We start from the raw sequence: 109,227 nt of genomic DNA, 5'->3' as shown, positions 1-109,227 counted from the left end.
AGTGGAGGCTTTCTATCGTTACAGGCCTAAATGTACCCCTTGGTTCCCATCGATCTAAAAAGGGCACGACGTGAATTAAGAAAACCCGAGAAATTAAGCTCCGAGTTGTATCCCATACGCACTCACCGTCTCACGATCAAAATCGTCACCAGTTGTTCCTCGAGAGACTTTCAGCCCACGCCAAATTAAATTGAAGTCCTTAAGACCAATCTATTTCTCCCTCTTTCTAAGATTTAGGTTCTTCTACTTTAAAATGGACCCCAAACAACCAGATCGTATTTACTAAATACTTAGTTTAATATTAATCATTAAATGATATGATGATGATGCTTTATTTTTGTTGAGAGATCAGTAGTTCACGGTCTTTTGTGGCTTGCACGCATCCTCAAGACAATCTCCCTTGAAAGAAAGAATTGACAATGACCCGTAATGTCATTCGTATTCCTAGGTCTGAACGGTACTGTATTCTTTATCTCCAACTAGAAAAAATCTTAAAGGATAAAATTTTTGTCCATGGTTAAATATAATAATTAAAATTAGTTTTAGAGAAGTGATTAAATTTATAATAAAAGTATTTTAAACCAGAAAGTATCATTATACATTCTTGGTAGGAGGTTTAAGAACGACTGTCACAGCTAAAGATGTTTATAAACTAGGAATATGAATGACCCTTATTCCCCCACTACGCAGGTAACCTAGCTCGAACTAAAACTTTAACTTGCAGGTTAGAAGCCTATAGCGCCATCTTACGGCAGGCAGTGTCACTAGATTTACATATATGCGTGTACATATAATTTCGTCTGCTAGACGTTCGAAATAAGAAGTAGTAAAAGGGTTTTCTTTGGTTTAGTAGTGTTAACTGATTTTAATTAGTGAAGGAAGCTGAATGTTTGGTTTTATTAACAAACTATCTAATATCTAATTATACAATATATATTTAACATTATTTGTTTCTTTTTTACTTTTGTAAAATAACAGTATAGTTGTGTTCTTGGAAAATTAAATTGAACGCTTTTCCTCGTTTCATTGTAATAACTATTAAGTTCAATGGTTTAACATTGCCAAGCCGACTACTTACTCAGTCTACACCATATTTTCCAATATCAGATATCTCAGGTCTCATTAATAATCGACAGTTCAAGTTACTTAAATTTGACAGCGCCATAGAAATCTCATAGGTACCTAGAATGCTGCCGTCTATGGCGGGGCCTGTCGCCTGTTTGTCAGGGGGATTCAGCCAATGAGAGGCGATAGAGTGACTACGCTACGCCCGACGCGTCATCTCTCGGCGGATAAATATGAAAGCTGCAGACGATGTTTTCGATAGCCGAGCTCTGGAAATTCCCATAGGATTATGCTTTGTATTTCGATTTTGAGATCGTTTTGGAAAAATAACGTAAATATAACGGTAAATATTTCAAGTGTATTATTATTTTTTAAATATATATAAATAAGGAACATTTGGAGCCTTCTGGAAGAATATAGCTCCGTTTCAACGGTTTCTTTCCTTGGTGCGCTTTGTGAACATTTGGCCTAAGGCAATCTGCCTGGCAATATCTGTTTTATAGTTTTTTCACACAAATATGTAAATTTTTAAAAATAAATAAAGCAAAATATGCAAATCGTTCAATCATTATATTGTTATTGTTATGGACTACATTCTTGCAATTTTTGGTTAAATATGATATATAAAAAAGTGGTCTTTAAACTTTGTACGTTACTGCATAAATGCAGCATTTAAATTGGCTAGTTACCTGTTTTGACTAAAGAGATGGAATCAGAATGTTTAAAGAAGATTTCTTTTGTGAATGCAATTATAATTCCTTTAATTAGTGGAACGCAACACAATTTCACAAAAAAAAACGGGTAAAGTAATATTTTTTAATTTTCTATAAATTCAATTTGTTTTTTTAAAACATCAAATAAATCTGCCACAAATGAATTTAAAGTTTCAAAATAATGGTTTGATAGACTAAACACAAAACCATGGCTTGTACAGTAATATCTAAGGCACACAGTCCCACTAAAGATAAATAAGAAAAGGGTAGCTGCTTATAGTAACCACGCTCTGATGAAATTTTGGACAGGTTTTTAAAATCAATTAAGATTTCTATGGCACATGCAACTATAATTAGTTGAACACAACATTACAATTAACAGTTAAAGTAATAATTTTGCTTTTAATAATTTCTATAAATACAATTTATCGTATTATCAAACCAAAAGAAGTTGCTAAAATGAATTTAGAAAGCCGAAAAGCCCCTGTAAAAGGAAAACAATAGCGCGCCCTAATTAAAGGACTTAACTTCAATTATTTTAATATTCTTTGAATTTCGGACCAATGGTGGTTATACCAATATTTACACCAAGATTGAGAAAATGTAGGGATGAGGGCTGCGTTACAAGAATGTGTTGAGATTTATATGATATTCACAATTATAATTAGTAGAATACAATGCAACATCTAGGGATTGCAATCCAGCAGGGTTTTCAATCCAGCTGGATTTTTGCTGGACCGACATCAATCCAGCTGGATCCAACGCGGATCCAGCAATTTATATTTTTATAAAGTTTTTTTAACGGCGATGCTAGCGTCACCTGGCTGTCGTACTGTACTAAATAGCGTGACAAATTTAAACTTCTCCTGTTATTACTCCATGGTATGTCTATGATATTATTTATTTGCAATTATTATACGTGGCAGTCATTGGCTCAGCAGTAAAAGATCGGTGTTCCTAAAAAGCCACCTTTTTAATTTTGTCCAGGCCAGTGGAAAATACTGGCAAATATTGGTTAATAATGGATTATAAATAAATAATAGATATAGTAAATAATATAGAATGAATGACGTTAATGAGTTCATAAAAACGTAAAGGAAGACGGACTTTTCCCAAAGTTGTTTGTATATATATCGTTGCAACATAATTTACCGTAACCCGAAGCAGCCGGCCCGTCCCAAAAGTAAAACAAAATAGGAGCATACAGAACACAAAACATCAACCCATGTCTGAACACAAACACACAGTACACAAAACATTACAAAAACACGAATTCGAATACAAACGTTCAAAAGATCGTTTAAACTAACAAGTAAATCAAAACCGTCGTTACGGTGGTCGTTAACGTTAAAAAATATATCAGATGTTACTAGGAGTTTAGCCGTTACATCGGTTTTGCCCCGATGAACCTTTTCCAAAGTTCATGAAAATGCCAACGCGCTGAATACATTTTGTCAACAGACACACCAAAAAAATTGTAAAACCGCTCCTAGGGAACTCTCTTATGGTAAAGTCTTGTTAGAAGTAGGGGTTATAAAATATTAGTCTTGAAGTATTTTAAATTATTAAATCAATCACGGTTGTATAATTTGTAACGCACGTCGCTTGGGGGTATCTATCAAAGCGGGAACGTTCACTTTTGTGCCATTCGGGCCGCGCGAATCGCGATTCAAGTGTCAATTATTTAAAAGTTAATTATTTGCGAATCCGCATCGCTGGATCCAGCACCACGTTTATATATGTCACACGTTACCGGCGGTAGTCGCTCTTTGAGTTCTGATTGGTTGATATTGATCGATCGTCTATCACGGCTGTTTGGCTATTTCTCAGTTACGCGGCAGCATTCTAGGTACCCATGAGATTTCTATGGACAGCGCAAGCGAGATCAATCACAATACCATGTGGCCAAAATAATACTTTTGGCAACTATACCATCTTGGTCCCTGTATTCCTTGGTCCAAGATACCATTAATTTATATAGCGCATGAATATTCAACTGTATCATTAGCCACGGCATACTCTGAGACAACGACGGCGGAGCCTATTTTCGCACCACACGAGTGATTTACGTATTTAAGCCAATAAAAACGAATTCGGAAATGATGTCATTTTAGCGCGTGATAGTTTACGAGAGCCGAATAACCGCGAAATTACTTCTCACGGATGGTTCGCGTTATTTTGTTAAAAATAAGGTTTACAGTTATAAATATTTCTAGAATAAAAATACAAAATGAAGGAATGTAACTCCGATCTCTTGAAAGCGATTCTATCGAGTGCCTGTGAGGCTTTTAACAATTTAAACATACAAACCATAAAACTATCTCTGAAAAGCTAAGCCTCAGTGATACTTCGGAGAAAAACCTGAGTCAGTGTTTGCCATATTATAGTGAATTTACACTCCGTAGCTTTGGGTAGAGTTTTTTTTTCAATAGTAAAAAGCACAGGTGACACGTCGTGTGACGTAGAATTGTTGGCTCGCTATTATTAAATAATAAATGCTCTGTTTTAATTTTATTATAATAATAACTATTCTAATAATAATTTTAAATAAATACATTAATCTATTTAAAATGATAAATACTGAAAAAAATAAACCACTATAACGCGCCATTTTAGGAACTAACGCTTCGACTGTTTATAAATAACAGCGGAATCAGGTTAAGTTCTACTACGACTTCGTCACTATGAATTTTCTCCGCCCGACGTGTCACCGGATTCATGATTATACGTATCAACGCAGTGGTAGACGCCGTCAACGTTTACATGAGCAGTGAAGAGCTTAGGTTGAAATCACATAAAGTGCACCTTTACGAATTTTACGAGTGATGCCATAACGGTTTCCACATTCGTGTTAGTTGACGTGTATTTGTTGACGTTACCAACGAAAGTAGTAGCGTCATAATATTCCAGCGCAGCTAGGGAAGATTTTGGACAAAGGTCAGCTTCGCTCATAATTAAGGTTATGTATGTATATCCAACTGCGGACCGCAATTTTACTAGTTATATGGTAATCAGTAGCGGTAGGGGCCTCCAAAAGTCGTCCTAAGGGGCCTCCAAAATTTAATATATGGGCCTCCAAATTATTTAATATCAGAAAACTCTGCAATTTGTTTGCGAAAGAATTTATTTGTGATTCGCTTAACGACACTGCTGTTTTTATTCCTTTCAAAGGTAATAGTAACTTTTCTTTGACAGTAGTTTATTTTGTAGTTTTAATTTTTCGTGAGTGCTACTATATACAAATTGTATCTTTAATTTTATCTTTACTTATAAATGGTTCTTAAACTTACTTTACTTAGTGTACCTACGTACATTCGTTTTCGTAAAGTTGTAAGTTCTGATGTAAGGGATGTACATGCGAAGTACCGAAGGAATGAATGTAAATTGATAGACTGGAATTCAGTCGTAGAACTAAGTAAATAACCACTCACTTGTTAATTGTTATCGGTACACAAAAAAGATCATAATTAATTCTAATTTTTTCGTCGCGTACCCATTTTACCCAAAAATTGCACAACTTTCTTACAAAATTTAAATAATCCACGTGGATGGTTTGATAAAATTGTCGTGGGGGGCCTCCATAATTTGGGGGGGGGGGGGGTTCTATTGTGAAACATTTTGGATTTAAGTTATTCACAATGAACGCGAGAAAAATTGATTAGGGCTAAAGCTATGGCTGCACCGATTCTAAGTACGTATAAGGACTCTTGATTTAACTGTATTCAATATTAAATTAAAAATATAATCTAAATATTTTGTTCTTTCGGGGGGATTGACCTTAAGGAATTGCGGTGTCAGGTAATTCATGTTATATTTCGCATCTGTGCTTAGTTTTATTTAATCGATAGAAGACCAAATTCAATAAACAGTTGAACTAAATTTATTAAGATAGTGAACGTTAGTAAAATATATGTTACAATTGTATACAGAGTTACAATTTACGAAAAACTATCTACGACAACAAACTCTTCCTCTAGATGAGCGCCATATTATAAGGGTGAAGTATGACGTCACTAAAAAAAACGATGTTCAAAGTTCCATGGCCTATGACGTCATTATGTCTCCTTCACACTCCTCCTGGATCTCTGATCCCCATCAAGGAGAGCATCCCTTGTAATTTAGGACCAGGAACAATCTTCATGAATTGATCAGCTACATTTCGGCTAGTGTTTACATAGCTGAGTTTAATTTTTCCCTCTCCAATCAGGTTCCTGATATGAAACATTTTAAGATCAATATGTTTTGATCGGCGAGACGTTTTCGGATTCTCAGCCAACTTGATTGCTCCTTGGCATGGCTACCTCAGCTGTTCCTCCCAGATATTCGTCCAGGCCGATCTCTTCCAATAGATTACGGATCCAGATACATTCTTTGGCCGTTTCGCTGAGGGCTGTAAATTCTGCCAAAACTGTACTTAGCGCCACAGCTCTCTGTTTCTGACTTCCCCAACTTACTGCGCCTTCACCTAGTAGAATAACATTGCCACTAAAAGATTTCCGGTCAGTAGGATCCGATCCCCAATCGGCGTCAGTATATACTTGCAATTTCTTCTCAGACTTCTGATAACGTAGTACAACGTCTTGGGTACTCTTCAAGTATCGTAAAATATGCTGCACGCCAGTCCAATGTCCTTTACTGGGATTTTGACAGAACTGGCTCATATACGTCGTAGCAAACAAAAGATCGGGTCTGGTCTGCGTTGACAAGTATAACAATGATCCTATTGCTGTTCGGTAAAGATGAGCTTCATTTTCGAGCAATACTTCTCCTTCTTCGGCAGTATAGTACTTCGTTCCAAGACATAAAGGAGTTGAGACAGTTTTACAATTTTCCATACCAAACTGTTTCAGGATGGCTTTCGCGTATGTCTGATCCAGTGTAATTTCTTTCTCTTTTCTGACCAATCGTATAGAGAGTACATTCTTGGCTTGTCCAAGATCTTTGATATCAAATTCTTGTTTGAGAATAAGTTTCATCCGACAAATTTCTTTGGTTGTGCCGTATAATAAAATGTCGTCTACGTACACTGTAATTATGATTTCTCGACCTGGTTCATAATAGACACATGGATCCGCTACGGACCTCTGGAGATCTTTTCGTTTCAGGAAAGCGTTTAAGTGCCGGTTCCACATTCTGCCAGATTGATGCAACCCATAAATACACTGAAAAAAAAGGTTCACTAGTAAATCAATAAAAGCACGCTAAAAGTGCGCAACAAAATCGGATCACTATACACCAAGAGATCACATTTGGAACATAGTACTTCGTGTGTGTAACTAGTGTATTATAAGGATCTACAAGCGTGAAAAATACGTTCTTTAAGCAATTCAAAAGTGTGTAAAGGTGGATCACTTAAAGATCACCAGCGCAACAAAATTGGCTCACTTGCTCACTTAAAGCACACTTAAGAAACACATAAGAGAACACTACCGTTTAAGTGTTCTTAGGTGTGTTTTTAGTGTTCCTGCGTAATCTTGTAGTGCTTTCTTGGTATTCTGAAAGTATTACAGAAATAGTTCGAGATAAAGCACTAAAAGATCACTTGCGCAACAAAATTGGCTCACTTGTTCAATTAAAGAACACACAGGAAACCCAGTAGAACACTTAAACAGCAGTGTTCCCTTATTTCTTTAAGTGAACAGGTGAGCTAATTTTATTGCGCAGGTGATCTTTTAGTGCTCTAATATTGAACGGCACTTCTACAAATGGGCTGATGTAGTGCATTATTTTGGTCAAGCACGAAAAGAGCTGTTATAAATTCTAAATTTCAGTGTTCAGTAAAATTTATCAACGTCAAGGTTTAGTTTTAGTTAAATGTAAAACTTTATAACCTTTTGACAATTCGTTAAAAAAATCTTGGTTTTACCGATATTGTCCCCTACTCACCGTGTTAGGAAATAAATATGTAAAAGCAATAGGCCCCTGGCGTAGATTAGATATCAGGCAGCATTATAGCAATCCACAGTGAGGAAAAATACCACATGTGGCTCTCATTTTCGTCTGCTTTATTAAGTTTACACAATAGTCCTTGGATAAATTAAAAGTTAAGCAGACAATTTTAAATTTACTTGTATCTACTCTTTTCATGCACGGGGCCTATAGACGTCGTGCGTAGAAAAACAGGAATAAGAGTCGTCGCCTACTGTCCGTGTTTGAAAATAAGTGTGTTAGCCATACTGAAACGAATCTAGGTGGCGCCAGCGACGCAGAAGATTTAGCTTAGCTTCTGCTAAGTGGGATCACCTTGTATCAATCGTCTGCTAAGCCCCCTGCTCTCGTAGCTTTGACTTCATTACGTATTTGTATCCTCTACATGTTTTGTATGGCCGCCGAAAGGGGGCATAACGAAAGTTTTCAGTAGCGAATGGGGATAAAACAAAAGTATGAAATTTCAATTCGCTAATGTTCTAATTCTTCTGGTTCGGGAGTTCCACTTGTTTTCGTCAATTCTGGTAGCAATGACAGAAACTCTGGAGGGATTTCCATGAAAACGTCGTCTTCTAACTTTGCGGCTAAATAGGCCGCCGTAACATCTAGATGGTGAATGTCCCAATTCTTCTGTGCAGCTATGGAACACAGGATCCTTGTTGTTTTGGGTTGAACTACGGGCGCAAATGTCTTATCATAATCTATACCGGGTCTCTGGGTATGTCCCAATGCTACAATTCGTGCTCGATACTGACAGCCGTTCCTTGGTCATCACGTTTACACCGGAATACCCATTTGCTTCGGATTAACCTCTGACCCTCTGGAATCTTCACGAATTCGAATGTGTCATTTTTAATAAGATTTTCAAACTCCTCCTTCATTGCGGATCTCCATCTGGGGCCTTGTTTAGAGTTTCGCGCTTCATCTGCTGTTTGTGGATCCTTTTCATCATTCGGTCCAACTACTTGTTTGCATATCGAGTCGTCTCCCATGTAATAGTCTTTAATCCATTTAGGGGGATTAATTGTTCGACCAGTTCTTGACGTTCGTTGTGGCTGATCTAGCACCGTCATGTCGTCAGGAACAATTTCCTCAGTAACGCACGCATCTGAACTGTCTTCAATTTCTGATTTTTCAAAGCGAACTGTCTTCGATTACTGATTCTTCAAGAATAAGGGTAGTTTCATCGTTAGTAATTTCCTCTGTTTTCTGTCCATCTTCATCGCTTACTGTATAATCTTCAACTGACCAATCCATGGTTTGAGCGCTGGCTTTAGATTCTACCTCGACCGTGTTACAAGGAAACATTGACGATAAAGACTTCATCCTTGTCTCTATTCCATAGTCTATAGGCCTTGGCGCTTGTATCGTACCCAATCAATATACAGGATATGCCCTTAGTAGATAATTTACCGCTTCGTTTCTTGTCAACTGCCCAAGCTTGGCATCCAAACACTCTGAGGTGTTCAATGTCCCTTTTCTTGCCTTTCCACCTTTCCATTGGAGTCCGACCATCGTTCGCCGCAGTCGGACACGGGTTACGAATATACGTAGCGGTTGCTACAGCATCTGCCCAGAAATACACCGGTAGCCCAGAAATACACCGGTAGCCCAGATTGGAGAAGCATACAGCGTGCCATGTCAATAATAGTCTGATTTGCTCGTTCTGCAACTCCGTTCTGTTGGGGAGTTCCCGGAATGGTTAACTGTCGTTCAATACCCAATGCATCCAACCGTTGGTTAAATTTTGTTCCCAGGTACTCTCCACCATTGTCACTTCGAAGTGCAAGGATTCTTTTCCCCTGATGATTTTCTGCTTTGCGACGATATGTATCAAACCTTTCGAGTACTTGGGATTTAGTTTGGATCAAGTAAATTTCGGTATACCTTGAATAATCATCAATAAATGTGACCATATATCGACTCCCACCATTGGAAACAGTATTTACTGGTCCGACGACATCACTATGTATCAGGCGCAAAGGTTCCCTCTCTCGGGTAAGACTCTTCTTTGGAAATGGTAGTTTTTAAAGCTTGCCCTTCATACAGATATCACACGAAATATCATCGTATATCCTTGAAACCTCCATGGATTTTACCAACGTATCCACTGCTCTACGGTGCAGATGCCCAAGTCTTTGGTGCCATAATTCGTCAGTCACCTTTGCTTTCAGCGCCACACATGAAGTCATTTCTGGTTCGACATTGACTCTATCATCTGTGTAAAAAGAATATAATCCCCCAAAATTTGGACCCACCGCTATTACTTCATTTCCTTTCTTGATTTCAGCCTTGTCAGCACCGAGGATGAAATTATAACCTTTACTGACTATCTGAGTAGCCGATAGTAGGTTACCCTTCAAATCTGGAACAAATAAAGTGTCTTTTAAAGTCAATCAGTAGCCTCCATTCTCTTCCGACAATTTAATTTGGACATCGCCTTTTCCAAATGCTTGTAACTGACCTCCTCCGGCTACTTTAACCGCAGAAATATCTTCCAGGAACGTTGAAAAATTGGTCTTTTCTGACGACATATGGTCTGTAGACCCGCTGTCCATAATCCAGGTGGTACTACAATTAGTATTCTTCGTCGCAATTGTCATTAAAGCAGCATGCCGTGCAAATGAAACCTTTTTATTATTTTCGAACTGACCTTTATTCTCTCTGATTGATTTGATATTGTCGCCTAATCTTTTCTCGGCTCTCATTGTGACATCATTGAATGGACAATTTCGGCCGATATGACCCCATTCTAAACACCTGAAGCATCTAAGATTTTCATGGGTTTTGGATGGTCGTTGTGTCCCTGCGCAGCTAGCTGGTTCTCTTCGTACATCGGATTGTTTACTTTGTCCCCTCTGAGTGCCTCTACCTCGATAACTCCCTTTGCAGTTGATTCGACTTGAAAGTAGAGCTTTGCTACTGAATGAAACCCTTTCGTCAGTTTGGTTTTGCCTTGAGTGCAAAATCCTGCGTTCCTCTTCCACTAGTTTTGCCTTGAGAGATGCCATATTTAGATCACCATCCTCCATACGCAAACTCCTCGAAACAAACTCGATCTCAGGTGGTAGTCCCAATACTGCAAACCCTGATAAAATTTTATCATCAAATTTAAATCCAGCATGCGTCACTTTATGATACAGCGAGTTTCGTCTTGCCAAATACTCTACTATTTATTCATCGCTCGTCTTGCCAGTATTTACAAACTCCTTTACTAACAGTAATCCATGCCAGGTGTTGTAGCTGGTGTGTATTCGTTCAAGCGTCTCCCAGATTTCCTTAGATGTGTCACATTCGGCAATGTCATCTAACGTCTCGTCACTTACGATCATATAGAATACACCTTTGGCTTTATCATCTAACGTCACTTCCGCCGCTGTTGCTGGCGAGCTACACCCTGTTGAGACAATCGTCCAGCAGCCCTTGGATTCCAGCAACCCCTGGGCGCGTAATGCCCAGTTTCGATAATTTTCCGTCTTTAGCTTTTCAATTTTATATTCGTCAGCCATGTTTCTCACAAAAAATTAATTTATAATGTTTAAAACTTGCCGTTTATAATTCGTGTCCGGAAATGCGTCCTGTCCGTGCTTAGGGGGTGGCGAGCCGGGCGGTCACCCAGGGCCGCTAAAATTTTACCATAGGGATGTATATACCGGAGGGCCGCTACAGTCACATTGTGTCAGTTTCGCCCATGCATTTCGCCCGGGGCCGCGAGACCTCTAAGCACGGCCCTGCCTGTAGCGTTTTCGGCTCTTTCGTCTCGGCCTAACGTCTTCTGCTACAAGTGTCCTCTAGTGGAAACGTGCTTGGCCTATAACATGTTATATTTCGCATCTGTGCTTAGTTTTATTTAATCGATAGAAGACCAAATTGAATAAACAATTGAACTAAATTTATTAAGATAGTGAACGTTATTAAAATATATGTTACAATTATATACAGAGTTACAATTTACGAAAAACTATCTACGACAAGGCATCGACGGCAACAAACTCTTCCTCTAGATGAGCGCCATATTATAAGGGTGAAGTATGACGTCACTAAAAAACGATGTTCAAAGTTCTATGGCCTATGACGTCATTATGTCTCCTTCACAATTCAAATTGTCTTTAATTATTGTTTCATTGTTTCGACGTCTATAAGAGCTGGATCAGTTATAATTCCGTTTACAGTAAGAGTATAATACTACATAGAAGGATACTGGGGAAGATGAAAATAGATGGCCAAACCCAAAAGAGTGTTGGTGAAAAATCTTCATAATCAATTTTTCCATCTATGAATAAATTCATAGCTACAATAGGGAGAGGGTTGCGCAACAGAAAACTTAATGGTTTTTCTTAGGTTCCAGGTAATTTAACAGGTTTATAATTAATTTTGATTTTGTGCCGGTATTTCTTACAAAGCACTTGAAACGGGCAGTCGCATTCACTGTTGGGCACTCTCATATCTTTTGATTGTTTTGGTACTTGATATGATAGGGAATCAAATTTCATTGTATCAAAATATCATTTTTGATTGTGATCTATCAACAATTTAAACTTCTAAATGATTTATTGAGTTGAAATCTCGGTAATGGCTTTAGTTTTTTGATAGATTTGACGAAAATTTACAGGGTGACCAGACTTTTTATATTTCCTATATTTTTAATGCCTTCCTATAATTTCCTTTATTTTCACCTATTTTCCTAAAATTTCAAAGTCTTTTGAAAATTAAAGTACTTTTTTGGACGTGTCATAGAACATCTACTGAAACCCCTTTGCCACTTTCGAACAATATCTTGAAATTTACGGGTTTTGTAAATCCGTTAAGTGATCCAATAATGCAAGAAAGCAGTGTACAAAATATTATCAATATTCAAGTGATTCGAGTCAAAGTATATCGATATTCAATAATTACCGTATTATTTTCCCTATATTTTCCTATATTTAGCATATTCACTTTCCTATATTTTCCTATAATACGCCCATAAAATTCCTATTTTTCCTATAAACATTTCAAAGCTTTCCCCCTGGTCACCCTGAAATTTACCCGAAAAAATATAGATTTTAACTTGAAAGGAGTCCTTATTCTAATTTTAAAAATTACGACAAAAATTATGCGTCCTGCGTTTTTGGGATAAATATTGAAATTTTGAAATGTGTTTTTCGCGCCATCTCTTAGTAAACATTTAAAAATTTGATAGTTATGATATGAAAAGCTAAAGTTTTTATAGAAAAATGTATTCCTGTACTATAAAAAATTTTAAAATTATCTTCTATAAAATTTATTTGACGATTTTTGATCGTTTGATTTGAAAGATTTCATTTACCTTTAAAAAAAGTTGAAGCATGGAGAAAAAGGCAGATAGCAAGGATGATGATGTGAACAATGTGACTGTTTTTTTTCACTTCAAACCGTTTTCTCCCTCCTCAAAGGCAGGGTTGGCAAGTTTAAAACAAAATGTTTAAAACAAGTGTTTAATACACGTTTAAAACAAATATTTTGAACAAACACCAATTTGTTTTAAACGTTTTAAACTATCTGTTTTAAACATGTTTTTTATAAGGTAAATTTTCATTGTTTTTTTGTAAGATTTTGGTTATTCAATATGAGGGAAAAGGCAGAAAAAACCATTCCAAGGCTCTAAGAAAGGTAAATTGTATTGATAACGGGTAGTTGGATCTTAAGATTCTTTGAAAAGAGCGACTGAATGGGCTCGATATGATTTCATAAATTTCCTACCAGTGCAAAAAGCTCCTACGAACGCATTGAATTTTATCTTTTTGTCTAAATAGAATGTATATAGCTGCCAATATACATTTATTTGGCACCCTACCTATGCACGAGATAAAAGTAGGGTTGCTGTTTAGTCGGGCTGTGCCAGTACAAGAAACACGGCCGGTCTGGACAAATCGGGTTAAAACCGACTAGGCGGCACTCCTAGATAAAAATTAAGGGATTTCGGTAGATTTTTTTGAAATTTTATGATGTGATGGAAGTTTTAAGATTATAGAGGTATCTAAGTGCTTATTTTTTATAACATTGTTTATTTATGATGATTTATGACTGCAGACGTGCACATTTCAATAAACCAAACCTAAAAACAATGTGTGGATAACTAGCTATTTTCCCTTTTCTTAGAACTATGCGACTGAAAATTCCAGGATGATAGCTATATTAAAAACCCTACTACAGGTTAATTAGGTAGTATTTGCATGGGGCATCGAAAACCCTAAGGCCGTCAATGGTTGGTCAACAACGCTTAGCGAAATTCTTCGCTCGTTTAAATAAGCGTGTACTCTTTGGTTCTTCGCCCTGTGAGTTTATTTATAATACCATAAGTGGCATAATTACCCTAAGTGTGCCAATAGGAGCCTTTCACACAGAAAATCTTCAATTAGAGCTTGTTCTAAACAGACCAAAGAAACGTAGGACTAGCGAATTCCGTTCAAGTACCCTATATGGTATTTTTAATGCTCTCGCCGCAGACGCCGTTTCGCAAACACATTACGTAAATTTCGTCACTGGAAAAATGACGTCATTTACGTCACTTTCGTTAAACAAGGTATCATTGAAAAATTCATCTTATTGACAAACTTAGGGTAAATATGCCACTTATGATAATACGTTTATTGATACGTAATATTTCTTTAAATGAGTTTACTCGTGAGTCTGATTCATAAGTATAATGAATTGTTTAAAACGTGTTTTAAACAAAGTTTTTTATTGTTTATTATGTGTTTTTTATGGTTTGATTTAAAAACAGTTAAAAACAATGAATCTTGTTTAAAACAATAAAAAACATTGTTTTTGTTCTTTTTGAAAAAAACAAGGATTTTGCCAACCCTGCTCAAAGGGTGGGGTGCATTTGGCCGACTCCTCATTTGACCGACTTTTAATATGGCCGACTGCTCATTTGGTCGACTACTCATTTGGCCGACTACTCTTTTAGCCGAAATTCTGGTCAGCCAAATGAGCAGCCCATTTGACCGACTGCTCATTTGACCGACTGCTCATTTGTCTGACTACTCATTTGACCGACTGCTCATTTGACCGACTGCTCGTTTGGCCGACTGCTCGTTTGGCCGACTGCTCGTTTGGCCGGCTGCTCGTTTGGCCGACTGCTCGTTTGGCCGACTGCTCGTTTGGCCGACTGCTCGTTTGGCCGACTGCTCGTTTGGCCGACTGCTCGTTTGGCCGACTGCTCGTTTGACCGACTGCTCGTTTGGCCAGCTGCTCGTTTGGCCGACTGCTCGTTTGACCGACTGCTCATTTGAACGACTGCTCATTTCACCGACTCTTATACTATAGCCTGTCCTTATCTATGTCTTAGTGTTAGGTTGACTTATAGAACGGGCAATGTATTCTAAGTATTGGCGCCTGACGGCGCCGCGCACTCACTTCGCTCGAGCGCTGGGGGCCTGGACTACGTTCTTTATAACCAAGCTGGGCCTTCTAAAACGCGACCTAGAGGACAGTACCTAGCCAAACGCACCTATAGTATCGTCCAAATACCAAATGAGCAGTCGGCCAAATGAGCAGTCGGCCAAATGAGCAGTCGGTCAAACGAGCAGTCGGCCAAATGAGCAGTCCGTCAAATAAGTAGTCGGAAAAATGAGCAGTCGGTCAAATACACTGTCCCTTTGTCTGACTTCTCAGTCGGCCAAATGGACAGTCGGACAAATGTTCAGTCGGCCAAATGAGCAGTCCATTTGGCAGATTTATCAGTCGGACAAATGTGTAGTCGGCCAAATGGACAGTCGGCGTAACGTGTACTTTGTGGTCGGCCAAACGAAACTCTCCCTCCTCAAAGTGGGGGGATGAAGGAAGAGAGGGGAGGGGGTACACGTATTTTTTTATCTCTCGCTGCAAACGTGAAAAGGCCGTGAGGTGAGTCTTGGTGAGTCAGCTGAGCTTGCGGAGGGGGTATTATCACGTGACGGTTAAACTCCAATGGGACGTTTCGAAAGTTCTATCGAAAGTTTTAATTTTGGATTTGGTTTTGATTTATGGAAAGTTTGCATCGCATTTTTACTTATTATCTGATTTACCTAATGTAAATTGATAGCAACGCCATCTATTACATTTTTATTGGAAAATTCAGGCGTCTTTCAATTTTATAAATTTCTAACTTTTTTTATAACACCAACCCCAAACTTTTTTTTAATAAGTCTACACGGCGGTACCAAGGTAAACATAATCGAGGACAATTTTTTATTTTTCACGTTAGTGGTAAATTCAAATATAAATTTTAATGCTACACGTATGGCAGGAAGTATCTAGGGTTTAAATTTTGCACCTCCTTTTGACCTGAAAGTCACTTTTAAAAACTCGTGAAATATGCTCTTGTATACTAGTAAATTCTATTTACATTACTATACGAAATATAAATAAAAATTAATACTTAATAATCTCTAATTTTAAAAATGGTATTTACTTGGATGTATCATGTGACATCTGAGCATTATAACGAAATTTTTTACCAAAATCGCATTTTCTAACCGGATTTCTGCTGAAATTTATTTAACGCATTTTATAGTTTTAAGATTAATCATTAGACTTTCAATTGTAGATGGTGAAGTTTCATCACACTAATTATTTTCTAATTTACAGGCCAAAACTTAAACCGTTGATGAACTGAAAACGAAACATACTCCGTCTAAAAAAGGTCGTGTATCAATTTCTGATGGTAGATTAAGCTATAGAAAGTTTATGTTGTTTTAATAGTGAAACGTTGAAAACATACAAGTTCAAAATGCAGCGGGTACCACGAATCAACCGAACGATCTACCAAGCAATGTTAGTAATTTTGCTTTTAAGCGTAATTGGTTTGTTGGCTAAGTTCAAGTTCAGAGCGAATAGCCATATCCAAAAAGGCGGCTACCGCGGAATCATGAATTTTTTTGACGGTAAAAACGATACTGGATTCCCTTTTTCTCATGGTCCCTAACATTGTTGATTTGGTGATTTTCACGAACACTACTAAATCCGAGCTGAGTTTCCTCAAAGTCGTCACTATTAAAGCAACGCATCGAAAGCAGAGACCAGATAAACTTATAATACATTGCAATTGCCATGGCTTTCATGGCTAATATTGTAATATGGTCAAAGACTTGGAAGACGTCGAAGTGCATTACATGGAACGACCAATGGAAATATTTGGCAGATAGTATAATTCAAGAAGTATTACCACACGGCAGACATCGCCCGAATCTTAGTGCTAATCTGCTGATGAAACACGGTGGGAACTACATCGATTGGGACACTTACATCGTGAAGTCTCTCGATAAGTACCGCAAATTTGAAATGTCCTTCGGTTGGAAACTTGTTGCTAACTTAGCAACTCGAACTCTAGTAGCCAATAGGTAGGCTCGTTTTCTTAAGTTGTGGTACGATTCGTACCACGTTAATCGTCCACAGAAATGGTATACAATTTCAGGACCACGTCCACCTTCCTCTATTCTAATGAAAAAACCTGAGCTGGTGCAGAGAGTGACGAGAGACTTCGGTGATCAATCGGATGTCCTTTTTTATGGTTAACGGAAAACTAAACGATAAATGGAAAACGTTCGACACCATTCATTTACTCACCCGACATCGCACTTACTTGTTTAAACACCAAACCACAAAGGAATTCAATGAAGGTAATATTCAATACTATGTCTTTTGGCCAGGTCGGTTTGGTACGGAACGCCTCAATTAGTAAGTGAGTAGGTGGCTGAAGAAAAAATAAGTTATTACATTTACTAGAATAAAACAATTTTGTCAATGTCACAGGATATACAGGGTTTTTCAAATGGTTATGCAAAACATTTTAGGTAGTTGTAGGGGGTGAGTTGAGAATATGCCTGTTTTTTTTTGTTTTTTTTTCATTTTCCTACTATGAGTTAAAAGAGCGCCAAAGATCTTCAAAGTGTGGACTACTATCCCCTGGAAGTAGGCTGCAACGAGCACAAAACCAAGCAGCAGGGAAATGCGAACATCAAGGTTTGGGTTAGTGTGATAGGTGAAAAACAAATCGAAGTAACCAGCTTAAGAAAGTAAATTTAAACAGTATTTAAAGTCGTGATAGACCGTGATTTCCCATCACTTTCAAACTGTAACAATGGAGTTCATTTCGGAAGAATTGGCGGATATTCATTTCGTGTATGGACTAGCAGATGGCAATGCTTTGGCTGCTCAACGTCTCTACCAGGTAGAAAGGAAAGGTCTCACGGACTTTTACCAATGTCTATCGTCGATTACGTGAGACAGGCACATTCTGGGTATGTTACTTAATTTTTTACTTGAACTTCTCTGCGACTGGTTCATTACGAGCGTATTGTTCGTTTTACAGATCAGGAACGAAGTAGGTCGACCACAGTTGGTTTTGTACTTGTTGCAGCCTACTTCCAGGGGCTAGTAGGCCACAATTTGAAGCTCTCTAGCGCTCTTTTAACTCGTCGTAGGAAAATGGCGAAAAACAGGCATACTTCTCAACTCACCGCCTACAACTCCTCCAAATTTTGCTTAACCTTTTGAACACCCTGTATACTACGAATATAACAATAAAATGAAATTAAATAATATTAAATGTACGTTGTAATCTTCAAGGTTTCGTGGTCAATTCCTTTATTCTAAGTAACACACTAATAGTTTAGAAAGAATTATATGCAGATAAGAAATTTTTAAGGGTTTGTCCATTTTATTGTTTGCCTCTTAAACCACAACTGCTTTATTAGGATTTACTTTTCGTCAATGTTAGATAATGTTTTTATTGAAATCTGGTACTCTCCCATGAGATATTAATCGCAGAACTCAAAATATTCCTTTATTAAACTACATAAGATTATGTATTTGTACCCCGCCGTTCCGCTGGGCACTACGGCGGCACACAAGACAAAGAGTCATGCCGGACAAAAATGCACTTTGCGAAACAAACGTTCGGCCAGTGAGACAGCCATAAAGACTGGCTCACATATGGCAAACAAACGCCCTCATCATGGCCCAACAAAAGGCGACACCATGGGCTGCCCTAATTCCCACCCTCGCACAGCTGAGGACTAGAGTGACTTCCTCTTCCACCACACAAATCCTCCCCAGTAGGATATTGAATGCCAAGTATGGAACACCCCCGAGGTTCCAGTGACCCAGCGCCCCGATCACGAGACACCTCCTCGAGGACTCCAGTGACCCAGCAAACCGGGTGTGGACCGCCCCCAAGAGCCCCGCGACACCGAACGCCGGGTGTGGAGCCCCTCAAGAGCTCCAGTGACCCCATCAAACCACTGGATAGGAACAGTGTACCTGTGCAAATCAGCCGCAGGTTATTAGCCATACGTTGCCCGGCTCTCGCCACGAGGAGGCTTTGCAGTCAGGTTTATTAAACTACATAAGGTTATGTATTTGTACCCCGCCGTTCCGCTGGGCACTACGGCGGCACACAAGACAAAGAGTCATGCCGGACAAAAATGCACTTTGCGAAACAAACGTTCGGCCAGTGAGACAGCCATAAAGACAGGCTCACATATGGCAAACAAACGCCCTCATCATGGCCCAACAAAAGGCGACACCATGGGCTGCCCTAATTCCCACCCTCGCACAGCTGAGGACTAGAGTGACTTCCTCTTCCACCACACAAATCCTCCCCAGTAGGATATTGAATGCCAAGTATGGAACACCCCCGAGGTTCCAGTGACCCAGCGCCCCGATCACGAGACACCTCCTCGAGGACTCCAGTGACCCAGCAAACCGGGTGTGGACCGCCCCCAAGAGCCCCGCGACACCGAACGCCGGGTGTGGAGCCCCTCAAGAGGTTTATTTTTACTTATTTAAAATAACGTCGGGCCGACTGCTAGGAAAAAAATAAACAAAATGTTTAGTCCGCATTAAGTCGGCATGAAGCGTGTCATACGACGCGGACCCTTTCCCGACTCAGCGACCCTTATCCGACCTGAAATCGGATTCCGTGTGCTACTGGGGGATATCTTATTTGTACCTAAATTGTCTAGCACCAAAAAACATATCTTCGTTTTCATTAATACATTTAAAAGCGAAGACAACATTTAAAATATGAATTAACTTGACTTCTTCAAATAGGTTTTTCAAAACATCACACTTGCTTTTCACTAACATTAGAAATTAATTTGACTATGTTTTGCTATAAAGAAAGACTAATTAGGGTTATTTAAAATCTCACTTACATTAAAACTTATATAAAATTATATGAATTAACTAGACTAGGTATTTTTCAAAATATCACACTTGCTTTTCACTAACATTAGAAATTAATTTGACTGTATTTTGCTATTGAGAAAGACTAATTAGGGTTATTTAAAATCTCACTTACATTAGAACTTATAAAATCTCAAACTCAGTTTTAACCAGGAATGTATTTCAATTTTAAATATTTGGTTATTCAGAGTTTTCTTTTCACCAAAGTAGGTAAATAATATTTAAAATAAAAATCCTTTAATTTAACTAGGTTTTCCTTCAAAAAGTCTTCATCTATTTTAATTTCAATTAAAATATAACCCTTAGGCGAATATACAAAAAAGAGCACATGTTGAGATTTAAAATGTAAAGTCCTAATTGCATTTGAGCGTAATATCCTCTGCAGTCATTAGAAGGAAGATAAATTCCCTTTTCTCCAGATTTCAAAAAGTTCAGTTTGTTTTGAATAACAGCATATTCAATTGTAATTTCTTTAGCAACAAAAGGGCATTTAATTTTTAAAAGTTTAGTTTCGCCATTCTCTACATATAGTCCATCTCGGCTGAAAGCGAAATAGGGATTTTTAATACTAATTATCAAACCACATTCAAGCACTTTAACTTTCTTGATCCATGAAAATTTAGCACGAGCAACTTTCTCCATCTTATTACCATAAACCACCGAAGGAACTGTTAGTTCTCTATTAGATTCATGTGTTTCTTGAAGCTTAACCACAGTGTTTAGTTTATTTTTGGATGACATAATTTTTTTTAACTGTAGTGCCAGTTAGCCTCAACTTTCTCTTCTGTTTCCAGTTATTTGATTTTTGTTGTAATTTTGCTATTAATTTTGCTCTTTCTAAATTAACCTAGACAAAATTCTTAAAAAAATTGCCTTCTTCGTGAGTCATATTAGTAACAGACTGGTTCTCATCTTGTACTGTAAGAGATTCTTGCAAGAGGCTGTTTATAAAATCATCTTTTTCAAAATCGGAGGGATCATCAATTTGTCGGTGCTTAGGAGGGTTGTCTACCATTATATCTTCGGTCACTTCCAAATTCATATTATTTTCAGGTTTATCATTCCAATTTACATGTTCTTTTAAGCTTGAAGGTAGATGTCTGGCGCACATTGGTTCACATGGAAGAGAAGAGAGTATTCGTTCCTCACATTTTTCTAAACTTTTGAGGCAAAAAATTGGTTTGTTGACTTTAGTAGAAGGAAAGTGAGGGCGAGACGCCAATCCCGGGATCGGGATCGTCGGGATCGTCGGGATCCGGGATTTAAGGGGTGAAATGGAGGTAAAATCGTCAAAAAGTCAATGCATTTATGATATTTCTCGTGACGATTTGTTTTTTCGTATATCAACATATTGTGTTCAGGCCAACTTGTTCATTTATCTCCGCTTATCTCGAAAGATACTTGAACGTATATCTTATCAAGTTTTATCGTACGGAATAAGTTGAAATGATGTAAAAAGTGATTTCCTGGGGGCGCAGATTACCCGGGAGGCGCGGTTAATTTGAATTTAAGAGTGTTTTGACGTCATGGAATATTCGTTGTTAAAGTAGAATGGAAATATTTTTCAACTTCATTTTAATAACATTATCACGTAAGTGGTACTTAAATATACTTGACATGTAAACACGAATTCATCCAATTGTTAAACAAAGCCAACTTAATTTCAAAACTATTGTCTATTTATGAAAATTGAGTTTTGTACGTAATTTGAATCGTTTCATTTTTATCCCTAAAATGGGTGATTTGTAGGAAATTTATATTATTTTTATTGGCTTTACGATATTTCAAGTTAATTTATAAAATTTATAAATGAATTTAATTAAATTAATAATTAAGTTTCGTTCGTATATTGAATCGGTATTTATTTATAATAATTTTTTCACCTAGATTAATTTTTTATCCCCCACACTCTCGATCCAGCTCCCTACTATACGTGTCCATTTATAAAATCAAAATTGAACCGTCATGAATAATCCATATAAACGTAAAAGACGCGGGCGTCTTGAAGTCCAAGTTTCGTTTCCACTGAAATAGAAACAACAAGAGGAAAGGGTCTTTCTGGTGACCTAACTTTTAACATTGCTGGACGTTTTATATTTATTGTGTTCTGTTACTTATAGTCATATGGATTTCCATTCATTCGAGGAAGTTAGTGAAATAGTGGAAGAGTATAATAGGACGTGGTTAGATATGCAAGAAATAAAAGAGCATTTGGACGAAATGGAAAAGCATTTAAAAAAGTGGGAATTGAAGTTAGAAGAAGCTTGTCAAAGGGAAATTGTACTGAGAAATAAAGTTAAAGATATAAAAACAAATACAATTGGATTGAAAATATTGCAAGATAGTTGGAAGGGAGCAGAGAAGTAAAGGGATAATATTGTATGTCATTGATTGGATTAAGACCTGTTAAATAAAATATAAAATAAAATGAAATAAAGTAAAAAATATAAAAATATTAAAATTACTAATTTTTAACAGAATTTCCTAAATTGTTCTAATTTTTACCATAAGCCAACTTAATTTTAAAACTATTGTCTATTTGTGAAAATTGAGTTTTATAGATATTTTGAATCGTTTAATTTTTATCCCTGGTTAAAAGTTATTATAATTGGGGATATTTTGTTAAAAGTTAGTATAATTTGGGAGATTCTTTTAAAAACTGTATAGTTTTGGTTATTTTCAAACAAATGTAAATATAGATATAAAAATACGACAAAAACCATTTATCTATATTTTAAATACGATAAAATACAATTATTATACACAAATATAGTCAGAAAGATACTATAAAAACTCATTATTCAACTTTAATACGATAAATTAACTTTCCAAAGTGTAAATAAAAAGCTCTCGACTAGCTCATTTCAAATGGGTATACGAATACGTTAAATTACATTCCGATATACAAATATATACTCTTTACGTTCAATACGTTTAAATAGCTTTCCAAAATGTAAATATAGGTAGTAAAAGACTATAAAAATATCTGACTCTACGTTCAATACGTTAAAATAGATTTCAATACCCAAATATAGGTGGAAAATAATACTAAAAAAACACACATACTATTATTTTTTTTAATTTTTGGGAATACACAACATCCACCAGTTACTTCGCAATATGACAAACTGGCTGCTCTCTTTGTCCCTAACATATCACAATTTAAACACAAATATATGCGTGGTAACGCTTTTAATACACCTGGTGGAATTCTTATACTCAGAATTCTTTTAGATTGGAAATAAACAGCTTTACGGTACTTCAAACAGATTGAGTATCCGTCACAGTACCATGCTAGCCCTCCGTCAGTTGGAACATGAAAAACTGAACCGTCACAATATATACAGAAGTAGCAACCAGTTCTTAATAATGACGTGTTCCGTCTTTCTTCAATTCTTCGATAGATATTGCATTCACTAGTGGTAAATACACGCGTGGTTATAAATTAATATATAATTCTTATAATAGTTTCTAGTGAAGGCTACCAGTAATTAAGAATTAACAGCATCACCAAACTTTAACATTACAACTAAATAAATATATATAAAAAATAATGTGATTTCTAAGCTAGCTTTAAAAATAACCGAAAACAAGAATATGAGAATCAAGTATAAGGATTCTTTAACAGCCAAAAATGATAAACATTAGGCATAATGAACGAAAAGCAACACAGTTAAAACTGGTAATTCTCAAGAGAACTGTAAAAATGGCGACGGCTTCCTCCGGGGAGCCCTTGATATCGTGGGTCTAATCTCCAACCGGATTGGCGGACTCTCTGTCGTTCAAGAGGTATCGTCGCCGGTAAGTTCACTCTCCTTTTATCCATTATTCGTACTCAAAAGTGTTATGACATATGTATCATAATCACTCAGAAGTATGCCAGAAAGGTATTTTCATTAATGAAACCTTGTTCACGGAATATGACGTAAATGCAACCCGGGATTAAAACTGCTTCATCAAATTTATAGATGGTTAACGGAAGTTAGTGAAGCGGTTACCTTTTCAGAAGCACATATAAAAAATTTCGATTTTTAGGTCCATTTCTTGTAAGTTGCGTTTGAAACAAGGTCTCATTGAATTTTTTGCTATGCAAATGTTATTCAGAGGAATACTAGTTCACGAGAAATTATGTTAAATATGGTTGTGGTGAATATCTTCTGTACAGCTAAAGCTAATATCATGAAAGTTTTAACTTTAATGAACTTCTAAGTGCGGATTTTAAAGCATTTTTAATTTCAATTTTAGGCTAAATTCTGAAACGGTCCACGCTTCGATCTGAAATATTTGGCATTTTCAGATATCCATGTAAATACGATTTCTTCTGATGTTCGATTTCTTTGTAATAACAGCGGCTTAAACCCTGAAAAACTATGATCTACAAAAAAAAACCTTCGAGTTACCTCTATGAAACTCGAAATTTGTATAAAACTATAGAGGGGAGAAAGGGTTTTATTGGTACGGTGTTTTTACTTTGAAACCTCAATGGTCAGAGCTACTTGCTTTTCTTACAGAAAGAACTTGTTCAAAAATCGTAGACCTTACTTTAATTCCACAACGAAGACTTGGGTTTCAATAAGATGGTGCTTCTCCTCATTATCACAGAGACGTCACCAACATCCTAAACAACGAATTCATTCAACGACGGTTCGTAAAACCGGTGTTAACAGCCGATGGGGGAATAATTGATCCAACGATGTAAGATATGTTGTAATTTAAATAAAATGTTTTCCAATATACGTAAAATTTTCCTATAAAGGCCGTTTTTTTAAATTTATCTAAATATATTACAACTCATGAACTTATCATTCGACATCTACTTGGAAGCGTTGTATTAGGAAAAATTTAACAACAAAAAACAAATACTTTCGTAATTGCAATTTCGTTTTTGGAAATTAAATAAATTAATGGCTCCCTATTAAATGGTATTAAATGAGTGATTGTAATTCAATCGTTATTGAGGATAGTAGAATTGCTATAACATTTATTTTGTGTCAAAAGTTTAACTAAACAATTTACTAGACCGAAATGAGTCTAGATGGCGCTTCAGCGGCAAGCTTTAGAGAACAATTATTCAAACATCTGGGCGACGTAGTTGCTCTGTGTTAGCATGAAGCGAGGGGCTAACTACTTCCTTAAATTCTGTACACCGATTACAACGTTTACAGCCTTTGGTAGTGCTAAATCTGTAATCGATTGCGTAATCACTTTAGTACAGTCAAAGCTATGGACTTGTACTGTACACCGATTACCGACAGTGGTCAGCCCCTCGGCATGAAGAACACACAGAATTATAATAACATGCAAATTTATCTTTTTATTGGTTCTTTTTCATAATTCCGAACCATCTCTTACGGATAATTGCGTACCATAAAAAGTCCAAAAGCGACTGTGGCTACCAAACTCTAATAGCGTCTGCGAAAATGCTACTATTCTAGTTTTACAACCTAAAGATGGCTTAAAGAAAGCTCTGGGTCGCGAATTCTTACTATTTCTTTGTTAGTTGGGCCGATAAACTGGCAGGATATTTGTGGTTATGACCCATTCAACCGGATCTAATTTAATAGATTGGTCCCCCGTGGATTATAGGCAAATTGTGCGGGTTTGAAATCAAATATTATTCTATAACTATTAAAAAAATATTTTTTAATATAAACAATCATTTAAAGGGAATGCACTTAAAATAATTAAGCAGAAAGTTTAATACCAAGCCAACGTTTTTTCACTTTCTTCAACAAATACAAAATACAAAAATATTGATCTTGGGAAACCACCGAAACAAGCTAGAAAAAAAATTCGACGAATTCCATAATAGGTACCAAAATGCTTTTGGTAAATTTGAAAACGATATGAAAATTCCTAATATAAATAGCATCAATTCTGTCATAACGCTTCTTGAAGCAATCGCACTAAAATTACACATCGATATTTGAGTAAATTCGCCATTTCCATTTAATTAAAATTAATAAAATGTATACATATTAACTTCAACATTTTTCAATTTTATTCGTTAAACATAGGCCTTAACTTATGCCTAACCTAACCTCACCGCACCCAAGCTAACCTAACCTAACCAACCGTAATCTGCCTATTCAAACAAAGCCCAACCAAACCTACCATAAAATGACATCAACCAGAAATAAAAATGCGAAATCCTAATGTTTACATCTGATTTACTACATGTATGCGATAAGTCCGTTATTACAGCAATTTTTCCGACCAAGAATCCATCTAAAAAGTAAATTTAGATTAATTAACTTGATTTTGCCAACAAAACTTAAATTAGCCAACAACCAAATTAAAAGTGAATATTATCGAATCTCTGGCATAAGTTTTCTATCGTTTTGACATTGGAAATTATGAAATCATTCTACTCATTTTATTTTAAATAACATTATTTACAATGAAAATTCATTATAATTTTAATATTTTGTTAGGCTAATTTCATCAACAACTAGCTTCTGGTGCCCGGCCGAATGACGCTCTTACCAGCTTAATATTTGTATAATAAATTTCCAAATCAACCGAAAACCCCTTTGCACAATAATCTGGAAAAGTATGCGGGAAAAATTCGGTTCAATGGGAGTATCCCGTATTGGTAGCCTCGTGGATACGCCCAAACACTTTTTAACGATTTCTGTGGAAATATATGCTTTTACCGTTCTACTGTAGGTGTTGCAGTTGTTATGAGTACGAGAAACGCACTTTGCACGATAGAATTTTACAGAGATTGCTTTGAAATGTTTACGTATTAAAATCTGCATGCAGTCAAATAAAAATGTTCGTGATTTGAAAATCTGGACAGTGTTAGCGTTAGTAATTTTTCCGGTTATTATGTTTCGTGAAAGCAATTATGATTAGAATGCTGCGAGTATCAAGAATTAAACTAAAGTGCTACCAAGCTGCTTTAGTAATTTCATTTTTGAACGCGTTGGGATTGCTGGTTTTAATGGAGTATTTCATGCACGGAGTGAATGAAGATTTCCGCGAGATCACGGACTTTTCCGAAGCCAACAACGAAACTGGATTTACTTTCTACGTGGTTCCTAACGTTGTACATTTGGTGCATTTCTCCAACAAAAAGATACCAGAATTGAGCTTCATCGAAGTTGTCACTATCAAAGCAGCGCATCGAAACCAGAAACCAGAAAAACTGATAATACATTGTAATTGCCATGAGATTCACGGGAAATATTGGAATATGGTCAAAGATTTGAAAGGTCTCGAAGTAAATTACTTGAAGCAACCAACCCACATATTTGGCAAAAAGCTGAATTCAATTTATCACGCTTCCGATATCGCTCGAATCTTGCTGTTAATGAAACACGGAGGTATCTACATTGACCGTGACACTTACATCGTGAAGTCGCTCGATAAATACCGCAGATTTGAGCTGTCTCTCGGTTGGCCTCTTGGTGCTAATTTAGGAACCCAAATTATCGTGGCGAATAGAAATGCTCGATTTCTTAAGTTGTGGTACAATTCTTACCACGATTACCGTCCTCGAAAATGGTATTACAATGCGGGACAGCTTCCTACTTCCTCTATTCTAAGGATGAAACCTGAATTAGTGCACAGAGTGACGAGGGACTTTGGCGTTAGTGAAAAGTTAGTTACACTTCTCTACCGAAAACAAAGCGACGAGTGGAAAACGTTCGACACCATTCATTTACTTTCGCGACATCGAACCGTAATGGTCAAAAATTATAAGACACCCGAATTCAACGAAGATAATATTAAACATTACAACAGGACTTTCGGTCAAATGGCCAGGCTGGTTTTGTCGGAAAGACTCAATGAAAACGTCTCATAGATAAGGAAAATTAAAAATTCAATATAACAATTATCTATTATATGATTATTTCACAATAAACGTATCCTTAAGACAATTAATATGGACATCAAACACTGGACCTACTACTAAACTGGTTTTTGGTAATGAAATAAACGATAAAATAAATTCCAAAGGCTTACCGGCCTCTGAAGATATTTTTTAAGTTGGGAGTAGGAAAGAAGGAAATGTTTCGTGATGGCCTGGTTGCCATCCTCACCGCTTCGTGACTTCAAAAGTCACTGAGGTCATTTCTATCGTTTTTCGCGACTATATATTTTGCGTTTTAATTTTACGAGTTAAAAATTAGAGCTAAATTTTCATTTAAAGGAACATTTTGTCGTCTTTCTTTCCAAAATAAAACGGTCAGTGAGTTTAGATGACTCAACTTGTTCTACGAGGGATCGTAATTTACGTCTACCATAGTTATTTGTTTCTAGGAAACTAGCGAAAAACGGTCTCTGCCCGTGTGCCAATAGCAACCAATCCAGTGTTGCCACCCTAGCTAGCGTAGTTTTGAAGAAGCAGCGACGGTTAACAATTCTACCCCATTTATTTTTCCGTCTATTCCGTCTAACAGAAGTTAATTATATTTATTGAGATAAAACGCATATCAGTCGTTTATTTTGATCGTTCTTAACTTAATAGGTCGGTTGATAAAATCACTGGACTTTTATTCCCACCCCTCTCTTATGAAAACCATGAAGGAATAGTAGGGAGGGGAATTCCGAGGCGGCGTTAAATCCAACACCGAGTGACAACTCGTCGCTGCCGGGAGGGGGACCATTGAAAAGGGGGATGTTCGTGGTAGACTTTTTTTACACTCGATCGGTAGATCGCGTCCTCTATTAATAAGAATATACATTTAAAACCGTTGGAAATCACGTGGTAAGTTTGAATCTTTCATGATAATGGATTACACTTATTGTAAAATAATAGTTAAGAAAATAACTTAGGCCCAACACTAAAAGAAAGATAAAGGTACCTTCCCATTTCAGATTTTTGTAATTAAAAAACCAGTTGTTATGGCGCTAAAACAGTTTACATATTTATAGAAATGAATTATTTATACTTTGTTAACTTTTCACGTTTTCTTGTATTTAATATTTATACAAAAAAAATTGTCTTAATTTTCTCTTGGCTCTCCCGCACTTTTCTTGTTTTCAAGAACAGAATAAACACCGTCCGATAGATGGCTACACTGAGTTCAGTTTTCCGTGTCACGTGTTAAAAGTCTACCACGAGATCCCCCTTTATTTTAACGGCCCCACAGGGAACAGGAATTACACTGCCTAGCCAGTTCAGACCAATAATTTCCCCACCTTACTATTCGTTCATGGAAAACCGAAACTCACTTCCCGTACCCCATAACGTCGTCTCCTCCATCGTCTTTTGCCCACCCCCCTCTCCAAACTTTAAGGGGAGACAAAAGAACATTATAGGTTATGACACAGGGGAAGTGAGTTTTCGCAATATAGGGGTAATTTTCAGCAATGACTTTCGGAATTGATTTGTTTTTATCTACTGTCAGACTTTATTCGTTTGGTTTCGACAATACATATTATGGTGCCAGGGTAGCAGGTGAGTCAATCCATATTAAATCGACTATTTCTCCAAAAATGGTTGATGGAGGTGGTATGTGAAAACATTGTTCAATTTTCAGATTTGTAATGTAATGTATTTTTGAAATTTAGCTTCATGTTTCGTTTGAGCTGTTCTAAAAATTAAATATTGAGTGTATCTATTGCTTACTAAACGCTAGAGAGCTAAATGTTAGTGTTTTAGATTTAAATAGACAGTTTACTGTTTCGAATCGTACCGGAGATATTCTGTTACCCGTAGGGTGGAAGAAGAAAACAAAATTACTAATAAAATAGAAATAAATAACCCCCAAGAAGTCACACTTCTAAGAAAAACAAAAAGGAATATTTTTATTTACTTATGCTAGCGTTTTATTTTCATTTTTAAAGGTATTTTTGTGTGTGTGTGTGTTTTTTTACTCCTTCTTCCAATAAAACTTGATTTCCCCATATAAAAGGGATAAAAAATAATAAGGTTATTTTCTCATATTGTTTAGCAATAGCATACCCCATAAACGCCTTACGTAATAAGGTACCCTACCCCAACTCAGAAACGAAACCAAATATAAAATAATTTTTTTATATTTTATTTCATGTTACTTTAGAGGAACAATTTAAGACCAATATTATTAACTTAATCCTTAACCAATCTTTATTACCTCACCCAAAGTTATTAAAATTAATGTGATTAAACCCTAAGATATAGTCTAGATATAATTGTCATTGGATTTGTTTGTTTTATGTTTCACTCTTATCTTTGTTTAGAGTGTTTACAGAATAGTTAACGGACTATTTGAAACCGGTAACCGATACTCATAAAATTAGAGTATTATTTCAAGTTCAGCTTGACGACAAAACCCCTTATACCCCTATAACTTTTTAATGTTTGGTATGCCCAGAAAACCCCTATCACAAGCTATCCCAATCTATTAACCATTTAACGTTAAATTAAAATACCTAAGTTAAAACCACTTTTTAAAGAATTAATTAGCATTGGCTTAGTTAAAATCCTTTCCCATCGTCCACCATTTCACACCTTCCTCCTCCCCGCACCCTGGCGCCAGCGAAGTCGAGTATAACAAGTCGAAGGTCGATTGCCAAACAGACCTCAACTAGTCGAAAAAGACCCCAACAACCCCCTGCCAAAGACTATACTGCATCGTTAAGAGCCAACTTGCCGATCCAGAGGCCCAGGTACCAGGAAAATATCCGTTCGTCACCCCAAAGACGAGAGAGAGAAAGGATAAGTATAAGCTTAATGAAGCGTCGGAGGGATTTTAAAAAGGATAGCAACAGCCCCAACAAATCACAGACGTGGAAGAATTTCTACGTCATTCTAAAATCATGACCAAAAGCAATTAGCACACCCAAACCTACACAGCCAGCACCCGCTTTTTGCAACCCCCCAAAAGGGTAAATAACAAAACCAGAGAACAAGCCCCAGAGGAAGGACAGAACTCAGCTGCTCGGAGGAAGAAGACAACCTCAATAGTTAACCCTAGGAGATACCCCATTTCGGAATAAAAGAGGCAAAAGGCTAAAATAAATCCCCATAAAAGATGCCAATGGGCACAAAACGCAATTTCAAACCCATAATAAGAAGTTTCAGTGTTAGCGAGAATAACTTCCGGACAAGCGTAATCCCCAGAAACGAAGTCCTTTCCATCCGTCGTCAAAATCTACCGTTTGCTAGCTACAACCCTCAGTAGCGGCGCCAGGATTTTTGGGGAGGTAGGCCAACCATTTGGAGCCGCCCCCCCCCAAATTATGGAGACCCCCACCCACCACAATGTTTTCAAATCCGTCCACGTTGATTATTTTTTTAAGCAAGTGGTGAAATATTTGGGTAAAATGGGTACGCGACGAAAAAATTATAATTAATTATGAATTTAAACATTTCTAAAAACAGTGTTTGTTGATCCTTTTTTGTATACCGACAACACTTAACAAATGAGTGGTTACTCGTACCTTTGAAAGTAATAAAAATAGCAGTGTCGTTAAGCGAATCACTCGCATTGAATGTTAAAAAAAAATTATTTCGCAAACAAATTACAGAATTTTCTGATATTATATTTGGAGGCCCATATATTAAATTTTGGAGGCCCCTTAAGACGACCTTTGGAGGCCCCTACCAAAATTTCAAGTAGGCGCAGGCCTACCCCGGCCTGTTGCTGGCGCCGCTACTGACAAGCCTGGTTTCGTCCCTTCTTTGTCGAGAAGGATCTCGATCGATAAGACGGCCTTCGAGATCATCTTCGTTTCGAGTTCGAGTTCGATATCGAGAAAAGATACAGATTAGCCTCCCAGGAAAGAGCATCCCCAGAAAGTGAAGACGCCCAACCCGAGACCATCAAATCGTAACGTTGAAATTTCCCTATTCTCCATCACCCCTACTGGAGTCGCCAACTAGGCCAAACAAACACATCCCGTCGAATCCGTCGCCACTGAGTCTCATCCCTAGGAAACCTGTTAAAATCTCTCCCCCTGCCCCCTGCTCCATAATTTCTTTCAGCGGCCCATTATTGGTTCTTAAAAGTATATTTCCATGACCCCCTTGAGAAAATGGAAAATTCCATAGAACATCTCGCCTAAAAATACTATTGTCCCCGAAAGAGCTACATTCAGATTCCCCAAAGAAAAATAGAACTCATTCCTAACTTTTCAAACCGAGGGTCGGTACCATTTTAATTTTCCCGATTTTTTTCTCTAGATATCCGTATTTCCCCGATCCTTAATCAAATATAAACGTTCTTTTCCCCTAATGTCACCAATTCGAAGTGACCCTAGCCGCGATATGTGTGTGTTATAATTTCTATATTGTGTTTTATTATTTGATTATTTTTGAAAGTGTCGATTAAAAATCTTAACTTTTTGTTTCGAATTTCGTCATTGTTCCGATTCACTGTCCAACCATCTCCTATTTTCCCTTACCCTATATTGCCCAACGGATCTCGCTTCCGAGAAAAACCCGCGAACGTAATAATTCTCATTAAAGGGACTCCAAAGTTCGGTGGCAAAAAAAAAAGAAAATTGAGCATGCTTTTCATTCCCCCCAACTCCTCACTCGGCCTTGGCAGAGGCGGGCAGAGTCAACCGTAAATTTCGCACTTTACTGACTTTACACCTCGCTTTACACACATTTTGCCACCGAACTTTGGAGCCCCTTTAAGTAAGATCAGAAATACATGAACTGAAATTATCAGCGACCTATCTCGGTAACGTTGGATTCACTTTCCCATCCCCCTCCCTAAAAAGACGAGTTTTGGTAACCGCCCTGAACGGAATTTCATTCCGCCCTCCAAGTCTCGAAGAGCTTTGGAGTACGCCACCTGGCGTTTCTAGTGGTAATATTTTAATAAAAACGGACTAAGAAATTTACTTCGGAAAATATCTTTTACAGTCTGTGTCGTAAACACAGTTATTTGCGTAGTATAATATGTTTCTAATGAACAATCCTAAACGGAAACATAAATCGGTGGGATGTAATTTAGTTAAAACCTCGGTAAAAACACAAGAAAAGCCAAAGAAATTGACAAACATTGGAACAAAAGCACAGTGGCCACTCAGTGCTATCTAATTATTTACAACATAAGCTACAATCAGCCAGCCACGTCCATTTCTTTGGTTATGGTATGGTAAGCCTCGGTTTTGCAGACGACGTTTCACGCGATTTTGTTTTTTGAGATATCGCTTATTTGTCCCTCACTAGATGGCAAACGAATCTACCCGTGATACCTCGGGTTTTCTTTTCCTCTCTCGCGAATTCGCGGGTGGGCCGAAATTTGTAAATGGTTCGGTTTTCACCCTCCCCGCCATGGCAAAATGCCCCCAAAGATAAAGCACTCGCTGATAATTTCGGTTCATGTATTTCTGGTAAGATTTATGATTCATTTCACCAAGAGATACAAATGTTCGTCTGTATGACATATTTGAGGAGCTGCCGAGCTAAATCGTCGGCGGGAATTACTCTTTTTCAGTAAGGAAACACCAAAGCCAACGTTTTAGGACTTTAATCACGCGCTGTTCGCGCTATTCGCTAGCGAAACGGGTATAGGCGGCGCCACAGTCGCTACCCCTGCAGCTTTATTTTCCTGCGCATATGGTTGATCAAAACAAACATGGCGAAGGTTAAGACTCGAGGTGGAAGGAATTGTGCCGTACCTTTATGTCATAATACCGCGTTTACAAAATTAAATGAACACGTAAATTCTGAAAAACAAACGTCGGTATTATCGTTTCACAAATTTCCCAACTGTAAGAAACAATTGAAATTGTGGTTGACGAAAATAAAGTCTGGGAAAAGGCCTAGCCAGTGGGCAAGAATTTGCAGCTCGCACTTTGAGGACTGTGACTTTTTAGAAAGAAATGGTGAGTTGATAAACATTTCTTATTAGTTAATATCTTTATTTTGAATGAAAATAATTATATTTAGATGGAAAAACTGTGAAGCGCCGACTAAAATGCAATGCTATTCCCAGTAAGAATTTGCCAAGTACCCCTATTATTGAATCAACTCTAATTCTAAACAAAAAGCTGAGAGCCCAACGTTGTCTAAATCGTTCTAAAGGTTGTGTATTTATGATACACTTGTAATATAAAAAATTTAAACTATTCATTTAATTTCAGATCCTGTCATTGAAACTTCGATCTTGGATAATTTCAATTCAGATCCTATCCTTGAAGCTTCTACCTTGACTAATTCGAGTGAACCAGTTTTGCCTGATACTCCTGAAAATGTTACTAGTAACTTAGCTATGCTCGCTCAAGTGGCAACTGAAGATCTGGAAAAATCCCAATTACCTAATGAAGCTTTGCCAGATGTAATAAAACATTCTATTGGAATTCAAGTTTATTTGGACAAACCTAAGAGTAAGAAACAAACATCAAGAACTGGGCTCTCTAGCGATGGGATGATGGCTAATGATTTGGTATCTCTTACTGGGATTGGAATTGAATTATTTGAGAGTATTTCTACTGAAGTTTTGGGGCTTGAGAACAACAGCGAACTTCCCGATTTCCTTATGCCTGTGAAAGATCGCGTATTATTAACGCTGATGAAGCTGAAGTCTAATTTGACGTATGATGCTTTAGCTGCACTATTTGTGATTTCTAACCGATCAGTTTCAGCATACTTCAAAAGAACATTATGTGCCCTCTCCGAAGTTTTAAAAAATTTCATCTTTTGGCCAGATTTGGATAATATTAGAAATAATATGCCTAAATGTTTTCAAGAATTTATGAATACTCGTTGCGTATTGGACTGTAGCGAGGTACCCATGATGAAACCAAATAGTTTTCATGACAGAGTTGCAACCTACAGCCACTACAAAGGGACTCACACCATAAAAATTCTCATTGGAATCTCACCATCTGGCATGATAACTCTTATCAGCGATCCTTGGGGAGGGAAAGTGAGTGACAAGGAAGCAACCATTGATAGCAATGTCATAAACCAATGTGAACAATTTGTAGATGCACTTATGGTTGATAAAGGTATGTATCGCAAATCTATGAAGAAATAGTACTATAATTTAAAATAATATAAATTTTACAAACTAGGGTTCCTCATTGAAGATGAATGTTCTGCTAATGGAATCGGTTTACACATACCACCTTTTTTAAGAAAAAAACCTCAGTTTAGTAAAGAAGAAAGTGTTAAAAACCCAGGGTTGGCAAAATCCTTGTTTTTTTCAAAAAGAACAAAAACAATGTTTTTTATTGTTTTAAACAAGATTCATTGTTTTTAACTGTTTTTAAATCAAACCATAAAAAACACATAATAAACAATAAAAAACTTTGTTTAAAACACGTTTTAAACAATTCATTATACTTATGAATCAGACTCACGAGTAAACTCATTTAAAGAAATATTACGTATCAATAAACGTATTATCATAAGTGGCATATTTACCCTAAGTTTGTCAATAAGATGAATTTTTCAATGATACCTTGTTTAACGAAAGTGACGTAAATGACGTCATTTTTCCAGTGACGAAATTTACGTAATGTGTTTGCGAAACGGCGTCTGCGGCGAGAGCATTAAAAATACCATATAGGGTACTTGAACGGAATTCGCTAGTCCTACGTTTCTTTGGTCTGTTTAGAACAAGCTCTAATTGAAGATTTTCTGTGTGAAAGGCTCCTATTGGCACACTTAGGGTAATTATGCCACTTATGGTATTATAAATAAACTCACAGGGCGAAGAACCAAAGAGTACACGCTTATTTAAACGAGCGAAGAATTTCGCTAAGCGTTGTTGACCAACCATTGACGGCCTTAGGGTTTTCGATGCCCCATGCAAATACTACCTAATTAACCTGTAGTAGGGTTTTTAATATAGCTATCATCCTGGAATTTTCAGTCGCATAGTTCTAAGAAAAGGGAAAATAGCTAGTTATCCACACATTGTTTTTAGGTTTGGTTTATTGAAATGTGCACGTCTGCAGTCATAAATCATCATAAATAAACAATGTTATAAAAAATAAGCACTTAGATACCTCTATAATCTTAAAACTTCCATCACATCATAAAATTTCAAAAAAATCTACCGAAATCCCTTAATTTTTATCTAGGAGTGCCGCCTAGTCGGTTTTAACCCGATTTGTCCAGACCGGCCGTGTTTCTTGTACTGGCACAGCCCGACTAAACAGCAACCCTACTTTTATCTCGTGCATAGGTAGGGTGCCAAATAAATGTATATTGGCAGCTATATACATTCTATTTAGACAAAAAGATAAAATTCAATGCGTTCGTAGGAGCTTTTTGCACTGGTAGGAAATTTATGAAATCATATCGAGCCCATTCAGTCGCTCTTTTCAAAGAATCTTAAGATCCAACTACCCGTTATCAATACAATTTACCTTTCTTAGAGCCTTGGAATGGTTTTTTCTGCCTTTTCCCTCATATTGAATAACCAAAATCTTACAAAAAAACAATGAAAATTTACCTTATAAAAAACATGTTTAAAACAGATAGTTTAAAACGTTTAAAACAAATTGGTGTTTGTTCAAAATATTTGTTTTAAACGTGTATTAAACACTTGTTTTAAACATTTTGTTTTAAACTTGCCAACCCTGTAAAAACCAGAAAATTGCTTCTGCTCGTGTTCATGTGGAGAGAACTATCCAACGAATCAAGTTATATAAAATTTTAAATGACAAATTTGATCTTGATTTGGTTCCATATTGTGATGAAATTTTAACAGTTATATGTGGCTTAGTAAATTTACTTAAACCAATTTTGGCAGATGACAAATTTAACCGTTAAAAGTATTATATTACTACTCAGTTTAAATGATTTTCTTGGATTTTAATAACTCAAATAATTTTTCAAATTAATTTAATGGAATAAAACTTTTAGACAAAAAATACACTATATATACATATCTTATTTGTACCTAAATTGCCTAGCACCAAAAAAATTTCTTCATTTTCATTAATACATTTAAAATATGAATTAACTTGACTAGTTATTCTTCAAATAGGTTTTTCAAAACATCACACTTGCTTTTCACTAACATTAGAAATTAATTTGACTATGTTTTGCTATTGAGAAAGACTAATTAGGGTTATTTAAAATCTCACTTACATTAGAACTCATATAAAATTATATGAATTAACTAGACTAGGTATTTTTCAAAATATCACACTTGTTTTTCACTAACATAATAAATTAATTTGACTATGTTTTGCTATTGAAAAAGACTATTTGGGGTTATTTAAAATCTCACTTACATTAGAACTTATAAAATCTCAAACTCAGTTTTAACCAGGAATGTATTTCAATTTTAAATATTTGGTTATTCAGAGTTTTCTTTTCACCAAAGTAGGTAAATAATATTTAAAATAAAAATCCTTTAATTTAACTAGGTTTTCCTTCAAAAATTCTTCATCTCTCTTAATTTCAATTAAAATATAACCCTTAGGCGAATATACAAAAAAAGAGCAAGTGTTAAGATTTAAAATGTATAGTCCTAATTGCATTTGAGCGTAATATCCTCTGCAGTCATTAGAAGGAAGATAAATTCCCTTTTCTCCAGATTTCAGAAAGTTCAGTTTGTTTTGCATAACAGCATCTTCAATTGTAAATTTTTTAGCAACAAAAGGACATTTAATTTCTAAAAGTTTAGTTTCGCCATTCTCTACATATAGTCCATCTGGGCTGAAAGCTAAATATGGATTTTTAATACTAACTATCAAACCACATTCAAGCACTTTAACTTTCTTGATCCATGAAAATTTAGCACGAGCAACTTTCTCCATCTTATTACCATAAACCACCGAAGGAACTGTTAGTTCTCTCTTAGATTCATGTGTTTCTAGAAGTTTAACCACAGTGTTTTGTTTATTTTTGGATGACAGAATTTTTTTAACTGTAGTGCCAGTTAGCCTCAACTTTCTCTCCTGTTTCCAGTTATTTGATTTTTGTTGTAAATTTGCTATTAATTTTGCTCTTTCTAAATTAACCTCCACAAAATTCTTAAAAAAATTGCCTTCTTCGCTAGTCATATTAGTCACAGACTGGTTCTCATCTTGTATTGTAAGAGATTCTTGCAAGAGGCGGTTTATAAAATCATCTTTTTCTAAATCGGAGGGATCATCAATTTGTCGGCGCTTAGAAGGGTTGTCTACCATTATATCATCGGTCCCTTCCAAATTCGTATTATTTTCAGGTTTATCATTCCAATTTACATGTTCTTTTAAGCTTGAAGGTAGATGTCTGGCGCACATTGGTTCATATGGAAGAGAAGAGAGTATTCGTTCCTCACATTTTTCTAAACTTTTGAGGCAAAAAATTGGTTTGTTGACTTTCCTAACGCAGTCTAAATCTCTAATTTTCTTTGCTTGATAATGATCTTGAACAGTTTTTTTCATTTTACCCCACTTCTGAGGCTTTGATGTGCATGAGAGCTTTTCAGAAATCTGTGTTAACTGACCATTAGAATTTATAAAGAATAAACCAGCTACTGCGTGTTTGCAAAATCCAGAGTTTCTAGTAAAATAAGAAAATATGATACAATTCTAAATTAAAAATTAACAAGATTAAAATTTACCCGCTTTTGCACGAACAATGAACACTTTCAATCACGTGTTTTCCATCACTGACTGTAAATTTAAACTTTAAGGAATGAGGTTCCCCTGATGGTGCACTAGTTTGTATCACAAATCCTTCTATTATTATTAGATCCAAACCTTTTTCATCAGTAAGATAGAAATTTAGAGATCCTTTTGAGCTTTCTTTAAACAACCTTTCGCCTTCCTCTAGAGCTCTTGGCTTATCTCCAATATATTTGAAAATTTCCAGCATTGAAAGATTTACTATTAAGAATAGTTTATTTTAATGATTAGAAAGTAATAATCAAATGTATACATACCTTTTATAGTAGTCATGTTTCATATTAAAACACCAGTAAAATCTAAAGATATGCCTACATTTACACGTACCCGCGAAATAAACAATCAACCATTTGTAGTTCCGTTAAGCGTGAATTGGTGGCGCCACTGTAGTATTCGCTAGCGAATAGCAGCGCTCTGTTCCCTGCGCGCGCTTGCTCCGCGTGCGGTCTGCGGAGGGAAGGCGAAAGAAAATGGCAGCTCGCTTGGCGGGTAAATTTTGCTGGTTTAAAAATTAATTTCTCGTCATTAAAAAAAGATACAAATTTACGACTGATATTTTTGAGTATATTTAAACATGATCTTTCAAATAGACCCAAGTTTTATCCAACCTGGACTTTTCCTTTAAATATTTCGAAATATAGTTTACTTGATTTCCGCTAGAGTATGCCATATAATATAATTAAAGTAAGCAAATAATAACATACATCATAAAGCTTTATTAAATTAAAAATTTATCGGTCAACAATTAACATTTCAAAAACACAGAAACCGGAAAGCATATCAATGGATGAATTGATGTATGGGTATCACTAGCTTGGTACTCGTTGAATAGTTCCTTTATTTCCATCCAGTATTGCCATATCACCTACAAAACGATTCATAGTAACTTAAAAGTTAACATCAATACCCAAAGTTTATAACTCAACAAAATTAGGGTAACGCAGTTATAAGTGATATTTATAAGAAATAATTGATATAAGAATGCATTTATTTATAGCTAGGTAGAATGACTAAGTTGGCATAATCTTTCCCAGACAAAAGCTCAATGGCAATCGCATCGACTTTTGGATTACTCCGGCCTCCGGGAGCAATCGGAGCAGCTCAAATTAAATTTAGGACAAAGCCAGCACGCTTGACTATTTTAATTTGACGTGTTATCATTTCTAATTTAATATCTCGCAAACTCGCATTAAAGATCTTTTCCTGAAGCCTAAAAAAATTACTTTACCACTGCGCTAACCTGGAAATTCAAAATTGAAACACCCTACGATGAAAATAATCTAGACAGTACCTAAATCGAAAGAGAATTAAAAAGGTTTTAAAATTCACAATTTATTTATTTAAAAATCCAACGTTTCGGAGGAACTCTTCCTCCTTCTTCAGGTGACAGAAGACTTGTAAAAATCCCTGAAGAAGGAGGAAGAGTTCCTCCGAAACGTTGGATTTTTAAATAAATAAATTGTGAATTTTAAAACCGTTTTAAGTCTCTTTTCATTTAGTTTTTCACAATGTGCTTCTCTTCACTTCTAGACAGTACCTGTTTTGAATATGGTAGTAGCGCCGTGAAGAGCAACGACACACGGAAGTCCGTATTCTCGAGCTACGACTGCACCTAGAAACAGATATCATTTCAGACTAAGCCACAAATGCTACTAGAATTAAGGACTTTTTATGGTAGGCAGTTACGCGTATTAGATGGTTAATTTTACACTGTTTTGCTTTAACTTCATGACAACACAGCAATAACAACGTAGAGGTCAGAACAACTGTACTTAATTAGCAACAATAGTCTTAATTGAAACATAAATTTCCTACCACCCCATTTCGCTGGAAAACGAAAGTTTCCGTGTATTTAAAATAAAATAATCAGTATCTGACAACACTGCTATAATTTTTGGTCGGCACTCGGCTTAGAGCTCGGGGGTTCAGAAATATGAACCACAAAAATTTCGGTTGACTGTTTATTTATCTACATAATTCACAGCTATAAAACGATTTAAAATGCAAAAAATTAGTTTTTATTCGGATAATTTTCGGATGTGGATATAAAACAAATGAAAGGGAAATACCTTATCCAAACCCCGAGCTCTAACTTTTGGTTTTTGCTTGGTAGTGCTGTTTCTCCAAAACGAAAATGGCTGTGTTTCCACCGTGGAAATACTAGATTTCCTAAACTGATCGGCGGTTGTTAAGATCGTTATTTTGAATTATCCAATACGACTATTTATATGTAAGCAATAGCTCTGCCTAATATGTTTCATTCTTCTCTGATGCATCTTGTGATAGACCTCCTTTGAAACAGATTCAATAGCCCAAAGGATATTTCGATTCACTTTGTGTGGCCTAAGGAAAGTGAAAGTAGGCTAACCCCGACAATTTGCGTAAAATCACACGTAACCAAATCATTCATAAATATGGCATAAAGGTATTCTCAACGATATGACATCCAACTCCGTGACGAAAAATGGGTCATCAACTTTGTAGATGGGAAACGTAAATAAGTTAAACGGATTTTGAAAAATACTCTGAATTCCTAACCCATTTCTGGCTTAGACAATTAGGTTAGCTGCAGTGTTACCTAAATGTCACATTTTTAGAATAAAGTCCATGTCAGTGGCATAAAGTGGCAAATATGGCCAAAAGTGGCAAATATGGCAAAAAGTGACAAATAGTGACTAATAATCAATAAATGCATTTAAATGATGTAAATAATATCTTTCAGAGATGTAGCATCACTTACATGTGAGATAATGTTTCAGTTTTTCACAAAAGAACCATTAAAAACACCTTAAAGATATATAGCAGACGAATTCAAACTCAGGAAAAATCGTTGAAAAATAGCCAAAAGAAATTACCAGATTGGGCTATAATTGAGTATCTAGCCCAAAACCTGACAACTAATACAGTATATTTGTCTAAAATAGCACAAATATATTTTTCCTTTCGTATGTTTTTTATTTTTATTAAAATGTATTATTTCCCACTTTTTGGCATATTAGCCAGTAAAAGTATTATTCGCCATGTCGGTATTTACCACTTTTTGCCACATTATTTGACACCTGACATTTACCACTTCGGAACACTGGTTAGCTGGTACCTCTTGATTACGAGATTGTTTCAATGGTAACAATTTCAAAAGCACAAGGAATACTTTGATTTTCCATATGAAAAGTGCACTAATTATATATTCAGTGTGAAACAATGTGTCATTGATTTTTTCTTTGGATATGTTATAGTATATTACTTATGAGTAACTATGTTACGTATGATACAATTATAATGAACCCTACTCAAACTCAGACCTAATAAGTGAGTTTCAACAATATCTGATACATTTGCAGTTAGAAGAAAAAGCAGGTGAGGATGGTACTTTGACGTCATATCTAAGAGTGACCTTAGTGACATGTGACGTTAGCTTAGGCTTCCCTTTGTTGTGGCACATACCATCCTAAAAGTTATTTTTAAGTCGATAGATGGCAGTGCGGTAATTGATACGGGCTTATTACCGCAGCACTTCTCAGTGTCCGTAAACCTACTAAGTGTAAAATGGTTCTTTTCAAATTAATGAAAATTAAAGCAAAATGATATGTTACTTAGAGAGTAATTGTAAACCACATATTCTCAAAAATGATTTGAAGTTTTGAAAACAACTACCATAACAAACCAAGAATTACATAACTATAGCAATTATCCGATACGTAATTACTAAAATGAGTAGCGGTTTTCTATTTAAACTAAGCTCAGGGGGAACCAAAGCTTAGTTTACCTATTAATGGTAAATTACTGAGAATGTAAATAAATATTTTAATACACCATATTAGAAAACCTGTGGTGATCTAACCCAAATTACTTCTAACCAAAGTTGATGGGAACTTATGAAGTTTGTACTTTTCTGATCCAAAATTGTAAGATCATCTTTACCAAGTTTGTACTTTTCTGATCCAAAATTTACACTCTGCTGAGCAAAATCATTTAATCATTTATACCAAGTTTACACTCTGCTGAGCAAAATCATTTCATCATTTATACCAAGTTTACACTCTGCTGAGCAAAATCATTTGATCAATTATACCAAGTTTACACTCTGCTGAGCAAAATCATTTGATCATTTATACCAAGTTTAAACTCTTCTGAGAAAATCGTAAGATCATTTGTACCAAGTGAAAGATTCCTGGAAGAACTTAACAGCGTGAAAGATTCCTGGAAAAACTTAACAGCGTGAAAGATTCCTGGAAGAACTTAACAGCGTAAAAGATTCTAGGAAGATCTTAACAGTGTGAAAGATTCTTGGAAGAACTTAACAGCGTGAAAGATTCTTGGAAGAACTTAACAGCGTGAAAGATTCTTGGAAGAACTTAACAGCGTGAAAGATTCTTGGAAGAACTTAACAGCGTGAAAGATTCTTGGAAGAACTTAACAGCGTGAAAGATTCTTGGAAGAACTTAACAGCGTGAAAGATTCTTGGAAGAACTTAACAGCGTGAAAGATTCTTCGAAGAACTTAACAGCGTGAAAGATTCTTGGAAGAACTTAACAGCGTGAAAGATTCTTGGAAGAACTTAACAGCGTGAAAGATTCTAGGAAGAACTTAACAGCGTGGAAGATTCTTGGAAGAACTTAACAGCGTGGAAGATTCTTGGAAGAACTTAACAGCGTGAAAGATTCTTGGAAGAACTTAACAGCGTGAAAGATTCTTGGAAGAACTTAACAGCGTGAAAGATTCATGGAAGAACTTAACAGCGTGAAAGATTCTAGGAAGAACTTAGCAGCGTGCAAGATTCTAGGAAGAACTTAGCAGCGTGCAAGATTCTAGGAAGAACTTAGCAGCGTGCAAGATTCTTGGAAGAACTTAACGGCGTGAAAGATTCTTGGAAGAACTTAACGGCGTGAAAGATTCTTGGAAGAACTTAACGGCGTGAAAGATTCTTGGAAGAACTTAACAGCGTGAAAGATTCTTGGAAGAACTTAACAGCGTGAAAGATTCTTGGAAGAACTTAACAGCGTGAAAGATTCTTGGAAGAACTTAACAGCGTGAAAGATTCTTGGAAGAACTTAACAGCGTGAAAGATTCTTGGAAGAACTTAACAGCGTTAAAGATTCTTGGAAGAACTTAACAGCGTTAAAGATTCTTGGAAGAACTTAACAGCGTTAAAGATTCTTGGAAGAACTTAACAGCGTGGACGATTCTTGGAAGAACTTATCAGCGTGGAAGATTCTTGGAAGAACTTAACAGCGTGAAAGATTCTTGGAAGAACTTAACAGCGTGAAAGATTCTTGGAAGAACTTAACAGCGTGAAAGATTCATGGAAGAACTTAACAGCGTGGAAGATTCATGGAAGAACTTAACAGCGTGGAAGATTCATGGAAGAACTTAACAGCGTGGAAGATTCTAGGAAGAACTGAACAGCGTGAAATTTTCGAGAAAGAACTTATTAGTGTGAAATTTTCGAGAAAGAACTTATTAGCGTGAAAGATTCTAGGAAGAACTGAACAGCGTGAAATTTTCGAGAAAGAACTTATTAGTCTGAAATTTTCGAGAAAGAACTTATTAGTGTGAAATTTTCGAGAAAGAACTTATTAGCGTGAAAGATTACTGGAAGAACTGAATAGCGTGAAATATTCCTGGAAGATCTTAATAGCGTGAAATATTCCTGGAAGAACTTAATAGCGTGAAAGATTCTTAGAAGAACTTAACAGCGTTTAACATTCTAGGAAGAACTTAACAGCGTGAAATTTTCGAGAAAGAACTTATTAGCGTGAAAGATTACTGGAAGAACTGAATAGCGTGAAATATTCCTGGAAGAACTTAATAGCGTGAAAGATTCTTAGAAGAACTTAACAGCGTTAAACATTCTAGGAAGAACTTAACAGCGTTAAACATTCTAGGAAGAACTTAACAGCGTTAAACATTCTAGGAAGAACTTAACAGCGTTAAACATTCTAGGAAGAACTTAACAGCGTTAAACATTCTAGGAAGAACTTAACAGCGTTAAACATTCTAGGAAGAACTTAACAGCGTTAAACATTCTAGGAAGAACTTAACAGCGTTAAACATTCTAGGAAGAACTTAACAGCGTTAAACATTCTAGGAAGAACTTAACAGTTACCGTGAGATATTAGTCCTCCCAGTTCTGTCACAACGCCAGAAAGTATAGGGAAATAAGGACTCCAGCCAATATCGGTGCTGTAAGCGATGAGGATCTCGCCGGCCTATGGAACGAAACACTGAACATCAATTATCAAAGTACAGTACCGAAATAATTAGAATTGAACTCAGTAACGTTACCTGTATTTTGGAAGCCTCGTCCAGGTTAGTGGCAACTCTAACTCGCGCTTTAACTATTCCTTGACTCACCGGGGTTCCCTGCATCAGGATATCCCCAACGCTATCTGAATTTGGCTTCATTTCTTGGTTGACCTGCAGGGAAAGGTCACATCAGATTATTTTACAATTTTACAATTTTTAGTTTAGACAATTTTATCCAAAATGGCCGAACCAATAAGAAAACCGTTAGCAAGGAGCTCAAACGCAATTTCTCGCCCAGAGAAGAATAAAATGATTTTTAGGACAAACGTTAAGAACGTAAGTTAAATTATTCAAATCATTAACATAGATCTACATATTTTTAAATCTATTGGGGTTCGATAATTTACATTTTGTAAAGCTACGATATGTTTTCCGATTTTTCTGTTATTTACAAATTAAAAATACCCTAAAAATTAAACTTTTTTTAGAATAAATAGTTTTTGAGAAAAATGGCCTGCACATGAAAAAAAACTTCGTTTTATAAGGCTAATTTTTATAGGCCTCGTCTGAAAAGTGTATAAATAGTTATATGTTCTAGTCGATGATCCCTGACTGAGCCTATACCGCATGGTTATGCAAAACAAGACTGGCATACTCACTGGCATTGGTATGCCTTCGTTTATTTCAGGAAATCTGTACCCTTCAACAACTGGGTGCAATTTCTTCCTTCTTATTGCTCTAGAATTAATAAAAAATTTCAATTTAGTATTACTTTAAAAGTTTTGAAATATTTGGTAAGCCTTTGCTGAAATGTAAATAAAAGTTTTTCAATAAATCTATTCCACCCTAAGTTTATTAAAATGTATTAGATATTAAACCTTTAGTAATAGACGCTTCAATAAATCATCCTCCCAAGAAATTACCAAGAAGTAATATTTCCGAGAGTCAGGACCTGCAATAATGGACATTTTTCACCTTTACGGCATTAACAAACGCTCCCCATGGCATTTCTTTTTAACCAAGTAACTTTTTTGACATATTAAGGCTTGGCAAAAACACGACGTTCTGTTTACAGGTGAAAAATTTCCATTATTTCCACTATATAAACAGTACCTGGCTCTCGGACTTCTTTGTGATTTCCTGGGAGGATGATTTATTTAAGCGTAGAGGTCGGTAACGGTTAATCATTATCCATGTTTAAATGGATTTTTTTCGGGAAAAAAATGTAAAAAAGAAATTTACCGGTTAATATTTCGGAAAATGATTAAAAAACGTGTATTATTCGTAAAATTTTAGCTTTTTATCGAAAAAAACCGTCGTTTTTCCGATTAATTTTACAAATTTATCAAAAAATTAATTCAATTAAATCAAAACGTTTTACGAATAATTTTGAGAGCTTTATCTATTGAATAAAAGTTAACCATCCCCGACCTCTATTTAAGCGCCTATTCTTGTCATAGCAGACGCATTTTTGTAATATCACTAGTGCCTTCTTTAGATTCGTTGCTGAACCACAATTTAGTGGACGATAGTTTGTAGAATCCCATGGGATTTGAGAATGAATAGTTCAGCAATAGATCTAGGGATGGCACCACGTTTTCGGCTCCCATGAGTTAGCATCCATGAGATCGGCTAATTCCCAGGCATCATTACTCAGAAGATACACATTATGTCACTGCGTCTATCAAGAATGCGTTTATTTATAGTTATAGTTAGGGATAATGACTATGTCGAGACGATTCACAGGCATCATGGTTGAATTTCGCGCAGTTGGAGAGGGGGAAGGAACAACGTCTCCGGCGTGTACTTCAATCGTGTCGGAAGACGTCAGCTTTAGGGAACCAATGAGATATCAGGCTAATTTTAGGGGGATCGCGAGTAACGCGCAAAATCGTCTCAACATATTAGCAGATGTGGATAATGGGAGGAAGTATGAAACGCTCCGTAGAGTCAATGTTAAAAATCGCGTACATGAAAGTTTCTCCATAAAGAACATAATTATCTCGAGAGCTATGGTAATTGTGGTGGACTAGCAGCGGCTAGTGACTACAGCCGCGAAAGTAGTGGCGCCTGAACCTTCATCCGGGGGTTTAAAAAATGGAGGTACGAACGACGGCGACTTTTTCTTCCCAGTTTCGCCCAGAACTTAAATCAAAACTAGTACAAACAACTGTAAAAAAACTAGTACAAACAACTGTAAAATATAATGTATTGTGGAACCAGATCATATTTGTGTCTGTCCCGAAATTACAGAACTTCCCAAAAAAAAGAGGAAATGCGAAGAAAAACGTCAGGTAAATTTAAGCCTTGGTCATAATAAAGCTACAACACATTTGTTAGTTTCAACTTTCATTCCAAGATATATTTCTTAAAGTAATTAGATTTTACTATCTACTATCATTTAAATTACTCTATTTATTAATTGCAACCGCTCTCTATAAACTATTAACATGATTATAGGAGTTATTAACGTAACAAAAGTTAAAAAACGTTGACAAGTACAGTAAATCTTCACTTATGCTGCTATACCAATTTTTTCTCCACATTTGCGTTGATTCATCGAGGCAGTACTCCCAAATGGGTGAAGAGATATTTTGTCATAATTACTTAAAAAGTTAAGGCATATCCTTATAAGAAGGACTGTTAGGCCTAAGTTTTCCCTATGGAAAGTTGAAGATTTGTTCAAAAATTCAATGTGTAACTCTAATTGCGCGGAAGTACATAAATTTTATTTAAAAGTGTTAAGTCTAATTTGCTCCTCTATAACTTAAATCACCTTGTTTAAATCCACAATATCACAATTAATCACTACACTACGCTTTTCCATGTAAAAGCAAGGCCAATTAAGTCTCCCGAGAGTAAACAACCTAGACAACATCAGATATTATAGCAGACGATTGAGACCGCTTTACCGCGTATGAATACTACAAGCAGTAAATAGCTGTAGCTCTACGCGTAACTCAGCGACGAAATAGGGCCAAACTTTCATATCACGCGATTTGGGCTATTATCATACTTCCCCCCATTATCCACATCTGATATTAGTCATTCTTAACGTGACCATACGTCCCGTTTTGAACGGGGCTGTCCCTTTTTTCGGTACTCCGTCCCGGTGTCTCCGGGGAACGCTTCGGGACGCAGAATCGTCCCGTTTTTAGTTAAGAGTCTCCGATAGCATCGAACTACCAAGCGTTTAAGTGAAGTAATGAGTGGCTCTTGCTTGACGGAGGACGCGGGCGGCGGGGTGGGCAACGTCACCTCGAGCGTCACCCGCGCGTCCCGTCACCGTCTACTTCACTGTCGCTTCTAACGTGTTTTGCGATGGTTTTTCTTTGCAATTCGTTCCTGATTTTTGCGTATTGTGGTCTGTTTAGGTTAGGAAGTGGTAACCTGTAGTGTTTTGAGCAGCGTTTTTATTAGCGTTTTGAGTAGCGATTTAATATTTTGAGTGAAAATAAAAATGGTCACGTTAATCATTCTTCCTAAGCAGAAATAAATATTCTTGGTCTAAATGTTTAGTTTTGTCGTGTCAAGAATGTCTATATTTCAACTTTTGGGAAAATAACTTTTTTGATATGATTTTGAGTGTTGCTCCCAATGCCACTGCATCCTCTACGAGTAAGCTCCTTCGCCACAGAAACTCAAATCAGCCCGGTATCTCATCCATTGGTTAAACCAATTGGTGTTATTATGATAAATAAATTATTGATAGAGTATAATTTTAATATTATAACCTGGATATATCGCTTACCAAAAGTGTGTCAATCGGATCTATTTTCATAATGAATGTTACGAGCGAAATACAAGTTGGGAGGGGAGAAGGGAAAGTATGCCTTGGGGAGGGAAGGAAGTTAAAAACAACAAATAAAACTGGTCAAAGTTAGTGTATTTTTTTAATTTTCGTCGTTCTGTGGAGATGCTATCGCCATCTACCTACGGTATAATACCATAGACTAAAAATGATCCAGATAGGTTACAATAAATAGTCTTTTATGTGGTCGATCTCGAGTCGAGCATTCATTAAACCTTTAGCATACGAAAGTACAGGGATTGTCACACTTTTGGTAATTATGTCACTTTTGCGCTTACCTTTAAAATAGGGGCTTGTTCACAAATTACACAACGCAAAAAATCAATTTTTATCGTCTCCCCTTCACACTCGTAACAAATAATCACAGTCCGTCTATTATAGTAGCACCATAAATCTAAAACTGTTCAATTCCTCTAAAAATTAAATCTATTTACAATTTTATAGATACAAACCAGTACTAAATTGAGACTTAGTTAAAATCAGTGGCGTAACTAAAAAATTTGGGCCCCAATGCAAAATGGGCGCCGCTATATTTACGCAAGTGACTTGGTGGACGACTAAGCTTGCGGGCCCCTATTAACTAGACGGGCCCCGATGCATCGCATTGGCCTAGTTACGCCACTGGTTAAAATAACATATAATTTTGTTTCGGTATAAAATTATTGTGACCTAACATTTCATCCTCACCGAATTATCCCCTTGTAACATTAACCCCCTTCCCCCATACTGCGAAACGTAATTTATGAACGGCCCCATATTCAACAATGTATTGAACCATATACGAAAATGTTCTTACTTCTGCAATAGCGTTGCCGATCGGGTTTCGAAGAGTTGGCCTATCTCGATGAGGTTCAGGTAAAACAGCAAGTTTTCTTTGGGAAGACGGCCTTCATCGACCATTTTGTCCGCCAAAACTTCAAACGCTTTACGAAAGTGGTCCACAGTTTTAATCATCACAGACTGGAACAGACACGTAAGAACTGGCTTAAGGTTGCGTTACGTGCAAATCGATTTAAAAGACCAACAACAATGGTGTTGGAAAACCTAAGTGACAGAGTTTGCTCATCTGCACCGAGACGCTGAAACTTATACATCTAGTGTAATACGCAAGTGCCACACGTACGCCGCCGAAGAAAGTAGTTGGTCGGCGCGCCGCCGCTAAACGCTCTGAAAATGAGTAACGCCGCCGCCAACAATTTTACATCGGCGTCGGACTCTACCTCCGAGAACTTGGTTTCCATCGGTTGCTGTAAACGCGCTATCTGTAGTTGGTTGCCATGGTTAAGTTCAAGTTCAAGTTTATTAGCAGTAATTTAGTAGAGTTACATTTTAAAGTTTAAGGGCCAAGTGTTAGTGACTTATACTATGGAGCTGATGATTTCTGAGTACCAGCAGTGAGTGGGTTAACGCTATTGTCTAAGGGTTAAGCCGGGTCCACGACCGCTTGTAGCTAGTAAAAACCGGTTCTCGCAACAATCATTTATTTTTCATGATCGTTTGAGCTTTAGCTTCTAGCTTGAATTGGCGAAAATGGATTGGTACAAGTTTCTAGCGCTGATCAAATCCAAACAGATATTTCCACGCTCAAGCCAAGGTTTCAGGCGTCGGGTCTACAGACCTGACTGCAGTCAGCCAATGGGGAACTATTGGAATTCGTAGTGCAATACCTCAATCGCCATGAGTCCCGAGCCCCGCAGAGGGTTTATTTAGACGCAATGATTATTAACAATGTAAACAAAAATAGTAAAGTCCGACGCCGATGTAAAATTGTCGGCGGTGGCGGAATTACTGATTTTCGTTAATTATAAGTAAACACAAGCTTTTCCTATTCTATATTATCGAATGTTTTTATAGTAGATTGCCACATGGCTATTATTTTCAGACTAAACAATACTAGAAATAAATGTAACCTGAATACTAAAATTGCCCGACTTTGATATTTTTTGGTTTTTTGGGTTGAAATTGGAAATAACACGGCGTCGCGCCGAAGATGAGGCAATCTAAAACATTTCGTAGAAACACAAAGCTATTGACATGTGGTGCATAAATAATTCAAAATTAAAAAAGAACCTACCTTTGACCTTTCACGACGACCGACAGCATTATGACAAAATGGCACCATAAATCTCAGAATTATCCTAAAATATTTTAAAATTTATTACGTATTGGGAACATAGAAATATACATAAATGATTACTATGAAATCTACTTTTTTAAATACGCGTATTTAGAATACACTACCGAAATACTGTTTAAGAGTATAGGTTATTAATTTAAGTATAAATAACAAAATAACAATGACACTTGTTATTGTTTTAATTCTCATTTTCTTGCTCCGATTTGGAATATTAACCGAACTGAGTAGTATATTATCGTCCTTGTTGGTAGTATATTTCGCTTTGGGCATATTTCGACACTAGGGGGCTCTGTGCTGAACTAAACCTTGATAGTGCTATAATTGTTAATATCAGTTCGTTAATCATTTTTACTAACAACTTGTAAGTGTCACACTTATGAGTACTATGTTACTTATGTTTTAAGCAATAACTTTGTTTAAGCGCTGTAATTAAAATATATAATATTCCAGCAATCAGATTAAAATTATTGCTAACCTTTTTTTTATAAAAAATTGGTTTTATTTTGATATTGAGAACAGTAATCGGTACCGTTAACCACGGATTAGTTTTTTTAATCCATGCGTTAACTGAGTTTCATAACCAAAAAGCTTGGTCTAATAAATGGTATAAATGTAGTATGTACGGTATCTCATTTAGTTAGTATTTTTATATACAGAGTGTTTGGAATAATTGATGTCCAGCTCTGTGGTATATTCTTTAAGTCACGAATGCATAATGAACATTGGTCCCAAATCCGGCTAGATTTCGTGGATTTGAGGATTTGCTTCCGAAATTTTTATTTTTTGGGTAATTTTATGAATATGTGGATTTGTCAAAAATGCAACTGAAGCTTAAATATTCATGGATTTTTATTTTGGTGTATTTGTGAATTTAATCAAAAATCACTGCAGAATTTTTTCGTTAATTTACGATTTTGGTTTTTGTGGATTTTATTTAAGGATTTTTAAACTTTTCACGGTGTTAAGAGCGTATTAATGAATTCATAGAAGTCGATAATACATTCCAAACTAATTCAAGTGCCATTTTCTATAATTCATCCATTAGGGTTTTCATCTTGACATAAATAATAATTAGCTAGGCTAATTCCAAAAGTAAATATTTACTTTTGCTAATACCCAAGCCCCAAGGCACCACCCTAGGCCCAAGTTCACTAGCGACTTTTATTCCCTTAAATTCAGGTGGTTGGTGGCAAGCCCTTCGTGCCACGCGAGCCAGCAGCTTCCTACTTTCACTATTACTGCTATTAATACAGCGTTGAACTCCAAACATTTAGTAAGAGCTGTTAAAAAAGCTCCTTAAGAAAAAAATAAAAATATGATGTACCTGGTTTTCCATGTTAATGCCACCTTTAAACTGTCAATCATACTCTTAACACTGGAAGCTGTACGTTCGGATTTTTTGACATTTTGAACCATTTCCTAAAAAAAATGGAGCACTTAATTTCTTGAAACATTCTATTTCGTGCAATATCATACTTGGAGGCTCTTTACGAGCGCAGTAGGATCCGATCTCCAAGGTGAAACTGCCAAGTCGAACTACAAAATAAATCAAATGAATAAAAATATTGTTTTCTGTAGAACGAGTCGACAGTTATTCGTCGATGCAGATAATATATTTGCAAAACGTTGTCGCGAGAGGCTCGAACTCACAACCTACAGTTTTATGAGACTATAACGCGCAGCCAAAGCAGATGAGACTTGTCTTGGATGGAGGATAAATTAACCGATTCGGATAATATAATTGCAATAGGGTTGCCCGGAGTGACGCTCGAACTCACGACCTTCAGATTATGAGACTGACACGCTGGCAACTGCGCTATCGAGGTCGGTGAATGGTTGTCTTGGATAGAGGATAAACTAATCGATTGCGATAATATAATTGCAATAAGGCTGCCTCGAGCGATGCTCGAACCCACGACGTTGAAATGCGAAGGCGGGTTGGCGCTTGTAATTTCCCGACACATTATTCTTCAATAGAGTGTATTGGTCAAAACTGACCTCTTTAATACAGCGATGCCCGTGTTTGAAAATGAAATCTCTGAAACAAGACGAAGCAACGGTTTCAGATGATTGTAACCAGTTCATCGCTTCCTGTAAAATAAACAAAACTTATTGTTGTAGGTCTAAATTATCTTTTAAAGAATAGCCAGTAATGGCAAATTTATGGGGTTATTTCACCCTAAATATACCACAAACATTGAAAAACAAATTATCTAAAATAAATTTTCTTCCTTAAAACTTATCAGATCATAGAGAAATATCACTGCGTAACTGACACAACTCCATAAAACGATAAAACTTTTGCGTTGTTTTAGTCAATTTGTTTACACTGGATTTTGAAAAGGATATTGATATTTTAATTTATATTATTTAATAAAAGTTCTTAAATTAATTAATGTTTTAGCTGGGAAAGAGCCAAAATGTTGTTGACGAAAGTGTGGTTCGTAATTAAACATTTTATTATGAAATATTTTTTCGTTTAGTTAAAAAAACTTTTTGATTGTGTTTGACGCAATTTACTGTTTTGCGTTTCTTAAAGTTTGTGCCACGCTAGCTTGTTTTATTTACCCTCGTAGTTTCAACACCGATTAGAATAAATATATAGAAGAATAGGCTACGCAATCCCAACGTTAAGCCAAGTTACACGAAATAACATAAATTGTAAATGATTGTTATTGCTGGTGAAATTTAGCAAGAAATTCTAAAATATAGATATCATTTAAAAATGATATAACAATAATCCGATAAAAATAAAATTGAATCCGTGATTATTTTGAGTTTTCATGTGTCACTTTAAGCTAGTCTCACTTTCGTCGAAAATTTGACGCTGAGTTCGATTTACGGGTAACATTCCACCCTAAAAGAATTAAAAGAAATTACAAAACTTACGAGTTACTCTAACCAATAGGCCGGGCCGGACTACCAAATAGTCCGAATAGGCCTGGGCCTTGGGCACCAAGCCTACAAAGGGCACCAGGAAGTTTCGAAAAAATTAAATGTACAGAAATTTATCATTTATTTTTCACAATTTGTTTCCCCGGAGTAATATTAGTAAATGCGTCCACATTTTTCGATACCATGTAAAGCAATCAATTATTAACGTCACTAAAATATCCGCAAAGTCTACATGGAAATTGTATTTTCCATCCATTTGTGAATTATAAATTGCGGGATCGCCTAGCTCGCCGCACCAAAATTAGCTTGGACCTAGGGCCTCACAGGGTATTAATCCGGCCCTGCCAATAGGCCGCCGAGAATAAATGAATAAAATATTCCCCTATTGGATTTCCATTCCTACGCAACCAAATTTGAAAATTTTAACGGTTAGGCTTACTAAATCAGTTTGTTAGTCGTGTTCCAGATTCCCCAGTACTGATGAGTCCCGAATAAGGCGAAACCGGTCTACCTTTGGAAATTCTGGAATTTTTCTATGCTTTTAAATTAGTTTTTGTCTCAAAAATCTATTTGGTCCGAGTTTCGCTTTTTATATTCATTCTCGAAGACCTATTTGCACAAATAAATCGTAAGTTTTGTTATTTCTTTAAATTCTTTTAGGCTTACCTTTTTTCCATTTTATTTGGTGCGCTTATAATCATTTCGACGTTAAAAATACAAATGGGTTTATTGATACAAAAGACGAGGGGATAATAACTTGTGTAATTTCTGTACACCGATTACAGAGGGTACAGCCTTTGGTAGTACAGAGTATGCGTACTCTTTTTAGTACAATCAAAGCTACAGGCTTGTACACCGATTGCGCGTATTGATCAACCCCTCGACAAAAGAATATTACATGACAAAGTTACAAAATATATCAACCAACGTATTTTTATACATCAGTAAACAGTTGTCGCTACCATCTCTAATGGCGCATATTTCAAAGTTAAAATGTCTACGAATTCACTCCTAACATTTACATTAAGGACTTTTGTACCTTATATAAGATATATTTTTGGCAACTGAGGGAACAGTAGCATTGCTTTGGAAATTCCATGAGTTAAGCCTAATATAAGATTTTATAGTTAAAAAATCGTTGTTGGAATTTTAATAGGGAGATGTCTGTCGCGAGCTCTGGAAATATGACTTTAAAATCTCAGAAAAAAGTAGGAATTCTAACTTTTTGTTCATTGTAAGGTCAGTTGTTTCCGTGATATTTCCTTTTGAGGTTCTAATTAACTAGTTAAAAAATGCGCGTGACAATGCAAGATTAACAAATAAGTATATTACTTGAGTTGTCATATTTTGGAATTCTGTAACATCGATGCACTCTTTGATGGTTAAAGCCAGCTCCTGAAAATATAATATCATTCCGGTATTGATTATTATGTTAGAGTAAAAAAATAACTTATAAACAGAGACATTATCATATGTTACACGCTCACGCCCTTTTACCAACTTCAATTAGATCCATGATTCGTGCTTCAAAGACCGATTAAATTTCGGTTTAACTGGTTACCAGATTCACCAAGCTAGCCGCACAACTACAATCCATACCTAATCAAACCAAGTCAACTTATTTCGAAATATTATGTATTTCATAAACGCATTTTGTCCTAATAGCTGGTTTTAATTTTGAAAATGGCTAGCTTCAACGCCAAAATCTCATTTAGGCCTAATCAGGGTTGGCAAAAACAGGTTTTTGCCGGGAAAAAACTCTTTTCATGCTAAGTTAATCATTGATATATCTATTAAGTGACTAATTTGGTCATTGCAAATAGGAGAGATGAAAAAAGGCCAGAAGAAGAGTAAATAGAATAAAAGCATATACTGCTTTCATTATTTATTTTTTATTGAATTTTGCCACTAGGGGTGGAAAAAACCATGGAAGTACGATTTTCCACACGGTTTTTAACAGGAAAACAATAGGTGGAAAAAACCGCGAAAAAATCTATTTTTTTCCACCCTTGGCATAATTGTGCCAACCCTGGACCTAATGCTTAGTTTACACTAGCGCGCGCCATAATGCTTTTTTCTTTACGCACGTAAAAACCTTTGTACCTGCCAAAGAGATTCATGCTGTTTCGAGCGCGAGGGGTAACTAAGCATTATGCGAAGTTTCCACTAACAAACTATAGCACATATATAAACGTATAATTTATGTAAACAAAAATACATTATAACTTGCGCTAGTGTAAACCAAGCTCAACGCACCATCGCAGCGTTTTTACAAGAACAAAATAAAGAGTAGCTTGCAAGTTCAGGGCTCTACGTTTTAATACTTCGTAGTGAATCGCAGAATGTATTTTATTGAAACGTTTATTTTATGCGAAATTATTAAGAATAATATTAATAAACGTTTAAACGTAAGCAGTAATTATGGTGTCCTAAAACATTCCTGGGTAATTAAAACAGTAAAAACTGAAACACCGCATCTGAATTAATACCTCTTTAAAATGTTTCAAATTACATTTTTAAATATATAGGCCTATAAGAGTTTATATCAAGTATGAAAGTATGACTTATTTTTACTTAGGCAGAATAGATAGGTTATGATGACAAGAGAGGGGCAAAGCAAAACGTCACCAGTGCGCGCTTCAATCACCTCGGATGACATCAGTTTCAGAGAATCAGGCTGATTTCTGTTTCTAAGGGAAGGAGCTTACACTTCGAACATGAAGGGGATTTGGTTCAACGCTAAAACTCATTTCTTCCCAAGCATAAATATGAACATTCTTGCTTTCATTTAACTTCTAAGTACAAATTAAATAAAATTGATTGTAACACTTGCTTGTAAGGCATATGGCACATCGGCACTTTCAACTTCTTTGCACTTCGACAAAAGTTTCGCGAAATCGCTGTATACCGTATCATCCCATGTGTCTGTTGAAAAAAAAACACAGTTGTAACTAAAAACTTAACAAAGCTAATGGATCAGTTTGCGGTAGAAGCTTGCTAGCGTTTTAAAGGTTTCACTATAAGCCTATAGCATATATGTATAAAAAAATTATTGATTTGTCTATTTTAAAATAATTTATATAGATATTTAGTAAATAAAAAATTGCAGTGTTTAAGACAATTATTTGCTCTATATTTGCATGCCGGATATTTAATTATATATGTTTTATTTGGGTAAAAATTTAAAACCGAAATCATCTGATATTTAAGTATTAATTACTCTTAAACGGAAGATAACATCGAGTATTAATGTATTTTGCCTATAGTGTTCCAGTGTTTGCCGCTCTTACCTCATATGGCATTTGACATTTTCACCGTTCTTTAGTGGTTTGTTGCGGAGGTTATTTTTAAAATTGTTGTGGTCTTTCGTTGGGAACAGGTTAAAGGTTATATTCCCTTTAAAACTAGTAATCCCAACTTTCGGGGATATTTCTAGGGCTCTTAACAGTGACGAAATTTGTCTTCGGGTGAGATTACAGTTTTAAGCTTATTTTGTGAGCATTTGGACTTAAGATCTCTATGAATATTACTGCTCTATAATATACATAAGTTTAATAGATTGGAATGCTGTGACTCGCCCCTAAAAACACTAGTAAAGTACCTTAGGCTATGTACCAAAGTGCCTAAGAATTAAATTTGAAGTCGCTAGCTGACTGGAGCCTAGAGTGGTGCCTTGGGTATTAGCCTAGCTGTTTATTATTGTTATTATTAAGCTTGATAGCCAAATTTAAAAAGGTATACTACCTTTATTTGCTTTTGCTAATACTGAGAGCACAATTTGGCTGCAAATTGAAGAGGACATAGTCGTAAAGCTGTGACAAGAAGTTAGCTGAAAATAAACAAAAAATATGTACTGCGTTTGTAGGAAAATCTATTTTTTAGACCTCTCCATAACGATAATTGACGATCACGGGAAGAAAAATGATGCCATAACTCTATCATTCCAATTCAAAGTTAAGCAAATCCCAGCCGTTGAGCAGTGTTCCGGAAAAAAACTAAGCCTTTTGGCGGCGTTAAATTGTTTTAGCAGAATTGAAGAGGGTTCCAGATGCAACGATGATATAAATACCCAAAATAGTATACACAAAAGTTTTCAGATTTAACCTATACTGAAAACTAATTAATATAGTAATTTTTAAACAGTTTTTTTACATATCTAGATGAAGAATAGAACTAGGAGTGACCAAGCACAAACTTCGAATCTAGGCGGCACAGTTTCACAAAGTTAGCTTTCCTTAAGGTACACAGTGTTTTATTTAGTGGCATTCGGCACCCGTTAGTGACGTTAGTACGTGGAAGAAATGATACTTTAAATACTAGGCACAACTACTTTTAATGTCGAAAATTTTTAATTTTTTAACATCTTGATAAGCGATTTATTCCCAAACAAGGAACTGGATATCAAAATGTTTTCAAAGGTTGTCAAGAAAACATTCCTGTAAGTCCATTCCGCAAGTATTTTAAATTGCCCTTCTCGACCTTTGGAGAAATTAGAGTTCACGCTGTTTTCAGAGCGGCTCTCGTAATTTGTTTCTGTTTGATAATTTTTCTTACAAAACTGTAAAGCTCTTATTGATTCATTTTGCTTAGATTTACCATCCGCTCACTCGGCAATATTTAGTGTTCATTTTCACTCAAAATGACAGGAACCTGCCCGATACTGCCTATGAATGGTACTGATCAATCCGTATAGTTACGAGGTGATGAGGGTTTTACGTTCACATTTTTCATAAAAAAATTGACAGCTAGTCGATCAGCTTAAGTAATGTTTGCTTTTGGGAAACAAACAAAAACTACTGAAAATGTAAAAGGAATTGCCATGATCAGGAATATACTAAGATAAGATCTTTCACAGGTGTAAAACCATAAAAGGTTATTTGTTTTGGTCATTAATTAACAAATCACGATTCAAAATACCCATTCCAGTACACTGTATACCTACAGTTTAAAATTTGCATACTGTACCTGAGGGGTAAGGAATATGTGTTGGAGGATTTGGTAGTAGTATTCCTTAGCATTGAGACTTTGGTCCAAATTCATTTCGAGTTCGTTCACGAACTTGTTCGCTTTCTGCAAGTTTTTCTCCATATTGAACAGATCCTGTAATTGGTTTTCCTCATTACTTTCAACGTTTAGTTCCCTATATCATGAGGGGTCTGAACTAAGAATCTTGAAGTACCACTGCACCCGGATTTTTGGCAAAGTAGGCGTAATCTAAATAGGAAGAGCTGCTGTTGTACGTTAGCCCCCATTAATACGACAAGGGGGTATATTAATATCCAGACCATATTGCACGTTACCCCGCTAAGGCTCATGTATAAAGTGTTTTGAAAATGGGAGTTAATAATAGGCGCTTAAAATATACCTTCAAGGAAAATTCCGAGAAGTAATATTTCCAAGAGCCCGGATCTGCAAGATAGCGATTGTTGAATCTTTTCGCCTGTAAACAGAATGACTTGTTTTTGCTAACCCTTAATATGTAAAAAAAATCTCTCTGGTAAAACGAAAACACTTAATTATTGCATACCGTACAGGTGAAAAGTTACCATTGTTTCAACAAGCTTCAAAATAAGAACTTGCAGGTTCTGGTTCTCAGATTTATTACTTCTTGGCGATTTCCTAGAAGATGTTATTTAAGCACCTATTGTAGGGGCGGTGGTTAGTTTTCATATCCGACTTTGCACGGCTATATATAGGAGGTTTCCGCCAGATTCAGCCTTGCGTAGTTTCTTTGGACAAAACATCTTTCACTGAACAGGGTTGTCACAGTTTTTTTGATATTCAAATTCCCTGACTATCCAGAGGTTTTTCCTGGTTATCTAATGGTTTTTCCTGACTATATCCAGAGATTTTCCATGACTTTTTCAGAAAACATTTTGGAATTTTGGAACTTATATTTTTGCAAACATTTTCCATTTGCAACCAAAACAAAAGTCCCTTATTTTTAAAATTATCTGACTTTTAGACCCATTTTAAAATTGAATCACTTTTTCACGTATTCCAGGCTATCCAGGTTCTGTGGCTACCCTGCTGAAAGAATAGGCTGGGGCTATTATCTAATTACTACAGTAACGCCCAGCAAATAATAATAACGACCAGCAAACATTCGATGCTTGCATTATAGTACTCACTAAGGAACTAACTACGCTTATGGACTCTTCGCTTGAGCTTTTACCCGTATAAACGGGCTGCCTATCGGGTGTTTCCATTATTTTGGTGGTACAAACGAAAGTCGAATGCTATGCCATCTACTGAGTTTTATTTTTTAACTTAGTTTGGCGGTTGCCTTCTTTTGATGCGACCTACTTTACTGTCATAGGTGTCGAAAATTTAGAATTTCAGAAACAAAGTTGAGATCTTGTGCCATGTTTTAGCTATGTGTAAACACTTAAATTAATTTTAGGTATATTTATTGGTTATTAATGTTTAGTTAAATATAGTCTTTAGTACTTTCAGAATACTTAGTCAATAAAATTGGTAATTATATCCCAATAATTTATTTCAATTTCACTAAGCCTAACCTTGCTCTGTTATAATTTATATAACAAAAGTGGCGTGGGGAACATTACGTGGCAGAAGCTGCTAAAAAGGCACAGTAACAATGAAGTTTATATCTCTAGCGTAGTACGCAAGCGCCACTGGTGAAGTAACTTAGAACTAGCTTCTAGCACAGTTTCTCCCTTTCCACAGCGTCACGCTGCCGTTTCAGAAGTTTCTTCCACGTAGTTTTCCCCACACCGCTTCTGTTGCCCTTCATAAATCTCCATTATTTGAAAGTAAACGCAATATTTATAGTCCGAAAAATAGCAAAATCAAAATTTATTTAATTTCTAAGCTATTGCATTTATAACTACACCAGCATATACAAAGCCAAAAAAGGTTCAATATGTACGGAATGAAATACCTTGCTGAATAAAATGATGTTTTTGGCAATCTTTGCGTATGAACCTGTCTCATAGAACTGGTTCCTTTTGGCAGCTCGAGTAAGAACTTCGTCACCGTCCAGAATGCGACCAAACATGGCGATTTCCGTGGCCTTGGCACTAGCGCCTCTTTCGCCGTTCTTCTGAAACCTGTACAAAGTCTGAGAGATGAAAAAAAACTGTGTGTTTGAAATGTTCAAATGTACCGGGAAGAGTGGCGTACACTCATCCGGGAGTTAAATAATACTGTAGCCCATCAAAGAGAGTATGAATTAAATCGAAAAAATCGTCTGCTAAATTGCGCTACGGCTTGTTTTTTCCATAAATGGCTTCTGTCAAACTTGGTGGAGGAAAGGTCAAATTCAATGATATAAATATAATAGTTCATACTCCCTTTAAGAGGACGATCACCTATTACTCCCCATACTTCCGCCACGGGTGCCCTGTCCCCATCCCTTCGTAGTCGGATGGGCACAAGGGGGCAAAACCTATTGTTTGGGGTTGCGTTATTGGAAACGTGTTCAACTATAGTCTCAAAATAGTCATATTCACTAACTATAAAAATAAGGCCATCAAGCCCCCCCCCCCTAAATTTGAAACGATGAATCCATCTGGTGGTGATAAATTGAAACTTTTGCACAAATCATCCAATGCATGGTACGGGATGGTAAGAGGTTGTATAGGTGATAGGGGTGAGGGTGAGTTGAGAGGATTTGCCTTATTTCTCTGCCAGGTAGCGAAGATTCTGCTTTTTATCTCCCGCGCCTGTCTAGTGCTGAATACATGTGCCTTTATGCCCAATTTCAACTTAGGGGGGGGGGGGGTCTTGATAGTCTTATGCTATAAATAAATACATTCTTGTTTTCATTTAGTTGGCAAATATTCCATACACTCTTGTTAGTGACTCCCTGAAAAATAAGTAGAGCGTGGTATTTGTTTTCGATAAACTGAGTTAGCAGATCTGGTAGAGTGTGGCAAATGAAAAAATATGTTTCTGGCTCATATGCAATACGAATAAAAAATATCCATGAATTCTTTACAAAAACATCTCATTTTAGCAACTACGTGTATTCTTCTAAACACTCGTCTAGAATACTAATCCAAACCAATGATTTCCATGAATAAGCTAATATCATCCTAGGCTGGTAAGAATATACTAGAGATCTCGCGTTTTGCAAAATGTATTTTGTTTTTTGTTGAATTTGATCGCTATTTAACTAAAAAGTGTTAGTTGGAAAATGGCGGCCGAAAAAGAATGATATAACTTCTGCTCTATGATCGAAAAGATGAGCAAGTTTAAAAAAAATACTAGGTCTAGATTCACTCATTCGGAATTTAAATACATATTAGGAATATCAGAGTTAGAATTTCCACTTACATCTGTTACGTTGAACATGATGTGCTTGCATGAGATCATAAGGCTTCTCTGTAGATACGGAACTATCGGGAACGAAACTTTGTCTTTTCGAAACCAATGATTCTGAAAGAAATATTGACAATTTCAATTAGTTCGCGACAATTTAAAAGCGCTACGAAAATAATCCCATAAGTAATACATTTTCGGAAACACGAGCGAAAATATATCTTTTTAAAAATGAAAACCGCTCTTGTTACAAATTTCTGATTATGTAATAAAATAGTCGCGTTGAAATACCGTACACTTAAATAAAAATTATAAACCTGAAAATCTTATTGAAGATCTTGATACGAAAGACATTAAAATCTCAAAAACAGACCAAATTAACGATGTATTTTATTATTCCAACCACACCAAAGATGGCACTTGACAACAATAGGGGTTTTCCCGCTTTTATTTAATAACGGCTTCTACGCATACTCGCCGGTACATTCCAATAGATCTTTTTATAAAGTAACGTGACCTTCTTGTTTAAATGTTGCTCTTACGTCACAGTCTCTTACTTTCACAAGCCTACTAGCGCGCGCTAGAGTCGCGAGGAGAATAACTTTTTCTAGCGCGCGTGCAAATCGCTCGTGCGAAGAATACACTAATAAAGCTTGGTCTCGTGACGTAAGAGCAACATTTTAACAAGTTGGGCAAGACCACTTTTTATTTTATAAAATCAACTATTAATTTATAGTCAGAGTTTAAAACTGTAGAATGGACTCGCCCTTTTTAGACCATCGCAAACTAAAACACTCAATCACAAACAATTCACCGACAACCACAAAATATACATCATTAACATAATTGATTGCAACGAACTACAAAGTAACTTCGAACGTGTTTCAGCTTGGTGTACCATGAATAATTTAGTCATCAGGGAAACCAAAAGTCAAAAGATCACTTTCATATGGAAAACCACCAATATAATATATAATTACAGATTAAATGGCAAAGCGATGCCCCACACCGACACTGTGAAATACTTGGGTATTATCGTGAATGCTGGACTTTATTTTCGAGAACAAGTAACAGCTGTGTAGGAACGCTGGCTTTCGGTAACTAATGAAAATAGGCAGTACACTGCAATTGGGTTTTTATTCAACGTCGGATTTCAACGGGTAACCGAACATAAAAGTTTCCATTTAGAAAGCAGTTTTAAATTAAAAAAATTGTGTGCGTAAAATTTCAAGGATTTTAATTCTTCGTAGAATGTTACCATGTTCCAGATTGTTTTTTTTACCACCTCAATTGTGTTTTTGACTTAAAGCAAGTGGCGGCTTGACGTGAAGTAGCTCTTTTTCAATAAAGGTCACTAGCGTCGAAATCAAAAAGGTGGTACTTATAGGTACCCCTCGCGTTGATTGGATCGTTTGTAAATTGTTCAATAACATAAATTACAGTAATTTAAAAAAATACTTTACATGGGATCATGGCAAAGGGTTATTTCTCGATGATGGGATATACAGTTAGGTTAAAGTCCACTAAATAGAGTATAAGTTGTCTAACTTTAATACTCTACAAAGGCTCTCTGACGACGTTATCACTTGGCTTATTTTTAATTTTGACTTCCTTTTCCATAAATAGATGGCACCACGCTCTCTAGTAAAGTAGCGTTTTTCGAAGAATCGGATAGATTCATGGCGATATCTAATAACGGGTGTTTTCATAATACAGGACGGTGGTAATAATAGAGCCGCCAATTGCTTTACATTACTTTTACAAAGTTTAAGTTTGGTTTATACCGCACATTCCAACGATTGTAGCATTTAAAATCACGCTCTTTTGTATAATAATTTAAATACGGTACTTACAAGAGTTGATAGTTCGAGAATTTTTAGAATGAAACTCATCCCTAATTCCGTAGTAGCTCCAGGCATGACTTCTCTGAAAAATAACAAAAACGTGCAGGAAATAACTAAAGTTATGCCAGTTAAAAGCACGTAAATTTAGAAAGGAAATTCAGAAGTTTGATAGCTCATTATTATTTATTTATGGTGTTTTTTCAATGACAGACAGACAGGCAGTCAGAGACGCGAAGTGTCAAGTATCTTACTTGGGAAGGAAAACGAATGAGCTAAACGCCAAAGATATATCATAACCAGGGTTGGACCATAAGACACTAGTCACTGCATTTGACTACTAAAATAAATGCTCTAACTACTAAAATTAATCGAAATTTGGAGGCTCACTAGTCAATTTGACTAGTGAAAAATTTACCTAAATATTCGTAAATAATGGCGAATATATCGTATCATAAATTCATCATTCATCAATACCATTTTATTTAAAAAAAACACACAACATGTAGAAAATAAAGAGTCTCCATCTCAAATTAATGCGTCATTTGATGATATTATCAATGAAAATATTTTCAACTAGTCAAAGACTAAGTCGTGAAAAAATTGTGATCGACCAAAAACGTGTAACTCAAGTGATAATAAACTCCTATTTTAATTCTGACGGGTAAAGCAAAATGTTGGCTGTCCTTATTTTTACCCCCCACTAGTCAGTGACTACTAAAATAATTTAAGATAGGAGGCTAACTAATCAGACTGACTACTTATAAAAATATCCTTATGTCCAACCCGGATCATAACGTCGGAAATACTTGTATTTCTGAGAACGGATCGTACCCAGTATTGGCCAGTGTGAGGCACTCTTTTTCACATCGAAGATGACCGTCCATTTCGTGAATAATTTCGAAATCCGTTTCTTTGTCGAATGTAGTCACTGGTCTAGCCTGAGTAAAATAAAAAATATAGACAAACATTATTCGCTTTATCCGGGTATTTAGTCTACCGCCAGGAAATTAAAGATATTTTCGAAGATGGCGTCAAAGTCCTAAATGCTTTGTTACATAATTCGTCAAAGTGTTATTTTGTTCCAATAGCCAGCTAAAATTGAAGGTGGGGTGGAGGAATGGTTAGCACTTTCGACTCGCAGTAAGAGGATCCCAGCTGGTGGCACTGGGACTCTGGGAGAAAACTCTGAAGAAACATTTTCTGCATTGAGGTTGCAAGCTCTCTCGTCACTAGGTAAAAGGGCTTTCTCGCGAGATCTTCAGTTCCCCCGTTCAATAACAACTTGTTGAAGTTAACGGTAATAGTTTGTGTGGGGAGCAGTTGGCTCGCGTGGCATGAAGGGTTTGTCACCATCCTCCTATCCATTGTAACCCGGTAAACTGATTTAAAAGGTCATTTAAGTCGCTAGAAGATTTGGGTCGAGAGTGCTGCATTGGGTATTGGCATAGCTGATTATTATTATTATTATTTAAAGAAGTTTACATAACAGACCAGTCTGACGTTTTTCTTTGACAAAATTTACGAGCAGGAGTAAAAAATGTGGCAACAATAATACGAATGAGTAAGTATTTTTCAATGATGCCCTAAGCCTCACACTTCCAAGAACTAATGGCCTAAAACAACACCATTTATTTATAGTCATGTCTTTGATGCTTTTTAGATGTAGCAATTTTAAAATAGGTATAGGTGAGGACCGGTGGTGTATAGTCAGAGGCCCCCAACTGAAGATATAATTGTCAATACACTCTTTTATATCCTTATTTGTGAGAGCTACCATTTAATTACAGGTCTGATTTCAAATAATTTATGCAAGGCCACGTCGCGGTCAAGTGCACGCGACGTCTCGAGCTAATGAGCACGTGCAGGCGCCCTTGCCGTACTATTTTAAATTAGGCCTGTAATGAAATGGCCGACTTCGTAAAAGAGTGTATAGACGGGTTAGGGCAGCCCTGGGAAACGTGTTGCGATAACTTATAGAAGCGTATATTGCACTCAAAAAAGCTAAGTCTTTAATTCTTCCAATTTCCTGTACACGTTTTCTAGCACTGGCTTTCGCGGCTATTTTAAATAAGCGTCATTGTTTCATATAAATATCGTAGTTTCATTTTAATGAAAAATAATCGTGCAATTTTTGGCTATTAGAATTTTTGAAGGCGGGGAAGCGAATTGCGCAGCCTATAGATATTTCACGCATCGATATAATAAGGTCAAATAATTTTAATTCATTTTACTTGAAGTAGATAAACTTCATTTCCACACATTGCCCACTCGATGTCCAACGGGCAGCCAAAGGCCTCTTCCAACTGAAAAAAAAATTAAATACAATGGAATGAAAACTTGGTCAAGGCTCATTTTTTAAAAGGCAGACACGTAATACCATAAGTCTATAATATCGTTCCATAAGTTTGTCACTTTGGGAAATATTTTACTGAGAGCTAGTAACGGAGTGACGTTACCACAAGAAAAAAAAATCTCACTCTAGCGAGGCGCTGTCAAATGTTACGTTTGACGCTTTAGCAAGCGGGCGCAAAACGCCGACGAAGCCCATAATGCAGTCTGTCTTGTAAATAGCTCTCAGTAAAAGTTTTGCATGTGAAGAATAGGAAGTGTCGGCTCGACGTGAAGTAGTTCTTTTTTCACAAATGTCGTTTTCGTCGTAATCAAAAGAAGATAATTAAGTAATGAAGGAGCTGTCTGCTGCTTTAACTATCTTGTTTTAATAACGACATCTGTTGAAAAAAGCTACTTCACGTCGAGCCCACACTTGCTTTAAACACACTATGAAGTGAAGAGAAATAGGAGAGGAATTTCAAACTGTCTTAGGAACGAAGCACGTTTGCTGGAAGATAAACATTTTTAGCAAATAGTAAAAATTGGGTAATTGTCAAACCTGTTGTCCTAATTGAGCCAAAGTGTGGGCATCTTTCTCAGACAGGCAACATTTTAGCCTCTCTTGATCAGGAACATCTTCTTCAGCCACACCGGCGCTACCTTAGAAACGAAATATGAAGCAAATTATGTACTATTATTTGGAATATCAAGCTTGTGGTTGGTATCGACTTTCTTCTACATATACTCCCCACACAGCACAAGCCAGTCCAAAAGTGGTCGGAAAAGGGTCCAACAGTCGGAAAATGGTCGTAGTCGTATAAGAGTTATTATAGGACCATTTCCTGGATAGCAAGTTTTTGGTGTTAGCTATAACGACTGTTGGGCCGACTATTGTAAAAACCTTTAATATGATGTTACTCAAAATTGGTAGGACCGGCAGTTGGCGAAGAGTGCATCGCCAACTTTTCCTTTTTGCTATCCACTGGAGAGTAGTGAATGTCACAGTCCCCCGACTGTCCAGAAAGACGTCGGCCCGACGACATTGAGTAAAGTTTGGGCCAACCTTCCAGAAATCAGTTGGCCTGACGACTGTGTGTTTTGGTTGGGCCTACCCACAAATTGGTCGGTCCGGCAGTTTAGTGTAATTGTAAGGTAAACCTATCAATGGTTGGCCCGACGGCTTACTGTAAATGTTGGGGCGACGTTTTCCAAAAAAAAGGCGGCCCGACGATTTAGCGTAATGAATGGGTTGACTTTTTTAACGCTGATTAATTTATTCAACTGCAAAAATTAATTACTCTAAATGCGTATGACATGGTAAAGAGAATTTCACATTGGCATATCATTTGCAATTATATCATTAATTTTGGGTTTCTCATAACCAAAGACTATATATACGCTTCGCTAAATAGACTGGCGTGTTCAATGAACCAACTTGCATACGATAGCAGACGCTGGTCCAAATTTTCTAACGGCTGGTCAAAGGCTTCTCCCGTGTTTTGGAAGTGTTAACAGGTTTTTTTGCATGGTGACTCCTCTCTAGTAAGCGAAGCGTATATTTAGTCTTTGATCAAAACAAAACAATCTAAATTTACTTAAGAATAGCTGGGATAACCCATATTTGCCAGAGATATGAATATTTGTATAACCAATTAAAAAGCATCGGTGATGAATTCAGCCACACGAAAGTAGAACGCTGCAATAACTGTCTCCACGCATGGTACCGTACCCAATATAACCAACTGGTTAATGACAATATTAACCAATTACACGTTGATTACATAATAATTTGCCTTTTATTATACGGCCTAGTGTCTTTAGAAGAAGTTTCTTTAAAATAATTGCAATAATTTAAGCTTTTTTCGTGTGTATGCCTAAAGAACTAAGAAATTCGGTCTTTTGGCTAAGATCAAAGTGCAGTATCTTGTATATAGCGGATATACCTAATTATTAAATTAATTCAATTAATTAAAGATGTTTTGCCGACCGTAACCGTCGAAAATCACAGTCAGGTTAGCATGAGATATTATACCAAATGTGGTCGACCTAATTTGAAAACTGTAGATTCCTACAGCGGACAAACGTATATACAAACAAACACTCTTCTTTATATATTAGATGTTAAAAGTGCATATAGTGGTCGGCCCAACAGTCGATCCGACTGTTGGGTGGCAGCCACCAGAATTAAAGGCTTTAAAAGTCGCTCGATGACTTAGGCCTAGGGTGGTGCCTTGGATATTAGCCTAGCTGATTATTATTATTAATATGGTTATTATTTATAGTGTGCATGAGACTCTTGTTACAATGCGTAAGAGGGTGGTGACAAGCCACGCGAGAAAACAGCTCCCTACACTAACTATTACCGTTAACCTCAACAAGTTTTTATGGAAGGGGAAACCGAAGATCTCGGGGGAAAACCCCTTAAACCAGTGGGGAGAGAACTTGAAAACTCAACGGAGAAGGAGTTTTTCCGAGTTTTCACCCAGTGCCGCAAGTTGGGATCGAACCCGGGTCCTGTTGCTGCGAGCCGAAAGTGCTACCCACTCCGCCACGCCACTATTATATTATACAGAAATATATCTCAAATAAATCTATCTGACAGTAAAAACTAAGTAATATATAGTTTAATTTATTAATTTAAGTCTAGCGTTGTCTTTCACAAAACTTTAATTACAAATAAAAATTTGCTCTAATTAAACAACATATTAGCAGAAATACATGAACCGAAATTATCAGCGACCTATCTCTCTTACACTAGAGGCGAGTGCTTTGTAACCCCCTTCTTTTCTCGGGATATCACCCCCCCCCCCTGTCAGGAGCTCTGGCAACACGGAGCGCGATTGAATACGCCACCTAGCGCTTGCTTCGTTAATCTTCTAGAAAAAACTGACTAAATAAAAACTTCACGAAGTATCGTTTGAGGTCGGTGTAAAAAAAAATTCAAGTTCAAGATCATTTGATTTTAAATGAGTTAATTTTTGCAACTTATTTCTTCAACATGTTGAGTAAAGCGGTTTCAACTCAGTGTAATATGTTTTTAAAAAAGAAACCTATTGCCAAGCATAAATCGGTGAATTGTAATTTGTTAGGAAAAGATAGTGCAAAGGAATTGACAAAGGTTTTCGCTAAGCCTTTGATTAAAACTGTAAATGTTAGTACCCAGTGCTATTTATTACCTTTAAATTCAAAAGCAAAAACAACTGATCATTTTACCAACACTGATCAACCTCCTAAGAAGTTGAAAATTTCCACAAAAGTTGCTTGTACGCAAACCTTAATTGAATGCTGGCCACCATTATTTGGACAAGTTGCTAAAATTGTGGATCTCCAATTTTCACGTGAATTGTCCTATCAGGTATGTTTTCTACCTTTTTAGTATTGTAGTATAGCAATGTACTAACAATTACACTTTTAGGTGAAAGAAGACTACAATAGTTCATCCGTGTTGCACATTACAACGAAACGCAGTATCGGTCTTTTATGTGAAGACTTTGCCGAAGAACCTATTAACCTATTCCTATGGGCAGATGGCCATTGCATTCTGAATATAATTTTTAAATGCCCATTCAAGTTTAGTATTAAGGAGGATGGAAATGTCAACTTTGATTCATTAATTCGTACCTTAAAAATGATATCTGGGCAACCGAAACATGTGTTTTGTTCTGGGATTAATTCAGATAAAGTTCTAAACGCTACTTATCCACTGCCAAAGAGCTTAATGGAAATACAATACCCGTTTACTAGATATCAATCAACGAAATGCGATGTGTTTTACGAAATTCAGAAGGAAACTAAAGCACCTTTTAAAAGTGGAAAAAAGGTACAATGTAAAGAGTGCTGTATTGTAGGAAATCAGATTGCCAAATCTAAAAAGCGTAAAGCGATGGAGTCACCCAATCGAAAATATAAACGGCAAAGGCTATCAAGCAATTTTCCAATCCAATATCTAACCCCCAACAGCAAGACCATTCGCTTATCCCGTGTTCAAAAAAACCGTTCCTATTTCAAGCAAAAGGTATCCAAGTTGGAAGCTGAACTGCAGCTTAGAACTGTTAATTTAAATATTGATAGCTCTACTGAAATGTCCAACATCATGAAAATAATTAATGAAAGATTCAGCTCAACACTCGAAGACAGTTTTACCTCAACTATAAATAATAACCATATTAATAATAATAATCAGCTAGGCTAATATCCAAGGCACCACTCGAGACATGCTAAGGGCATCATGGGAGAACTATTCAAAAGAAAAACATGTAGCTGACCAACGAGATTTCTTTTCGCAACAGCCAAAGTCTCTGACCTCTCCTCACGTTCGTGAGTGGAATGCCGTTACATTAAGGATTGCGTTAGCTGTTTGTAGCCGTAGCCCAGCAGCATATGAAGCTTTAAGAAGCTTCAAAATTTTGAATCTACCAAGTGTTTCTACATTACGAGAAAAAACTCGTAAACTAAACCACAAACCAGGAGTTAACGAAGAATATCTTGGTGAAGGGCAAATGAAATATGAAAAATATAAAGTTGAAAAGAATGCTAAAGGTGAACATATTCCAAAGGGTACTGGAATTATCATATTTGACGAAGTAAAAGTTATAGACAAAATAATGTGGAACAGCAAAACTCATGAGTTCGTTGGATTTGCCATGGACCAAAATGATTGGCCAGAATTAACTGACATATATAAAGATGCGACAGCTCAAGCGCCATCTCCTACCAGTTATATTCTTCAATATTTATGGAGGGATTTAACGTCCGGAGTGGATGTGATTGGTCCTTATTTTACTTCGGCCCATCCATTTCAGCAAAAAAAAATTGGTTACCACTTTATATCAGACTCTTGAAGCCTTTGAAATATATAACTTCAAATGTATAGGAATAGTCTGCGATGGTGCGGCAGAAAATCTAGCTTTAATCAAGTTAAGAATGGGAGTCAATGGTGCTTTTGGATTTAAAACCGGAATTGATGGTTTGCCTGACGTTTTAATTGACCCAAGTTTTGAAAACCCTTTTTCCGAGAAGCAAAGACTAATACATTGGCTAATTTGTCCATCCCATGAATAAAAAAATTTAGTTGGACAACTCTACGCGTCTAGGAATGATGGGCCAAAGAATTTTCTTAGAAATGGTGTGTCATTTGGTTGGCAAGATAGAAGATGTTCACAAGAGAGATGAGGATAGAACCAAAAATGGACAGATGAGGGTAGCCAGGCATTTATTAAAAAGTTATATTGAGCGAGATGCTTGGACTCGGCTTAATGTGGCTCCGAGTAAAGTTCTCCAACAAGAAGAAGTTCTGAGTGAACTGTATGGTTTCGCTCACGGTAAAACCAACTCCCAAGAAAAAAGGAAGAGCGCAAAAGAAACGTATAATTATTTACGAGCGTGTAACCAATTGTTTGAAAATGGAACACTCAGAGCTCAAAGAGTGGAAGATATGACTTCTAAAGATGGAAGATGGCTTTTTGTTTTTTGAAAATTGGTTGAAGGAAATTCTAAAACACAATCCCGATATAAATTTGAATAAACCTAAACAGGAAGTATTTATATCTTGGTAAACTTGGGATTTACTACGTATTATGTACTACGGATTTAAGAATTTAGCAAAGGAATTCTTTAAACTGTGCCCAGGTTACTTTTTATCATTTATAAGAATCACAGGCAGTGCAATTGAAAGTTTATTCTCCCAAATTAAATATGCGGCTGGTGGAAAAATTACAAGCGCATCATATGTAAGTGGAAGGAAAGCTGTAACAATTAGGAGGAATGTACAGGGAAAAAATAGCTCAAACAAATACCACCGTGATCAGATGATTTTAATAAATGAAGCCGATTTAACAGCTAACCAAAAATAACACTAGCTACACTACGAATGTTACCTGATGTAATGAGTTTAAACTACTATGGTCATCTAGCCTTACATAATGTTTCCGGATGAGGTTGGTAATTGCCATACCTCTTCCATAAATACACCATGAAAAATAGTTTGCCTACATACTTCAGCAATCATAGTATTAAGTTACCTGTATGATGATGAAATTTAGTTAACTAGAATTCAATTTATTTTTGTAAATTTAAGAATAAATTAGTTGTACGCTTAATATGAAAATTGCAACCCTTAGATATACCAAAAAGTACCAAATACATTCCCATAACCAATATTGTAACTCAAAATTAAAATATTTCAAATGTCAAAAAAGGGTTTATATCTAATTGGTCACCAAACGTTTAATTTAATTACTTATTTGCTTATATAAATTGGATTTTTTGCGCTCAAATTTGTATGTTTGTAATATAAACATGAAATAGAAATACCATAAATTCTAATTAAATTGCCATTTCATTAAAAATTTATTTTTATTTTAAAAATTTGTACTGATTTAATTTTGGCTCGGGGTTACTGATAAACATAATCATCACTTATTTTTTTTTCCTATTCCTGTAAGATTTTTTGATATTGTAAATACAATTTTCAAATTCATTTAAAAGTGTTCGTTTTTTCAAAACCTGGGAAGCACCTCCTATGGCACCAGAAATACGCAAATTTCTGGTAGTAGTAGCGGAAATACATGTATTTCTGGTAGTAGTAATATCGAATAACTTTGGAGATTCTTTATTTTCATGATAAGGAGACTTTTGTTCACTTGATAGAGAATGTTTATCACTGTTTAATTTAGGTGAGAAATTGTTATCACAATTTGCTTTCTGCGAAAAGTCGTTATCACAATTTGCTTTCTGGGACAAATCATTATCACAATTTGCTTTCTGCAACAAATCACAATTTGCTTTTAAGTTTGAACTATCAGTTTTTCTCATTTTATTTTTTTTCATTGGGGTTGGTTTTGAATGGACTATTTTTTTAACTTTATTTTTTTTAATTGAACCTTTTATCATACTGGTATTATTACTCTGTTTTTCACTTTTTTCTTTGATGCTAAATAGTTGGTCTCTGAGTGTGTGGCCTCCTTTTCCTCGTTTCAGGTTACTAGAAACAAATTCCTGAATCCTTGCATGGACCATTTTTCTGGTCCACTCCTTGTAGAAATTTTCAATTCCTAGCTTTTCCCATTCTATATCCTGTGGCAAGGCTTCGTAAAAGAGCTTTTGGACCTTATCGTTTCCAAGAAGAGCAAAGCTCTCTTCGGCACATTTCTAAAAAAACATAGAATTTAAATATGTTACTATATAAAAAAAGATGATAAAAATGGGAAAGTTTTCTTTACCTTAATCATTTTGGACCCATATTTAGCCAAAGATTTTCTGTTAGCAAACTCACACACTCTTTTATTAATACATCGAATGAACGGAAGAAAACCTTTTTTTTTGGGAAAGCCATATTTCCGTTATCTCGAATTTTCAAGTCAATCGGGAGGTCTTCTTTCTCACAATTGTTCATACGGATGCTTGCGGTACATTTCAATAGATTTTCATCTAGTTTCCTCTTCTTAAAGGAATGTTTAAGTTGAGTACTTGTTACTCGTGTTCTACGAGAAATTTCACCAAGACAACCACTCCCAAGCCTATATAAAGCCGAGTCTGTTTCTTCCACCAGGTTTATAAAATCAAAATGATTCTCAAAATCATCACCAACATCATTGATCATTGTCTCTTCCAATTTTTGGGGGAATTTCTCCAATAATTTGCAAAAAGTTAGTGTTTCAGATGAAACTATGTTTAATAACATTGATTTGTCATGACCAGTTGTACCAAAACCCACTCGTAACTTTCTTGCTTCATTAAAATAGGTAACAGTTAACTCGGCCACAGATTTGTTGGTTCTCACTTTTGATTGATTTATTTGACTAGATCCTACACTTTCAACTTCCTCATCTGTTATCTTCTTTTTTGGTCTTCCACGTTTTTTGGGAACTGCAAGCTTAAGTTTTTCTTTAAGACTTTGAAAAGTTGTAAGGAGATTTACCAAATATTTATTTATATTTTCCGAAGCTAACAGTTCTAAATACAACTCTTTTCTGCCTAAAACAAACGGACGATTAACTTTCTTTAAATAATGAGTTAGTTTATCTACATGTTCCATAGTGGCAACTAACAACGCACGTGTAACGCTCAATATCTTCCTTCAATAAACTTCTACTGAGCCTTGCAGACCATAGAATATGCAGACGACGTTTTTTTTCCGCAGCTCCTTTTTTTCTCTTTGCTAGATGGCGCCCTAATCTACCCATCATGCACTCGCGTTTTTTCTTCGTGTCGGGATGGCTGAAATTTATTAAGATCGCTATTTCTACCCTCCCCCTGAGTGTCTAAGGAAATGCCTCCCAAAAAAAAGTCGTCGCTGATAATTTCGGTTCATGTATTTCTGATATTAGGTATATCCGCTATATACAAGATACTACACTTTGATCTTAGCCAAATTGTTAGTTCATTAGGCATACACACGAAAAAAGATTAAATTATTATAAAGAAACTTCTTCTATAGACACTAGGCCGTATAATAAAAGGCAAATTATTATGTAATCAACGTGTAATTGGATAATATTGTCATTAACCAGTTGGTTATATTGAGTACATTGCCATGCGTGGAGACAGTTATTGCAGCGTTCTACTTCCGTCAAGAATGTGTCGAAATTTCATCACCAGAGTTTCCTCCTTGATTATATAAATATATATATATATATATCTCTAGATAATACAGATTAACCAAGCTATTCTTAACGGGATCCATCACAGGTATGAGGGGTAGGAATGAAAACGGTCCGTTTTTTGGTTAGTTTGATCACCCAAAAATTCGCAGTAGAAATTTGGCGCTGGTAGTCTTTAAGTGCTTGGGCATAGCGGCTGCTTTACAAACTTCATTTTTTGGCTCCATTCACCAACGAAAGTAGTGCAAATTAACTTCTCTCATTTCCACCGATCATCCCTGTGATGTAACCCTTAAAATTAATCTCTGCCGCTAGCCTCACGCACTTGGTCCTATATCCAGTCTCCCTTAAAAATTTCGCAATCATTATACCCCAACAGAATATTTATCTTTGTTTTATTACATTTCTTTTGTATAAAGGATCCGATTGGTCGGCAAGCTCGGAAACTTCACTTTCCTCGGTCATTTACGCGACTAAAGAATGCATGGATTTTGCGCATTTATACAAGATAAATTTGGCAAATATGGTTCTGCTTTAATATAAAGGGATAGTCTATGGCAGAAGATAATTTACCCCCCTGCATGGACACTTGCGTTGCCCTTTAAAGGTAAGTGATAAAATGTTTAGAAGACTGGAAAAAATAGTCGTAACAGCGACTGCGCACGAAGAAATCTCAATGAGCAGCCATGTTTAAAAAACCATAGACGTTAATCCTTGGTTTGAATACCTTTGCACATGCGCAGAATGAGTTACTCATTTACCTGTCAGGAGAGGGTTCGGAAGAAATGGGTTTTACGTTTTATTGTAGCCGAAACATCCCTGTCTTAATTAGTCCAAGGACTTATAGCAGAGACGTCGATTGGCAGAAACAATTTAAATGAAATATAATTACCATCGGAAAAGGCGACTATCCTAGTGGATTTCCTGCCAATTTCAACTGTAGAATTGATTATGTTTCCATTAACATCTCGTTTCATTAATATCGTGTCTGGCTCTGCAGCGGCGGACACCACGCTCTGGAACGCAAATTGAACCACTTTTAATATAAGGATATATTATTGGGTTCCAAAGTCTCCAGTAATACCATCTTGTAAGTTGGTAAACCGGTCTACCTTTGGAAATTCTATAATTTTATAATTTAAAATTCGTTTTTGACTTGAAGATTTATTTGGTCCAATTTCGCGTTTTTATTTCATTTAAATTGCTTTAGGGCTTAGCTTTATCGCCTTTTCATTGTGGATTTTTACCTACTCGCGTGTTTTATCATTCAAACTAAGAATTATGTAGAGCGACGCACGATTGAAATTTGTCTACACGGGCCCAGTGCCAGTGATTTTAATGTTCCCCGTACATACTTTACACATACTTTTATTATAATAAAGGGGTGAATCCCTCTAAAACTCTCTTTAAATAAGTTTATACCGTTAATCTGCTTAAATAACCAAAAAACTATAATAATATTAATCGGATATGTTTATATCATGCATCGCAACCGGCTTTTAACAGAGATACAGGATACTTAATCCGCGTGGAAGCTTCTCCATACTGCTTCCAGTTTCTCTATTTGTGTGAAGCTTAATATGTTACCACTAGTCATCACGTGGATTCCAAGCTTGATACCACAGTTGACATAATCGACAGTTTAAGACACCCCCGAAAACGTGTTGGGGAACTTGTAGCTGAGTGTAGCTTGTTCACAATAAAGCTACCACTAACTTCTATAAGTTCCCCCGTTCACGTTTTTGAGAGGTGACTTAACCCGTCTATTAAACTAATTGAACTCTACTTAAACAGTTTTGATTGATATTATTGAACAAAACGGGCTCATCCATTTCACTAGTTGATTATGTATAGTGCATTGTTAGTAATGCTTGTAAGTTACTTTTCAGATTGTTTTTAATCAAGCAACGAATAAAATCTAGTGAGAAATTGTAGGCTTTCTTATATTATTCGGGGTGTGAATTCACACTTACTTCTCCGAGCCCATAATTAGCAGTGATCATGATGTTCTGCGGGCTACCTGTCAGTGGATCGCAAGTGAACATAACCCCCGCACGCTCTGCTGGTATCATCTCTTGTACAACCACCGCCATTGGAGAATTTAACTCTTGACCATTTTGTCTTACAAATGGAAATAGACCATTAAATAATGATAGAGTATATTTCACACTTAAATAAAGGCTATAAAATTTAACTTTTACCAGAAGCGAAAATCATTCACATAGTCGCCTTAAAATATTTTGCGTTTTATATGCCAGTTCAGACTAAAAACTCAGTTAAATGTGTAATAAATCGTTTATGGGTTAAATCGTATTTTTTTGTGTCTTCGAAAACATGTTTTTACTTGAATCCCAGGATTAGGATGGTCGAATGAGTTTCCAAAAGACCCAAAATACAATTCAGAATAAGATCCATTGTGCTTTTAGTTAGATTGGAGTGTTTTTTTTTCTGTGACGAACAGCGAAACCCTAATTTAGGCCTTTGAAGATTTTTCTTAAATTTATCTAAATTTGTCTTTGGCGCTATTTGTAAGAAGAGACTAAACGTAGCAACGGTTCCCAATTTCCTTTGCTGTGGATTACGTCATCTTGTTTATGATTTCTTGCGCGATGATTTTCGACCAATGAAAATTCGTTTAGTCAAGCGTGATTTCAAACCATTAGATTATTTTATCATAAAATCTAGGTTACAAAGAAAATGCAATCATTTCTAAATTTATATTTCGCAATCATACTAAAAATATACATCAAAGCTCCCTAATTCAATTGATCAGTAATTAAACTTTCAATCTCAAACTAATCTAGCGATAGTTATTAGTTATCGAGTACAAATTAATTCAATATACACATAAACCGAGGGGTAACCATTTTGTACACCGATTGTAGGTATATAAAACTTAGCACAGGCATTGGCAGTGCTCGATATGTAATAACAAGAACCCCTAGACGTACCAAGAACATAGGATAAGAAATTTCGCTGGATCGCCTCCTAATCGATTTTTTTAAAGAGGCGGAGCTATTGAGTCTTCTTCCACTATTGTTACTTCTAAGAAAATTACATACTATTTTTAAGTTGGTTTCAAGTTGGCTTTAAGTTGTCGTTATTAAGTTTCAAGTTGGCTCTAAGTTGGCTTTAAGTGTCCTCCATTAAGCGAAATTAGCGTTGGTTTTAATGGTTTTTAAGTAGGTTTTTAGTTAGTTTAAGTAGTTCTTAAACCGCTTATTTTTTGGTTACTTAAGTTACTACAGGCGGAAAATATAAAAAGGCGAGGCTTATTTTGAAAATAAAGATTAGGAGGCTCCACGACGGGCTAAGGCTATGATTACGTGTTCTTAGTACGTCTATGGGTTCTTGGTAATAAGTTACATAATTACTTTACTACAGTTAAAGCTACAGTGAGTGATCAGCCTCTCACGCAAAAAATGGGAGCTATAACAATTTCGAGTCTAGTAACGGTTGGGCAAATTACCTTTTATATTGAATTGCCGTATAAGAAAATTGAGATGCCCAGCATTTAGCCACGTGTTTCATAACCTGAAACGAAATATTAACATATCATCCAATATGAGCAAACAATAGTGTGAGATTCTTCAGTCAGACATTACCTGTTCTTGTCCATTAATGCCGAGATAGGTGTCCATTTGACCAGCGGCAGACATTTCATCCGAATCTTCACCTGTTAAATAAGTTTATACCGTTAATCTGCTTAAATAACCAAAAAACTATAATAATATTAATCGGATATGTTTATATCATGCATCGCAACCGGCTTTTAACAGAGATACAGGATACTTAATCCGCGTGGAAGCTTCTCCATACTGCTTCCAGTTTCTCTATTTGTGTGAAGCTTAATATGTTACCACTAGTCATCACGTGGATTCCAAGCTTGATACCACAGTTGACATAATCGACAGTTTAAGACACCCCCGAAAACGTGTTGGGGAACTTGTAGCTGAGTGTAGCTTGTTCACAATAAAGCTACCACTAACTTCTATAAGTTCCCCCGTTCACGTTTTTGAGAGGTGACTTAACCCGTCTATTAAACTAATTGAACTCTACTTAAACAGTTTTGATTGATATTATTGAACAAAACGGGCTCATCCATTTCACTAGTTGATTATGTATAGTGCATTGTTAGGGGAAAATTCATGAATAGGCAAACCAAACATGGATGCCAAATTTCTTGGGGCGTCCGAAAGCTCAGTAACAGCAAATATTTACAATTATCAAGTTCCAAATTACACGGAACTATGGAACAACCCCGATCAGGATCGTTCCCTTCCCCATTGTCTGACATTATTGATCCAAGACAATAACTTACCAGATGCTGAAGATCGAACGGCAAAAAGGGTTGACGTAGGATAGTCTTTTAGTGTCGTTTCAATTTGAGCTTTTAACTCCTGTGGCAATTCAATTTGGGATATTTCTTTTACTGCTCTATAAAGAATTTTATCTTAAAATTATTATGATAAAAACGACGAATTAAATCAGTTGTATATGTTTATTATTGGCGAGAAACTTTGTAATGGTTTTCATAGATCTCTGACAATTTGGAGCATTGTGAACTAAGTCGTGTGATTTTGACTCACATCTCCAAATATGTTTTTGCTAGACAATCATAATTTTTTTGTGCTTTCAGCGCGGCTCTAGATATATATATAATGATTCAAATTACAAGTTTCAAGTGTAGCCACCAAGTGGCCGTTTTATCCCCCAAAATTTTATTTATTTTCATTTAAATAGTATTAATTTCATTCTATATTTCAATTAATATTAATTTCATTCTCAAATTACACTTTATCGAACCAGGGCCCCATATTCCTAGAACAGTGTGTGATGACACGCGCTTTGTACCCTGGGAGCCAGTTTGTAGATATTATTATTGTTATTAATAAAATAAAATTGGGGTCCTCTATGATAAGCCGGACTGAAAAAGAGTGAATTAAAGGGTATTTTATTGATTGAATTTCATTAATTTTCCGTGCTAATCTCTACAATTTGATTGGCCGGATATTCCATCACGCGGAGAGGCAGAATTTTTCAAATGATTCTGTGACCCTTTAAAGAGTGACCACATAAAATATACTTACTTTTCGCAAGCGAACTTCAATTGAGCGACATCTTTACTTCTGTCAATAAAATTTTAAATATTAAAGAGTTACTTTTTGGTTTTAAAATTAGAAACTCCTTTAGTTAACACATTTAAACATAACGCAGGTGAGGCATTTATTTGGGATCGAAATTTTTTTTGCTAGGACCAAAACCTGAAAATTTTAATTGCTGAATCATTAATTTAAAAGGAATTAAAATAATTTCTATGATTACTAGAGCCCTCTATGGCACTGAGTGAAAACGATGGTGACCCGTGTCAGCCATAGATCAAGTAGAACGGCTGCAGCCAATGTGAAAGTTGGGGCACAAAATCGAGGAGGTGAAACGAGAGAAGGAGATAGAAAATAATATGTGCAGCCAATTTTCCGCAATTATGCCTAGTTTCCACTATACTAGCGCAAAATATATTATTACACTAGATAAAGCAGGGACCGCTACACCATGCGTGCCACGAAAATTCTTTTTCGATCTCGTAAGTTTTTAGCCTAATATGGGAAATATCTAGCGTCGCTACTGGTACAGAAACGCCAATTACTCATTGAGACTGAATGATCATCAAAATCATCCGAAAAGACGTTTTCCAATATCCTCTTGCATATAGAACGTCTCTTGAACATTTTGATTCAGTGGCAAGTCAAGCTTCTCACTTAGTCGCTCTAATGAAGTATCACCGTAATCTACTTGAGTACATGGTTCAAGTTCATCCGAAATTTCAATATCTAAAGCAAACTATTATCTTTGTAAACTCCCCGGATTTAGATACCTTAAAGCTTGTTGGAGTCCAGCGTTACATAAAATTTGGTTGATATCGCCTTGGTTGACAAATTTTGAGTACGAGTGCGTAGTGACAACGAAACCATTTGGTACTGTAAACTGGAATCAAAATATTTGGGAAAGGTTTAATAAAATAATCTAATTATCATTGATAAGTATAATTTTGATTCAATCCACATTAATTTAATTCTACAGCGCATACCCTAAAGCCACGCAATGCAAAACGCGAGAACTAAATCACTATAAGACTCTGAGGCAAACGTCATAACAAGGGAAAATTCAACACGAAAGGTAAGCTTTTACGAAAAGACTAAATAGGTTTTAAATTAACTACTTTCAAAGATAAATTTAAAAAAATTGTAACGATTAAATAAATGGTTATATCAAAATGTATTTATATATTCTTTGGGAGAATGACAATGTTGAGCGGGTATCATGGTCAATCGCGTCAGTTTGAGGGAATCAATATAATACCAGACCAATTTGATTTTTAGAGAGGAGCTGAGTAGAGCTCACGTAACGGATAAATTAACCGTCAAAATTTCAATAAATCATAAAAAATTCGATTAACTGTTTATTTAAGGATATTATTTACGATTATTATACGATTTAATATGCAACAAATAATTTTTTATTCTGGTAATTTTCGGATATGGATATAAAAGAAGCATTGGCACCACTCTCCTACGCATTGTAACCCGGCCACCTGAATTAATGGCTTCAACAGTCGCTTGATGACTTATTCCTAAGGTTGTGCCTTGGGTATTAGCCTAGCTGATTATTTATTTGTTATTATTTATGAGGTGGATTCTGAGCAACGCTATAAATCGGTTCAACATAGTAGCTAAATATAAGTAAATACATTATTGGCTATGACTAAATATCGCCATGACACGGTTGGCTTTTCATCGATGGAAGCATATAAGCCTGTTAAGTGTAGTTTGTAGGAATTGAAAATCTTCGCCTTGAGTCAACATCTCTAATCGACCTCAATGACGTTCTACATAATCGTAAAATGCAACAGAAGTGGCTTACACTGTTTCCCGCAGCTTTGGAAATGTCCATGAGCTGTGCCAAAGAAGCGCCCTTTCCCCCAGTAGATTCCACAACTTTGCAGCGCTCATCCGAGATATCTAGAAGCAGCTCACTTATCGTTCCATCTACTTTCTTATATTTCTCCAAAGATTCGAGCTCCTGTGAACTGTTAAAACGTATTTATCAAATCAATTAGCTAAAATACAACGTAACATATGTAACATAATACATTACACAATTTAGTATAACATATACCATGGCCAAGACTTAAATGGTTTTTTGAAAGTTCAATATGCTGAATGATGTAATTAAAAACAGAAGATAAAGTGCCGTGTGCTTCGAAACAGGTCAGACTGAATCATTGTAAATATCATTGATTTTATTTAAATATAAAAATTTAACAAAGTTTTTTCTGTTTTATAATATATACATACAACATAACATACGTGTTACATAAGATAAAACCGAATTATCTGACATTGGCCGAAGGTAGTGTCTTAGGTAATAATAATAGTAATTAATATTATTATAACATAATATAAGATAATAACAAACCATAAACAAATAATTACATTTTGAGGGCCCTTAAAAACAAGCATGTACTATTATGGATTTGTGTCTAGTTTATTTTCTAACGGAACACTTGTTAATAATACTTACATGGATGTGCAAATAACCATCGAGAAGCCTTCGTCTTCTTTCGTTGTAGCTTTCCCGAAGCGGACGAGTTTATCATTTCTCCGTTGAAGACTGTCACATGTTATTTTCATCACTTCGTTCTCGTGATCCATACTAAATTGAAACTCGTGTTTACCTGAAATTTTTATTATACAGGGTGTTTCAGAAGCGTATGCAAAATATTTAAGGAGTTGTAGGGGGTGAGTTGAGAAGTATGCCTGTTTTTCTCCCATTTTCCTACGACGAGTTAAAAGAGCGCCGAGTGAGCTTCAAAGAGTGGCCTACTAGCCCCTGGAAGTAGGCTTCAACAAGTGTAAAACCAAGCAGCAGAGACTCTAAATGCTGTTTAAGTTTACTTTTTTACGCTGGTTACCTCGATTTGTTTACAAAGTTCTTTTTTACTTATCACACCAACCCAAAACCTGATTGCTTGGTTTTGCGCTTTTTATTAAACTAAATATTTTGAAACTTTGCAAGCATTCTTAACAGATGTGCTTGAACAGAGATCTTAAACCTGAGCGCTCGCAAAATTTAAAAATATTTATTTAAATAAATAATTTTACCATGAACTCGTTTAATTTTACCATGAAGTAGTTTAACTTTACTATTTTATTATTGAAAACCGGGAGTAACAAAATGTAATTAAACATTGTTACTTTGAATCCACTGGGAATCGGAACATAAAAAGACACTAAGAACTAGAAAAAAACTATTGTAAATGTGGCGTAATGTACAGAGTTCCTTTAATTAAGAATAGGTACTGCTGTCCTAGAAAGTAAACCAGTATTATAACCTCATTTTCAAGCAGCTTAGTGCTAATTGTGTAGAAAATATCTATTTGTACCGAAAATTATAACTCTTGCGATGGAACGGATTTTAAGCCGTTTTAGCCACTACTAGCGAGCATGAAAATGTGATTTTGGAAAATTTTAATCTAAACAGAAATGAGAAAATGTCAAGTGGGTTTCTTTCATCTCACGTTTTTGCTTAATCTGCTGTTTTCGTGGAAATATTTTGAATGGATTGATGGTATTTTGTTTATTTTAGGTGAAATAAAATGGAGGAGTTACTAGAAGACGACTTTATTATTATCTACCGCGACACTTTTGGCAGTTTAGTAAGTTTACGATACAAGTGACATGACGTCGAGCGTAAAATCGAAGATAAAGGGGAAAATATCAAAGTCATTCTGATCAGCGCGAAAAGCAATTTTGTGCTTAAGCATCGAAAATTCGGTAAGTTGTCTAAGTTTTCAATACCACATAAATAAAATAGTTGGAAGGACAAGTGAAAAAAAAACAACAACGAATCCGTCTCAAGCTTGGGACGCGTTTCTACTTATAAAAATCAACCATGAAAACGAGACTTTAAAGCGGTTTCCACTAGCGACCAAAATGAGATGTTCTCGAGGGCTCTGACATTCGTGATATCAACTTGAAAATGACGAAATATCGGCGAAAATTAGTTCCCAAATCTCGAAATCAGTTTAAAAAACCAGAAATCAACAAGAAAATTGTGCTCTGAAATATCAAAATCAGTTTCTGATTTCTGAAATCACTTTGAGATTCAAAATCCCGTACATAAATCTGGAAAATGTCGAGCCCTTTGCGTGTTCTTCATTACTAGTATACATTTTTTACTCGTGCCCAATGGGATATTTTCCCGGGTGTTATGATAAATGTACCATTTCGTTACTTTAAATTACCTTTTGAAAATGATATTTCCACTTTTGAATCTACGTCGTCTAAAACAATCGTCTCGATGCTCCCTCCCATTGAGTTGGAATGAACTATGAATCCATGCGCAAACCTGAAAAAATATTAATTAAAATAAAAATAAAAATGAAGTATTTGAACCAAAATATGGTTATATTTGAAACAAAGTTTCTAAGCCTAAATTTAATTGTTCAATAACAATGCTATGAAAATTTCAAGATCGTCAACTAAAAATATTTTGAATTATTGGTGAATAATAAGAAAATTTGCTAAAATCTGGTCTTATTATCAAATCCTATTAAAAACTTTATCGGGAATCGCGCCACAACAGGCATAAATTATGCTATACCGATATCTTAGAACATTTAATGTGATTTTGCACTTTGTTTCACAGATTTTGTTAAAGAAGAATATTTTCTGTATACAAATACAATACTTTTTACTGTCATTGTAGTGGATTTCCGTTATGTGAAAATATTCCCCATCCTAAAGAGTAATAAGAAACAAAACTTAGCGTTACAGACTGTTTTGTTAAAAATTCATTTAAAAACAACTTACAGACATATAGGTGAAATATTCATTAGTTTTCGAAATAGATGTACTGCTAGATTCTAAATTAAAATAACGGCGTTGTAAAGATTGGTCTTCAAAATTTGTGGGTAGCTAAGGTATTAAGAGAAAGTGGATTCCAACTAGGAGCAACAAACACAAGGAGAATGCAGCTAGCCTTTAATCACGCTAACGAAGGGTTGTGTACGAATTTCATTGGACGAGCGTCACGAGCCTTTACGCTGAACGTTTTACGGGCAGGGGGGAAGACAATTTCCGAATTTTCCCCTTCCGACGGCAGCAGGCGCTAAAGCGTCTAGCCAATGAAAAACGTACACAATAAAATCCACGACTTTTGACGGGTTGCGTTCTCCTTGTGTGGGGTGTTGTGTTTGTTGCTCCTAGATGCCAATTTATACGTGATATGTAAGTATATTTCTATATTTCTTATCTTTTTAAACACAAATAATTATTTTTTGTTGGTCTGTTGTAGTCGACACATACCAAAAGACGTCAATGAAAATAACGAACTTACTATATTTTCCCGGTTTCAATAATTAATGTTGTTTAATATACCGAAACAATAAGTCGTTGTTCTACATAACTGTCCGGGATAATTATTCGCTTACGGGCGTCAATAGAGAGTTTCTATGCCTAAACGCGAACGTCTACGTCTCTTCACGACGTATTGGTCAAAATTATGATCAGCAAAAATTGTTTCAAATTTTTTACGACTAGCGCCATCTATGTTTCAAATAGTATACTGATAAGGCCACGTTGCCACATGCTGCAACAACATCTTTCTAGACTTTGAAAAAATAGTGTGAAGGCCACGATACCATAGCACCCAATAAACCTTCATTTAGAAAAAAAAGTGACAAACAATATTTTGTTTGCTGCACGACCTAACTGCTTAAAAAAGGACCTCTGTTGTAAGTTTCATTCGCCGTCTGCTTTTTCAAATGTCGGATTCCTGTGTTCCCGACGTTCCCAACGTCAGTTAAATTTCTTGGATCTGACGTAGACGTTCGCGTTTACGCCTAAAAATGGGTTGCTGGAACTCTCGAATTCGGCCATAAATTACGAGCTTATAAAACTATTCATATTTTTGAAGGACCACACCGGCGTTTAAAAAATCTGGGTGAATCTTTAGTAACTCCTCCTCTTCCCTATCTTGAGATAGCATTTTCGGTCAATTACATTATTGAGTTTTCAGTTCTATTGCAAGAGCTCGTGTGGATAACTAGTACAATTAAAACGCTGATGTGGTCCTTTAATCTGCCATTAGATTGTAACAAGGGCCCATGACTGATATGTCTAGTTTTAACGGTTTGAGTGGGTGTGCAGTGTCCTCAACATAAAATACGTGATATATTTCATGTGCCTCAAACTATTTGAGAAAAACTGTAAAACGCAAAAGAAAAAAACTGATTTTGTAGAAAAAAAATTAAAGATATTCATTACAGGTTAAATAAATGCACCTTTAATTTTATCACTGGGAGAAATAATAGATAATGACCGAATATGCTATAGCTATATATATTGTACCCACTTATCGTATCATTTAATCGCCATGGTACTACATCGCTTAATGACCTGAGTAAAAGATTTATTTGCGTTCAGTAGAAGAAGAAACCGTTTTCTGAAAAATCCTTTGATCAACGTCACATTTTTGAATAAGTTCACACCCCATTCTCTTATCTGATCAGATCAAATGCGTTCGGCTCATCCGAATTCATTAATTTATCTGATTTTCAAGATAAAAAATCACACAAAGCGACTTTTTTAAGAAACGCTTTTTAAAACGTTTACTTCCTGATGTGAAATCTCCTATCAGAAACAGATTATAAATTCGGTTTAAGAAAACGGATAACTTTTTAATTTTTATCTGTTTATTCAAATTACTGTGAACCAGCTAGCTGTTATCCGCAGATGGTTTAAAAAATGGGTTAATCTGATTTTGATACGGTTGGAAAAATCTTTGTGTTATCACTGAAAATAACAGAATCACTAGGCTACACTACTGGAAACGTGACAGTGAAAATCCAAACTCAGCAATTACTCAAAGGCGAGTCTGTCAAATGTGACTGAACGCAGCCTTTATCTCAATTTGAAATGAATGAATTATTGAACAAACCTGCACTTCTGACTCTGGCCCCCCAAAGCAACACTTGCTTCGCTTCGCCGGTCCCGATGGAGACAGTGCCCATCAGATTTCCAGCCTGCTCCAGAGCGTCACGTGTCTCCGGTAACCTTGATGGAACAGAAAGTTACTTTTAGATTCAATTGTTTTACATATTTTAATTTTTTTTAAAAACATTGATAAAAGCGATTAAATGTGAAGAACTTACATATTGACGTTAGGTAGCAACGAATTCCAAGTAAGTCCAGCTAAATATTTGGCCAAAAGAGGATTTGGTATTTCCAAATGATCGAACACATCCGATGATGCAGTCCATCTGAAACATATCGTTGAAAAGCATCTTATCATTTAAACGTATTTATTAATGAAATAATTATTTGGTTAATTAATATTTTAAAAGCAATATTATCATAAATTGTTTTGCCATGGTCACTAAGCAGTGTACCCTACGATATTTACTTAGTTTTCGGTAGCTAATACACTTTCTAAATAACGAAAGCATTACTCTTATATATTAATAATAAAGTAATATTTTAAAATGAACTATAAATATTAAAAATGAAAGTTCAGAATTTTATTTACTAGCTTATTTTGTCATGGTAATTACTAGTTAAGAATAATTATAGTATTTAAATTGAGATATGCCGAAGTGCCGCGGTGTACCGTTAAAGATGATACATTTCGTGAGATGTTGCCATAAATCGCTAGTGCTTCCGATTTCTATATGTTAGCAGAGGCATACCAAGGGTATATTTCAAAACGGCGCCCCCCCTATTTACAAAACCATTATAAATAGCTTTGATATTTTAAAGATAAGAGTGCTTTTGGCGCCCCCTACATGAAAGACAGCTTGGCGGCCGGTTCCAAATGTACCCCCTGAACCCGGGTCGGTACGCCTCTGTATGTTAGGTAATATCTGTAAGACTGTATCTGATACTCATGAATACTCTTATTTGATACAGATAAAATCGCAGAGAAGCCTCGTTTACACCCTCTTTCTATTATCTAATCAGATAAAATCTGGATTTATTAACTGATTGATTTTTATGTTAAAAATCAGTCAATCCAACAGCTTTCCGCTACATATTGAAGAAAAATGTTACGTTGATTTATAAGTAAATAATAAAACCATTTAGAGAAAGGTGTCTTTTATTTTAGGCTAAATAGAGGGTTTCAAAAAGTATTACCTCGCGTAAAGCTATTTAAAACTTTTATTTTGCCAATTTGATACCTCTGATAAGAAAGAGATTATAAATTCGATTAAAGAAAACAGATGCGTTTTATTTTGATCTGTTTATTCAGATTACTGTAAACCAGCTTACTTTTATCTGTAGATGGTTTAAAAATGGGTTAATCTGATTGCAATACAGTTGAAAACATCTTAGCGTTAAGTTAAAAATAACACAAAACCTGTCGCGGTTGGAAATATTTAACTTAAAAGCTAAACGCTTCGGCATATCTACACTCCTATGTCTCATAAGGATAGGCGGTACACAAACTGTCAACTTACATGAAATTAAACTTCACGTGAAAATCCCGTTCCACTAACTCTTCTTTATCATTAGTCTTTCTGAAATATGGTATTTAACATTATTTTTGGTTGCATTGTTTATTACTTAATTTTCCGCGGATATCCGATTTCAACGAAATAATTTTCGGTGAAAGGGAGTATGAACTTCCATATTTATGTTAAAGGAGATAGCCCTGTAAAAAGACTGTTGACTCTAGTGTCAAATTTGATGGCCTTACCTCAACATTCCATTGAAAGAAACCCTCCATTTCCGGAAGGGAATCAAACACCTCAGTCGAAGTCCACCAGCAGCGAAACAACTGGCGTCCGTCTTCGGGACTTTTTTCAGCTGGTCGTACGGTAAGACGTAAGTACTTCCATCTTCCGCTTTCAGTTGAATCCAGACCCTGGCCCATTGGTCGCGAGTCGTTATTTGACAAGACAACCGCTCGCCTTTCGAATTAGACCCGAAAATGAACACGCTTTCGCTGAGCTAAAATAAGATAAATACATGGCTCATCGCAAGAACTAAAATATGTGGTTAAAAATTATTTTAAAATTTTATTTGAATAGGAATTTTGGAAACTTGAAGAACTGGGAATATGTAACTCACTATAGAACGTGTAAGAGTATTTAGAAGATAAACTGAATAAAATTTCGATTTAGTTAACGAAGACAGTCTATATTACCAAGTATCCAAAACGCTACTTGAAAAATGGTTATCGTTACGCTTTCTATGACGTTTAAGGCCGGTGCTTATGCGGCTAGTTTAAGGCCGAGACATCAGACTCAAGACCAAGGTACTTATTTCCAATTTGAAATAGAGTATGATAGTTTTAGCCCTATGCTCAAATTTATTGCTTAATTAGTTTTTTGTTTAATCCCAGGCTAAGTACATTAGTTAATGAACAACTAGTTAAGCTTTCTAGATTATTAATTAAAACAAAGAAATTGTTTGTAGGAAATGATTTAGTGCAATAGGCGCATAAATTATTTTGGTCTTGCTCAGCTTGTTGAAAAGTTCTACGCGCTTCTTCATATTTTAGCGTACGGAGCTCGCGCATTTTTTTAAATAAAGGTGCTCGAACGAAATCACTCGAACCCGTTTACGCATGAATTAATTAATTTCAACCATGAATATCGAACTAAATCATTACCCTTCCTTCCATCATTCTGGGGCTAAGATGGGCGGTGCCATTCCGCGTTTTACATAATCACTTGAGCCAATCAGGAGGCAGATGACTAGATCCACAAATCGTTTCCGGGATTGCGTGAAAATTGGTGGTAGTAATTTTTGGGAGAGTGATTACATTTCAAATCTTAATTTCACATTCTGCCAAATATGCACTCTGGTATACTACGATAGGTGGAGTTTTCAGCGAATTTGCCAAATGAGAACCTTCTTTGAGCGAATCATCTTCCACTAAGCTAGAAGGAAAGATAGCCGCGTCCCAATTCTGTATTTATGTAATTCGATAGGACAGCACTCCTAGTGGTAAAAATTGGAAATTCGTTGATCCCCCATCAAACGTCCTACTTCATATTTCCTAGTGACTGCCCTTCGAATTGGGGTTACTTAAAGGGAGTAAGAACTTCCATCATATTTATGGTGGATCAACGATTTGGACTTTTCTGCCACCAGGTTTAACAGAGCATCAGAGTGGTTGGGGCTGGTGACGTTCATAAACAAGTCATAGCACAGGTAAGCAGACGATTTTTCGATTTACACTGTTAAAAAAATTCGTTCAGAAGACGTTCAACTTAGAACAGTCTGTTCAAAAATGAACGATAGCGTTCTATAGGTATGTAACAGAGAACGGTGTGTTCAAGGTATTTTTTTTTCGTTCAAATAAGAACGAATGCTCTTTCGCCCTCTGGAGGAAGGCTTGTAAACTACACAATAGAATAGATTCGTTCCAATAGCTAGGAGATCGTTCCCCTTAGAACAGGTTTTACACAGAAACCTATATGGATTTCTTTGTATTGGTTTCATGTAAATGTACTAACATGTAAGCGTGACACTTTCAACGTATGACCAAAAGTAACAAATAAGTGACACTATTTTGCGGAAAACGTCGTAAGGCCAAAAGTAACAAATACGTGTTACACTATTTTGCGGAAAACTTCGTAAGGCCAAAAGTAACAAACAATTATAACATCCATAAAGTAATAAATAGGTGGTTTAGAGTGCGCTTTGTTATAGGTAGTTTTTTCGTACATTATTATGTTGTTTTAAGTTAGTGTACTGGTTGATTAAACTATTACTCGTAGTAGTTTATTTACAGGGTGAGTTAGAACAGGTTGTAATGAAGTTGTTTTTATAGCTGTATGTACAGTGTGTTTGGAAATTTACCGAAGATTCAATTTCATTAGCGACTCAAATGGCGTTAGGTCTGTAACGCTGTTTCTCAGAAACTACCCCACCTATTGAAAAGAAACTTCACACAAATAACGATATAAATAACCTCGTGTCCTAACGAAGTGGAAAACGAAAAAGGGTTGTGAAAGGTCCGATTTTATAGGACACGCGCAGTTTTTTTTAAGTTTATTTTTATTTGATTGGCAAGGTAGACGAAATTCGTTCGGAAATGTAATTGCCCAAGTTCCAGAATTAAAATTTACAGAAAATATTTCGTAATATACTGCAATTTGGTTTGACGTTTTAGCATAGAAATAAATTCTAAAATCGTTCGTTACCAGTTCTCGGCCTCTCGTCTGAGAATAGAATGTAATATCTTTTGCGCTATGAAAAGGTTTTATGTATGTTACCTGATGTTACGCATATCACTTTGGTGGTAGATATTTTAAATTTAATAAGATGGTTATAGTTGAGGTTGGAACTAAATTTAATTAAATAGTTTCAGGCCTGGTTCTCCTTTTCGGTGGGCAATGGGTTAGGTTAGGTTACTTTTATTAATTAAGCATGATGCACCGCCGGCAGGAGACATGAGCTATAATTTTGAAAGCAATTACTTCATGTACTCTTTGTATTGGATAACGATAAAGCATTTCAAGTCGAACCAGAAAATGATCCACGGCGAACGGCAAAGAGTTCTACCGCGAACGACAAAGCGTTCCGCGGCGAACGAGAAAATGATCCACGGCGAACGACAAAGCGTTCCACCGCGAACGACAAAACGTTCTAATTTGAACAAAGAAGGTTTGTTCAATATAGAACATCTAAGTTCAATATTGAACGACCAACCATCGTTCTTTATCGAACGAATATTTTTTGTTAATATTAGAACAAAATGGCGTTCTGTTACAGGGACAACCTTCTGAACGGCAATTTGTTCAAATTAGAACAATTTTTTTTAACAGTGTACTTCTTTAAATAATTCTCTGTTGCAGTTGATTTCCCACCCTACGTCATTATTTTTTTGGTCGCCGGCGGCTGCAACTGAACAAAATCCGTACTTTTGCAACAACCAATAAAAGTTTAGAGCTTCCATGTCACAAAGTTTTACGTCATTAAGCCACAACCAATTACACTTCCGCGACCAAACAGCACTGGGGATAATAGAGGATGGTCATTCCAATTAGCGACATGGATTCCTGACCGAAGGGATTTCGTTCTGAGATGTCTTATCTTTATTGTTACCTCGGAGCATTTTTTTCTATGTTCCAGGTCCGTTTCCTCATCGGGCGGAAGAATGCCGATTCTCTTCACATCCGTGGTACTGAAATGATCGTAGTTGTCTAGCCGGGCTTTGTGCTTCCGATTTCGGTTTTTCAGATACAACTCGGCCACAATTTCTTTGATCGCGAACCATTTTCCTGAAACACAATTTTAAACACCAGAAACATTTGCAATTTAAACTCATTAGGACTGTGACGGAGTTTTTAACTATTCTTTAGTATTTTCAATAGGTGTTTCTATAAAATAAAACAATGAAAATTAGAAGTATAAAATGTTTTTATTGGCCACACGAGCGCAAGTTATTTAAGTGCTTTACTTGGTACGTGGGTTTCAGATTCCGAACGGTTTCGCGACTGCAGCGCGTGCTCTCTACCTTCAAGAGCTAAATCTACGTGACAAAACATTGTCACATGACCTCCCGTATTTTAAAGAAACACCTATTTCTTTAGTATCAACCGTAATTATAGTGATAAAACAAGTTTTTAAATTATAGTTTACTGGGAAATAATAGCATTTCCATTGAACGCTCAAAGGGAATATAACTTTCAACGCGTTATTCAAGGAACACCCCAACAATTTGAGCGATTAAAATTACGCGACAAACTATCTCAGCAGCGCCGAAAATGCTGCCCAAGACACTAATAACCAATTGAGCAACATTTGGAATTTGAAAATTCATTTCATTAATTGGAAAGCGCTTTTTTTGAATCTGAAATTCGTTTAATTTTACCCGTTTTAGTTACTGAGATACGCGTTATAACCCAAAAATTAACAAAAATATCTGCAGAAAGCAATATTTTTTACAAAACGCATTATCCGAATAATCTTGCATTGCTAGATACTTCAAAATATCGTCTGCTCGAGTACATTTGAATTTTTAGAATCGCATTTTCTAGAAACGCACATAATGCGCTTTGCTTTACTTATTCTGAGGCCCATTACTCCGCAAAATACCGCATTGTGTTCATCTATTTCATAGATTCGAATAAAATAATATCATATGTAACATAATTACTCATAAGTGTGCCTCTGTTTAACATCTCTGTATTAAAAATTTAAATGAGACCTTGTTTCAAAACCACCAAAGAAAATACGGACTAACGTCGCGTAAAACTGGTTTTAACTTCCTTCAATCCCCGCCAGAACTAGTTTTGTTTAGAAACCGACTGCTCGAGTATCGCACTACGCATATCTTCATAGTTTCTAAGGAACTGTTTTGTCAAACTCCTAGATTTATTGTATTATTTTTACGAGTAATGTCTGTTTAAAAACGTAGCTACGTCTCGCTATCGTTTGTATCTCAAATTCTATTAACTGAGGGAATAAATGAGGCCCGTGTTTTACAATTTAACGGTTAGTTTGTTTAACAAATTTTAAAACTTCAGAGATTCAGGTAATGATTTGTGCTATAATTTTTCATATTATTATAATTTAAATGTATAAGAACGGTGAACGGTTTCGGAACTTTCGGTTAATGGACTGATCCGACTGAAAATAGTTGTTAAGCCGATTAAAAGCTATTATATTTTCTGGAGAGGCTCTCCCCCCTACCGGCCAACTACCCACACGAGCCGTACACTACCTGCCGGCCCTGGCTGCCAATGCCACAAGCTGGGATCGAACCCGGCTCCTCTTGCTGCGAGGCGAAAGTGCTAACCACTCAGATCTTTAAGACACCGAAGTGACAGAATCCCCCGAAGAAAACAATTCCTTGAACCCCCAAAGTTCCCCCCGTAGAAAGTGGCTTCCTAGACCGTGAAAAACCCCGAATCGTCCCCATATCATTGTCCCATTGTGTTGTACGGGTATAAAGAGCTCCCTCTAAAAATATAGTTTATCTCTGACTAGATACTTTGACCGTCGCTCGTGTTTTAAAATATCTGCGCCACCAATAAAACCTTAAGATCAGCTATTATATTTTAGGGTTTTTTCTGCTTATTTTATTTAGTTTTTTTTAGAGCCCACGCGACTGAGCGTAAGTTTACTTTTGTATACTATTTTTGTGCATATCAATAATGAGTTGTTTTACATAAAATTTCCGTTGCGAATCCTATTCATTATCTGTCAACGAATCTTGCGCCCTTAATAAATATATCGTGCGCCGATCTCCAAGCGGTAATAGATTGACATTTTTACATCTTTTTAACTAGAGAAGGAAATGCAGTTAAAGATAGAATTTCCCAAAACCAACTCATACAAGAAAGTATCAAAACTTAAATATTAAGCTAAAACGTAGAGTAGAAACCTTTTCGGATATTCGACCAACTCCTTCTGCGTTGAGTTTGCAAGTTCTCTCCCCACTGGGTTAAGGGGTTTTCCCCCGAGTTCTTCGGTTTCCCCTTCCATAAAAACTTGTTGAGGTTAACGGTAATAGTTAGTGTAGGGAGCTGTTGGCTCGCGTGGCATGCAGGGCTTGCCACCACCCTCCTACGCATTGTAACCCGGCCACCTGAATTAAAGGCTTCAAAAGTCGCTTGACGACTTAGGCCTAAGGTGGTGCCTTGGGTATTAGCCTAGCTGATTATTATGATTATTATTTAGGGATATTTCGGCTCGACTAACTTGTTTAGATTTTATTTTTGGTGACATCTATTGAGCGACATTCAAAACGAGCTTGAGCCGAGACTTGCTTTAAGTTAAAACTTAAACTCTGAGGCTAAAGAGGGTACATAAATTTTCATTTTACCATACGGGCAGTCTATTAAAGAGCCACAGAATAATTTGAATTTCCCCAGATTCCAAAGCTATAGTCTCCAAAAAAAGGGCTGGTAAAATTCCAAAAAATACGATAACGAGGTACGAAAAGGGAGGAACTACTTTAAATTTGGGTTAAGTTTTTCAAATTGCCCTTTAATCAAAACGAACACGCAATTTAAAATGTTGCAGGTAAAATAATAAGTTTAAAAATGGAGAGTCTTGCGCTCATGTTTAAAGGGAGTATGACCTTCCATATTTATGGTGAACTAACGAAATTAACATATCTATCACCAGATTTAACAGAAGCTATAGAGGTGATTGGCGCTAATTACGTAAAAACAAGCGATATTACCGGCGATTTTCAATTTAGCTACTCCCTTTACCGTTCCATTTTGAAGACGAAACTGAATTGGGTTTCGAGATTATTCGCAGTTGCCAACCAAAAATATATCTGAGAAACCCAACGATCCCTTATCTATAATATTCTGTCGATGATGTAACCGGTGAAACGCTCAACGGTTTAGTAAAACGCGTTTGGAGTGTCAAAGACAGACACCGTATTCAATGGGTAAAGCCTGACATTGTCGTGAGGGAGAGAAGATTATACGATTCGTCGTACTTTTTACGCAAGCGCGTATAACCTACATAGAGGAAAAGTGATAAACAAGCTGCTGAGACAGTCGAACAGAACAAGCACAGCCCGACTCGGGTGGCCAACGACCATCAACTGAAAATTAAAATTGAGTGTCCATATGGTGATTAATAAATAAATAAAATCGTTGGCTACGGATATTTTGGCCAACAATTTCGAATTTTTAAAAAAGCCAGTGCGTTTGTATTTTGAAGTAAAAGTTACGTTTAAACCAAAAAATGTAGTAGCGCCCGAAAACGTAGAGGGGGAACTTGTAGGAGTGTAGACGCGCCTTTGTGTGTACAGCCTGCACCCTACACGTTTTATGGTCATTTCCTAGTGCTGGCTTAACTCTTTAAAAACATCTTTAGTTCGAAAAACTGGGTTTCATTCAAAATACATCGAGAAAAGATAATAGTACCAGAAGCATATAGTATACCTCTGGAAGATACTGCTCATGTTTATTGCTTGAAATAAGTACTTTCACAAGCTCCCTCTACACCTTTTCAAAATATGTTTTGGAGTGTCTTTCTTATGACGATTACGTCAAGAAAACAAGGTTAATACACAAATTAATATCCTGAATTAAAATCATTTTTCACATTTCGCTAGGCGTAGAAAAACATGAATTAAAATTTCTCCAACTGATAACGTCCTCGAGGTTACGAAGGCACATGTTTCATTTTTAGGGCCTAGATTGGGGTTTCTCACGTAAAACATATATTATATTAAGCTTCTAGTATTTCGCGAAACTTTTCAAAATTAATTAAAAACCGATGACTTTGAATCTATAATAGTATTATTTTAATTAAGTAAAAATAGGGCAATTTGCTTTAAAACCTGTCAACGAAATTTTTCTAGGCTTTAAAGTGCTTTACTGAGATAATTTTAAATAAGCAGACATTCAAATTTAAACTGAACACGAAGCCTATAAACTAGAAAAATATGGCAAACGTTTCCCGTTTATGTAAGCCTCTCAAATTGTTTGTTCAGGTTTTTTTTGTTATATATAAATCATTATTAGATATGAAAACCTTTTCAATGGGCCTTTCCATAAAATAGGCTACGCTTGCTGAGCTTGTTTTTATGTAGCTCCTTCGTCACCAAATACGTAAAAGTACAATTCAGTTTATACTGAAAAACAGGGTGTAGTAAAACGTCATATACACGTCACCCGTGACGCAGAATAAACATCAAAACAATAAGCCCAATGTTACTTCATAGAAAGGAATACTACGACATTAAAAAGTTTACCGCAAAACGAACAAAATTATAGTAATTTACTGCACCCTTTAATTTTAAATAGCTCTATTTCGTAACATATTAGTGATAAAATTATGGGATTTTTTTGGAGTTGTAACAAAACTGAATGGAATGCAACCTTTTTATGGTTTATCCCAATCCGCCAATGCTCGAAGAGTAAGGGTCCTACCCCCTAAAACCACTCTGGTATCTCATTGGTTCCCCAAATCTTACGTTTTCCTCCCCCCTCTCGTGGCGGTGCCAAATTAACAATGATGGCCACGGATCGTATCATCATATAGTAATTCTCCCCAAGTTAAAATAAATTCTTGGTTAGGGTTGAAGTCGAGATCGTCACATTGAATAGAAGATTGTAATTCTTTATAAACATGATCCTTGCTTCAAAAATGTATTTATTTATACCATAAGTGTATAATTTTTCAACATAAGGGTGACACATCCTATTCTTCACACGCAAAAGCTTTACCGAGAGCTATTCGCGAGACAGACTGTATTACGGGCTTCGTCGCCGTTAAGCGTCCGCTCGCTACCGCGTCACACGAAGCCTTTGACAGCCTTCCCCCTTCGCTTTGAATTAAATATTTTAACTATTGAAAATAAAAGTATAATTTTGTGATATGTATGTCAGAATAGTGAAAGAACGCTCGCCAAATTTCCAAGATTGTAGACCATTGGACCGAAATCTCATTCGTCCGAATGTACCATTCAACCGAATTCCAATCGACCGAAAACCGCATTTTGCGCGGTTTTCATTCAATATACCGTTAGTGATACATATTTATATATCGTAGGTTACGTGACGATAGTATATCTAATTTGGACTAAACTATGTCTTAAATATTTATTATTTCGTACCGACGTGTATTTTTAGACCTTTTTCCCTTGAAATTTTATATTTTCCGGGTTTAATTTTGGAAAATAACCTTGATAAGACCCGACGTGAAATAGTTGCCTACCATATCTAACCTAACCTAACCTAACCTAACCCAACCTAAACTAACCTAACCCAACCTGAACTAACCTACCCGAAGTGAAAACGAACCAGATTTAAATTTCCCATTCAACTGAATCCCGCCATGTTGGGCTATAAACGAAAATACTTTTCGGTTCAATGGGATTCGGACAAACGGGATTCGGTCCAATAGTATACAAACAATTTGCAACTACGCAGACTTACTGCACAGAAACTTCTAATGTTTGTCAGACTGGTGTCACTTTTAGCTAAAGACCGAGAACGAAGCGAATTTCCACCCCTATAATCCCGTACTCAATATTTGACGAGTGAAAAATTATTTGACAGCTCGGACAAATTGATTGGCAGCTTTGACAGCTTGAGTGACCGCTTGGACAATTGTGGATATTGTACCTTAGCTCTTTCATTGATGCTCATTATGTGTTTTATATTTAAGAACAGTCTGAACCGTCGGTCAAGCTGTCCACGCTGTCACTCCTCAAGAAATCGAGCAGATCATGTTTGTGGGGATCGAAATTCGCGCGCGAGAAAATGAAATCTCTGCTCTCAGTCTTTAAAGAAATATTTTTTTTTTGGAAAATTTAAATTAATCGTTGAATTTTTAAGTTTCAATAACATTAACGCCATCTATCGGTTTAAAAAATGCACTGAATGAGGCAGCACGTTCTTAAAATTGGTCTCGTGCAAAAGTACCATCGTGCACAATGTCCATAAAATAAAAGAACGTGTCAAAACTCTTGAAGTTGGCTGTACTTGTGGTATCGAAAATACCTTTACATTATTGAAACTAGCAAATTAAAATCAACGTGGAAGGAAAGTCCAATTTCGATTGGTGGAATTCATAACGGATTTTACATTTATTAATTAATAATTATATTTAAATTTAACAATGATTTTTGAGTGAATGAGTAAAACCATTAATTTGAAATATCTGTGTGTGTATATATATATATTCTTAATTAAACGCTAAAATTTACTGTCGTAATTTTTTAAAACGATTTAAAAATGTTATGAGACAGTCAAATAAATTTTAAAAAGAGAATGAATGCAATCTAATTAAATTAAAGAATTTTTTCAAAATGTTTTTAATATCTTTTGAATGAAAAAATTAATTCGCCTAATTCGATGCATGTTAATTAAGTCATAACTAAAATAAAAATAACATTATCTAATTTTTCATTTTATTAATTGAGTACTTAAAAGTAGTGAGATAACTACTTTTTATAATATAATATTATATGACATAAAACAAGGAAATTTAATAACAAATTAAATAATATTAAAAATAAAATTAATTGAATTACATTTCTAGAAAATTAACGACGTGTACGACCCCAAAAACAAGACGTTTATTTGGGGTATTACCAATTTGGACAATCGGTGGTAATTTTTGCGGTTTATTAGTCATTTGCACGTGTATACGACTCAAGGAGGTCTGTCAAGGCTATCTATGCAACCTTTTTTTTGATAAAATAGCCTTTAAAAACTCAAGTAAAAAATCGGTAATTATTACCGATATGACTAAACGATATCAATTAAAAATCTATTTGTTTGCGTCTATCGTTAATATATTTCTCGTAAACAGTCAACGGCTTCAAATATTAAATTTATTTTAAAAATGAACTTACCTTCTTTGCAAGTAAATATTTTTCGGAAAACATACAGCAACGAAACACTCAAAATTATTGACATTTTGACAGATCACAACAATAAAAACAAACTTTTTCGCGAAACAATCGACGACACTGTAGCGAGCGCTTTCTATAGCATCGACACTTCAAACGCCGCTATAGTCACGCGCTGCATTTCAAATCTGTATAAGCAGTATTATCAATTTATGTCACACGCAGCGAAAGATTACAAGAAATACAACAAAAGACGCTACAGAGTAAAGATAATCTACACGAGGAAACCATTCTATTACTATTGTTGGCGTAATTTCTCAAACGATATTCTACCCGTACCGCAACGCTTGGAGCGTCTAAACTTCAAGGCTAAATTAGGTGGAGAGGCAAGCGATAAAAGTTTCGTCAGTTTTATAACAACACTCTATACAGTCTCGTTATATCTTTGCTAACCGAGACAGAACGGCTTGAGCATTTTTTGGTATAGCCTAAGGGAGATGTTTGGCAAATTATTGCTTCCTGTATACCAAAGGAAGGTAATAGATGGCGACTGTTACGACTCGAGAGAAACAAATACCGCAGTTTTTAAATATGGATTAAGTGAAAAGATATAAAAAATTAACTCTATTCGAGTTAGTTGAAGACCATTATCGGAACTATAAGAATTTACTATGCATATTCTTAAAAATATCATAAGTAACATAATAGTTGAAAGTGTGACAATTACAGGCCTGATACTCATTTACACAGTTGAATTTAGTGAGTTTAATAACGGTAATAGTTAGTGTAGGGAGCTGTTGGCTCGTTCGCGTGGCATGCAGGGCTTGCCACCACCCTCCTACGCATTGTAACCCGGCCACCTGAATTAAAGGCTTCAAAAGTCGCTTGATGACTTAGGCCTATGGTGGTGCATTGGGTATTAGCCTAGCTGATTATTATTATTATTATTATTAACTAATAATTAAAAAAAAGTGACCGAAATTGAAAAATAAATTCTGTTTTATTGCGTTTTTTCCTGACTAGTTACACAACCAAAATAAAATTACGAAGTTATCTCACTTTTTTAGAAAAGACGAAATTAGACTAGATTTTTTATTTAGTTTCTTTTGAATTAACTATTTTTAAACATACCTGTTCTTTATTTGGCTAGCTATACGAAATACCCGCGAAATCAAATGAGCAGACGTAGTTTTTCTGACACCCCCCTCTCCCGGAACTTCTCAAGTACAGCAGCGCCAAATAGAGCAAATTATTAAAGTGACTGGCATCTAGGAGCAACAAACACAAGGAGAACGCAGCTAGCCTTTAAACACGCTAACGAACGGTTGTGTACGAATTTCATTGGACGAGCGTCACGAGCCTTTACGCTGAACGTTTTACGGGCGGGGGGGGGGAGACAATTTCCGAATTTTCCCCTTCCGAGTTCCGACGGCAGCAGGCGCTAGAGCGTCTAGCCAATGAAAAGTGTACGCAAGAAAATCCACGACTTTTGACGGGTTGCGTTCTCCTTGTGTGGGGTGTTGTGTTTGTTGCTCCTAGCTGGCATGCTTTTCAAAATTTAAAACAAAATTAAAAGTGAACGGAGTTTGATTTTGTTTTATTATTTGTAAAAATGGGTTGTAAGACAGTTTTCTAACGTTCAATGCAAAGGAAATCAAAAAAGTGATAAATAGTAAATAATTTTGAGAAAAGTGAATTTAAGAGAGAAAAGTGATTCAGTAATTAAAAAATTATTAACGAGTTATTATAATATACTACAAACAATAAATACTCAGTGTAAATACATTCTCAGTTCAGGGAAAGTGTCAGTTTCGGCGACTATTTCTCATAATCTGAAGGTTGAGAGTTCAAACCTCACTCGGGGCAGCAGTTTAGCACTTATATTCCCAATCAAAGAAATATTTTGTTTTCCATGACCAAAAATGCTTCTAACTGCCTAGATGGCGCATTTGGCGGCGCTTCAGTCTCATAATCTACTACAACAAAAACAATAAACTCTATCCTTTACTACGGAGTATTCGAGCATTTTAACTCTCCGAGGGGACTTTGTATCCTGGAGGGGTATTACAATCACCGTGTCTGTCTGTCTATCCTGCGAACGCGTTCGCATTTTCCGTGCAAAGGTTAATCATTGCGTACGCAGTTTCTCAAAATCTCTGCGTTCGCAGCTTCTCGAAGGGTTGGCAAAGGGGTGAGCGTTAACGGATGCATTTGCGGTTTCGTTTTGTTTGGATGGTGTTTTTTCGTTAACGCTCACCGTCGTGACGGTTTTGTGTATTACGTTTTTGTAATGTTTATGCGTAGGTTGTGAATGTTGAGTTCGTGTTATGACGGTTGTGAGTGTTGAGTTTGTTGTGTGTCTGTGTTATGATGGTTGTAGATGTTGAGTATGTTGTGTTTGTACGGGCGTTTTCTCTCCAGCTTCTACTTAATGACTTTGGGACAGACCGAATGCTGAGTGTTATGCAACCTCTCAACGTCCAATGGCACGGTATTGTTCACGGTATTGTTCACGGTATTCGTCTTAGTATCAATTTGCGATTTATTAGCGCCGGCCGGGAATCGAACCCGGGTCTGCCTCGTGCAAGAGATTTACTCTAACCACTCAGCCACCAACGCTTGTTAAGTTACGGTGTTTCTCTAAAAAACAGCTTTGGCGAATGTCATTTACAAAGTTATAACGTTAGGTACTATAATTTATTTTACATCATTTTAAATATTTATATTAATCTTATATTTAATTACATATTTATAAATTATATTAATCTTATATTTAATTAAATATTTATAAATTATATTAATCCTATATTTAATTAAATATTAATAAATTATATTAATCTTATATTTAATTAAATATTTATAAATTATATTAATATTATATTTAATTAAATATTTATAAATTATATTAATATTATATTTAATTAAATATTTATAAATTATATTAATATTATATTTAATTAAATATCTGAGTATTTTAACTTTTTTGATCGTGTTCAGGAATTGAACTCGGGTCGCATCGTTACAATGCAGATAGTTTACCGCCGAGCCATTGACTTCCTTTAGGAAAATAAAAGTAAAGAAACCATTATGATAAGGCGGGTTTTTTACCTTTTAATAACGCTTAGAAAAAGTATAATTATTCAAAACTCCCACGGAAACTATATAAAAGTAATAATATAGCGCCACCGTGTGGAGAACTATCAATCAAACCGGGTAAAAAATGTAATCTCTTCAATTTTTCGAACTTTAGTCAAATCTCGAGGGGTCAAAAAAACACGAAATAAAGGTATATAAGGCCGTTGCCGTCAATTTAGAAGATTTAGTCTTTCTTAGTTCTTGGCTGTCAGACGAAATACTACAGGACGGGGTCCGGGTGTCGGTCAAGGGTTATGAGGTAACTTTGCGGTTTTAATTAGTATGTTCGGTCTTCGGTCAAGAAAAGAGTTAAAATGTGTTTCGCGTTTGGAACGTGAGTGAATGGACTTAAGTGTATGAACAGTGCGTGCTTAAGACTGAAAGTGTTAAAGTAATTGTGAACTAACTCAAGTCAGCTGTAAGATAAAATTTATTGTTATTTTTTTGAATTGGAATAACCTAATTATACCCTTGAAATTGTCAACTCAACCTGTGTGGCTAATTAAGTAGATTGGAAGTAATTAGTAGTGAACAGCTCTCAGCTGTTAATTAAGACGGAGTTTATAGTTAGGTAGTTTGAATTTAGTTAAAATTACTCAGTATAATTTATAATATTTACTTAAGTGTAAGTGTGTTTTGGTTTATGTTTCAATCACGATGAACTAAGACAAATCTAGTCTTAGACACTTAAGTATCAGTTCTGTACAATTACGTAGAAGGGATATATATTGTTGGGCTATTGATGAAAGTTAAATCAAGAACGTTCCATAGACTGTTCTGAATAAAAATAAACATTTATAAATTTGTATAATTCTGGTTGCCATGTTATTTTCTAATCACTCGCCCACAACATCACAGTTCTGGCAATCCCGAATCAAATAAATTTTCGATATAACGGTGACGGGAAATTATTCTCGTTAATTTATCTCGCGGCCTTAGGAAAAATTCTTTTAACAAAATTTCGATAAACTATCGTTTAATTAAAATCAACCCGATTCCGTTAAAATTATAAACCAAAAAGCGAACGGTCGTTATAATACCCTCTGTAGATATTTCTTTCATTAAAATTTGCTTCGTATTATACATGTATTCAACTTATAAACTTGTACTGTAAAAAAGGGTTAAATTCAATTGTGCAGTGATATAGTACGTCTAACTCACTGTTGTAACAACTAACTTATGATATTCTGAATAAATTAAAATTGGTCGTTTCGTCTCAATTATTTTAATTATAATTAAAATTTTATACCGCGCGGGATAGAACTGGGATAACATTTTTAACAAATAACTCTTAATTGCGGAGATATATCTTAAAGAGTTATCTCGAGAAATTAATACCACTAGGGACTATTCTTCCAAGGAGAGGTATATTTTGGCTTGCCAACTTGTATATTTCGCATGCGCATACCAATAAGAATTGAAACCTTGGTTTTTAACACCAATTAAAGTTTTAGGAAAAGAAGTGATATTCGGCTGAACGGACAGACAATTCTTACTCAATAATTAAGTAAAATTATTTTGTTATTTGTTTATATTTTAAGTAAGCGCACTGCGCATTACGGCCTGTTTAAATCTCGGGGAGGTACAAGTCCGCTCTTCTCGCCAAAAAAATCAAAACAAAATAGACTAGAGCCTAAAATTAATTGACGCAGAAATCTGTATGTATAGCTCGTTCTAACGCTCAATACGAAATAACTCGGGCAGCAGTTTAGCACTTATATTTCTAATCAAAGAAATATTTTGTTTTCCATGACAAAAAATGCGTCTAACTGCCTAGATGGCGCATTTGGCGGCGCTTGTCTCATAATCTACTACAACAAAAACAATAAACTCTATCCTTTACTACGGAGTATTCGAGCATTTTATATTTCGAATGCGCATACCAATAAGAATTGAAACCTTGGTTTTAAACACCAATTAAAGTTTTAGGAAAAGAAGTGATATTCGGCTGAACGGACAGACAATTCTTACTCAAACTATTATTAGTCACTAAGATATCTGAGATCTCGCAGGCTTTAGCGATTTCCTTATCAGGACTAATGTTTGCCTTGGTAGGACTAAAGTTTTCCACTATTTCAACTTCACTCAGTGCATAATGGTTTTCTGCAATACCTTTATTATAAAGTTCATCCCCTAGATAACTGATACCCACTTTGTCTGATGATTGTATGCCTGTTTAAATCTCGTTGAGGTACAAGTCCGCTCTTCTCGCAAAAAAAATCAAAACAAAATAGACTAGAGCCTAAAATTAATTGACGCAGAAATCTGTACGTATAGCTCGTTCTAACGCTCAATACGAAATGAAATGAAAATATGAAACTATTCAATATATTAGCTTGACTATTGACACATAGCGGCCAATGTTTGAGATTCTTATCTCAAAGAGTCAAAGTACAATCCCGCCTAGTCACCCTCCCCCTAAAATTGCCGTTGTCAACCACCAGGTTCATGGTATTTGTATTTATTCAGCTAAATGGCGAAATCGGGCGTAGCAGACCATCTATCATACCAGGAAACAGGGTACTTAGCTGAGCAGGAGTACCAACCAGGAAAAATGATCCTGTCGCCTAAATCGTATTGAAGTATTAGATTCAACAGCAGCCATGTTTACAAAAATATGAAAAGTTAATTAAAATAAAACTGTTTATTTAGACATTGTTAAAATTAACGGAACAATTTTAAGGGTAACTAATGTTTAAAACACAGTACATGTTCATTCACTCAACTTAAAAACCGCTAGCTTTATACAGTAGTTAGAAAACCTTAGAGATTTAATTACTATCTCTTAGCTAGATGGGTAACGCCTGTAGTTTTTTTTGGGTGGAACGAAGCCTACATCGTATAAACTCGAATACATTTTAATCTTTATAAAAACATAATATACGTTTTCAGGCTAAATGTATAAAATAATATTTGAAGATAAATTGAACCATTGTAAAATGGACGATTGTTTGTTATGTTAAATGTTGATAAAAATGGTATTTAAAGTTTACATCTTAAGTTGGTTTTAATTAAGAACGAGAAATTCATTCTCCAGCCGAGGCCGGATTATATTCTACGCTACTGAATAATTTGAAATATTTAATTATGCGAAATCAAACGTTATAGAACGAAAAGTGTATACCAAACATGTGTGCTGGGTGTTAATATAGAAATTAATTTTAAATCAACGTCGTAAAAAATGTGACAATATTTAAGGTTAACGAAATTTCCAAAAGATAACGTAATCTGGCTACGTAAGAGATGTTTCCATACGGCAAAACATTCTTAGCTTCTGAATAATATCATTTTTCTTCAAGAAAATTGTAAAAAACTGAGTTCCAAATTCATTCAGAAAAACAACGAGGGAAAGAGCAACGCCTTTGATCCAAATCTCGAATGCAAAGTTGACATATGTGAGATTTAAAGATGCCCATTTTTTCTCCAAAGTGAATTTCGAATGCAAAATAGGCGAAATCAAATTATTCATTATAATATTGTAAGGCATAAATTGATCAGTTTCGATTAATCGAATTGTTCTAAAAGTTGAAAAAAAAAATAATCTTATTAGTTACAATACTGTCATCGATGTTTTGAAAAATACAGATTCAAACAAGAGTGCGAAATTATTAATTTAAGACATGCTATTCTATTGAATCATGTAAAAAAGGCAATATTAAAAAAAGTTTAAATGTGAAAAGTTGTACTTACAAATAATCGATGGAAGATTTGAGACGAGAAGATATGTTCTTATTGTAAAGCATTCGAGTAAATGATCTTCCGTATTTTTGGTTTCCCAGATAGGGCACATTTTGTTTTTTCATAAAATATGGTTTTAGAAAGTTTATAATTCTAGTCATATCTAGAGTGTAATCTAACAGAGCAGCTCGTCCAACAAGAAGAAGTGACCACAAATATTCTTCGTACTCATAAAAGAATATTCCTCTTTTCTTCAAAATGTCGTGCAGTTTGAATAAAGGGCTTTGATTTCGATTCTTATAAGCAATATATATATCGTTAGTCTTTTAAAAATGTTGTATAATTAATCGGAATATTTGCTCTGTCTAGGAAACTTCAGTAAAGTTGTTACGATATACCATAAGCCTATCACCTCTAAGTTTGAAACGCGCATAGCGCCCTTTGTACCACCACTGGACGGGCGAAAAAGAAGAAATCAGGCGATAGTATCGGCACCTGGTAGAGATAAATTGAAGCTTCTTCCTTCCTTCTTTCTCTCTCTACGTACCTCTCTCTTACCAAAGCAGCTGGCGTCATGCATTGCGGGACGCGTTACGTTTCTCTTTTCCGCCACCGGGTGGTTTAGCGCTGTACTTTCGCCAGTCGTTTTCTTGAACCAACACTGCCTTTCGATTCAAACTTAGGGTTGATAGGCTTATGGATATACCTAATTACGAAAATCTTAAGAATTTATGAAGATAAGGTAGTTCAGGACTAAATTCGAATTTCTTTCCAAATTGGTTCAATTTGTTCTACACCTACTTAAAGATATACAATTAATTCCTATTTTACTTTTTAAGTTTCAATTTTTTTGCGAATAAGAAAACCGTTTTCCTTGAAACTTCTTGGTCGGTGGTAAAAGTTTTCAAGCAAATAGCGCAAAATAGTTTTAAAGGGGAACGGTCAAGCTTTGACCAGTTAGATAGCCCTATAGCCCGTTTAAAACTAAACTTTATGGTGAAAACCACACCAAAAAATATTAAACGGTTAATTTTTAATAAAATAAAGAAATTTAGGGAAATTAAAAAGTACGCGTCCACTGGTGAAAACTCGGTGCGACAGTCCTTGCTTGGTTAAAATTGAAAAACAATATAAAAGCGCTCGCTGCTAAAGACGCGAATGATTTTTTTGGACGCGCGGCGCGTTAAAGTTATAGTCTCTTTTATTTTGGAATTTGCATGGTCGCAGTCATCTTTGTCGTGAGACCCGCCATTTTATTACTACACGTACTGTATCGCCATCTATCGCTATGTTTTAGAATTATAAATTCTATTTTTACAAGCTTTTCAATTCTTCTGATCGGCTAGGTTCATTTTTAAATTTTTACAATTTAGCAGCTATTAGATTTAATTTTATATTAGATTTAATGCGACACGCTTCTAAAAAAATGGCTAAAAACCAAAGTGACTTGGAAGATATAGTTCTTGGTAAGAAAAACCTCTAAATTTTTAAGCCTTGGTAACTTAAGGCGATTTTATTTATTTTAAGATGATCAAACAGTTCTCCCACACCCAATGACAATAAGTGAAGCTCTATGGAAAGACAATATGAAACTATGGCCAAAGCTAGACCAACCACATATTGTCTATTATTTAGTGCATTCAAAAGCGTGTGACTTACGGGATATGAAATCTTATATGAGCCTCCAATCGGTGAATCAATTGGAAAGTGGATGGGTGCAAACTGTCTATATACACATCGTTAAGGAAAATGTTGTGTATTTGAAATGTTTAGTGACACTTTCCCAAGCTCTGTCTAATCCACCTCACAATGCTTGGGTGTGCATACGGAAAATAGGTGAAAATGGTGAAATTTTGAGAGGTGGCTGTTCTTGTATGGGTGGGCTTGGTAAAACTTGTAGTCATGTGGGTGCGCTTCTTTGGAAGATAGAAATGGCCAATCGAAAGGGCTTTGTTGGTGTAGCTGCCACAGATAAAGAAGCCAAATGGAATATGGGAACAAAAAGAAATATTGAACCTACGCTGATTAAAAATATTACTTTCAAAAAGCCAAAACATGGTGATGAAGTTTCATTACACTTAAAGCAAAATAATGAGAGTAATAACACTTTTAATTTGAAGCAATACGACAGTCATAAAGATATTATTGAAAACCTAAAGGCTCAAGGACTAGAGGATTTCATGAATGTTCCGGGAACTATATTCCATACAGTGGTTTCAACCACTCCAAATATTTTGGTCAGACATGAATCAAATGCCATAGCTCACCCATTACATGATCATTCTGACGCAGAAAATCTGCCCCATTCGTGTAATCCTTGTATAAAGTTTTATAATGTGTTTATTAATATTACAAATGGGAAGCATGAAGTTCTTAGTAAAGAAACTATCAACCAGTCTAAAGGCTTAGGGTACCAATATGATTATTGGTGTGAAAGCAGGCGTTTAAGAATAACCGCTTCATTAGCCAATAGCGTTCCAAAACGTCTGCAGACCGACCCAAAGAAATTCCTTATAAGGAAATTATACAAAACTTTTACTGGAAATAAGTTTACTAAACACGGGCTGGATGAAGAATCAAATGCCATAAAGCATTTTGAAAAAATTACGGACTATGTAGTCGAGAAATGTGGAACATACGTATCTAAAACTGAACCATGGTTGTCAGCAAGCCCAGATGGGTTGGTGAATGATGATTATATCTTGGAAGTGAAATGTCCTTACCCAAATGGGAGAGCTATAGAACTTGAAAATGTAGACTTAAAAGAAGAAAATGGGTCTATTACATTAAACCCTAAGGGGAAAATGGGCTACTACACACAGGTTCAACTTAGTATGTATTGTACAGGAAGAAATAATGCTCATTTTTTTGTGTACAACTCTTCGGATCCCAGTAAATCACACTGGATTGATTGTGATTACGATGAAAATGCCACAGCAGCTCTCGTAGGAAGACTTAGAAGTTTTTACTTTAATAACATGCTCCCAAAAATGGTTGATGACATGCAAGTCAATCATATGGTTATAAATCAAAACTACCAAAGGTTTGTTTCTCGAAAATGATTTTGATCATTTTCGATTTTCGATAAAAACAAATAAACAATTTTTATTTCATTTAATCTGTTATTTCATTGCTTGATTTTTCTCTAATCAAATTAGTCTTTAGATTTGATAAACTAGCACATACAATTAATATATTATCAATGTTATTAGATAGTTTATTTAAATGTATTTCTTGTTTGAGAATTCTAAATTCCCTTAACCTTTTTATGGCCCTTTCCACATGTATTCGAACACTGGCAATTCTTCTACTACTTACAACTTCTTGTTCATAAAGCTGTTTTTTTCCTTTAGTAAATGCTGGTACATTTAATTTGACTTGACGAATAGCCAGCTCATCTGTAACAGTAAAGCCACGGTCTGCCATTATTTCATCACCTGGAAGGGTGTATTTTGTAAATTGTGAATCGCTGAATATAAACTTATCACTGGCTCTT

General features: G+C 35.8%; 4 protein-coding genes across 4 annotated transcripts in view; 2 read left to right on the top strand and 2 right to left on the bottom strand.

The window, feature by feature from the left end:
- The first annotated feature begins 26,748 nt into the window (after positions 1-26,748).
- LOC149959049 (uncharacterized) lies at positions 26,749-27,708 on the top strand. Its single transcript, XM_090167328.1, has one exon. The coding sequence runs from the start codon at positions 26,749-26,751 to the stop codon at positions 27,706-27,708; it is 960 nt and encodes a 319-aa protein (XP_090023454.1).
- Positions 27,709-34,060: 6,352 nt separating this feature from the next.
- LOC149959048 (uncharacterized) lies at positions 34,061-36,557 on the top strand. The gene is made up of 3 exons (XM_090167327.1): positions 34,061-34,799; positions 34,866-34,974; positions 36,554-36,557. The coding sequence occupies exons 1-3, from the start codon at positions 34,061-34,063 to the stop codon at positions 36,555-36,557; spliced, it is 852 nt and encodes a 283-aa protein (XP_090023453.1).
- Positions 36,558-39,122: 2,565 nt separating this feature from the next.
- On the bottom strand, positions 39,123-99,088 carry LOC149959047 (uncharacterized). The gene is made up of 38 exons (XM_090166404.1): positions 98,922-99,088; positions 91,691-91,866; positions 88,329-88,582; positions 88,090-88,149; positions 86,788-86,895; positions 86,574-86,689; positions 84,446-84,498; positions 84,324-84,373; positions 83,878-83,981; positions 82,155-82,308; positions 81,495-81,660; positions 80,449-80,558; positions 79,664-79,702; positions 78,895-79,010; positions 78,179-78,249; positions 78,043-78,107; positions 76,547-76,694; positions 75,466-75,589; positions 66,533-66,633; positions 65,874-65,945; positions 64,474-64,580; positions 63,652-63,724; positions 61,814-61,915; positions 60,417-60,596; positions 58,478-58,612; positions 57,257-57,341; positions 56,346-56,437; positions 54,845-54,907; positions 52,616-52,708; positions 52,094-52,153; positions 51,942-52,036; positions 50,555-50,618; positions 49,277-49,440; positions 45,329-45,407; positions 44,709-44,840; positions 44,530-44,632; positions 39,961-40,035; positions 39,123-39,288 (listed from the first exon to the last, which is right to left on the bottom strand). The coding sequence occupies exons 1-38, from the start codon at positions 98,983-98,985 to the stop codon at positions 39,233-39,235; spliced, it is 3,909 nt and encodes a 1,302-aa protein (XP_090022530.1). The 5' UTR covers positions 98,986-99,088; the 3' UTR covers positions 39,123-39,232.
- A 9,757-nt stretch (positions 99,089-108,845) lies between these two features.
- Positions 108,846-109,227, bottom strand: part of LOC149959046 (uncharacterized) — a 1,248-nt gene continuing 866 nt past the window's right edge. Inside the window, exon 2 of the mRNA XM_090167326.1 lies at positions 108,846-109,227. This exon is cut by the window's right edge and continues 379 nt beyond it. Coding sequence (XP_090023452.1) covers positions 108,846-109,227 — 382 coding nt within the window.

Source organism: Leiobunum rupestre, chromosome 2, assembly GCF_980474605.1.
Source record: "Leiobunum rupestre chromosome 2, qqLeiRupe1.1.hap1, whole genome shotgun sequence".
NCBI classification, from domain to species: domain Eukaryota; kingdom Metazoa; phylum Arthropoda; class Arachnida; order Opiliones; family Sclerosomatidae; genus Leiobunum; species Leiobunum rupestre.
Note: the sequence above shows the minus strand (reverse complement) of the source record. Positions and strands in the feature narration are given on the sequence as shown.

What these genes read in the sequence shown, in the direction of transcription:
- LOC149959049 (XM_090167328.1), top strand. Translation starts at nt 26,749, where the DNA reads ATGATTAGAATGCTGCGAGTATCAAGAATTAAACTAAAGTGCTACCAA.
- LOC149959048 (XM_090167327.1), top strand. Translation starts at nt 34,061, where the DNA reads ATGCTCGCTCAAGTGGCAACTGAAGATCTGGAAAAATCCCAATTACCT. An exon ending in TGCACTTATGGTTGATAAAG is followed by an intron (nt 34,800 to 34,865) that starts GTATGTATCGCA and finishes TTTACAAACTAG; the next exon opens with GGTTCCTCATTGAAGATGAA.
- LOC149959047 (XM_090166404.1), bottom strand. Translation starts at nt 98,985, where the DNA reads ATGTCAATAATTTTGAGTGTTTCGTTGCTGTATGTTTTCCGAAAAATA. An exon ending in ACGAAGGCATACCAATGCCA is followed by an intron (nt 44,841 to 45,328) that starts GTGAGTATGCCA and finishes CTTTCCCTGCAG; the next exon opens with GTCAACCAAGAAATGAAGCC. An exon ending in ACGAGGCTTCCAAAATACAG is followed by an intron (nt 44,633 to 44,708) that starts GTAACGTTACTG and finishes TTCGTTCCATAG; the next exon opens with GCCGGCGAGATCCTCATCGC.